Genomic DNA, 142,149 nt, shown 5'->3' on the forward strand with positions numbered 1-142,149 from the left:
CATAGAGGGTGGGAGCTGGGGGACCTGGGCACCTCCCCGGCCACACCAGGCCTGACACCGCCATGTTCAGCGGGGCTGGAGCTGAGCAGGAGCACGCAGGCCATTGGCTTGCCCCGTGCCACTGGGCCGGCTGTGGGTACTGGCATCCTTTCAAGGAAACCCTTGTTCACTTGAGAACACCTCATGGTTCCTAAGTAAAATGCATAAATGAAAATAGAAAGTGGTAATTAATGTCCGGCGCACATGTGCAGCATTGCTGATAATGTTGCCTGGTAACGGAGGAGGGGATGGCAGGGCCCTGCCAGGAGGCAGCGGCAGTCTGCGAGTCCTCTTCAGTGCCGAGGTTTTGCCCAGGGGAAGGAGAAAGCCCTACAGACAGCGCTCACCGCCTTAGCGACCCGCATGTACGGGCATGAATGCATACACGCATACATACATTCTGTTTTGGACTGCAAAATGCCATCCTGAATAAAGAAATGTATGCACGTTCTTTTTATCTCGTACCAGACACTTGTGTTTTGCTGCGAGGTGCCTACAAAGGGCTTTGAATAACAGTATGTTCCAGTGAGGAAATTTTTCACATCCTGCTCCTTTGATCACGGTGGCATGGGGAGAAGGAAGCAGGCTGTCTTCATTTCTGTAACTAGGTAGGGTGCCCAACTTGACAAGGAAAAACAGTTCTTACCCTACAGATTTGCTTTTTATGAACGAAAGAGCATTAGAACAATTTATGCATTTGTAAGTGCATTAGAAAGAGGCTTGAAAAGAAAATTGGCAAATTCCTTAGGAATCAGCATTTTTTTTCACTCCTTAGCATATTCCAATTTTCTGAAAATATAATCTGTTTTCCCTGGTTTTTAGTGTGTTTCTCACAGTTATAAAGCTAGTTTCATTTTGGGTTCCTCCTGCAGTACGTGAAACTATTAACCAAAATTTGTGTACAGTTACTAAGCAAAAATATTTCATTATTGTAACAACTACCAAGTTCACAGAAGCTTTCAACACGCAGTCCTAGCAAGCCCCAGGAAAGGTTTTTGGTTCAGCCACTGTCAATCTCACCCAGTGCTGAGACGACTGAGCCCAGGTTGCAGTCCCCCCATAAACTACATGCATTGCCAACAGAAATGTGTGCTCCGAAACAACATTTCCGTCTCGTAAGGACAGGACTAATTTTATTAGGCATTTGAATGCTGAGGCAAGTCAGTCAGATTATGAATGCTTCTAATCAGCTCTCCCAGAGGTCAGAATACTCTTTATCTGCAGCTGAGTGGTACCCCAAAAGGATGTGCATTTTCTTTTATTTCAAAACCATCTTGTGAATTCAAATAAATTACTTCCTGCCAGAGGTGTGGCTGAAAGTGCTGGTGGCCAGCATGAGCTTTTGGAAGCCCATACATACACACCTACCCTTGCAGCAAATCTGTATATATTGCAAGTTGAAGTTGGAGGCATCACTTTCATCACAGGCCAAAGACTAGGTAAATTAAACAAACTCATCATAAAAGGATTTCAGAATGCTTTTTCATGGTAATGAAAATTAAATGCCTGCAATCAAAAGTGGAAATATGAGTACACAAGGGAGATAATTTGCAAGGAATCATAAAAATTGTTAGGAGAAGTAAAAGTTACAAAATGTACAATGCAGTACTTTTCACCACAAACCTAAGGAGAAACAGGAGAAATACCAGCTTTGATTTTAAATTATAGCAACACTAATTGAAGACAATGAAGAACTAAAAAGTCATCTTTTAAAGGCATTTTCAATTTATCGGCTGCATTATTCTGAGACAGAGTGCTGAACTACTGAAAATCTTTTCATATTTAAAGTCCTTACCCATACTACTTTACCAGAATGATATGCAGCCCCAGTTCTAATTACTTGTTGTACACAAGATCGATGGATTTTCTCTTCACTTGGGATTATCAAGGGAGCAAAGAATGAGGCATTTTAAAGCAAGAGACCTACTGAAATATTACCTAGTGCTCTGAGTAGCCAGGAGGTTGGAGGGAAGGTTAGATGCCCTGAAAGGTGCTTTTCTGCACCTCTGAACCCATGAAATTGAATAGCAGCCAACCCCTTTAAAAGACTGTGCAGTAATGAACTGTAAAAAGGGGGCTAGTTCAGTGAGATAGTGTTTTATAAACAGTAGGAGAGAGATTTTGGCCAGCAGACAAACTCCTTCCAGCATGGTGATGAAGCATGCATCAGTCTTCCTGCTGGGGAGCTTCCCATTAGCATCAATCTTGGTCACAGTGCTTTGGGTCCTCCAAAGGAGTCTTTGACATTAACGACATGAACAAATATAAATTCAGATAGCACCTTTTAACCTTATATGGCTTCTTTGTGTGTTTTGGTATTACTAAAGACAACTGTAATCACAATAACAGCTAACATTATATCTGAAGGGGGCAGCAGTGTTAGGACGTGGAAATGCAACGTGCATCCACAAATTGGTATCAAGTTCACCATCCGATCTTAGTGGGAGCTTCAAGCTGTGGCAATTGGGTTGCTGTTAATAATACAAAAGACAGCTTCATGACTCCCGGCACTGAAGAAAACATAGCCAGCAAAGCCTGTTTACTGTTTATTTTCCCCTTCCCTGTTTGCTGTGGTCCTACTACTGTTTTTTTTTCCAAAGAGCTGTGATTGCCCCACAAAGCAAGAGGCAATGTCTACAGTAGTAAGGAAATGCTTGCGTGGATGTTGGTATTAGTGATGTCCTGTCCTTGTCCATGTAGACTACAACCCTTTTGGTTTGGTAAGGTTTGTCCCTGACCTTCTGCTCAGTTTGAACTTTTTCTGATAATGACCTAGCTGACAGAAATGCTGACCTTTGTTTAATGCCATAATATGAAGCAGACTGAGCCATGGCAGCAATGGGGTAGTGACAGAGAAAAAGAGGTAAGCACAGCAGGATGGACTTATGTGCCATCTGGCTTCAGACGTTTTTCATTACCTGGGTTTTCTCATTTTCTCCAAATCACTTCAGCTGTGTGGGGTTACCACCCTGGCAATAGGCTCACTTTTGTAAGGTGCTGGAATACACGTTAACATACTTAACTTTACATGTTCACATTTGATGATTTCTCTATGAAGGCTGGGGAAAAAATGTATGGAAAATTTCTTTTTTCTTTCATTGAAATCTAATACACTGATGCTTGTCTCTTATTAGAACTGCGCTCTTTGGACCAATTCTTCCATCACTGTACACCAAAACATTAGTCCCTAAGAGGTGAATGTGGTCCAGAAAAGGGTTGAGTCGGCAAATAGAAAAAGTAGGAAAAAAAATCCTGCATGGTCTTTAAGTCTGGGCATTGATAAGTGAATAACCTTTATAATGCCAGATTTGGAAGCACGTAGACTCTGTTTACCCCCATTTTACCCATGTCCGGTATATTTGGATTAGGATGGGGTCTTTCAGATAATCCACCAAAAGTCTGGCCAGTTTCATCAGCCTTCATGGGCCTACTGGGCCCACCTAGTTGGTTTGGAAAGTACCAAAGTCAGATCCTTAGATCTCCAGTATGTTTTTGTTTCTTCCAAGCTAACAACTCTATCTACTAAAACCTTTAAAGGTTTATCTACCGATGGCTAAGTAATGATTTTACCTCTGGGGAATATTTGAGCCAGTGTCTTGGCAATTCTGGTTCTTCCAATGCTGTGTCCCCAGTACCACTTAATCCGGAATATAAACGTGATGGTGACCCTCTGCTCAGCTGTGAATTTCATGTACGTTATACCTGCCCTCTCAAGTCCCCTTGATTTTATGGCATACAGGAGGTAAAATGGCTCATAAGGATCTTGACTACTGAAATGTTTGTGTTAACTTGTATGTCAAAGCTGTTGAAGCTGGAAAGGTTATAGTGTTTCATAAGTATACATGTTCCATAGACCCCCAGCACCTATAGCATAATAACAAGAACAAGATGCGGTCCTAGAAACTGAGAAAAATGCAAACCTCAAAGCTGCCAAATTAACTAAATTTGTCAGAGAAGCAGTGAAAGCATCTGCAGGCTGAATCTCATGAATTTCATAAGGAAGAGAATCCCACCAAACTGGGGCCAAGCACATTCCAGATGGCACAGATGGTTTAGCAAGTGACAGATTGGAAACAGAACCCAAATTATGAGCAAGTACATAAACAGAAATCAAAATTTCTCCAATAGGTAGGAGTCAAAGTCTGAAGGGTCTTCAGAAACAATAATAACATGTTAATTTTAAGTCTCAAAAGGTAGCCAAGTGCAATGCCTGAATAAAGATGGTATATGACAAGTATTGAGAGGAGCACACAACTTTTAAGTGACTGCCAAGTTTGGAGTAGATCCTAAACAAAACAAAGAGGCAGAAAATGACCACCCAAATGCAACTATAAGCCAACCTAGGAGCTGCAGATAAACAAGCCAAGATTTCGTTAACTCATTTCAAAACTGATCTGATGGAAAAAACGACTTTGTTATGTCTTTTTTAATCAAAATGTGATTTTGACTGACTTGTATGAGAGCCAATTTGTAGATGGATGGAAATATGCAAATCATAAAAACAGTAAGTACCCGTGACCATGTGAAGAAAATGTGTGAAACCAATAGGAGCAAGGAAAGAGGAATCAAAATTAAGAATATTTCAGTATCAATAAGGGAGGGAAGGAGATCACAGCAAAGCTAACCCTCAAAGCAACATATGGGGAAAAGTGAGAGGACTCTTAGCTCAGAATTAAACAGAGACTGATTATTTTATACTTCAGTAATGCAAACCACCATATGTGCTATCTTTAAATTCAACACAGAAGAAAAATTGAACTAATAGAATAATAATGCTAATCATAGAATCATAGAATATCCTGAGTTGGAAGGGGCCCATGAGGATCATCAAGTCCAACTCCTGGCACCGCACAGGTCGGCCCAAAACTTTAGACCATGTGACTAAGTGCACAGTCCAATCTCTTCTTAAATTCAGACTGGCTTGGTGCAGTGACTACTTCACTGGGGAGCCTGTTCCACTGTGCAACCACCCTTTCGGTGAAGAACGATAATAATATCATAAAGGCAGTTTAAGAACCTGTGAGTGTGAAAATGCTAATTATAGTTTTGTGTATCTGTGTGTGTATCTGTGTGCACATGAATATTTATATCCACATACACACACGCATAATATTTATGTGTACAATTTTATAGCTGCAAGTATCTCCAGCTCTCTTTAAGCCATTGGTGATACAGCTCCCAGACAGCCATCCTGTTGGTGACAACACCCATTACTGGTAAATCCCTGGATACTAAGCACAGGCTGAGGTTTTTATTCATGTCTGTGAATTTGTTTTGTGACCTACTGAAGGACTTAAGTAGAGCCAGAGTGATGGGGAACATGCTGTGGAGCTGGCATGCCCTCTCTCAATACCTTCTAGTCTTTCCTGGCATTAAGGACAAGGAGTATTCTGCTGGGAAGGGGTAATACTAATAAAAGAAGCAGTAATATGGTCTTTCAAGCTATATGGTACGATTAGATCTTCTGTATGTTCTTCTACAGAGGGGCTATAAACATATTGTCTCCTCCGGCTCTGTTTTATGGGCCTGAATATGTTCCACCTCCTAGAGCTACCAACAGCCAGGCACTGTGAAGAGGCTGGAGCGCTTCAGTAGCTCTGCTGCATCCCACCATGCACACATACGTTCCTCTTCAGTTTTCAGGGTTGCAGAGTGTCATTTCATCCCATAGGTTTTGTTTATGCTTTTCTCTGGCCCAGTGCACTCAGTGTGCATCCCTAGGAGCCAAGTCAAGCTCTGGATTTGTTCTGCAGATGTGGTTTGGAGGAACTGTCTTGCAGCAGGGATTACTTCACAGTACTTCAGTGCAAAGCTGTATCATAGCTCTCCTGTCACCCCACGTCAGAAAACATTTTTTTCAAAAACAGTGTATGAAGCCTGTGAGTAGGTCATAAAATGTCTATGTGAAAAAATGAAGCGGGAAAATACAGCCATGTCTTAGTTTAGTAGCTTTACCTGCTGGCTGAGCACATCACCTCTTCTCTTCACCTTTACTCCGGGCTATGTGCAGTACCACCTCTGTGCCTCCTCCCTTGCTTTTTTATTCCCTGCCAGACCCTGCCCTACTCCTTGCCCCACTGCCTTTCTGAGTTGCTTTGATATTCAGATCGACTCAAATATGCTCTCAGATCAAGCAGCGGAAAAGGCAATAATTTAAGTCACAATTATAAATTCTCGATGTGCGCTGGAGGTCTCTCTGTACCTGCCTGCCTTCCCCCTGACCCCACCAGCATGTTCTCAGGGTCCAACACCGCCTGCCTCCCCTATTTTCCTGAGCAGGGGACAAAGATCCCCTGTGGGGCAGGCAGAGCCCCCCGAGCCTCCCGTCTCCTCTGATGTGCAGCGTCTGCTGCTCGCGCAGGAAGGAGGGAAGGCAGCCCTGCTGCGGGGGAGACGCACGTCCTGGGGGGCAGGCAGCCAGCCCGCTGCTTAATGAATCGGCGCCTTTCATCTGACAAGGGGCTCATGCACCGTGCTTAATTAGATGTCTCCAGAGAACTGTAGGTACTAGATCATCCCCTAGAAGGGGGAAGGTGGTAACAGACGTGGAAACACAGTAGGTGTGGCGGGGCCCCAGCCCCTCAGCGATGCCACATCGCATGGGGCCGCTTCGGCAAATGTGTCCCAGGCACAGCAGGAGACCCTATTAAAAGATGAGAAAACTGCCAGCTTTCCTGTCAAAAAAGGAAATCGTGCGACTATTTGTCCAACCCCAGGCTTCAACGAAGGAATGGGAATGTCATCGAGAGAAATGTGTGTTCCCACTTCTCTCCCAGGTCTCTCCTGCTAAAGTCCTGCTGTCCACGTTCACACCTTGCCCACCTCCCACTGCCAACCCCAGTGCCCCAGTGGGGCAAGTACCAGCACCAGCTTTCTCGAAAAATGAGTCTTCATTCCAGGAGCAGATTATCTGACCTATCTTTTTTTTTTTTTTTTTTTTCCCATCATTCCCTTTGCTATGACTGTTATTTTTTTTAAGTAATTTTGTTCTTTCCCATCCCCAATTCCACTTCAGATGCTTGATCCTGCATAATACTTTCTCTCTGACCTCACAGTCTGTTGCCATGGAAATTCGGCTTTGTAACTTCGCTGATGGATTAGGGAGAAGACAAAAGATAGACTGTGTAGGAAATTAACCTACATTTGCTAAAGGGCAAGATTTTGGTCATGGCTCTACTGCTACCAGGCCTGAAGAAGCCATTTAAAGCAAAGTCGTGGCTCTGCTGTGGCCCAACTCATGTGTGACAGCACTGGAAAAAAGGGTATAACTCGCAGCCAGGTGCTGGAAGAGGGGGTTCACTCTGTGCCTTTGCCCACCCCAGGTGGGTCACATCTTGGTCACTTGCAGACAGACACCACAGCTTCAGCAGCAGCTTCAGCAGCAGGGTGCAAATTTGATCTTTCACTTACCCAAGGGAAAGCACACAAGGCTTGCTGAAATCCTTGCATTTCAGTAGAAGGTCTCAAAGAAATCCTGCAAGAAAAGGCTCTCTATTAGCAAGGCAAGGCCAGATGTCCATTGAATTTTGGCTTATTGCACCTGATGTTTGCTGTAGAAAATTGTTAATGGTGTCCTTTGGCTTGCTCGCCTCTGAGGGATTACACAGTGGTTTCAGAGGCTTTCCAAGCGGGTGGGCAGGCGGCACAGCTGCCTCCATGCAACGTGCTGTGCGTGTTGCTGAGGGAGCCCAGATCCAGCTGGGTGCAGAGCTCCTCCCGGGCACTGCTCAGCGCTCTCGGTGTTTTCTGCAGCAGCAGAGGGACGTGCAGCACTTTGCTGATCAGCCCATGAGGTCCCAACAGCATCCAGGGCTCTGCTTGACATTTCAGGAGAATATGACAACTTGCAGCGCATGCCCCAAGCACCGTATTGATGTCACTTTGCTGGATGCGGGCCAAGCATCCAAAGGGCGGTGAGTTGGTTAATATGATAATCATGTTGCATCCCAGCATCTCCGTATGACAGAGCTTTCCATTCCTGTTTGTGATGCTGCCACGTTTTTCTCTGAGGGCACACGTGACTTAAGCAAAGTGGCAGAAGGGAAAGAGACTAGTCAGCATTCATCGGGGAAAAATATCTGTAGAAAAAAAAAAAAAAAACACTAATAGTGGTGATGATAACCATCAGGAGTGATTACATTCGCTGTAGGGTCCAGTCAGTGGTACACCTCTGAAGACTGAGAACCCCAGTAAGCAATGGGAATGCTGGAAAATGAATAACCAGAGGGGATCAAGAAGCCTTGGGGTGGCTGGAACTTCCACGTCCAAGCCAGAAGACAGAAGGGGGAGCTGCCATATCACCAAGAGCTGGTGCCTCTTCTCGGAGGGAAGATGAGAGCCACAGCAGCTGGAAAAAGTGCAGATGGCTGCAGGCAGCACTTAACAGCTGGCTTAGCATCCAGCCCTGCTGAACCAGGCAGGGCAGCCCTCACGCCGTGAGGGATACTCGATTTCCCAGCATGATCTGTCTCCTTGCCAAGGATGAGGGCAGTCAGGGGCCACTGCTGTTTTGCAGGAGCAGAGCAGGACCCAGGTGCTTGTATAAAAGGAAAGGCAAGCTAAGGGTTTTATCTGCAGCCACTTTAGGTTGGTGGAGATCCTTCTCCTGATGTCGGTGGCCTTGGGATCAGGCGCCGAGTCTTTGCAGTTTGTCTTGAACAAATCTGAATAATTTGAACTCTGGGTCATGTGTGTCATCCTACAAACTTGCCAGTAGTCCCAGCCCTGAGATGGACTCCGCCTTCCCGCTGCCTGGTGGTTTCCTTCCCTGAGATAATCTTATTCCGGAGGTCCCACTGAAGTCTCTTTCCTCTGCAGTTCTTGCTGGCACCGAGGGACTGCTCTGCAGGAGCTGGCAGTCTCTGGTCGTGGAGCAGGCAGTCTTTGCCATTGAATCAGGGGCTGCATTTTAACGGAGGATGTAATAACATTGCTCATGCAGTACTTGCCCATCACCAGGCTGAAGCGGAAAATTGGTTGATAAGATCAGTATCTGACTGGCAAAGCTGTGACGTTACCAGCTGAACCAGAAGCACTTTCAGCTCAGTGGCAGAGTCCTTTCTTAGTGCAGCTATATGATACTTCAAAAATATTTGCAATGGGTTTACTTCCAGTTGGATCTACCTCCTGCAGCAAACCCTAGATTTATTACCTCTGTCATGTATAAAATACCTTCTTTATACCTCGTATCAGCTTCCTTTCAAACCAGACGATACTTACAGTTTATGGCATACTACATTATAGTCATTTACCATCATACATATTGTGTTCTTGCATGGCTTTAAATGCTAAAGGACACCTTGCTGCCCTGTTTGAAAGGAGGGGGAGAGCAGAAAAGCCATGTATTAGCAAAATTGCTGTCATTTATTTCATCACATCAAGGCAAGTATGGTTGAAATAACCAATCCATTATAAGAGAGGTGATATATCATTCATTATTTGCTGCTTGCTATGGCAAGCCACTGGCTCAGCACATCCAGACTTACAGATTTGGTATGTGGAAAGGTGTAACAAATGTGCAATGGTGATGAGCAAAATTAATGTTAATATTTACTGCTCTACAGTGACTGCTATGTATCAACTCCTTCTCCCTCCCTTCGTATTTGCCCCCCTGTGTACATGCAGACAAATGTTCTGTCTATTTAATTTACATCCCAGCTCTCACTCAGCAGCGAGCCAGTCAGCTGGGGCTCCTTCCCTTTAGCAGAACAGAAATAGCGCAGGCACCTGGGGGAGGTCACTTCGCCATGCTGCTGTGCCCTCGTGTCTTTGGCTGCCGCCGTGCCTGTGTGCGAGGGCAGCTGCAGAGCGATGCTGGCTGCGTGCTTCTCCACCAAATATTTCAGTCAGAATGCGTTGAATGGACTGGGGGATGTCTGGCTGTATAAAGCAACTGTGAAATTGCACACCAAATGTTTTAAACCATTGTGACAATGTAATATACTGGTATGGATATTATACTGTTTAGATAGATAGATATAAAACAGTATATGTTGCATAGAGATAGACAGATAGATAGATAGATAGATAACCTTCTTATTATATCCTTAATAAAAGTCCCTGGGGCTGCAGACAGCCCTTGTGCAGCTTCACCAGAAGGCTCCTTCGGTGGCTGCTGGGAAGGCAGGGGCAGGCAGGGCAGCACAGTTGATGTCAAGGCTTGGGGAGGTTTCATTTTAAAGTCCCTTTGTCCTGATGTCAAATCCTGCCCGTTCCTTTGCATGCAGCCTGTGTGGCCGAGGTCCCTTGTGAAGAAAGACAAAAGCATTCACATGAGGTCCCAGCCTAGATCTTCAGAGTCACTTGTCTTATGACACAACAGAGCGTGCTTGAGGTTTGGTGTTTATAGATTCTGGACTGCTTAACTACATGTTTGGGAAGTGAATCTATAAAACAAATTAACCCTGAGCAATGCATCAGTGCTCCCTACACTATGGACATCATTCCTTTACTCCTGTTCTGCGTTACAGACAGCAAGAGCAGGCTCTGGGGCTGCTGAGTCCCAGCCAGGACATAGAGCTACTCCACATGCAAATCCCAGGCAGTTGAGTCCATATTAAATCACCTGCTCATTGGAAAGTCAGGGAGAAACAGTGGGAACAGAAGGTCACCTGTGACCTAAATGTAATTCATGTCATATGAAGTACAACAAAATCCTGTGTATTCTCTACTAGGATATATCCCACAGCCTTGATGACTGCTCGCCACCTCAGCATCTCCCAAAAAATCCATCTGATCTTTTCCCACCATGAAAAACTTTTTTTTTTTCATTAAAAAATAAAATAAAATAAAATAAAATAAAATAAAATAAAATAAAATAAAATAAAAGATACCCTTCTCTAGTCCTCTAAGCCAAGTTTGATCTACTTTTTTATTGTTGCCACTATTGCAGCATATCATTATTTTCAGAATTTGTAATGTTTTTCTAATCAAATTAGCCTGTTTTTCTAAATGCTGTGTTGCAGATGCTTTACAAATACCATTATTCTATTATTTTTAAATAAGAATGCTATATGTTTGCTGAAAATCTGAGTGGTAAACCTCCTCTTAATTTGTCTCTCCACCTCTCAGCATTCCCACATTAAACACATTCGCTAAATGGGAGTTGCACGTGTGCACCTTGGGGAGCAAAGCCCCATAAATATGCATACCCTGTAGCCCATTTCCAAACAGGAACAGCTTTGCTATTACAGTTCATTTCTCAAACCAGACAGAAGATAATGGGTCGGAATCTGCTCTCGGCTCTGCTTCTGTAACCCGCATGACTTCAGTGCAACGTAGGTGCCTCGTGGAAAGGCAGAGCCCGCTCCCCTCGTGTCTCGTTATGTCCTGATCATCTTCAGAGCATCGGTGCACAAATGAACCTGACAGGGATTCCTGATAGCACGGGGGGACTATGCAGGACTTTTAATTCAGAAGCATAAAGCAGAAATGGCAGAGGAGATGCCTGGGTCCTTGAGGAATTGCTGTCTTCTGCCCAAGTGCTTGCCCTCGGTTGCCCAAAATCAATGTTTCTGCACCCTGGCATCCCTTCTTTTGGGTGATCTGGATATGGGCACTTCTGTCTCAGTATTTCCAAATCTGCCAGCAAAGCTTGAACAAGAGCAAAGCAAGTCATTCATGGCTCACTAGAGCAGTGAGTGGTTGCAGCTTTTGACAGCATGACAACTGAGTAATAACAGGTTTTCACATGGTGGCTCCACGTGATCTCTTCCGTGGCTACAAGTTGTACTAGAGATGCCCTGTCCTGGGGAGTGACATGTGAAACGGTGTGTACGTGGTGTTTCATAATCAGTCTTTGGCTAAGGATGTGCATGCCAATAGGCTGGTCAGAAGGTTTTTGAATGCAAATATTTTTTATCCCGAAAGGGACATCTCGAACTGAAACAGCTTTTCTTGCTAGTCCGTGTGTCATTTGTGCAAGAAAGCAAGTTGGTTTTTTAGGCACCAACTTAAATTCCTGCTTGAAGCAATGTACTCCATTATGAGCAGGTGAACCTGGGGTTTTTGTTCCCACTGGTTCAAATTTTATTAAATCTATTTTGCTCTTACCAACACTGCAGAAGATGAGCATGAGCTTGAGTGTTTTTTGGAGAACAGATGAACTAGCAAGTCAGCATGACCGCAAAGTCCCTGCAATGCCTAACGCAGTGAGGGCCCCTGATACTATTGATGTGTCTCGATGTGAAAGCCACAAATACATTGGGTGATGATAAAAGTACTGGACAGGTTTTGCTAGCAGCTCGTGTGGTTCTGGCTGCGAGGCTGAACTTGAAAGATGGGGCTGCCGAAGCTGGCAGAGAGTGAGGATCTGGATGAAGTCTTGCAGACGTTCCCAGTAGTCACTGTGGCAGGGTTCCTGTCTGCCAGACATAAGAAACAGATTAAAATTGCCCTAAACAACCTATGATTATCTGATGCTAAGAGCAAAAATGTCTCTTCTAGGAAAGAGGAAAGCCACAGGCCCACTCAGAAACATGTAGGCTCTTACAAAGCTAATTTATGACCAAGAATTGGGAAATGTTAATTAGTCCTGTGAAAGCAAAACACTATTACAGTTTCAGTTCAATTTCTGTTTCCAGGCTTACCTCCATTTTTCAGGCGCTCCTAATTTTCTCAAGCAAGTTCCTCGGAGGGGCCAGTGTACTTTTCAGGTTTGGCATCAGCCTAAAGGTGAATATTTTGAGAACTCTCAGCAAAATCAGCTCGGCTGTTTTTAATGACACGTGGGTGTGAAGAGAACCCGGCTATTCCTATTTGTTCCGGTTGCAGCTTCTCTGCCCTCATAACTCAAGAACAGCTGACGCTAGGAAATTTGAACTCAGCTTGTTTTATAGACCTCAGTGATGAAGGAGAAAACAGTTCGTGTCTGAAGAAAATCAATTCAATATTTCTGGAGTTGGGAGCAATTAGAGTCAAAGGCCAAATTCTGCTTTGAATTACAGCAGTGCGGCCCCCCTGAAATGCCAGTCTGAGGGCAGATTCATCTTGGCACATTTTGTACATATTCATAAAGAAATTTGTTTTTTTCCTAGAATGCTAAACAGAGGTCGAAAGAAAGAATGTCAGATTTATTCTGCATGAAAGGCCCAATTCCAGCTCTGATGCCAATCCATGGGTTGAGGTATAAATAATGTGCATGCAGCAAGGAGCAAATATCTCTGCCATGTCAATGTGAGGTTTGTGAAATGAACTGAAATAGAACCTTTGCAGATAAAATTATTTATTCTGGACATATTTCTTGTATCACTCAGTACAGTGTCACTCAGTAAGAAAATATGCAAGCTGCACCATTTTCCAGTTTTATTTTCCCCTGTTCCCCTTTTCCTTTTCTCTGTCTTTCTCCCTTCTCCCTGTCTTAGAGCCTCTCCTCTGTCCTTCCTTCTTCCTTTCCTTCCTCACAGCAATGCTCTAAGACTGTTATCTGCAGAGATCTCTCTAATGATCTTCCCCATGCCAATGAGCAGTAACTAAAGAGTTAACATTAACATTTAAGTGTCAGTTTTGGGCTTCAACTTTACATGTTAGTGACAGGAGAACATACTGAGGAAAATCTTTCATTTTTTTAGAAATGCAGAACACAGTAGATTATGTCTTATTAAAATGTTGTGGTATCAGTCACGTAAATCCATGGAGTGGGTTTTAACCAGCCTTCAGTTTGGGGTTTTCATTTAAGGCTTATTGTTGTTTCTGTCAAATTGAGGCCTTGCATGAAATTCTACAAAACGCCACCAAAGGGGCCCTTCGGTAATGTGCCCCTTCATCTTGAGATGAGCTGTTTGGTCCAAGAAAAATCACTATGAGCTGTAAATGGTTAAAGGGAATAGATGTGTTAAAACCTCTTATGTCCATGGCATATTTACAGAAAGTGGATTTTTCCAGTCCCTGCCCATTAGCGGATTGTCACGTGCTGTATCAGGCAAACTGCAGATGAACAGCAGTTAGGAAATGGAGTCCGTCTGCTCCTGTGCCATTACAAGAAGCGTCCCCAAATGGCCCAACCATTCCCTGACATCCCTTGAAGCAATTCTCTGCTTGGGCCCACAGCAGGGTTTTGCTAAGGTTGGTGCATCAGTTCAATCTCATCCATTTTCAAGATTATTTTACCCCTTGTGAGCTGGTCACAGCACTCTGTCCTTATGACTGAGCTGAGCCTCAGTCACCATGACATATATTTAGATTTAAGCAAATATGATTGTGGCTTCACTTTGTATGAGCAGTCATCCTTTCAAATATGCTTTATCTTCCTAAGCTGTATGCCATGCATACTTGGTATGAGATTTTGCCATATGTCAAGATGATAATGCGGCCTATGAGACAGTTTTGCCTAGGGTCTGTAACAGAGACTACCAAGGAATCTTGCAAGTCTGGATTTATATCTTCTGTCCCAATGGAGAATACCCTGTGCAGACATTTCAGACCACCTCAGTGTGCTCCACCTGATTCATGGGACTGTCTTTCTTGGGCAGGGGTTGTTGATATTTTTTTCTAACTTCAGACAAATTAAAGACCTTGATGTGCTTACTGGAAGAGAGGCCTACATCTAAACTATAAAAGATTGCATTTTTTCTAATCTGTTTATTGTTAAAAGATGAACAAAAGTCAAACATTAAATATATGTGTATGTTAATAAAAATAACGTGGATAAGCCCAGCCTTATTCCCCCACAACTGCTGTTATAGCCTGCCTGTCCCTGTGGGTACACAGAAGGGATGGATTGTCAATCCAGAGATTTCTTTGGACAAGAAGACTCCTCAGCATAATCATACACACATCACTGAAAGAAATGTAAATGTACACCGTCAGGCATTTGTTAAGAATGGGATTTGCATATTCGCCATCAGCAACTCTTATTCTGTGGAGGTTGAGTTTGATCATATTCATTCCTGTGAATGAAAGGGTGATTCGTTTTTTTTAAATGGAGATCACAATTGGTTATTTTGTCCTAACATCTAAAAATATTATTCAGTTTCTCCCTTCCCCTTCTCTCCTTCCTTTCCTCCTTCTCCTTGCAATCAGTGTGTTTGTTTAAGGCTGGTATCTCAATGGCTCTGTCTGAGGAGGGAAGTGTAGGGAGAAGCACGTTTTTACATGATCCTGTTAATGAGCTGTGCTGCAGTCACTGGGCTGGAGCTTTGGAGGGGTTGCTCTGCACTTCTGGCTTTGAGTGAGTTGTAAAAATGTCATCCAGCAATGAAATGCTCTTGGCCTTTCAGCTTTCCAGGTACAGAGCCAGCTCTGAGATGGCTCCATGTTGTCTGTGCTTTTTGGGTTTCACTAGGGCCAAACAACTCACGCGAGCTGAGGATCTGGTCTGCTGCTTTAAACTGTGTATAAGATGGTCAAGCGTGTGTGTTGCCTGTGCTAGAAATCCAAAATGATGGGCCAGAGGAGGCCTGCTCACCCCAAAGGTCCTGCTGCAGGAAAGGACAAATGAACCTCTTCCTTCCTTCCTTCCTTCCTTCCTTCCTTCCTTCCTTCCTTCCTTCATGTGTGGCTGCAGAGCATCAATCCACGGGCTCTTTACCTCTGTCTTTCATGGAAACGTTAATGCCTCGTGGAGTTAAAAGCCTCCATGGAGTTGCACAGGACAAGTTTTAGCACATCGTAGATCTTAATCACTGTTAAAATTTGAAGGATTTTAAAGAATAACTTCTACAGCAACCTAGTTTCATCCCTGTTAAGATCTCCACATGGTTCTTCTCCCAGGCTCCCGTACGGGCAGTATGGTAGCAAGCAGAAAGACCCTGTTGCTGTATGCACCGAGCATACCCCAACACTTGAGATACCCTTGCTTCCTCACCAGGACGTTGTTGTTCTGGAGCCATCAAAGGATCAAGAATTAAAATGTTTCCCTTTCAAGCAGAAATGAAGCAGAGCAGCTCTCTCCAAAGTGACTCAGTCTCTCCTCGGGCCATTCCAGGAACCCGGAGGCTTGGCTTTCCAGCTACACCCTTCCCCCTTTGTTCATGTCCCTGTCCCACGATTGTGTCAAAGTCTGGGATAGATGGTGAGATAGAGCGGTTAAGATAGCTCAGAGCTACGTGGTTGGTCCTCTTATATCAGAGCGGTCTTGATGAGGGAGGCTGCACTCTCCCTGTGCCTCCAGAGCCACTCTGTAGGTGACTGGGCAATAAGGAATCAGCGAAAAGCCCCTGCTCAGATTAAAGCTTGGTGTCACTTGTGGTTTCGAACAATTCCTCATGGTCTTTCATTTTAAAAAATATGGATATTTATTTTGTTTCCAGATGTCATTTTTTTAAAAATAACTCCTGAGAACTGTTGTCACCGTATTCACCTTTCAATCATGCTCTGCAAAAGTGGCTGTTCCAGCGCATAGTGTTTCTGCTCAGCTGCTCCTCAGACCCCAGTGAGGAAGCAGAGGATAACCGCTTTCTCTGCTTCAGTTTAGGGCTGCTTACACTGCTCCTTCCCCCTCTGCCTTCTAGAAATATCACATCTGGACTGACTCCAAACCTGGAAAGTTTTAGCCCAATTAAATAATTATTGCGACAGTTATGTGTCTGTTGAAAACCACAGGCTTATTATGGAACCATAATTCTGGTCATTGCCGTAAGTACATTCAATCCCTTTACCATCTTTTCAGCCCTTTCTAAGCTATTCCACATACATTTTTAACATGCGCCAAAGATTTTACATATAAAAAGAAAGTTTGGAAACAGCGCTGGATAAGTTAGGTAATATGATGCAAATTCAAGGAATAAGTCTGTATCCTTTTTTTCCCCTACATGGTGTGTGCCACGTAGCTTGGAAACTCAGCCGCTGCCTTTGACATGTGCATGGAAGCTAGATGATTTTTCAAGAGACATGATGGAAAAAACAAGTAGCCAAGCCCAAGCCTAGTGCAAAGAGTAATACAGCCTTTGACTGCAGTTACTTACTAAACCCAAAGATTAATCTGGCTAAAGAAATTAAAAATATGTCAGAAAAAGAAATGTAAAGGGCCCAAGGCACTGCTGATAAATATGAAACATTTGTGTCTTGGTAAATGTATTTTTTCATAATTACCAGTGTATGGATTTGTATTGTTCAAAGCCCTAACAGTGAACCTCCTGTGATAGATGTACAATAAAACAGAACTAATTGGAAGCATTAATTTAGACAGAGGCATAACTTGACGTGGAGCTCTTTGAAAGAGATGCTTTAATACTGCCATAGCAAGTACAAAATGTTTGCCTGTAATTTGTAAGCTCAAATCATGCTACCTTCACGAACAAATTCTTGCAAACTCTTGCTGTCTGTTTTTTTTAGTCTTTTTGTTTTATTTCCCTGCTGATAAATATCTCAGACCCAAGGTCATCTTAAGGAAAGAGTTGTAATGCAATAGAAACGTTGCTGTAGGTGCTGCCGTGTTTCTGGGAATGTAATTGACAGTGAATGAGCATGCAGGAACAGCTCCCAGCAGGGACACTCGTGAATAAATATACAGTAAATAAGCGCAGCAGAAGAGGAGAACAATGTATCTACATAAAGAGCAGCACGCTGTACGTTTCCACAAAAATCTCTGGTTTATGCCTGTAACAGCATAGCTGCACGTTTATTTGAGTGCTCCCTCTGCTTTATCTGCCTGCTCCCACCCTGGTCCCAGCTCAGTGAAGTATTAATCGTGTGTGACACCTCCAGCGAGTGAGCAATTCCACTGAAGTCAGAGGGAAGCAGCTCCTGCTCAGATACCTTGCTGAGGCTGTGTCCAAAATGAGAGGCCGGATTCTGACTGCACTAAGCTAAAACTTCAGGCTGAGATACACAGATTTCTTGTTATCGTATGCATTTCAGCAGCTGGCTTTGCTTCATGCCAGATAACTTGGTTTTAGCTGCTATATGTGACTTAGTGTTTGTGAATAATCCTGGGCCAAGCAGCTGTTTTCCAGATTTTTGGTATGAAAAGTACTTGAGACTTATTTAAATCCCCTATTTGACTGAAACACTAATTTCCAACAAACCAGGTAAAGGGGAAAATGAAACAGCCAAACCGTGGTTGTGCTGAGCTTTCAAGATTGCTCAGCACAACCTGTGGCCACCAGCACCCAAACTTGAAGAGAACAGAAGATGATCCTCTTGCTCCTTTGCCTGCTCGTTCCAGTTATTAATTGCTGTTTGTCTTCAGATAGTTCCTTTTTTCCCATTTGGCGACATTGGTCTTCAGCTGCCAACTGTGTTTTATTTCCGCTGGTTCCTTTAGTTTTTCCTATGTTCTCCTCTCAGAGTCATTTATATGCTGAATAATTTGACTAATTGCAGTGCAGTTGTCCTGGATTTACACCAGTGTAGCAGAAGCCACTGTTTTCCCGATGGACTTTTCCTGACACTGCTATCGATGGCCCTGTAATTGGTCCCTCAAGCAAGCCTGCCTTTATTTATATCCATCCAGTCCTTTCAACTCACATTGAATGGGGCTGAAACTCAGCACTTTACCTGAAAATTATGTCCTCTGTATAATTCTTCTTGATATTCCTTCTTCTCTGTGTCCTGACCTTTACTAAGGCTGCTGCTAATATATTCGCTCAGCCACAGTAGTTAATGTTAATGCAAAGACTAATGTTCTCCTGCAGCTGTAATGCAGATGCCACACGTAGTGCTCTGGCTCCAAACAGGATTGCTTCCCTATATTGCGCTTTACTGTGGGAATAATTTTACTGCTCCGGTACAATGACAGCTGAGGATGCTTTAAAAGAGAGGGAGAAAAGGGAAAATGTAATAAGTGCGAAGTGTGACAACAAGACACTTATGTCAGTATTATCATTACATTTCATGGGAATGTAACATCTGACTGCCGTTCAGCTCTTCCAGCACGTGTCTGTTGAGAACCCGGAGTGATGTTTAATTGTAGCTCATTCAAAACGCCTGAGCAGAAAGTTCGTAACTTGTCACTGGCTCTGCGGTTCCCCGGTTTCAAGGTTATGTTTTGTGTATTAATAAATTAAGTCCAAACCAAAGGAAAGCCTGCATCAGAGCAGTGTAACTGGCAGAAACATGTTATTAGCTATGTCAGGGATGAATTTGTCTTTCCGAACGCACCACTTGGTACATTTGCGCCTGCATCATTTTGGAAGAAACAACATACAGCTGTGTTTGAAGTTTGTTCCCGATGCATCAGGAAACCTCACGTCCTCCCTGGGAGCCAGGCAGCCATACGTACCATAAGGGCAGCATGGTGAAGCCAGGTGCTACCACTGAGGTAAGCACTGAAACCACCTCAGATTGAATCTTCCCATTACAAGGCTGGCATTTCTGCACTTCTACCAGAAAAAAAAAAAATCAATTTCTGCTCCTTCTACCAGGAGCACTGCAGTCAGATCACAGAGCTGGAGACACACTGTGCAGAAAAGCAGCAGAACAAGTGCCTCAGGACTTTGTTCCTGTGATGCTTTCTCAGCAGGACACCCAGGCAGCACAGCACACCCCCAGTTTCTGTGGGGCTCACTGTAAAGGCAGAGGTGTCTGGGCACCGGGTGCTGCCAGCAGCCATCCAGTGTAGCTGTGTGGGAGATGGGGCCAGGCAAAAGGAGGAGAGCAGCTGCTTTACCCTCTGACTCCAGCCCCCAGCATCACCAGCTGAGCAGTGTTGTGCTTTGGGGCCTGTGCAATAGCCTGGCTGAGGTAAAATGAGGCTTCTGGTGTAGCTACTGGAGAGGGAAGGGGAGAGGTAAGATGTCCATTTTGTATCACCGACAGCAAAACGGGTGTTAACGAAGCAGAAGTCAAGGCTGAACGAACAGCGAGGCTGAGCTAACTTTCGCATCGAGAGAAGACCCCTGTGGGCTGTGTGCTGACAGGGCAACATGGAAAAGCTGGTGCATTTAATCTCTTCACAAGGGCTGTTGTGTGAATAATCAGAAGTTGTTAGGGTTGTCAGCCCAATTTCCTTCCAGAATAAAGCTGAGTGTGGAGGTGATGACATTTCAGGAATGGGTGAAGTAGATTCTATCCTGTATATAAATAGGGGCAGGTTTAACCAGAAAGAAAAGAAAAACAAATAAAATAGATGGCTTATAAAGTGTTAGGGGGATAATGCTGTTTATGCCTGCTATTATTACTATTATCTAAACAACAGTTCCATGTTGTTGGAACAAAGAAGCACACGTGACCGTACCAGCCTGTCACATTGAGGCAGGGTGAAACTCCAATGACCTGAGTCCACTATGAACACTTAAACAAAAGCTCAAGGAAAAGTTTTCATGTTTAAAGCTTTGGACTTACTTATCATCTCTTAAATACACATTTCGTGTGAGTATCCCTGTAAAGACAGAAAATAACATCAAAATTAGTGATTTTAGTTGATTTGCTGATTTAGCTGATTTGTAAAGTCTTTGTCTGTACCCCTTATGATTGCAAACTGTCTTGTGGACATGCAGTGTGTTACAGAGAAAAGGCAAGGCCAGTACATGTTCAAAGTAACTTTCAGAAGCTGTACATGATAGCAGCAGTGGAATTTAAAAAAATTGCCAGTGTGCATGCAAAAAACGGCCATCCACACTAAAAAGTGAAACATTGCACTTTGTCGTGCAATATTATTCATGCTGAATAGGAAATACGAATTGCAGAAATGAATGTACTGCTAAATTGATAGAGCATATTTTTAAAAAGTGAGGTCCTCGTCCTAACTTCATGTATATTTCCAGCTGAATTACTGATCCCCTGATTAATCAAGTACACTATCACCATCTCGCTCTTGTGTTCCTTGTGCATGATATTGCCTATCTCCACCTATTGAATCTAATGCAGGAGCAATAACACTGAGTGAAATACAAGCAGCACAGTCCTGCTCTTGTTAGCAGAAATTATATCCAGCAGCTGCTCTGACCTTACTTAAAGGAACATAAGATTTACTACACCGACTTGGACCATCATTCCTTCCAGTCCAATACCTAGCTTCAAAGGTTGGGAAAAAAATCCATATCTCAATACCTGTGCCATCTTGCAGTTCACCTAATGGAGCAAAAAAAAAAACCCTTCCTTGATCTCTGCAGTGAGCAGCTGATATTTTCAAGAATGGAATTTGATCCTTTCCTTTTTATCTTGATGTATCCTAATGCTGATGCTCGTGCCCCTGGCACTCTTAAGGTTCAGGTATGCATCTCCAACAGCTTGGTGTGCAGGGCCTTTGCCAATGGACCCGGGCCATCAGCAGACCTCCTTGCAGAGCAGCCGTGCAGCTCCATGGAGATGGGCCATGACGAACACCCCAGTTATTCCAAAATCAGCCTCAGCTGAAGCCCAGTTTAACTCAAAGCAGCTAAAAGGAAATTCAAAGTTTAGTTCTGAAAGCCAAGAGAAAGTTGTCGCTGGTCTTTAGGAAGAATGAACAGAAATTAAAAATAACAGCTCACTTCTTTCCCTAGCAACCTCACATGCACTCCAGAGGCTTCACTAGCCCTGTATAATCCAGCAGATAATGAGACCATCACATTGCAACCTTTCTGGCTGGTTTATGTGTAACCTTACATCCTTGGGCTGTGCTCACAGGAGAAAATCTGGATATGGAAACCCTCACTGCCGCTTGTAGCCCAGGTCCACTCTGGGAATTAGTCACATTCAAATATCACCTCTTTTCCGCAAAAGCAGTAGCCAGTCTCCCATACTGAAAAATGCTAACTCCCTTGATCCTGACTTGGTTTTGTTCTCACTTGCCCAGATGACTAACTGAGGCAGTGAATTATTGTACAAGCCCCTTAACAAGTCATTTACTCACTCTGAGAGACACGGTGTGTTTTTTCCTTAAACCGGGCAATGGTCAAAAATCAGAGCAAAGCTTTCCTGCATAAATGTAATGGTTTTCCCTGTAAATGTAATAGTTTATGCACAAGTTGCTTTCTAATTGTGTTACATGCTCACATAACGAATCAGTGCAAGGTCCTCATTACAAGCTCTCATTTGAGATCAAACACAGGGATAACCAGGCACTTGGAGGCAATAATGAGTTTGAAGGGGCCTTAAGTAATAAATCATCCAAATTACTTTCGGTGAACAGACGAAATGACTGAAATACCATAAGGGGTTGTAGAAGTTAGTCAGCCTGTGCATAACTACAACATCCCTTCTGACTGCAGGATCAACATTTCTGTACCTGCAGCTGGAGAATTTGAGCACAGCTTTTGCAAGTAGGGAAATAAATGACTGCTTCGTTGAAGCAGGGGGATCCATGAGTAGGGCTCTCTGTTCTGCCTCCTCGACAGTTTTCATACAGTGTGTTACAATATTTTAAATCAGCCATGGATCGAAGTTACTGGGGAAGACGGACAGAAAGAGGGATAGACAACCTGGTCATATAAACCTCATTTCCTTAGCAAAGACAAGCTAAAAATGACTGTGCTGTAATGAAAGACTATCCTGAGTCTAGAATAAAGGTCCCTGATTGATAGGTTCATTGGTGTAAATTAGTAAGAGCTGGTGGCTCCATCCTAAAGAAATTAGGTTTGACAAAGACATATCATTTGGTGCTGGAATCAAAAACCTGTGACTCAGTTACCCCAAACTGCAAAGATTTTGAAAGGAGTCTGGCGGGTCTAAGAGCTACGATTTTTTTAGAAAAAGGAGTGTGCCTGAAGAAGTGGCTCCTGCCATGCCATGCTACCAACCGCTTTCCAGCTCAGCAGGCACCAGACGTCGTGCCTTGCAGGGGTCAGGCACGGCTGATCCGTACCGTGCTGGGTCTTTGAGAGGCAGCAGCTCCTAGCCTCAGCCAAATTAGTGCTTACCCGCTTACCCTCTTATATGGGAAAGAAAAGTGCTTCCTAATGCATTACCATGGAAAGGCTGCCAGGCCCTGCCCCAGTCCGCTCTTCGTGCCAATGAAATGTTGCTCTCTAAGGCTTGTTTTCTGTGTTGAGTAGGAACTGGTTCTGAATGTCCAAAGCAGGAGGATTTCCTCTCCTGGAAAGTATCGCAACACACAGACTGCATTTACCTCTTTCAGACACCACTTCTACTTCTCCCTTTATTGTCCTAAATGAGTCCTCTTTTTGCTTTATGATGATGCCATCTAAATAGATAGAGGGATATGGGGTGGGATTTGTTTCACCCAATTTTCATCAACTGAAAGCTGGACATTTGAGTTAAAGCTCATCATCTCCTCTGTGACCTCTTTTGCTAATGGTAAGAGGTGAGTCTCTCCAGGGTACTAGTCAATCCATGGCAGCTTAGAGACTTATTTTAGGATGGGGTGAGTGGCCTGCCAGAGCCGTGCTACCGTAGACATGTAAGTTCGACATACCTGAGGTTTGCACAGTTGTCAGAAACCTTCGTTAAGATGTCTTTGAATCCTCCTTTTTCCCTTTTTATTGCTGCTTGTGAAATGGATACCCTCGCTTGAGTCAGCATCTGTGACATCAACTACATCCTCTCTTTGGCAAGATCCTATTTTAAGCCTTCCATCAGAGGTCGTGGCTATTCGTGTCATTGTCAAAACTCTTCAAAAGGTCCGGTGACATTGATGCTAGGTCTCTTAGAAGCCAAAGGTTCTGCAGCAACATAAATAGGATCAGCAGCACTAAGTGCAGGTGGAAGAAAAGCCAGCTGCACATCCTTTCTGTCTCCCTTGGCAACAGCATCCTGCCAACAAAAACTGCTGCCAAGGAAAGGGTGGAAAGGAAGGGATGTGCATTTGCAAAGCTGGGGCTGGACAAGCTTTGTGTGAAGGGGGAGCTGTCAGACTGGGGAACGTTTGTGTGCTTTTAAAATTATTTTTGGTTCGTTCCATGTGTTTTTGGACAAGGGAAAGCACAGGGCCTCTGTCCTTGTGAACAGTTTTCATCTGAAATTCCAAACGATGGTCTCTGCAATTTTGAACCATATGTTTCCATCCATGACAGCACACAGGGAAGAAATCTGTGGTGAGTTACTACTTACAGATGTGGCAAATCCTCCAGCAAAGGTTAAAATACGTGGCATGGTTCTCTTGTTACGCCAGCTGCAGCTTCATGCTAAATCATTGTTTCAGCAGCGAGCTCTTAATAAGCCCTGAGTTCTAGAAACTGCTAAACAAGCTGCTATTTGTAAGGAGCAATTTTTCCTATAATGCTCTGAGTATCTTTATTTAGAGAAACCTTCAGACTGGAAGCAGGGAGGATGAAAAGTGAACTGCAAATGGCAGGGAGAAAAGGAACATCAGCACAAGAGCGCAAAAATGCAAAGCAGATCTAAGTTTGTTGTTTGTCTTTGCACATCCTCTGTGAAATGACTGTGGCTATGAAATCATGGTATGTGTAAATAGGGGTAAAATACCCTTGTGATATACATGCACCTATATATACATATCCTTCCTCAGAGGGACTTTACACTCCTAAAATCAGCAGTGGGGTGACTGTCTGAGGCCCCGTAGCTGCGAGCTCTGCCAAACCTCAAGCCTATTGTCACGGTGTTGCTTCTTTGTGATCTTCTCACCTGGTACAATGAGAGAGAAGGAACTGGCTTTTCCGTCTAGTAAAATGTTAGGAAAAAAATTCTATGAGCAGCCCATGTAACAAACTACTTGGGCTGTTGCAGCACCCCTGGATATGACAGGGGCTCTGAATCAAAGACTGAGGAGCAGGAATTTGTCCTATGACTCCTAGGGGATTCCTGTGCTGCTTTCAAGCAGCCCCCAACTTGTTGCACTCTTAACATTTCCCCCTGCCTTTTGAGGGATTTGTTGTTGGCTGAACAGGGCACATTTTTGTGTTCTTGGGCTGTGCGTTCTTCCAGACACCCAGCTGTGCCAGGGAGAAAGAGAGAAGCAGAAAAAGAAGAAACAGAAAAAGAAGAAACAGAAGAAGGGAGGCAGGATTATGGCTTCGCAGGATCTGTGGACTTATTTTATAGGTGCAAAGTAGCAACTGCCCATTCATCACAGAGAAATGAAAAAATAACATAGAGAACATGCATTTTCCTGCCAAAGAAGGAGAAGGAGAGAAGAGCATCCCTATTTCATTCCACATATTTTCCTCTGACAGGATTATTAATACCATTAGAGATAATTGAATGAAGTGGAAAGTCTGGTGGAGGTGCAGAAGCAGGAGGTGGATCTGTAAAATCCATCCCCACACAAAAAGCTAAATGCTGCGCTGGAGGGAGGGCACTCTGCCTTGAAATAGGGAATGAGCAGTCTCACAAGGACGTGCAGCTGGGGTGCTTGTTGCTGTTTTGTTCCCAGAAAACGAGAACTGCCAGCAATCCTCTGGCATCTGAATAGACCCGTGTCAGACAAACTGTATCTGGACTTGATGGGAAACCAAGCTGGAATACCAAGCAGCCCTTCGATCTGCTCGCAGAGAGGGGGACTGGCTCAGTAAGTAATCTTTCCCTGCAGTTGCAAAGGTACTCCATAAAGGAGCGAGCCCTCTCGCTGCACAGCCCTGCAAGACACGCCTGCCTTGGCTGTCTCTGTCCTCATTCCTCCAAACCAATTCCAACAATAACAGCAACTCCTGCCTGCCGCTGCCTCGCTGGGGAGAAGATGTGTTTTTCCTTTCTCTACTGAGTGATGAACCTTCCAAATCTGTGTGATGTGAGCAGGTGAGGATGTCTGCTGACAAGTCCAAATGATATTTTCAGGTAAGTGATTACCCTGAACAAGCAGCTAGAGTCATGCTCTTTCTTTTTGTTACCGTCCCCTCGGTAATTACTGTTGTCCTAGGTTGTCAGTGAGCCTTTTCAGAAGGATCAACAGCCCGGGTGTCTGTATATATTTAGATAAATAGGGGATCGAAAGCATTTCGAAAGCATCTATTCTCATAGTATCTGTGAGTATCTGGTGCAAGCAGAAAGGAGCTGGGAGATGCCTGCTCTGTTACTACATGGCAGCGTCCTGTTTGTATCACCCATTGTGGGAATCACGGCAGGACCAGAAATGAATTTTGATTTACAGACTCGCTCTCTCTTGAAATCTAAGTGCATCTTAGGAACAGTAATGGTGCTCTGCAATGTTTGTGTGTTGTTAAAGGGCCGGGACATGCTTGCCACATGAAAACTGTGGCTAACATCAACGTTGTTTCATGGGGAGTGTCAGTGAGTGCTGCTTAATTTGTGTTTATACATGTGGTTGCCAAAGCTTCTGCTGATGCTGTGTTGTGTTGCTGTGAATAGAGCTGTTACTCGTTCTCTCCGTTTTATCAAACACCTTGTATTTGGAAGTTGGGGTTGATCACCCTGTCTAATACTTACGAGAGAAAGCAGACGATAACTTGTAAGTTAATACGTGGGAGTTCTGGCTTGACAGCCACTGATAGGCAGAGAAGAGAAATTTTCTATGCAGAGTAACCTACTTTTTCCTTCAGTTCTGCCACCAGTCATGGAGATGAAATTTGCTTAACTCTTTGTTTGTACAAAGGCTTCCTCACAGTGTGTGAAAATCACATTGCTTTGACAGATTGCAAAGAAAATGGCCATAACAAAAATAATAATACGTACTTTCTCCACAGTTTCCATCTGTTAAAGATCCATTTTGCTCCCTGTAATGTTTTGGGTTTGCTGAGAGCCACATGATAAGTCAATAGCATCAGGAAGAAAGCTTGCTTTGCAACAATAACATTGCTGCTGCTCTGAGCAGGCTTTGCACAACCTTTTCTTGCTATCACTTAGGAAGTCACGACTGTTTAGGAGCACGGAGAGCCATCGGCATCCTGCACGCTGCCCACATGCCTCCCAGCCCTGGGTCTGTAGATAATGGGTCCTTTTGTAGAGCAGCTCCCTTTGCTTTCTTTGCCCACGGCAGTCTGAAATAATGACTCCAGCAGTAGGGCTCTGCACGAAAAGCTCTTCCTGACTTCTAGAGCAGAAACGTTTGCCAAGTACCGCTCGGGGTGGCTCTGTTTGTCTTGCCGCAAGGTCCAAGGTAGCAGAGGCCAGAAGGGGTCAAACGCCAGATTGAGCTCTTCGTGCAAATTAGTTTGCTATAGAAAATGTGAATGTGCAGCTCAAAAGTTTCCACTGTATCTTTGGCAATTAGGGCTTGGTCCAAAGCCCACTAAAGTCACTGGGAACCTTTCCACGGGCTTTGGATCACGAGTTACACAAGTTTGTGTTGTTTAGCGGAGGTGCTCCAGGGAGGCTGAATGCGTGAGCTGACTCCACAGCCGCACACAAGGTCTGCCATCATGTGGAAAAGCTGCACTCAGAGTGCCCATAAAGCGTCCAGTGCAGCACCAGGCGGTATTAACTCCTGCGTGAAGCCAGGACACCAGCTCCTAGCAGGGGCTCTTGATGTCCTGACCTAAAGCAGTCAAAGAATTTGAGCTGCTGGGGCCCGAACTGCTTTGTTTTTCTGATTTGGAGGGACCCAGTTCTGCCTCCTACCTCAAAACAAGAGTGAGAAAGTTCCAAATGATTCTCAAAGGTAGGACTTTGGGTAGAGACTCCCTTCTGTTTCATCATTTGGGAAAGAAAAATATTCCTAACCCCCACCTCTCTGGAGGCTTGCTGAGGACATCAGTCTTTACAAAAAAAGTCTGTAAAGGAGCTTCTTCATTTTTCTCATGTGCAAAACCATGGACTCCTCCTGTGAGCATACAAAGGGAAGAAGTGCTACAGCGAGGTCCTGTTGAGATTTGAACCACTGCATCACGTAGTCAGGAAGGGTTTTTATGGCTAAACGCACACCAGCCCCCTCTGTGTACACTCTGCTGTGCTTCATCCTTGAGTTAATTTGTGCTGTACTTAACATTCAATTCTTGGTGCAGTATGCAAGAACACGAGATGACACAGTTCACACCACTGAGACATCGGGTCAACCAACCTTCTCATTAGGGTTGAATGGTTTTAATGTAGTCATAAATTTAGACTCCAAAAGTGAGAATTTGACACGCAGCATTTAAAAGCCAAACCAGTATGACCCCTTCTGAGCGTGAGCTCCTATAACTTAGAAATGGCCCTTTATAAAAAAAAGCTAATGGCGTGAACTGACCTTTGAAAATATAATTAATAATTGTTATTTGCCATAGTGTACTTACATCAGTCTGTATTGCCATTATGGCAGCATATAGCACTGCCAGTTCTTACCCCATCGGGCTCACGTCCTAGGTAAGGTCAGTCCGAGGAGCCTCAGGCGGCCAAGACTGAAGGACTTTGGCAGAGAGCTGCAGAACTGGACTCAGAACTGGCCAAGAGCATCTGCTATGTACCTTATCATCTGGTATATCATCTCTTTGGCCACGACAACCTTATAGCTACCAAAAGGTTTCCTTTCAGTGTTAATCTGCCCGTGGCTAAGCTGAGGCACAGGGGACAATCAGCGCCGTACCCTCCATGGCCCTTTTCTCCGTGCAGGCACACTTGAAGCAGGGCGAGGCTGGGGAGGGAAGAACTCCGAAGGGGTTAGTTAAGTCTGTTTCTGTGCTAAATGCCTCCTGTGCCTTAGTAGAGAAATTCAGTCTGTTATTTCCCTAGGTTTAGGCCAAAGCTGCCAAACAGGGCAGTCTAATGTCAGGGGCCATAATAAGAGCCCCATTTGGTAAGAACCTGCACACCCCCAAGTGGTACAAAAGTGGGAGCTCTGGGCAACCAGGCCACCACAGATCCCGCCAGCACGTATTTATGTGGCCCTGCATGGATGATGCAGAGCATCTGAAAACACTGATTCCAACTTTATTTTTGCTTTCCAGTTGGCTGTTGATCAATTATAAAGCCAATTAATTCTACTTAAAAGGGCCAGCAAAGCCCACTGTGAAGTCATTATTACCAGCTGGTTTTCCCTAAATACACAGCACCGGCTATTTTTACAATGATCTGCTAAGCTGAATGTTTTTTAAGTAGTTACGGACACAGATTAGCACTGGTCGTCACTGAAAGAGTTACCGTGGCCCATTAAACCAGGAAAAAAATAGTCCTAAAGAGCTGTAGCTTATGGGGCTGTGATGGTCCTGCAGAGACTGCTAAAGGGAGGCTAGCAGAGAAGCAGAGCCTGACTGTCACAGCCTGAGAGAGCCAAATGTCACGGGTATTATTGTTTATTGTCAAATAAACGGCTTATGACATAGTATTTCCTTGGAATAATTATTAGTACTTTACAAGCTCTCTGAAGGTACCAGCTAAATGTATCTGGCTTCCCGTGCCTGACGTGTGGTGACCTGCTACCACAACAGGCTGCCCCAGAGACGTTATAAATCTTTGTAGCAGCAAGCTTCCCATTTATCAGCATTTCAAGTAGAACAGATGGGTATTAGGTTTTTAGCCAAAGATCAGGGCTGCTAACCTCAGGGCACAGTATGCAGAAAAGCTGACATCTTCCTTATTACTTAAGAATATCCTGGAGAAAATAACATTAATCCAATAGAGATGTTTTTCTCTGTGTGAGGCATGAGAGAAAGTAGCTACACAAAGACCACCCAAAAATTTTAGCAGGCAGTGTAACAGCGTAATCACTGTAATCTCCTATCTCCTAAGATCTGCCAGTGCACTTTATCGCGTGTGCTCAGAACAGCAGGCCTGAAGTTTTCTGAAACATTATCTACACACACAAAATCCAAAATAAATCTCCATCTTTTCCTCTTTGAATTTGTTCTGTAGCAGCAACTTGTCTTGGCATGAAATATTAGCCATATGGACACTAGAATATCTGCTTTGACCTTGACCTCGGAAAAAGCGCTGCCAAAAATGTGAAGATAACTCCTGCCTTTCATTTCCAAGAGTGACACTTCATGAATACAGCACGAGCTGCTCTCCTGGTTGCGTCTCAATGTACAGAATATGTTTTTCTCTTTGACTAGGTGTTCTGCTGGGAGCGTATTGTCTGTGGCAGGCTAGAAATTAGGAAGCAGTATTCCAGATGATCACATATTTGGCAGTTATTTCAGAAATAAAACTATGGGCTAATTTTAGCACCAGGCATTGGAAAGTGCATTGCTTTTAAGTGGCTCTTGCTACACTGTCAAGGCAGTGTTCAGATCTTCTGGGTGCTCTGCAAAGAGGCTGCTGGGGGCAGGATGAGGTGAGTTTTGTTGGTTGCAGAGCTCTGCACTGTTCTAGTTCAGAAATGATGGTTAGTGATCAAAGTATGGCACTTACCTGGTAAGACAAATAAGTGCCGCTCCTTTGGTGAGTTTCTGCTACGTATGTTGCGTTGGAAGAAACATGCTTCGGGGCACTTGCCTCTGGCCAACATGCAGCAGAGCCTTAGGACCTGCTGGGCACCTAATCAGAAAGATTGCCCCATCCCAGTCACCAGTTTTCTGCTGGTGCCCATCATAGTTGTTCCCAAGTAGGGCAGAAAGACGTGGCATAACACTCACAGAGAAGGCTGGCAAGCCTTGGGGGGAGCAGGATGGGGAAGGGGCAGGAAGGTACTCCACAGTCTCTGCTGGAAGGTGATCAGCAACCAGTTTGGAGTCCTGCAGTTCTGATGAACTTGTCTCCCTGATTTGTTAAGACTGCGATGACATCTTTCACCTTGAGACCGTGGGCTGAAATTGACACCAGCATCGTGCTGATGGTGCCATCTGATGACGCTCACTGGCCTGTGCAAAACGGACTCATCCCGTGTGCTTCCTAGCGGGCAGAGGTCCACACTGCACTCAGCAGCGTCAGCACATGGAGATGGTGACGTGTGATTGATGTGGTACCTGCAGGTTATGCGAACTCGGGGCACATCAGCCCCGCATCCTGGGGAGGCTTATGCTATTGCAGCTGCCCACGTCCATTAGCTGGACTACAAATAAATGTAAGAATTGATGTTCCCAGCAGTGTGAATCTGGCACCTCATGAAAAGATGTACACTACAGAGGGAGGAGGGAGGCAAACCTCATGGATTCAAATCCCACAGCACATATAAGCACAGAATGGGACCCGAACAATCTTTTGTATATGTGTGAAAGGGAAGTTGTGTTAGATGGAGTTAGATACTTAAAAAATCTTTTTAAAATGACTGTGATAGCTACATTTTCTTGTTCATTTTTAACATTTGTGGATTTTCCCCATCTCATACTCTGAATAAGAGGCTAAATACTCCAAAGTCACTAAGTAAAGGAGGCATCATGAGCTAGGAAGTCCCCTCATCAAACATCCCTTCTTGACCTAATTTTCCCTAGGGCTAAGAAGCTGCTCTCTCAAAAGCAGATTGCTTAATGGCATTCAAGACTGGAGGCAGCCAAATTTAGGATTTTGCAGCCAGAAGAACGACCAGACTAAGGTTCCCCATCACGATATGGCCATTCATCTGGTGGCCTCCTGGCCAAAACAAAAATGAAAACGTCTTTTGTTTCTACCACTAAAGAGCAGGACGCTTTGTAGCTCTGCAGGGCAATCACCTGCAGCTGTCTATGATGCTTTAAAATATCCTCACTGCAAGCTCCTTCACCGCAGAGATTCCCTGCAGCTCTCCCGTTCCCACGGCTGCAGGGCTGCTGCAGCCCCCCCAGATCCTCCTTTCTCTTCCTAATTTCCCAGAGGCACTGACTCCTCTGTTGTGGAGTATGGGAAGGGTGCGCCTTCCTGCCAGGCATGCAAGCCTCTTCAGCCTGGGAGAGCGGAGCAAACAAGCACAGTCCCCCGTTGGCTCATCCCTGCCGCTGCCTGACCCTCTCTCTGTGTTCCTTCCTCCAGGTGTTCTACTGATCTTGGCACTGACAGAAGAGCTGGTGTTTTCTGTTCAGGTACTGTCTCCCACTGTATCCTCCTCTCAGGGCCTCCCGATGGACACTACCACTGTCACAGCCATGGGAACGACGCCTGGCCGCAAGGACCGCCACGTGGCAGAGCCCACTCCCACCTCTGCGCGCGCCGTTCCCCATCCTGTCGGCCTGGCGGGGAGCAACGCGTCCGCTGGCCAGGAGCCAGCGAGCGACCCTCACGTCGGCGAAAAGGAAACGTATCACTTGTACAACCAGAGCGCTTTGTACTCGGGACAGACTCGCCCCAAGGGGAAAATATTCCAGATTTTCAAAGGCAACTTCACAGAGTCTTCAGAGCCTTACCTAAAGACCACCCTGCACTCTCCCTTCCCTACCTTGAGGAGCTCTTTCACAGACCATCCATTTCAGTCCCAGACTGCAACCTCCAGCGATCCCAATGGCACGGGGCTGGCCAGAACTACACCCTCAGACCCTTCTCCCCACCCCGATACCTCGGGAAGCTTTAGGAAAGCAGAGCGAGGGGAGGGGACCGAGCGAGTTGTGCAGAAAGCAGATTTTGCCACCACAACTGCTGGACCATCCACTGATCCTGAAGCAGTGTCGGTGCCTTTTAAACCCACCCGCTATGGTGTATGGGATATGCTGAGCAAAAACAATTCTTGGGTAACCTTGAATCTCAGTACAAATGTCCCCTTGTTTGCTGGCCCTGGAACTGCAGCAGCAGCAGTGGGTCACTCGGTTCAGACCAGCTTTGATGTCAACATCTCCTCCCCAGCAGTGGGAGACCCCACGGGCACCGCCCCAACACAGCAGGGCCTGGTGACGGACACCACCTTGCTGGGCAGTGCTCTCTCCACAGCGCCCGCCACGAGGTTGTCCAGCTCCATGTCCACTGCTGGCTCCACCGCCACTGGAAACTTCCTCAACAGACTGGTTCCTGCCGGGACCTGGAAACCTGGGGTTCAAGGAAATATCTCCCATGTCACTGAGGGGGACAAGCCCCAGCACAGAGCAACCATCTGTCTCAGCAAGATGGACATTGCCTGGATCATTCTGGCTATCAGCGTACCTATATCCTCTTGTTGTAAGTTAACTGCTGCTTTATTTTTCTGTCTTTCTCACACTCCTTAAAATTCAAGTTTCGGCCCATGATTCAAGGTCTAGGTGGAGAGCTGACAGTGCCAGGGCAGCTTGAGACAGATGAGAAGCAACCACTACACAGGTAACGCATGTGCTGAACAAAGTGCTTGGGAAGAGCAGCTCCAAATGTGGGGCTATAATGTTTACACTCAAAGCATACTTTCTCTGTTGCTATTAGAAATCACTTAGTCTTTTGGGGCTCTCCATTTGAGGGTATATGTCAAAGGCTGAGCAACTCTAAAAGGCAAAGCAGCTTTACTTTAAAATGTTTAAGCTGTGACCAAGAATTGTGCAAGTCTTTAATCTAGTGACTGCTATATTTTGCCCTGGAATTGGATTTTAAAAGCCCGCTGCTAACCCAAAAGATTAATGATAATTATAATGACTAAGACCTTAGGGAACAACAATTTTACCAGTGCAATAAAATACTTCATTGAAGGCGGTAACCATCAGATTTTAAAGTCACATCATTCTGATAACCAATTTGCTATTTTCCTCCATTTTAATTCTGAGTCTGACTTGGCAGCTGCCTAGGGAGCAGGAAGAGTTTGCAGTCTTGGCTTCCAGACCACAGGAGACAGCCGCCTGCAGGACCAGCACCAGCTGGGGTTCCAGAGCTGGCTTAGGGTCTCATCATTTGACTCAGTTGCATAAAAACATGATTGAATAATGTGGATGCTGGTGTGTCCCCTGCTTAGCTGGGCTGTATCAGCAAGGTAGGGCAATATATTCTCTGCCATTTCACTCTGTGGAGCCAAGGAGAAGCCACTCAGTGTGTTACAGGATGTGATTATGCTGATCTGTTGGGAGTGAAACAAAAACATAAACATTTCACAGCCTTTGCTGCCTGTGGAAAAGTGAAAGGGTAGCAGCCAGCAATACTGAGTATTAATCCTGTGATTTACAGCCACGAGCTGCGTTGAAAACCAGGTTAGATGTGTTGACTGAGCCAGTCTTACACAGAGCATACTGCTGCCCAAAGGGGCCGTACTGCTCTCCCCTGCCCTCTCTGAGGCTCACCTACGCGATCCTCCCTCTCTCTGCCTGGGCCTTGCCTGGTACCTCTCTGAGCCACTTTCAGATCACTGAAGTGGTCAAAAATACTCACTTTGCTCTCTGTGCACATAGTGAGCTGAATCAGCTCCCCACAGGGTCAGGTGGGCAGAAGATCTGGAGAGGATGAAGCTGCAGGGATACACACCTGGGAAGGGAGCAGGACCAATCCTCTTGGCAGCTGAAAATTATTGGATTGGCTCAGCATATCTGTTAGGGTTGTGCCTCTGGGACCATCAGTCCTGCCATTGCCAACGTGGTTAAAACCACTAGCGAAAACAAAGCTTGAATCTAAAAGACTGACAATCAAAACAAAGTGATTGTCCTTTCCCAAAGTACAAACGTGCACGTGTACTTCTGTGAAAGATGGAGAGGAAAATCTGGGATATAGTGAGCACAACATGATAAGAAGCAATATTTGCTGATCTGATGAACAGTGCCTTGTCTATCCATCACCAGAAATATGGGATCAAATAAATTCTTCCCAGCATTACATTTGAAGCCAGTATTGAGAAAGAAAGCTGATCTGGGTAGAATACAACCAAATACAAAATGCAAAATATAATACCATACACCACAGGCAGAATAACCACAACCAGTGTGTAAACTGGTGTATGTCCCTATTTGCATACCACATATGAGTTAATAACTAATGATAGGTATTAACAAGAATAATATAAAGAGTCTGTTGGCAGAACTTCTAACCCACTGTTTGTTCTATGGTGGGTATTTACACTTTTCTTATCCTGTGTGCCGTAGCAGTATGTGTTCCTGTGACTGTGCCTACCCTGTTTCTTGTGTTTGCAAGCCATATTTAAAAACAGGGAATTGTTGTCACCTGTACCAGCTCTAACAACACAGCTGAGTGTTTCCATGATCCAGACATTTAAGCCCTGCCTTCAGGCCCCTCATGAGCTGTGCACTGCAGCCGTGAGCCTCGTGTCCCAAAGGCCCGGGTGTGCACTGTGCAGCATGCGGTGGCGAAGGGGACTGCCGCCACCTCCAGGGCAAAGGCGCTTGTAGCTGAAGGCAGAAGGCTCCGCGCTGGCAAGTGCTCATCGCTTCTGCCCTGCGGGCAGCGATGCTAGGAGGTGGATGAAGAGCACAGCCCTTTGGATTTCATTTTGTCTTCAAGGGATGGAAATGTTTTCATCGGGTTCTCACAGCTGTGGTGAGCGTGGGCTGAGGAAACACTGCCCTCTCCTGCCTTGGGATGCTGCAGGGTGGAGGTAACCAGGGCACTGAGACTTGGCTTCATGCTGTTGAATACCTGAGCTGCATTAGGAGGGAAACAAGCCACAGAGAAAATCGCTGAGGACTTCCTATCAGGGAAGTTATTGCTGCCCTGAGGGGGCAGGACCCTCCTGGAGGCTGTCCTGGAGCTGCTGGCACACTGAAGGAAGCTGGCCAGACCCCTGGAGGGAGGGAAGCAAGCCCTGAGCCGCGTGCTGAGACACCTGTGAGAAAGGATGAGCCCCCTGCACTGGAGGACAGGCAGCCCTTAGGCAGGGGAGGTACTAGTGCACCCGAGAGAGAAGAGGAAGGAGGTGTGAGGAGGCAGCCGGAGCCTGCTCGTGGCTGCAGAGCCATAGGAATCTAATTAACTGAGCTCCCTCCTCCTGTTAATGAGTAGTGCCCCTGAGCCAGCCCACAGACATCCCGGCTGCTTCCAGAGCCGGTGCAGAGCTGCGCAGATGCCAGCACATCTCTCTTCTGCCAGGAGTCACAGAATCATAAAATCATCTATGGAAAGACGGAAAAGACCTTCAAGATCACCAAGTCCAACCGCCAACATGACCTACTGAGTCCCACCACTAAACCATGTCCCTCAGTGCCACATCCACACGTCTCTTAAATACCTGCAGGGATGGGGGCTCCACCACTTCCGTGGGCAGCCCGTTCCAATGCCTGACCGTGCTCTCCATGAAGAAATTCTTCCTGATGTACAATGTAAACCTCCCCTGCTGCAACTTGAGACCATTTCCTCACGTCTTTGTGCCTTTCCCCAAAAGGGGCCAAAGTGGCTATAATTCCTTCCCTGCAACAGGGTGGTGACAAAGCTTGAAAACCCTTCCTTGCCAGGGTGCTTCTGGGCACAGCTCAGCCCCTGCTGCCCAAAATCCTTGGAAAGGAACACACACCACCATGCATTTGAGCCACACTGAGGACTGGCAGCCCCTGCCAGCCGTGCTGGTGGCATGGCTCGGTGGCTGGAGCTTAGCCTGGGGACCTGCACCTCAGGAGCTCACCTACTGAAATGAGAGATGGGATTTAGCTTCCCAGTCCTCATAGTACTTATTTTTTAAGGATGCGTAGGTTTCTGAGTCCCACTGAAAAGCCTTCAAATTCTAGCCAGAAAAGTAGTGCTTTGAATAGGAACACATGAGCCACATCTGCTGTGTGAATCTGGGGAAATCATCTCACCTTTTGGTACCACAGTTTTGTGGTATGAATAATGGGGATAATGTTGCTTACTCCACTTGAGGGCTGCAAAAATGAAGGATTCTGTATTACTACATTCCCAGAAAAGCAAAGTAGTATATAACACTGATATCAGTATTTTCTGCATGTCACAGTTCCAGTTGTTTTTGCTGCGTCCTTTAGGCAGCCTTGAACATTTTACTGTGTGTGTGTGTGCGCACACGTGTCTTGCACACCTGGCTGCAATGCAGAACAAGACACAGTATGAACTCATTGTAAAACTCACAGGCCTGATCCTTGGGCTCCCAGCACTTACAGCTCTGTAGCTACAGACTGACATGATAAAACATTGAAGAACGGAAACTTGCAAATCAGAAACGCAGAAGTGAATTCGTTCAGGCAGTTCTGCTGACGTGAGAAAACGCGAGGGGAAGGCTGAGCCTCAGAGGGAAACGTCAGCAGAACTCAAAGAATAGATGAAGAACTGCCTTGGACCTAACCCCGCTCAGCTCACATTTCATGCATTGGGACACTTTCCAAAATTATCTCACCCACTTTCTCAGTCACAAAACCTGCAGATGTTTGCCTCCTGGGCTGCAGAGAGAGCGATCCCAGGCCCTGAGTCTCATCCCCAGGGGTGAGCTCAGACGGAGCTCGAGAAGAGCCTCCTGTCTCCAGGTGGAAGCAGCTGTGGTCAATAACAAACCCCGTCATGATACCTGCAACACAGCTAAGGCTGTACTGCCACAGGCAGCCCAAGTGACAGGCACACTCTTACAGCGGTGTTTAATGATGGGCAAATAAGATACACAGCCTCAGTAAATGAGGAAAAAGGAAAGAAAAATGGATAAACCATTATTTTAGCCTTTAAAGCAAGGGTTGTCTAGAAACTGTGTTCATTTTATGATCTGCAGGCACAGGGAGAAATAAATTAACATCCTGCAGTCTGAATATTTCCTGACTTTTAACTTCCAGCATTCAATTGTGTTTTATGTGGGAGCTGGAGAGTGAGTGGAGCTTATAGCTGTATAAGAATGGTAATATATTTAAGTGAGATGAAAGAATAGACAGAAGACTATCAGATAACTGCAGGGAGTTGGTATGATCTCATCACACTGCCTTTATGAGGCCGGTATTGAATATGGTGTATAATCCTGGTGGTTTATGTTTAAAAAAAAAAAAGATTAGGAAGGAGCCATGTGAATGATTCTAGAGCTGAGAAATTCAGCGTAACTCCACTTGTGTAAGTACGTGGTCCAAGAAAAGGTTGAATCCCACATTTAATTTCTGATGGTGTAGTGGAGGCTTTTAATAAAACAAAAAAAGGCAAAAGGAAATTGAGGAAGTGGGGCTGAAGCTGGAGGTTTTCAGCACACAAGCGAGATGTAAACATGTCCCCATGATGGGTATTAAATATTGAACAAACTTCCTGGGAATGCAACGGAAATCCAGTCACTCCGAGTCCTTAAACCAAGCTGGATGTTTTCCTGTGTCATCCGCTGACATAATGCTCATGGGCAGGGGACCAAAGTTACCAGGTGTAGCTCTGTGTGTGCAGGTGGTGGGCAGCTGAGAGTAGATGATTGATGTATTTCCACCAGCCTAGAGAACTATAAATGCGTGAAAATCCTGTGTCTCCTGTTTGTGGTACGTATTGTGTCCCATGGAGCGCACCAGCAGCTCTCAGTCCCTGAATGTGCACGTTGACATTTCTCTCCAGAACAGCAGCAGGTCAATGGATACGTATTCAAAATGCTTCTGTATAAAATTCCAGATGTTTCCTAACATCTCTAGCTTTAAGCTAACCCAGGGACATCACCGAAGTGCCCTTCTCATGGCACTTGGTATTATGAACTGCAAAATGGAGCAGCCGCAGCAAAAAGTCAGTTTAGCTTCCCTGACTCCCAGAAAGGATCTGTGTGAGTGTTAGAAACTGAGAGGAGAGTTAGCCTTTTTTCTGGCCTTGCTCTGTTCTGCTTTGTTGCTCTTGTTACTGACATTTCACCCTTCCAAACCATCTCTGCCCTCTGTGTGTCATCCACTTAAACATGTCCTAGCTGACTATCACATCCGTCTGTGTGGAAAGAGGTTTTCTGTAACAGGCATAATATTAACCATGGGAGTGAATAGATACCCAAGATTATAAGTAAAGCTGTACCCCGCTCCTAGTATTGTTCTGGGAGCAAGAGGTCCTATTGTTAGCTACATTAATTTCACTAAAATAAGCCCCAAGAAGGTTAGTTAATATGAAATGAAGAGGAATGCCCCCTTTCCAGCCCTGCTGTCCTCTCTATCCCTCTTAAATCAGGTCTCTGCTTTGAATCGAGGCAGCTTAGGCAGGCAGCCTTCTGCTAAAATATGTTACATTCGAAGAAGCTCAGGAACTCATTTTCCACAGTCTTTCATCCATTTGCTCATTTGTGTGCTAAGGTTGGAGGCCAAGAGCCTAATTAAGGGAGGGAACATTACTGTTATATGACCAACATATCTTCACGCAGCAAGGACATCTGGAAGAAGCAGAGATCTCCCTCAACTTAGTGTCAGGCTTTGCAGCTCCTAAAACCCAAATCCGATACTTCCCTGTCAGCAGCCACATTTTATAAGCTGTAAAACCTCAGGCTTTCAAAATATTTGCACTGAGGTAGAGTTGGCTTTCCTGGGGCCCTCGTCTCCTCAGGCAACTTCAGAAACGCCGTGCACCTCAGAGAGCACTTGTTGCTGGAGCACCGACAAGCTCAAAGGTTCGCTGGCTCTACCCACGCTCACCAGCAGTGGGAGGACTAAATGTAAGTCCTGCTTTACGTGCTAATCTTAACAAGCCTTCAGGCTTGACTGGGACATGGCACAGCCTCCTGGGCTCCAGCAAAGGAAGGGGTGAAGACGCAGCCCTCCGCAGGCAGAGCGGGCCTGCTGGCAGTGACGGGGCGGCCTGCATGAGGGCTCGGCAGCACCAGTTGTGCTGCTGGGCCACCAGCAAATTACAGCCCTGGCAGTCGGGTTATTGGTGATGGAAAGGCTGAAGCAAGGTGAGTCTAAGGCTGGATAATAGAAAGTTTGATAATGTCTGGCTTTTTTTTTTTTTTAATGTGCAGGAGGTTTTTCCATTAGTTTCATAAGACGATTTATAGCATAAGCTCACCTTTCCCTTTGAATGAGACATAAACTGCCTAACTCAAACCCATTACAATTTTTTTCTTAGGAGCTTTTTCTTTTGTTTTTAATAGAGCTCTAGCCTTGCACTTTCGTATTGCCATTTTATGTGAGTAGATGGGTTAAGAAATTAGATCCATGGCATCTGGGTAGCTGCAATGTTTGTCAAGACATACAAAGTGGCTTTGACCTCTCTGCAGTCTTTTCTTTCTTCTAGGCTGTAATTCTAACAAATAATTTTAGGTTAGCTGAGAAAATAATATATTTTCCTGCTTCATGAATATTTCCTCACTTCTTTTCTGTCATGAGAGGTTAAGAAATTATGGAGTGAATTTACAGCAGGGCATTCCCTATTTCACAGGTACAAATCAAAGTAAGTACGTACCCGGCTACCTGTCTGTCTGTATAAATTAGATAGATTACAAGCACAAATGTTCAATTAATTCCACAGATATAAAATAAGCACACGGATCTTACACATTACTCCTCTGAATAAAAGCTTGTATGCACCTCAAATTCTGCCTGAGCAAGGACAAGAGGGGAGCAGTATGTTTGTTACAACAGGTTTGCCTAGCTTTCAGAAAATCACCAAGATTACAAATCTGAGTTGCAACAGAGATGACTAAACTGAAAGCAATTCCAGAAAATAACATTCCAGCATCTTTGTGTTCAGCCCGCCTGCTGGGGAAGCGTTCTTCCGGCATCACTGCAGCTGGCGGGTACCCATGGCCTTAAGGCCAGACGGACAGTTATAGCAACAAGTTTCATTCTGGTCACTTAGTTTTGCTCGATTGCTCTACCTTAAGCTCAAATATTTTGACTTGAAGAAACTTAAATGTGATCCACAGAGAAAAGAAGCCAGGCTCAGACATCACCAATGCCCAGGCAAGTGTAGGGGACAGATTATGCTCCATTTTTCTTACCGATAGATGCCACATCGTGTTGTGGCTGATGTAGGCAGGCAGGAAAACCCCAGTTCTGGTTGAGTTGGGTCAGTACTGCCCTGGAAATGTAAGCTACACAAGACAGGTGCCGGAGTGGGTCCTCCACCCCTCCTCAGTCTCCGTCTCTTCCCACGCAGGATCCCTTCTGTTCCCGTAGCTGGTCTCTGACATTTTGGAGCATGGCCACAAAGTACCCAGAAGCCAAGTTATGAATGTGAGGTGCCATGGGCAGGGATTGGCAGCCTAGTGCTGGGATTTGAGCCTAGTGCCAGTGTCTCTCACTGCCCACTTGCTAATGTACTCATGACTGCAGTGTCTGAACAAGCCAGAAGCAGAAAAGATCTGCACAGAGGCACCCTCTGCAGTCCTTGTGGAGTGTCCCCTGTCCTAGAGGGTACTATAAATCCCTAGCAAGGTGTTAAAATGCCATCAGTTACAACACCAGAGCCTTTTCGTTAGCCAGATAGCCACATTATGTAGATTATAGACTCACATCAAAAAGAAGGAAAAAATTGCATATCCTGCCAGTCCTGAAGTCTCATCTGCTTGGGGCAGGTTCTGATTTATTTGTGTGGTTTCTGTTAGATGGGAGCTGGATCTAACTGAGGGTGAATTGTATGAATGAAGGTCACCAGCTCTATCCTTAAGTAACTTGAATACCAAATCCCCATTACTGAGAAGTCCTTATTGAAAGGAAATAACCAATTTTATGGCATGTTTCTATTGACAGCAGTTCTGCTGACAGTCTGCTGCATGAGGAGGAAGAAAAAGACATCTAACCCAGAAAACAATCTGAGCTATTGGAATAATGCTATTACCATGGACTACTTCAACAGGCATGCTGTAGAGTTACCGAGAGAGATCCAGTCTCTGGAGACATCAGAGGTACCTCACTTGCATAATTAGTGCCTGAAAACTGTCACTGAAGCCATGCTGGGAGAAGGGGAGAGGAAGTGATATTAATAAAGCCTTAAAATTCCTACACATATTCAGTGAAACAGTTTTTTGAAATGCCTCGTCTACAATCCAACAAGTGTATTATGAGATAAATGATAATAATAAATAATAATAAGTAAGCCTATAGTTTCTCATATAGCAGTTCAGGGGGTGAGTGCTCCCAGTACAGAAGCAATCAAAAACAACAGCATATGGGGGCGTGTAGTGCTGGTATGTGCCATCAGCCTTTACTGAAGAGATCTGACAGGTTCAGTGGTATATTATTCATATATGGGTAGGTTTTCCTACTGATAGAAATATAGCTGCCCTCAGAGATGGAGGGGAATAATTTAGCTTAGTTCAAAAGTTTTTAAAACCTAGAACCAGTGAAGAATTTGGGCTTATGTTAAAGTGATTTTCAAGAGATCAGCTGACTGACTAACTCATCTCATTAAATTAAAAAAAAAAAAATTGTTCAGAAAGGAATCTCTGAGATGTGCCTAGATGAGCACTCACGATTGCTTCATTAACTCCACTTTCCTGGCAATTGTGTTGCTCAAGCTAAAAGCAGGATCCTGACTTACCACGAAACTGCTTTCACATGACAGCACTGTTCACATTGTCTCTAAAAGCTGCCGTGTCAGTCTGTTAAAACTGATCTGACCGTTACTGAACTGGGACATGCTCAGGTAGCTTGGAACCATATATTTGGTTTTCTGACCTTAAAAAGAAGCTGCAAATGCATCTTCCATGAGTCGAGCCCAGCTGACAGAAAACTGTTGCAATATGTCATGAAAGTGAAAAAAAGAAATGTTAAAGCTCAAATTGTGCTAAGGGACCTAAGGTTTGATGTGTCTGATTTCTGGGTCCCCATACTGAGAAAAAAAAAATCATCCTGATTATCAGCGGAATTGAGGATTATCAGAGAAAAAGAGGATTATCAGAGCTATGAGCGATTATCTTCACTCACGGCTCCTGCTGCCTGAAGAGGGACCAAACCGGTTCGCTGAAGTTAGCTCCCAGCAGCTGGGGTCCCCCAGAAGTCAGGCATTTTCCGAGGGATGGGACCAAATGCCCCAGTGACAAAAGTAGTCCCTTTCTCATGTGCCTTCACACACAGCAGTGGACTGCCATGTGTGCTTGGGAGGGTGAGGGGATGTGAAGCACTCATGCTGCTGCTCTGCCTTTCTCCTAGGACCACCTCTCCGAGCCGCGCTCCCCCGCCAACGGCGACTACCGCGACAGTGGGATGGTCCTCGTGAACCCCTTCTGTCAGGAAACGCTATTTGTAGGACATGAGCAAGTCTCTGAAATATGACGCCGCAGCTGCCCTCGTGTTGCAGTTTCATCTCTACTGTCTCCAAATTATAAATAAATATATATATTATAAATATAACCTTTGTGTAACCCTGAATTACAAGAAATGTTTTCAGCTTTTCTTTTTTTTCCCTCAAATTGTCAACCCCTTTTTTATAAGTGTGGTAAAACTTTACAGAACAAACTGTGGCTTTATAAAATAAAGGTATTTCTAAGCAAAACACCTGTAAAATGGACTATTCTTTTCCTATCATTTACAATCTGCTGATAAATCTACTTGGTCTGGAAGACTATCAGGTAAGGCTGGTTTTGGTGAATGCCATGTCTTTGGTACAGCATCCTGCAATGGCTTTGGAGTGATCTGAAGTTAGGTGACATCTCTCATACTGGCCGTGAGCGTTCCTACTCGGTGACCATCCCTTACCTACACTTCTTTCGTTGTAAACTGCCATGGGCCACTCCTTCAGGCTGCCAATCTGGAGCATAAACCAGGCAGGAGCAGCTCGGTCACCTGCAGCAGTCGACGTGGCTCGTGTGCCTGTCGGTAGCCTTTGTGTGGTTCCAGCACCGCCTGCGCACCGACTGGAAGAGCCTCCCTCAGGAGGACCAGAATGACCTTTTTTTTGTGCATAAATGTCCTAAGCATTACACTTTGGACTCTCAGCTGCTCTTCTCTGGCCAGTGAGTCCTGAATTACTTCCTGCAGAGCAAACAGCCTCAAAAGAAGGCACATGCAGAGTCCCCTTCACAGCAACAGAAATCTCCTTTAAATTTATCAGAAGTCTTGACATCTGACGACTGGGAATTCCCACCCATTGAATGCGGTGGCTTTGACCACATGTCCATTTCCCTGCTGTTTTATTTATCTTCGATGCTGCCAGCACCATTGAATCACGATTCCTTACCCCCTCTCCTCTCTGAGGTTTTCCTTCCTCCCTCAGGAATGCAAACCCAGTGTTTCAGAGCAAAATAGCATTTCAGTCCTACCCAGTTAAGCTCTAGATTGCATGCTGTAATAGCAGTGCAGAAATAGGAGGGGTGAATGAAGTTTAAATGATGGCTTAAAAACAGGCTGTTACAAGCAGAAAGTAACACGGAACATGGAATGACTGCTAAATCGATGTTCTCTCTTCGAGTAACCCAGAACTGTTACCGCGGGACCAATTTTCAGCTTTCCTCCTCAGATTGCCTCTCTTGTATTGTTCAGCAAGTGAAATGGCCTCTGTCCTTTGAGGTCTCAGCCTTGTGCTTCCCACCTCTGGCCATCAGTCATTGTAGATTATTTTCTACCGTCACTCCTGACTTCATCACGGCTATGAGACAGCGGGGAGTGCTCCGCCTGACTGCTTTGCACCACCAACCACTCAGGTTAGCGGTGGCTTGCAAAAAAAGGACACTTGGGCAAGACGGGGTTAGCATAGCATCGAGGTGAGGCACGTCTGGCAACAGAGAAGGGAATTACAGTGGTGGCACATCTGGTCCAGCTGTTCCCACCTGCCAGCAGGGTCCCAGTGGCTGTGGTTACCCAGAGCAAGCTGACGACTTTGCTAAATGGTGCTGGAATCGCACCAAGACACAGCTCCCCTGGGATCGGGGAGCCACGTTAGTGTCTTCTCCCCTCCTTTCTCCCCGTCCCACACAAGCGCTTCTGTGCTGACGCGCAGATGTGAACATGGGCCATAGGCTTCCTCAAATGAGAAAATTGAAACATGATAGCGGCTCTTCTAGATATTGGATTTTCAGAGAGTAATTCACTGCTTCCCTCAGAGGTGGCTGGGGTAGGCAGTCAGACGGGGCTATATATGGACACAGATGGGCACTTTGGGAATATGCGAGATAGATGCTACACAGCCTGCTATCTGTGATCCTCATGATTGAATACTAAACAGCCTCCTGGAAACTGCTGGTGGACGACAGTAAAAGCTTCCTGAGCTTCTTGCCAAGAGTGAAAGCAATCAGATGAGGGCCTTCATCTTCAGCTCCTGCGTGTTTTGGCAGGGAGGTGTAAAGGAAGAACAGGGTGGCGGAGAACCAAACCCCATTCTTTGCAAAAACATTGGCATTTCTGCATTTGTTTTCTGCACACTATTGCTTTTGCGAGGCAGATTTGTTTTGCATTTCACACAGAGCAAATACGCTGAAATACACAAACGCGCTGGAGGATTCCTTGCATTTAGCCAGCACAGTTTGCTTGGAAATCTCAATCCAGAATATCCAGAAACTAACCAAAGCAACATGCAAAGCCGTCAGATGCGGCATTCCCAGGCTTTGTGTGAATGTGCAGTGCTAACCTTTGGCAGTCTCGCTGTGCTCAGCCTTAAAAAGGAGCAGAAACGTGAGGGTGCTTGTCCCTGGGCCAAGGGCCACTGGGCCAGCGCAGCATGCCCTGGGGGAAGCCGAAGCGCAGAGAAATCCAGAAGCTGCTGAGGGGACAAGGGAGGATTCGAGGCCCTGTGGCAGCAAAAGGCCAGCTCGGGTTGGCTCCTCAGAAGTTGGTTTTAGCTCATTTTGAGTGATGCCTTGCTGCGGGAGGCTCTGTGAGCATGGGTGTGAGCGGCTAGTGTGCAACGCACGGCTGGATGTATAAGGGCAGGAAATCATCTGGACGTCAGCGCAGACAACACCGCTGGCATTCCCACACGTCCGTTGTCATGAATTCCTGCCCCGCGGTGCCCGTAAACACCATTGTGCTGTTCATCTGCCGCATTTGCAGCAGCAGCAGCAGGGAGATTTCCCCTGAAATGGATTGCTGACCCAGCGGCCGGCCGGACAATGCAGCGAGCACGGCACAAAGCCCGCCTTCCAGAAGGCCGTCGCACAAAGCCGAAAGCCCCATCCGAGCCCCAACCTGCTGGGCTCGGCACATCCCTCCCGCCAGTGCGGGGCTGGCGGCGGGGCTGAGTGGGCCGCAGCAGCAGCATGCCCTTGCCGAGGCGCCGGTCGTCCTTCTTGGGGCAGCAGCCCCCTGCCTCCGCAACGGAGAGCGCGGCGGGGCCCGGGCGCCGCGTGAGCGTGGGGGGCCTGTCGAGACCCCCCGGCGTCTACGTGGGCTCCGTGCCCACCGGAGGAGTGAGCAGCTTGGGCACCCGCGTGTCCCGCCGAGCCCTGGGCATCAGCAGCGTCTTCCTCCAGGGCTTGCGCAGCTCCTGCTCTGCCGTGCCCCTGGCTGCGGGGCTGGAGAAGGGCAGGGCGCTCTCCTACGAGAGCCTGAACGGCAGCCTGGTGGAGTACATCGAGAAGGTGCGAGCCCTCGAGCAGGTCAACATGGAGCTGGAGGAGCACATCCGAGTCTACCTGGACAAGAAATCCTCCAGCGTGGGCAGCTGGGGAGCGCTGCGGGAGAGCTGGGAGGCCATCTACCACCAGGTGAGCGCGGGCGGTGGCGGGGGCACGGGGGGCCCTGAGCAGCGAGGGTGGGTGCTGATGAGAAGCCAGGCTGATCTCGGCACGCGGCGCCCCAGACGGAGGGTTTTAAATCTATCTTCATGATAATTAGCGTTATCATTTCACAGTGTGGCGTGGAAAATGCCTATTAAGTAGGAGAATTGCCTGAGGCATCCTGTGTGTGGGGGCGATTGAGATGCACCCCACGGCACCATAGTCTGCTCTGATTAAAATGGGTGATTTTTTAATTTTTTTTCCTTAGCTGAGGTTATTACGCCAAGCATCAAAATTATTAAAAGAAAACTGCTAGGACTGAATTAGTTTATCCATCAACATGATATCATTACAAGCATGGTGTGTTTTTTTTTAATTAGCAATTCAGATTTTTACATTATTCCCTCGTTTGCTTAATCACATTTTCAAAAGCTCTATTTATTTAAAAATACTAATTACGTGGCTACAAATGAGTGCCTCCTTCCCTTCCAGTTGTGGCCGCCCCACCGCCCCTTGCTCCCCGCTCTCCGTGCAGCGCAGGCTGCATGTTCCTGGGGGGGCTCTAAAGGAAAGCATTTACCATGGGGGTGCCAAGTGGTGTCCGCATCGCCGTCGTAGACGAGCAACAAGCCCAGAAGGACCACATCCCCCCGGTTCCTTTTGCTGGGAGGATGAAGGAGCTGAAAGCAGCAAGGCTTTGCGTGCTGCTGTCCTGCAAGAAATGCCATCGGAGTGTCCTCAGGAGGCCTGAAAGTCAGCTTTAAGTTCCCCGAGACAGTTCTGTGTTATGCCATGGGCTGACCACAGCGTTACCTCTGGCTTCAGAAAGAGGGCGTGTTTTTAGGGGGCTGCAAATTTAGGGCAGTGTGCACCTAGAGTGCCGCAAATTGGCTGAGCCCCACACACCATGGGATGAACTGCTGTGCAGAGCTCACGCCAGCAGAAATGCCCAGTTTAGCACCGACTTTTAAAGTTGCTCTCTTATTATGTTGATAAATGACATTGCTGCCTCTAATCCTATAAAGCTTGCTGCAGGGACTGGCTCCTGAAGGCAAAGGGCCCTCTGAATCTGGGGTGCTTGCAAAAAGCAACAGCCTCGAAGCTACCTGGCTGATGCTGGCGGGGGCTTCGGCCTGAGGGGGGGTTAAAGCTTCCCAGGCAGCAGCCCCCTGCTCCTCAGAGGAGTGTCCCCGTGAAACCTCTCCTGTGAAGCCTCCAGGGGCAATTGGCTAAGAACCTAGTTGTTCAATAATTTTTCATTCAAACTGTTTTCCCTTGAACCTTTCTCTGTATCATCATCCTGGCAACTTTCCACTACCTCCCTTGCTTACAAGCAGCTCATGCTGAGGTCTGATTGAATACTGGGAGCACCAAACTCAACCACCAAGTGTCACGACTTCACCTCTGTATCCAGCATTGCCTTTTGCAGGTATTTAGGAAGAGAAATCTTTACACTGGGACACTAAAAGATAGTACAGAAAGAAAGAAAAAGCAGCCCACAGGTTTAGCACAACAGCCCCTGGAAATAATAATAATAATAATAATAATAATAATAATAATAATCATGATGTTTCTATGCAAAGCCACAGACCAAGAAACCTCTCTAAATAAGTATTTGAGAGAGCCGGAGCTGCAGTGCATCTCCTGCTGCACGGACCCGTGCAGGGAAGCGGGAGCCCTCTGGGGGACAAATCCTGCAGCTACTGCAGCGACAGCAGAGCCTGGGTCTGGCCACAATACTTCAAGTGGCAGTGAGTGGATCCGAGAGCACGAGCGGAGGGTCCCTGGGGGAAAGCCCCCTGTCAGAGCTGTTATGGAGAGGGGTCGCTGGCAGAGAGCTGCGAGGGGAAGCCACCATCCAGGCTGCAGCACTGACTGTCAGTCCAGGCAGCTGGCATTTAGCAGAGCAGGTGTATGGACACTAACTGGGACAGGCACGAAGGAGGAGGATTTTTTTGCAGGAAGAAGGTGAAATGAGAAATCCTTGCTGAGAGCAATTCATGTGACAGAAATATAAATGAATCTCTTTCTGTCCCGGTCACACTCCTTTCCTCCAGTTTTCACACCAGTCTTCTTATGGGAAACGCAAAAGAGATTTACATGTCTAATCAAACGTGCCTCTTCCACAAAAAATGGAGGCTGTTTGCAATGATAATCCTTCCTGGGGAGCAGTGCAGCACCTGGGAAAACTGGGGAGAGGAGAGGAGAGCAGAACAAAGCAGAGCAGAGCAGAGGAGTTAGCTCAGCCTCCATGGCCATTCAGCTATGGATGTGTGGGAGACACAGAGACAGAGAGACTTATCACAGACAAAGTAGGAGAAGGAATAAATGTCTGGGACCAGTTTCATCACCACTCTGACTCCCATGCATAGCTGGGAAAACATCAAAGATCACTAGAGTTTTCCGCAGGGATGCTTTTATTTGCTCCTGGCCCTCCTGTTGGCGTTTACTCGATGTCAGTACTAGGTGTGGAGAATACACGGGGCTGACAGCCCGAGCAACCACTGCGTTTGGGCGTGCTCCCAGTAATGCCTTTGCTGTGGGACCAGCAGAGCCCCCATGCAGGAGGCTCTCCTGCCCTGACACCGTGCCAGCATCGTGTGCAATGTGCTGCAATGCAACACAGTGCACTTTTATTGTCCGTGATATTTCTTGGAGAGCCAGGCATCTTTCTGATGCAATCCCAACTGCTCATAAAATATTAGACATATAAATGAAATCCCAGTTTCCTGGAGGCAGCAGGAATCAGCAGAGGACACATCAATCTTCCCAGCCTCCATCCAGGTACTACTTCTCCCAAGGTGATGCAACAAATGCCACTCTTTCTATCCTCATGTTTTTGTCCTTTGGGCTCTGAGAATAGATCCACCAGGGAAAGGATGACCAAAAGCATTATGAGTTTACTGCTTGGCATCCAAGCAGGAGTATGGGGGGGGGTCACTTGCCTTTAGTCTGGTTTAGCTGTAAATGAAGATGTGTTGGAGAAAATGGTCTGATATAAACCATTTATTCCAGCATATGGAAGGAAAGACTAGACCAGGATCTTCTGTTCTTTTTCCATGAAGGCATCATTTGTGAAATTAAAAGCCCAAATGATTTTCCATTACATGAATAATTAAGCCATGAGACTCATTATCACAGGACACACCTGAGGCCATGAACTGAGAAGCAACCAGAAAGGGATCAGGCATTTGTACAAACAGCAAAACTATACAAAGCTATCAGTAAAGCACAGCTAACAATTTGAAAGGCACAGTAAATCGTGCATTTCCAAATTTGGTCAGATGTCTGCTAAAAATCAAAAGTTTTGATAAACCAGGGCTAAGTACATCCCATAAGTGTCTATATCACATCCCACTTGAGCAAGGATGGAGTCCGCAAACCCTATTGAAGCACCTGGTTTTCCTTGTTGCCAGACCTCACCCAGTAAATGGCCCAGTGCACTGATGCAACCTGAAGTTTCTTTGAAAATAAGATTTTTTTGCTAAAAGTTGAAGTTGTGTTTTCATGTCCATGAAGGTACAATGAAGTCAAAGAAAAGTCCTGAGGCTTTCTAGTTGTTTTGTATTACAAATATTCAGTGTTAATTTGAGTTGGAAAAAATAAATAAATAAAACGCACCATGTTCTGAAGGTGTGTGCATCACAGATCCGAGCGTAGAAAGGCAACATGTGGCTTAAAGGAGCTATTATTAGGAATAGGATTAGCACTTCTGTAATACTTGCCATCTTGGCAGTTCAAAACGCCCCGTGAGCATCAGTGCGTGAAGCCTCCCCGCAGCACCACGAGGCAGCACGGCGCTGCTCTCGGCGTTGCAGATGGAGCAGACAATGCCCGGTGAGGCTGCCCGCAGCTCTGCGAGCCCTCGCACATCCCCTGAGCACAAAGAAGGCTGTTTCCTTAACTGCTGTGTTGCGTGTTTTATTACGTGTGTCAGCAAAGTGGCTACGGATCGGCCTCACTAATACTGGTGTCTTTGGATCCAGCTGTTGATTATTAGGAGAATTAAATCAAACAAAAGAGCCGCTAGATGGGAGTCTTACATCTCTTCTTTTTAAGCCTGAAACAGGGCTTTCGCAGCTTGTGTAAATTAGAGAGAATTTCTCAGGAAACCTGATTTCTAGGTAGAAAGTATGGTGTAATATTCCTCCAGGTTCATTGCTGTATTTAAATTGTACACAGCTCATTTCTGCTAATTTCAGCTGTGCCTGCCATCTTCTGAAACCTTCTAGATATTAGTCTTTTTATACCTTTGTTACTTCTGTGGCACAATTCAGGTTTGTGTCCGGTCTTGGAAAGCCCCGGACTTGGCCACGGAACATCTGGCACCGGCTGCAGGTTCATCAGGAGGGCTGCTTGTTGCCTGCTGGAGAGGGTCGGAGGTAACCTGACCAGTTACCCCAAATGCTTCAATAAAACCACAAGCTTACTACTAAAAAGCACTTTTAAGAAACAGTTTGCCTTCACATAAAGGCAGAAACAGTCAGAGGAAAACAACTAGCTCATCCCTGCTCCCGCTTCCGTTGCAGAGCAAAAGCCGTTTTGCACTGAACTCAACTTCTCAACCTAGCGATAAACATCTCTCTGAATTGCACTGTATAGCTCACAGAATTTAATGCTATTTTTGCTCAGGTGATGTTCCCAATTTCCTCAAAGGCTTTCATTTTCCTCAGACGTTTGACCAGGTATTGCAGCCGCGTGGGCTCACTGCTGGAGGCAAATGGACCTGTTTTGGCAGGCCAGGGCAAATTGCGAGGCAGCATTTTCCCTGAGTTGAGCAAGGGAAAAAAAATAAAAGCTTTTGTGAAGATCCATACTTGTATGAGTGGCCGCAGGGAGACAAAATACAGTAATTTCTGTAGAAACTAAGGAAAAAAATAAATAAATCCCAGATTAAATTTTCTAAAATTGAAGGAAAAAAAAATCAGTGTATGGGTCAAAGAACTGCCTCTACCCCCACGATGCTGCCATGTGATAACTTGAAGTCATTTCTCCATCTTTCAGGAGAAAGTCAGATCCTGCAAGGGGATCCGAGGGGACACGGCAGCCCTGAAATGCCCCAGAAAGGAGCGCCTGGGGCCAGGGAGGTGGGTCAGTGCTAGTCAAGGGAGTCTGCAACAAAGCAGGGAGAAGGAGATAAGGTGTTGAGTGCTGCTCTGTGTGCAAGAGGGCACGGAAAGGCCTTGTGTGCCCATGTATGGGCCTGGCTGGTATGCCACAAGGCACCAACTCTTTGCCCACACCTGTGGCTTTCGTAACATCTCTGACTCCTGCATGTGCTCTGCACTCTGAAGGTTTCTCATTCCCAAACTGAGGCTTTTTTTGGCCATTGGTGGCATTCACAGGGTTCCTCTCCTCTATCTAGATGCTATTTTCATGACACATGTTGGAACTGGCAGTCTTTGAGATGGCCTGGCCCTCTGTCATATCAGTTGGAAGTGGCCAGTAAATCCCAGAGTTATGAAGGAAAAATTGGCAGCCCATGCAATAGGGTGAGCTGTTTCCTCTGGAAGCCAGGCTAAGTTGCAGCTGGTAGGAGTGGGCCTCCAACCATGGGCCACCAGCCATGGCCGCCTTTTCCTGCTGTTTCTAACAGTAGGTATAAAATAAGCAAATCATTTCTTTTCCTCTAGTTCCTCCTCAGATTTAAGCAATGTGGAGTGCTATTAAATTCACGATCCTTTATGAACTTCTGGATGCGGGGAATAGGTTTTTCTTCCAGCTCTCTCCCAGTCCATGAGTTTGTAAGACATTTAGGGCAGCGAGCCATTTTTTGTGAGGATCGATGTTAATTTCCACACACAAACACTCCAGCCTTGCATTTCCCCCTCCACCCCTGCACTGAGCAGCAGGCCAAAGAGCAGGTAGGCGGCCCACACTCAGGCAACGATCCCCGTTGTGGTACTTGGGATGACTTGTCTGGACGCAGCCTTGATGCCTCCATGCTGCACGGCCTGTTTCACCTTGGGAGAGCGCAGTGCTTCGGGGGATTTGCAATCCCATTTAGTAGCAGACTTAATTATCCAAAGAAAGATTTCTACATCGAGAACCCTCCTGGCCCACGTAGAAAGCTGCTCCTATTCATGTGGTGGTTTGGTTTCCACCACAGACCTCCACGGTTATCTCCTGGAAAAGGCAGACGAGGTGTTTGTTTACGCAGCCTGTCGTGGTCCCACAGGCTCCTCTAACACCGTGCAGCGTCCTGCACGCAGCCCACCCTTGGTCCTCCCACTACCGCCCTTGTCAGATGGACACCTCTCTTGTAGGTGAGGACTTGAGGTGCAGACATGGTGTCTGCACATCCTGGTGTGCCGAGTTTGTACGGGGAGCATTTCCAGCTGGGCCCCAGCTCCAGCTTGCAACCCAAGCGTATGCCCAGCCCTGAGAGCTCAGCCCCACGCACCACCTCGGCACTTCCACCTTCAGGTTGGGTTCAGCTCCTCCAGCGCAAAGCAGGGACCTCAGGGTGGCTGGGCCCAGGGAGCCCCCAGCCAGGTATTTGCTCTAACTCCAGTACCAAATTGGGCATTTCTTTGTTCACCTGCACAGCGCAGTGCACATCTGCCTCCAGGGCAGGCTGTGGTCTTTTTTTACCTTTTTAATCATTTTATATAATCCCAACAGGCTGCTGTGTCACAAGCCTTTCAGGTTTGATTCCCCCTCAAGTGCCTCCTGGGGATTAAAGATACACCAAAGAATTGTAGCAATGATATTACAGTCTTATTTGCACAATCTCTCCAAAGCATTTCCCATTCAGTGTAATAATCTTTGAAGAATGCCTGCTTCCCAGGTCTCATATCTATCGCAAGAGCTTACGCGATCCCACCAGAGAACAAAAACAGCGCTCTGGGAGCTGAGGACTGCTCACCCGAGGCACCAAATATCCCTTGGCTCATGGAGGAGGATGACCCTGAGGAGCACTGCTGATATGGGAAGTAGAATAGGAACTGCATAAGTGTTGCTTAAACCGTACCTAGAAACTATAAGTGGGACTTAAATGCTGAACGTACCTTATGTGCAGTAATGAATTTTACCCCTTGTGACCAGCTGACAGTCGGGATAAATGTGTTTCCACAAGAAGATGAATGCTCAGGAGCAATGAACAGTGTGATGAAAAATTGCAGCCTATTTGCAGACAATTTGTGAATTGATATGTACAAAATTCAGTGATTAAATTACCTGGTATGAGTCACATGAACGGCCTTAGGCTAAAAGATTATTTTCAGAATCAGAGCTATTTATCTGCTGAAGATAGATGGACCGTGCAGGCAGCGCCTGTGCCGAGTCCTAATTGCTTGAGCTCTGTTGTCTCTCCCTTGCAGGTGGGTGAAGCGGTCCTTGAAAACGCCCGTCTCATGCTGCACACCGAGAACATTCAAGCCTGTGCTGAAGACTTTAAAGACAGGTAGTCCTGTGGTGGCACCTGGCTGCCTGGTTTCTCTGAAACTTTGCCTTGGCAACTGCTTACTCGATAGGGGAGTGATGCTTAGTGAACACTGGGTTCATTGGGAATACTGAGTGAGGGTTGCTCTAACATCGCAAAGTAACTGCCATGCTACCATTGCTTTGGAACACATTTTTAAGAGTAATATTTAATAATTTATTAATACGTAATATTAGTCTGATAGATGGACATTGATCTCTTACTGGGAGGTCAGTATTCATTCAAATTTGGGTTGATATTTTATAAAGGCAAACATTCATGTGATTTTTAGTTTCAATTTTCAGTGCTGCAAAAGTGGTTTCAGAAGTGGTAGTCGTTCTTCTGCAGTACCTGAAAAGCAGACACTGCATCACTGCAAACCTCACTGTGGAAACATCCGATAAGAAAAGAGGAATGGGCTGCACTGATTTTCCTTGTCTTTACTGAGAGAAATGAACAGCGAAAGATCCTAAATTGATAAGCTACTTCTGAAGTCTTTCTGTTTGCAAAGCATAATATTTATGTACATGAGTACATGAAGTTCTTTAAGCTTTATTCGCAAGGTCTGACCCGTCTAGCTTGTACTTATAATGGTCTTGATCATTTACCAATAGTTTTATGTAAGATCTGATACAAAAAAAAATTTGAACAAATTGATTTTTATTTCCTATGATTTTTGTCATCCCTTAAACTTCTGTTCCCCTCTCTGGTATTATTTTACTTAATCACATCAAAACGTGTTAGTCATGTTCTTACGTTTGCCTTTTATTCCAGAAAGGTACAGCTCTGAGCTACTCATTTTGGTGCTTTCCATCCCATAAGCCGCACTCATATTTTAAGTGGTTCAAAAAAAAAAAAACACTCTAAAAATGTCCACCGACTTGTACAAGCAGTTTACACAACAACGTTAAATGAATCCACCACATAGTAAAAGCTCCTGGTGCTCCCTGGGACCAGCTTCCCCTTTCCCTTGCTGCTGAATTCCCAGCAACAAAGGTGGCTATCAAAGGGCAGAGCGCAGGAATTGTTTCACAAAGCTGGCTCCCGTCTAACCCAGGAGCCAGCCACAGTTTCAAGGGACAAACCACCTGCTCCCTGAGCAAGGTCTTGGCTCCACAAGCAGCTGCCACCTGATGCCAGTTTGTGTTTGCGCTGTGGAATAGTGATGAAATTAGAAATGTCCATACCATTATTATGCAGTATATCCTGATGGTTTGAAAGCACAGCAGGGAGGGAGCAGGAAGCAGCAGCAGCTGAAGAATTCACACTGAAGTCTGAGGAAGGGAAAAATCCACACGTATTCATCTGGTACATAAATACCAGACCTGGCAGGAGACCACGTGCCCCTCCGTGCTTATTCAGCAGCGCTATCAGTCTGATACTGCCACACCACAGGCTGACAGCCTGGCCAGTTTTATTAGGCTCCAAGTTAATGACAAGGTACTTGAGGCAGTGGAATTGAAGTACATCGAGACAAGGTGAGGGCAGAGTACATCGCATGTGTTTCTGTGCCTCTGTCTGGGACATGAGAGCTAATTAGCAAAATGCTGTCATTTAGAAAAAATGCAAGTTTTTCTTGCTGAGCCATGCTTATCTGCTTTTATCTCTCTGCAGGTATGAAAATGAGCAGCCATTCAGAAAGGCAGTGGAAGATGAAATTAATTCCCTTTATAAAGTGATTGATGATGCTAATTTAACTAAAATGGATCTGGAGAGTCAGATAGAAAGCATGAAAGAAGAGCTGACTTTGCTGTCAAAGAATCATGAAGAAGTAAGTCCAGGCCTGTGACACTGCAGAGCTGATGTGTGCCTGCTTCATGCGGTGGGTGTAGTGCGTCTGGCAGAGCAAGCATTGAAAAGCTGCACCTGCCATGTCTGGATGGGGAGAAACTTCTTCTTTCTCTCTTCTCTGTTAATTTAAAGTGCTAACCTTTGAGGCAAATTATGTACATGTAAGTTTTAACTCTTTCTTGTCTGATAAATATGACGTGGAAGAGATGTTGTCACTTCATATCTTGCTGGACACCACAACTTATTCATGGGGCTGGACAGTCTGTATGCGGAAATCCCAACAGTGAGAGGTCTGATTCTCAGCCACAGAGCTGCAGAGAGAAAACTCCTGTGTGGGGATCCACCTCCGGCCGCACTGACACTGAGCATTAACTGGGTTCAGCTGACCAAGCTGCTTGGTTCCCAAAACTGAGCCTCCCCTGAGCAATGCATCACTGAAGCAAGCCGCAGGGACAGGCAGCTGGAAGAGGACCACCTCATTAGCCAGTTTTGCAATACATTACTCATTACATTCACCTGCCCTATTTGCATGAAGGTGGTTTATTCTCTTCAGCCTGGGTTTCAGGATCTGACCCAGATCTTCACTGATGGGACCACAGTTACGCAGCTGCTATTTATCTACTGACACCTCTAAAGGAGAGATTGAACTGGGATGTTTCATGGAATTGAGGAGCTCTCTCTTACATTTCTTATAGATGATTTTTCCAAATGCAACATCTGAGCAACACTGGCAGGCATGTAGAGAGAGACTCGGCCTGCCAAGATAAAGCTTCATCTGCTCCCTACTTTGACGTAACTAGTGGCTTCAGGTCCACTGCAAGTCAGGAGGAAGATGGAAGTTGTTTTAGATACGAAGGAAAACATAGAAAATAGAGAGAAACATGCATGGTCCTCTTTAAACCTCCATGTATGCAATGTTTCCTGTGAAACTGGCAAAGTTGCCATTGATGCTGTCCTCTGCCTGTACATTTGGCATAAATAGAATAACAGCTTCCCCACCACTCCCCTCGCGCCACATTTAGCCAGTGCAGAGCCTGTGCAGGGTGGAAGGATGCTCCCCATCGGGATCATCTGGGTGCTCATGGGGCCAGCCCAGCACAGACCTGCTTTTCCCATGGCAGTGGCACCAGAGGAGGCTGATCAACAGAAGTACAACAGAATAGAGGCTGGAAGCAGCTATTGCAATTGCTCCATCTGATCTCTGGCACAATAAAGTCCCAAGGACTTTCCTGAGCTAATTCAAACCTTTCTTGCCTCCAGTGTCACCACTAGGAAATCCACATCAAGTCCTTCTGAATCTTTTGCATGCTCTGAGTGATGACTTTGAACAGCACATTTTGAGGTTTCCATTCCTCCAGGTTCCTGTTCACATACACTTGCCCAGTAGGTGCATGTCTACATTGCTGCAGCAGACAGGCAGGGACCAGGGTTTGACTTGCTGTGAGCTCTTACAGTTCCTTGACCAGAGGTCCATGCTGTACCTTTGCTAGCAATACAGCTGTGGCACATTTGGATCCAGGCGTGCAGTGTGCGTGTGCCAGGCTCTGACTGCTGGAGAAGCTGGCCGCTTGGAGTAGCTGCTGTAGGCAGCATCCTGCTGCAGGGCTCCAGCCTCCTTCCACCAAGGGGGAAACCATGTCCTGTGCCCAGTGCTACGGCACCCACTGCAAGACTCCCCGTGCACAGGCACAGCAAATCTGTATCCACACAAGAAACTCTCCAGTGCACTAAAAAGTCCCTCTGAAGCTACCATTCAGTTGTCCATTTCCCTTTTTCTTAACGCCCGTTATTTTTGTTCAAGGATGTGAAGGTATTGTACAAACAGCTTGCTGGATCTCAGCTGGAAGAACTCGATGTTCCCCTGGGAAGTGGCCTGGACAACATACTGGAAAAAATCAGAATCCACTGGGAGAGAGACATAGAAAAGAATCGTGCTGAGACGGGTGCCCTGCTCCGTACCAAGGTAAGCGCGGACACCAGCCTCCATAACTCACTCCAGCATTAGGGAATTTGAAGCAAGCACAAAATCTGCCTAATACTCTGTATTAACTTGGAGGGTTGTATTTTGTTTAACAAAAAAATATTGTCAAAATCTAAAGGATTTTGGTCCAAGTCCATTGAAAAATACTCTCATAAATATCAGTGATTTTCTTGGGATGCATAGAGTTAAGCAGCAGTGGAAATGGCCCCACTGATATCACAGGTATCTGTGGGAGACTTCTAAGGGCTCTGAAATGTTGTCTACAAAAAATGAACTTAATCAGTTGATACCTCCCATGCAGGATGAGCCACAGCTGTTACCCTACTTACCAGGGCCATTCCTCCTCTGGAGAATTTACAGGGACCCATAAATCAAAAGGGCAAAATACATTGTTCTACACTAATTATATAGCTATGTGTTCCTTGTGGGTTTCTCCTTGAAATTGTTTCCTTTGGCAGCAGTGGGAAAACTGGATATTAATCTGGAAATGAAAAGCGATGATAACAGACGTTCCCTTTGAAAGTTGCCTCCTTTCCTGATGCTGAGTCTAAAACAACCCTTTACTGCAGCTTTTCTTCTGTCACGAAGGATCACTCATTCTCCAGGCTGGTTGAAGTATTTTTGCAGAGCTGAAGCATTAAGTTCACGATCCTGTGTTTTAGTAGCCATCTCATTCTGAGTTGGCTATTATGGCAGAGCATGGCACACCACATCAGCTGTGCTACAGAAATATTTAGCAAAGACACAGCCCCATCTGCCCCATGGTACAGAGTTACTGTGGGAGGAATAGGGACTAGTAAAGCCAAGCAGCAAGAAGAAAAGCAAAAAATATGTTTGCAAATATATATGCAATCTCTGGGTAGCTGTTTTCTTTCAAAATACAGAAGAAAAATCCCGTGTCAACAGCGATAACAGTCAAAGTGGGGACGCTTTACTGTCCTAGTTATTCCTCCTCCTGTGCAAACACTCGCTTCACAACTTTGTTCTTCCTATTTCTTTCATACCTCCAATATCTGCTCTTTCAGCTGCTCACAGATATCATGTGAGCGAGGAGAGAAAACTGCCAGCTTATCCTGACCATTTGATCCCACTGTTGTGTTTTTGACTGTGGCCAACACCAGATGTGGCAGAGAAACTCCAGTAGGCAGACATAACCTAGCCAGTCCCTACTTGGCCACCTTGCAGCTCTTATTAGTTAGGGATTAGTTTGAGTTGCATTTGGTTTGGTTTCTTTTTTTAATGGGAAGAAGAACCAGGATATCACACATTTCTGGGAAGATCAGTTCTGGTTCTGAGCAGGTCCTGGTACAACATCCTAGGGTTGGTTGGTTTTGTTTGTTGTTTTTTTTTTGATCCCCAAATGAAACCTAGATGATGCAGTTTTGTAGCACTCATAGGTTTGTACCTCATACAGATCTATACAGATTGTTACTGTTTATACAGATCACAAGTGTTATGCTAATTATGTCCAGCCCGTTTTCCACCAAAGCGTGTGGCCTTCTGCCATCCCGTGTTGCTGAGTCGCACCATTTGGGCATCCACATGGTGACAAATTTGTCCTTGCTCCCTCATCACAGGAGGGAGAGCAGTTCTCTCCTCTCCTTTGCTCTTCATTACTACTTTCTTCAGTCTCTCTTTGTGAGTTTTCCGTGGTTCCTAATATTTTAATTTCCTTTCTCTGTACGCAGTCTTTGGCACTGCTGTGACCAGTTGAGACCAAGGTATTTCAAATTACGTCCTAGCACTGGCTTAGATGTCAGAGCAGAATTTTCATTATTTTCTGACCAATTCCTTGCCTCATTTTCTTTTCCTTCTGACTAGACTTGCAATCATGGGTAGATTTTTCATGGGCACCAAACATAGCAATTTATATTCATACCTAATGGGGTTTTACATGCGATTTCTTAGGTGAATAAGTAACCGTAAAACTCCAGTCCACTGTTTTCAGATCTGCAAGTATTTGTCTGTAATGCACATTTTTTTTCCTTGAATTGATGCAGTGATTTAAACCCTTGTAAGGCATGCAAGCTAATTTTTTTTCCTGAAACAGGCTTTACTTTGCATTAAACTACATAGATGTCCACTTAGTGGCACAGAGCTCTTCATTCATGTTGTTTGATTCCACACATCCACCTCTGCTCATTACTAATCTGTACTGTTTTCTGTCACCCATAAATCTTTCTAGTTCATGATTCATCCACAGGGCAGTAAACCTTAAGGCACCACACTGTTAAACTTCTGTCGTAATGAAGCTAGACCTTAACCCTCCTCTTCATGTCCAGTCTCTTGACCAGCTGTTGATCCAAAGAAATGCTCTGCCCTGAGCACACAAGTACACAGCTTCTTTTCTCACTCCTTACGTTAGATCTCACAAAAGGTTTTGAAAATCTTGTGGATTATGTCAGTTGTTTCTCCCTCCTCCACCGCTTTGCTAACACATTCCCAGAGCAGTTAAGAGATTAACAAAGCCCATTTCCCTATGCAGATATCAAGCTGATCAGATGTTGGCATTCTATCCCTAATCATCCTTTAATGGTCTTGATTTCATTAAAGAGAGATTAACAAGAGATTCTGTGCTCTTGTACAATGCCTGGCTCAGAACTGCACAGATATGCTTGAAATCCACATATTCTTAAGAAATTCAGGCACTAAAAAGCTAAAGATTTGGGGTGATTTCATCCTCTGCCTCTGTTAATCCAGCTGTTTGTGTGCACCACGATTCAGTAAAGCCTTTCCTCGTGGAGTGTCTCAGGAAGAGGAAGAGCAGGGCCCCCAGAGAGCACCAGCTGCCCCGTGAAGAGGGCACAAACATTATGTCTGCACTTCTCTGCAGAAGGAACCCCAAAAAAGGAGGCCAAATTTCATGCCCAGCAGCACCCTCCTCATGGACTCTTTGAGGTGACGCAATTGGTAATCCTGGAAGGAGGACGGGGAAACCTTGTGTGCACCAAAATCTTTACAGCTCATCCAGTGCACACTCACTTGCTGTGCCATCCTCGGTATTTAGGGTCTGATGGGCCACTTCCATCTACTCCATCTGCCTGTTGTGCCATTGACATCACCAACATTAGGAAGCTGTAAGAGTTTAGGACACCTCCTGAAGGAGCCCCAGCATCACACGTGGTGAGGGGAAGGCGGATTGATAGATAGCGTTTGGGTCACTATAAGGTAAACGTGAACAAGCAATGCAAGGCTTCATGTAATGTGTGTAGGCTGTAAATTTAGATGAAAAGTCATCCTTCCTGCCCTAAGTATTTACAGCCCTAGTACCATCATAATGTGCAGACTACAATCTCAACACAATTATTTGATCTTACCTTTAAAATAAAAGAATGCATGATCAGAAAAGCAGGACAGGACCAAGATTAATGTTCAGGGTGGAATAGAAGTATTATACATAGTTTAACTTCACTGTCAACCAGGAGAAAAAATATAGGATTTGACTGAAGAATCGTATTAGCTAGAGAGCCCAGAGCTCTGGCCTGAAAATGTTGATCTCAGCCCTCATTAAAAGTATAGAAATTTTATTTTTACTAAAGTATATTTTCCTTTGGCTATTTTCAAGGAGCCTGAACTGAACATATATAAAAAATAACAAGCAACAAGAGCATGAAGTTGCATAGGATTCTTAATTCAATTAACAGAAATCATTTTTTCTGCCCTATGTGATATGACTTCTCTCATTCATAGAACCCCATGTGAAAAAGCATGGTGTGAATACTTGAAATCAAATGGGCTAAATGAAAACAACTTTTAAAATATGTTATAGTATAGCTACAAAGAAAAGCAAAATTACAGCAATGTTTTCTTTTTGTAGGTCATTTTAAACATACTAGTAGAAATGCTGAATAGCTTTTGTCGACATAGATAAAATATGTGCATTTACATGTGTAAGCCATTTTACAGTAGGTGCATAGAAGAGCAGATAACTTTGACGCTAGTAAGTATCCAAACCATTCAACCGAAGAATTTAATATATAGCAATCAAACTCAAAATCAGAATTGCCACAAACTGTGAAAATATTAACCGTCATTTTGGTGTGTAAGGAAACTAAAGCATAATTTGAGTGCGCTGTGATGACAGCCATAAACTTGTACCAGCAACAGGCTGAAGCAACAGCTGCAGTGCGAAGCCAGGAGGAAGAACTGGTGGAGGGCCTCAGAACCGAGTTCCATGAAACTGCCTGCAAAATACAGAGCTTGCAGGCCGAAACTGAATCCTTGAGAACCTTGGTAAGTAACATCGGTTTTGAATGGGTATCTTCTGTGTGAATTCATCGTGCCTTCTGAAGAGAGCATGCCCATCTTGGGGTGCAGAGTTGAGAATAAATTGTTTTTTTTCCAGTGGATATTGTTCCCAGAGATGCCAGACATTTCTGAGCTCTCCTTGATCGATGTGGTAGACTAAATGTACCTCATTTGAAAACTGAGCCCCAAATTTCAATTATCTTCAATGTCTTCATACTCACTTGATTAATAAATTTCACTGAGATTGCTGTGTGGGTTGTATTCTACAGCATAGAATAGAGTAGTTGAGTTGGAAGGGACTTTCAAAGATCATCACGTCCAACTGCCTGACTTCTTCAGGGCTAACCAGAAGTTAAAGCCCGTCACTGGGGGCATTGTCTAAATGCCTCTTGGACACTGATAGGCGTGGGGCATCAACCACCCTGCTAGGAGCCTGGGACCAAACTGGTTCGACCTTTGTAATGATAATAAACATTTTCCAAAGTGTCTAGAGAAAGGAGATCTCATATTAAATCGTAGTCAATGAAGATATTGGCCAAACCTGGATAAATATTACTCTGAAGCATATGAAAACAATGTTTTAATGTCTACTGTCCTGGCCTTACAGAAGAGGGGTCTGGAGAACTCCTTATACGATGCCAAGCACTGGCATGACATCGAACTGCAGAACCTAGGCTCTGTCATTTCCAAGCTGGAGGCAGAGATTGCAGAAATCAAAGCAGAAACTGAGCAGCAGCAGCAGGATCGTGAAAATCTGCTGACCAACAAGCAACAGCTGGAGAAAGACATTGCTGCATATCACTGCCTTCTGGATGGAGAGCAAAGCAGGTACTTGTTATCGAAAACAAGCGTGCCGTGAGAAGGGAGAAGTGCTCTCTGAGAAGGAGTTGTGGCCGTGGGGGTGGTTCTTGTGTTTCTTAAGGCTGGGTGCTAGCTGCTTAGGTTTGGAGAAGCTGCCAAGGGGGAACACCCCAAATCTGTGCTGAGATTCCTGATGTATTGGAGAGGGCTGCTTTCCTGCACTGCCCCAAAAGGACAAGGTTTGGGAGTACAGCAGTGGGTCTATCTGCCTCACTTCCCTGAAGACTTGGGATCTGAGATTAAAAAACTACTGCAGCATCTGGGGGCTACACCAGGGGCTGCAAAGCACCCATGCCCTTGTTTCTTACCTTGGCTATGTTATGCCTTCCCTCCTCCTCCCGCTGTCCAGTCAAAATATTACAGCTGTCATCCTGGGGAAGCTCCCTTTCTCAGCACACAAGTTGCTCATGAAGCCTGAGAACAGAACGTGGTGCACTGACTGTGCCTTTTGTGAAGAAACATAACTCAGACTCAGTGTTTGTCCTCTGGGAATAACCTCTAAACTCAGTTGACGTGGTCGGGTTGCTTGATTGTTGTTTTTTCAAGATCCTCAATCACTGTTAGTTATGGAACTTTTGGAAATCTGATCCACAGATCTTGACTTGTTCTCTGCTTAGGTCAGGGTGAAAGTTTGTACTCACATAGAAATTTAAAAAAACAAAAAGACCAAGTATACCAGATTTGCTTTCTGCTGCACAGTCAGGTCCTGCTGAAGTTGATGAGGTCTCACCAGCAGAACTGAAGATAGTACTCGGTTCAGCACTTTTCCTATTTGTAGTAGTGATCAATTTTATTTTTAACTTTCAGCTGATTATGAAATTCCCAGCCCACAGAAGACCATTGCCATTCAAAGCAAAAGAAGATGTCACTGCTAAGTATGTTCATGGAAGCTAAAAACCCATCAAAGCAGCCTGCTTTACTCAGTTTGATTCAACAGTTGAAGTAGGTTGTAGCTTGAACAACTTTATTAGACCCTCTTCATGTAATTGCTTTGCTTAAAGATTTCAATTTACTCATGTTGTTAAAATTATAATAAAAATAAAGAATATCAGCTTTTTTGTTTGTCTTTTCTTTCTTTCAGTATTTTTCATGATAGCTGAGGGGAGCTACAGTAATAGCATAGGACCTTCACTTTCCAGCAAGTAAACATTCTTTTTTGGTATAAATTCATTAAGACTGAACTACTCCTCCACTGTGCAAACAGCACTAATGGCAAGTGCTCTGCTGTGTCACAAGACCAGCAGCTCATTAGCGCGAAACGTAATTCAAATAAGGATAAAGCAGTTAAACTTAAATGACATCAACTTGATGCAATTAATTTTGCAATAAGTAAGTCAGCAAAAGCAGTAATGCAAACACCCCAGCAGCACTCAGCAAACATATTTTAACTCTAGACTAAACTTTTGGAAAAGCTGAAGGTGAAGGAGAGCGACAGCAGTTCTGTCTGCTGCCTAGGTCACATCCTTTTAACACCCACTGTGTTTGTTGGATCAGGATTTGACAATAGGGACAGTTACAAAGCGGGATAAGATGTTTATTAACTGGACTCAAAGACTACCGAGAAATGGGATATGTTAGAGAACATTATGGCATATAGCACACGAGACAGGCTGAAGATATTGTGATCTTTAATGAAATATTAGCTAACAGAGCTGTTTAGTTTTAATGGCTGATAACATCAAATACACTCCAAATCCACTACACTTGATGCACCAGTGAGTAAGAGGAATCAGCAGGCAAGTGCCATGCCTTCCCTTGCACGTTTTCCCACACGTGGAAAGTCCTTCCTTATACAGTTATTTGACGATTTCTCAGTTTTTGGATAAAAGCCCTTTTTGGCATATACTAACTGGAAGATTTTTATTAAAAAAAAAAAAAAAAGATGAATAGATTAACCAACAACAACCCAAAAGAAAGATAATGGCAAAAGCCTTTTTTCTCTTACAGACCGTAGGCTCCTCAGAGCAACAGTAACACTTTCTTCCATATGTGTGCAGAACTTACCAAGTTGAGAATCCATCAAGAATAGCGATGGATGATAGAAAATACACACGAACAGTTGTACAAGAGCTGCGATGGCAGCGATCCTTGGGTTGCTGTTAACTGGATGTGCCTAGGAATAGTTATGTGTTGATGTCAGTGAAGCATGACGTTCCCTCATCCTTGTCATACAAGAGAGCAGTTTCTCCGAGATTTGGGCTATTTGGGCTAGCCCACACTTCATTTCAGACTTCGTACCAAGTAGGAACATACCGCACCAGCTAGGATTTGGTACTCTAGCCTATGATCCTCATGTTTACGTCTTAGCAAAAGCATTATTATGATTGATTCTATGTTTTAAAGATTATTTTAAGGTGACTTCAAGCTGGCACTGTGTAAAATTTAACACTTCCACACCACACGCTGTTGCCACCACGGAATGCTTTCAGATGGCAATTACTGGTGGTGAAATGGACATAACACAACTCCCTTCCAGCTGTAAAGGTCTTAAATTACAGCAAACTCTTAGCAGAACAAAGCTGACATGAAGGTTAAGCTCCTGAAGAGAACCAGGGCCCATGCTGTGGCAAGGACTCCACCAGATTCCTTCTCCAGGCTGCCCTGCACAGCAGCTGCACTTTTCTTAAGGGCAGCTTCTCCCATTTCCTTAGGCAGATGCCTGCCTAAAAGTTACCGGGTGTTCTGCTTGTGATCTGCAAATGTCAAAGCAGTTTGCAGGGCTATCACCTTCATTTCACAGGATGGAGATAATTCGGTACAAAGAAGGTGGGATAAGACAAAACACTGGATGACTGGAAGTGGAAGTCTGCTCCTAACTCTTGCCCAGGTTTCGCAGTCGTCACCCACAACCTGCTTTGCCTTCCCATTCTGCAGTTTCTCCACACGAGCAGTGACCACTGTGGGACCTCCCCTACATGCAGTAGTACTTTGTTCCTCAGGCTTTATAAAAGGCACCATGGTGCGCAGGGAGCAGCATCACAGCCACAGGATGGAGACAAGAGGAGTTCAGGCACCTCTGTACGCCATGACGCGCACGCTGCATTGCACACTGCGAACGTGGGGGAGGAGAGAGTCAAAGTCCTCTGGGTAAACCTGCACCTGAGCAGAGGCGCTCAAAGCACCGCGCCTCGCCAAGGGCTGGTCACTCCGGTCAGGGATACACCGTGCGGTACAAACCTGCCTGCTGAGCTCATGCTGCTGTCACTGCCACACGGCACGCTGCAGAGTCCTCGCATTGCAAACATTGCTTCTGCGAGCCGGTGCCTGCAAGCCGTTCTTCAGCCAAACGTCCTCTGCTCACATATAGAGGATCACTGAATTTGAGAGAGGAAAAGAAAAAGAAACAATAGCCGTAACAACCCTTTTTTATGGCTCTAACATATTATGCAGCAGCGATCTTGACCATAATGCAGTGCATTCACTGAGAGCTACAAATTCTGCCCATCAGCACATTTTCACAATTTTGCATAAAAATAAAGCTAGAGGTGGGAGGAAAATCCAGGCATAACTGCATAACTAATGCTTCCTTTACAGTGCCAACTGAGACACGTCTTTAAATCTGTATCTAAGCCTTCAGAGGCCTAAATCATTGCTGATATTTTCTATGGTTTCCGTTGAGTCTGTTCCAGATTTAACAGCTGAATTTTTTCTTGGTACTCTGCTCCTGACAGGTATTAAGTTTCTAATCCAGAGTCGGTCACTCAAGCCTTACAGTATTGTGTTTGCGAGGGACAAGTGACGCAGACGCTAAAAGCAGCAAAAAGGCATCAGGTTCACATTCGTCAGCCTGGTACTAGGGATTACCCACAATAACACAACGAAAATATTTTACCAGCTGCTGAAATTCAAAAAGCGTATCTCAGAATCAGACCCAGCACTGTATTTTGTGGCCATTATTAGCTTATCCGCTACAAAAGCTGAGGGGTACAAATTGTCTGCTTAGTTGCATTTTGTTATCGGGGCTGAGCCTGCTAGTCACGGCGTGGTGCAGCGCAGAGGTGTGTGTGAGCTTCCTGGGCAGTACCGTGGCACTAACACCAGGGAAGGCAGCGTCTCAGCACAAGGGGTGTCTGGCACTGAGCTGCCTGGTGTCACCCTTCCACATAACCGCGTCCTATTGACTGAAAAGGGTGAGAGTCCAGGAGCACGTAAGGGAGCAGGGAAAATGAGACAGTGACAGAATTTGTTCTCCCCTTACGTAATCATGCTTATCGTGAAATAGAAAGTGTCATTGATCATGCAACGTTCTGTGTTACTGGATGAACTGTCATGCTTGCAGCTTTTAGTTGTCGGGTCCTGCTCTGCATGGGATCAAATCCCCTAAGAGCACAGGATGTCAGTGGCAATCGAACAATATAGGGAGAGCACAGCACGACAGACATATGAAGAGGGTTGTAACAAATCTCTCAATCTGGAACACTTGACTACAGTGATTCAGTTCTGACTACAAAACACAGGGAAAGACACAGAGTGCCTGACCCCTTCCTGTGGCATGACGGTGACACCTACCTACCCTGTTTTTTCAAACAAGCTGAGGATTATGGATGGTAAATTCTAAGCAACAGTATTTTCAGAGACACAAATTAAAGAAACGGTCAAATACTCTTCAAAGTTTAGAAACACTTTTCATTTATATGTTAATATACACATACTACATTTTCAGGATAAATTTTCATTTATGTTAAGATACACATACATATATTTTTAGGAGAAAATATCACAAAGCATAAAATGACACCAGGTAAGTCCGGATATAAACATGCTTGTTTTTACGTCATTACAATACACACCTACGGTTATTTGACAGGTAATTCCCGTGTGGGCTCACACTTTAGCAGCAGGTACATCTCCTTTGGAAGGCTGACCAGCAAAGTGAGCCATCACAAACAGCGCTCCGTGTAATTATGACTCAGGACAGGCTGCTTTTCGAAGCGCCCCGACTCAGAGCTTTTGAGGAGGCACCTGGAAGCCGCGGCGAGCTCTCTGGCCACCCGCCTTCCTCTCAGACCCGCAGCCCCCAAGCCGGCGGCGACACCCTCACGGCCCCCCTCAGCGAAGCCCCTTCCCCCAGGGGTCGCGAGGAGGAGCCGGGCGGTCCCCGCGGGGCTGAGGGGCCGCCTGAGGGCAGCGAGCGCCCCCCCCCACCCCGCCCCGTCAGCACGGGGCCGTTGCCCCGAGGCGGGAAGCAGCCAACGGTCGCCGCGCGAGGCCCAACGGCCGCCGGGCCCCCCCACAGTGCGCACGCGCGTCCCCCCTTCCCTCTCCCACCCCTCCCCCAGCCCCTCCTCGCCCAATCCGCGGCCGCGCCCGCTCGCCACGCGTTCTCCACGTCGCCGCCGCCGGCCCGCCTCGGCCCGGGGGAGGCTCGCGAGTGGCCGGCGGCCGCTCCCCGCGCGGCCGCTGATTGGCCGAGGGGCGCGTCAGGCCGCCAGGCCCCGCCCCCTCCCCCCGTTCCCTTTCGGGCCGTGTCAAGCGGCGGCGGCGTGGGGCGCGGCGGCGGCCTCCTCGCGCCGGGCAGCCGTTAGCGGCCGTTGGCAGCCGTTAGGGGGCTCCGGGGCCCTCAGTCAGTCAGGGCCGCGCCGCCGCCGCCCGTTCGTCAGCCGTTAGGAGCGGCCCCGCCGCCGCCATGGCGGAGACGGAGGAGCGGAGCCTGGACGACTTCTTCGCCAAGCGGGACAAGAAGAAGCGGAAGGAGCGCAGCAGCCGGGCCGCCGCCGCCGCCGCCTCTTCCTCCAGCGCCGCTGCCTCGCACAACGCCGCCGGGGCGACCGCGGCGGCCCAAGGTCCCCGCCCGGCTGACGGTGGCGGCGGCAGCTCCAACGCCGCCTCCTCCGGCGCCGCCGGCGGCTCGGCCAAGAGCAAGGTACCGGGGGAAGGGTCGCGGCTCCCTCCGGCCGCGGCCCCGGGGCGCCGGCGCCTTCCTGCCGGCAGGGGGCAGCCCAGGGAGCGGCGCCGCCCCGGCCATGCGGGCGGCTCGGGGGGGGAGCCCGGCCGGCCCCGGCCCTGCGGAGCCCCCCGGGGGTACACGGAGGGGAGGCTCTCTGCCAACCCCCCTTATTTTATTTTATTATATTTATTTTGTTTGGGCCGTGTTGCAGTGAGGCCGCAAGATAACCGAGCTCTGGTAGGGAGCGCCTGGCAGCTGGCGTGCGGCTTCAAGCGAGTCGGAAGAAGCTTTGGGGCTCGCGGTGCGTGGCGCCAGCAGCGGGCCGAGGTCAGGGGAAAGCGCTCCGCTGCTCCTCGTTGGGTGAAATAACAGCGAGTTTCTGGCAGGGCCTCTTATTTCAGAAGTAAAGGTCGTTAAATGGGAGAGGTGCGTTAATTTGGAAACGGCAATGTTTCCATGGAGATGGAGGGGATCTAAACCGGCTTGGAGCTGTGGAGTCACGCTCTTAAAAAAGACTGAATCCTCAGCAGGCAGAGCAGTAACGAGAGAGCCCTTCCTACGTCAGCTGTTGCTATAAAGCAGGTCACGGTTCCTCTGCTAAAGGCTGATAACGTCGAAGGGCCTAGGCCGGTGTTCTAACAAGCTGTGCTCCCAGCTGCTCAGCAGGAAGGAGGCTAAGCCATTGGCAGACCTTGCTTGCAAGGTCTTCGTACTTCAAGTAATACAGCATAGGAAGCTCGTAACCTTCTAATTAGGCAGTGTGTTAAACCTGTGACGGGGAACATGGGAGGACTGCTTATCTGTTCTGGTCTGCTTCTGGCCTACCTTAATAGCACCACAATCTGCTGATCGAGCAGGACAAAATTGGCGCACTTAGGTGGGTCTCTTTCCCCAAACGCACTACCAAACTCCCGTTTTGAAACCTCAAGCAAGTTCTCTCCAAAGACTAGTGTTCTGCTGTCTTTGTATAGTAAAATTGCTGTAGTTCTGAAGCTCGCTTTTGTACTAATATTTTTTCAGAAAAACACTATTTAAAATAAAGAGGCTGTAAATGTGATTGTGAACATGAAAACGTGAACATACCAATATTAATCTTCGTCACAAATCTACTGCGGGCTATTCCAAGTATTCTTTATTGTTTGGCTCCTAAGAAATAGGTAATGGAAAGTTAAACCTAAAGCTTCATGTGCATTCAGGCTGTTATAAAAGCACGGTAAAAGGGAGAGGTCTTGCCCTTGCATTTTGCTGCTCTCAACTGCACGGTCCCATTCCCTACTTTGTGCTGTGCCTTGGCTTTCCTTTGGCTTTTTTACTGTGCTGATTTGGTTTTCATTCACTTGAATGCCTTTTTTTTGCTGAGGCGTTTTGTAGCTGTTCTAGTGAGTTAGAATCATCTCACAAGGGCATCGTAGATGGCATACAGTAAGTTAAGGGAGGAGGGAGTGGGATCTCTTTCCCTGTTGGCAGTGGTGCACATGGATTGATTGGCCATGGAGCTGCGCCTTCACCATTAGTTTTCTTTGTCTTATCTTGGTTATGTCCTTCTCTTCATCCTTTGGTATAAAGATGATAACTTTTATATTTTTCTCTTCTTACAGGAAGAGGATGACTGGAAGGAGTTTGAGCAAAAGGAAGAAATTGATTATAGTGGTCTTAGAGTTCAGTCCATGCAAATAAGGTACTTTTTTCTCCCCTTTTCTTCCCTCCAGGGTAGTCATTTCATATTTCTAAAAACTTTTCTTCTCTACGGAGTCCAATTAAGCAGAGATCTGATATATTTCTGCTAGTGTAGAACCGATTGCTGTGGGGTAGCTTAGGTTATCTATCACTTTGTTTTGGGTCTGTATTTTGGTTGGGGTTCACAATTTTTCTTAACAAATGCTTAAAATTCCCTTTTTTAAAGACTGCAAAATAGGAATTTCTCTGAGAGAAATGCAGGATAGTAATTCCCCTTGAATCACTTGACTGATGTAAGGATATCTGACTCCATCTGTGGTGAATTCCTGAACATTTGCATTTTTTTTCCAGAACGTAGTTGGTAAAACCAGTGTTCTGTGACAAGACCCCACAGGACTGCATTTGTGAGCGTCATCCAAGATTCTTTGCTTGCTTTTTCATTAGATTTTTTTCTGTAGTCTGGTCTAAAATAAGTCTACTTAAGTCTATACTGGTTAAAAAAAGGCGTCTTCAAGCTGGAAAAAAGTATTAATGACCTTAGTTTCAGCCCAAAAATGTCATGTAATCCTCATTGTCCAGGTATTGATAAACTGCAATTTTAAGATCATTTTTAAGATCATTTTACCCGTAACCAGTACAATAGATGTTATCCTCACTGTTTGAGCAGGCCTCAGGCACGCACTGATCTATGTAGTTCTTGAGGTTTTTTCCTCTTTGGAGACAGCTGTCGTCTTAGGCCACTTACACGTTTCTGGTCCACCAGCTCTTCATGCCATCGGAGTGTCATAGCAGCTAATGACGTGTCCAAAAGGACAAGTAACGAGTGGGGCTGCTTCCCTGGCTGCTGGCGCTGTTGGACTGAAAAGCGAGTACTGTGGCTTTCTGGACAAAGGCAGTGTTCTGAATGCTTTTGATGCTGTGGCATATTTTCAGGCACGTGGAACTTTGTCACAGGATTTTGTAACTGCTCAGTTTGTGGATTCAGGGGGAGGTTGGACAAGCAAATGGAGGAAAAACCCACCAGAGGTTCTTAGTTGTCCAGCTCAGGAGATCTTTAAGCTTAAAACAAGACACAGAGTACTCTGAGGGGGGAGAATGTTGTATATACTTACTCTGTTCTTGCTGGTTTGTAGGCATCTGCTTTTGACTGTAGTTTCAGATAAGACAGAGAAGCATTTATGGTTTTTACTGAATGTGGCCAAACACTGAAAGGCCATCTAACATTTCTGAAAATTAAGTATTTTTGACTGTTCTCTGATCACTGCTTTTACAGAAAGCTTCTCTCTTCTTGATTAGTAGGATTTGGTGTGTTATAAAGTTCTTCTATATTCATGCTTTGCTGCTCTGATCAGTGTCTTTTTTTTTTTTAAACAGCCTCACCCTTCATGTATGTCCCATTATACCATGAAGCTTTTTGTAGTAGTTTGGTCTAGCACGTTATTTTGAGTCTCTGGCTATTTCTATGCAAAACAAAATAGTCTGAATAGAATACATAGTCAGGTTTTTGCATGCGATTTATTAAAAAAAAATAGAATATTTTAGTCTCTGTTTTTTGGGTTGGCCACTTTAAAAAAAAAAAAAAAAAAAGATTTTATGTGTATTTGGGTAATATAGGAGTGTTTTCTAGGTGCTTGTGGTTATAAGAAAAAGGACCTCCGCATTGGTATTCTGCCACTGCTTTTCCACAGTTCCTTCCACCTGACCAGTATTTCACAGAAGCTGGACTTGTAGCCCTTCCCTGCTTTCTGTTGTCATCTCAGCGCACTTCTAAATGCATATCTGTCACACTAGGAAAAAGTCTTTAAGCTCAAAATAATAAATCACTGTATTTGATCACTTAGTATGTTTTGAACTTTTTTCTTTAAATTTTACTTTCTTTTTTCTTTACCTTATCAGTTGTCAAGTTGTGTAGCACTGTACTGAAAACTGTTCTGGCAGAAGTACTAGCACAGCCCTTACAGGACTAACATAGTCTGGTTAAATCTTTGATACAGTAGCCAGAAAGTCTTGTCTATGGTGATTGTGTAATCTGTGTTGAGTCTTAAACCTCTATATGTAAAAAAAAATAAATTCTCTCATAGTGAAAAAGAAGAGGATGAAAGTGAAAAAAGAGAAGAACCTGGTGACAACTGGGAGGAAACCAGTGGTGGTGTAGATAGATCATCTGGGCCTTGGAACAAGTCAGCTCCTGCACCGGCACCTGTTGTTGAAACAATTGGTAAATTTATCTCAGAGTTGTTGATTTTTCTGATCAAAATTAAGCTGCTCAGAAGGTTGAGTGCAAGGAGCAGTTCCTATTCCTGTGAAGGGTTCTGAGGAGCTTAATTGATAATGCTGTCATTTAGGCACGATAAACATGAATAGAGGTTGTTTTTTAATTTTGGGTTTCAAAGTGGGGAGTTGGCGGCGGTGGAAAGCATCCCATTTTTAAATTTAAACTTTGCAATTCGCAAAAAATCAGTTGGAAGCGTTTCTGTTGATCTAAAAATATTGCTTTGACAATAAGTGTGTGTTCAGCCAATATCTGACGTTTAATATGTCAGTCCCTGAGTAAGGCTCAGTGATCAGTAGCACACAGTTTTTTTTTTTAAATCAATTCTAGGGTATGCAGAACATGACATTGCAAAATGAATCCTCTTACTGGGAGAGGACTTGAGTTTTGATTAAATACAATTCTTAGTCTCTGTGGAGAGAAACTACTTAGCCATGATTCTGAGTTCAGACTATTCTCTTCCACCGGGAAATACATTTAAAAAGTGGTCTGCTGTGGTTTTTTGTTTGTCTGTACAGGTAAGGCAGTAAAGTTACTGTGTTAGTTCTTTGTAGATTGTTACTCTAAATATGAATTACTTGAATATTCTCTTCAGCATACGCAGAAGTGCTGTGAATGAGACTTGGCAAATACATAATTATATTTTTAGAACTCAAGTTTTAAATGCAAGCTACTAATAGATTGAAAAAAAAAAAAGATAAATGAAGCCCTCAGTGGTTTTGGTACCCTGAGCTTTGTGAGGCAATACACTAGAGCCACATTTTATTTAGGCTACTGAGGATGGGTTAAATTGGTGACACCTCGTTTCCTGCCTTGTCCAAAATATTAGAGCTTTAAGACATGCAAAAACATACTTGTAAGTTTTTCACTTTTTTTTGTCAATTGGTGGTTTTAGGGATGAATGCAAACTTAACTCGGTTGCCTAAATGTTGTTCTTACAACCAGTTACAGAACCCCCCGAACCAGTTCAAACTGGTGGTGTATACAGGCCGCCTGGCGCCAGGGAGGGCGGCAGGCCACGGAGAGCACAGCAAGGACCACCTGAAATCTATAGCGATACGCAATTCCCATCGCTGCAGTCCACTGCCAAGCTTGTAGACAGTCGAAAGTAAGTACATGCCATTAGTTCCCTAGGAGACTTATTGTAACTGCCGTCTCTAAGTTCTTATTTTGTTCCAGGAATTAAGCCCAAATCTTTCCACAGAGGAAAGATATAACCAAGAATTTAGTCTCTGTTTGGCAAAGAGATGGGAAAGGTCTTAACTGTAATTTCCAACTATAGGAAGGGCTTCCCATGAAATAACTTTTACAGGACGTAGCCAAACAAGACTGCCAGTTACCTAATCGGCTTGCTGAGGGATTTCTCTAAGTAGAGTTTCTGTTCTTGACAGCATCTGGTTCTGCTACATACTAGCTATGGTGAGGCTCTTTGTTATTACCTGCCAGTGAAAATGAGTAGGATGTCTTGAACACAGTTCCTTCTCATCAGAGATGTGAAGGCAACTTAAACAGAGGAATGGGGTTTAATACAAATGCAAATTTGTAAACATGCTGTCTGAGCTGTGGTTTAAAATGAGCCTCCCAACTTTGCTGAAGCATTTGTGGTGCTGAAGACTTGAGTCTCACCCTGCTTTTGAGTCCTGATCTTCCCATAAATTCCCTATAAATGAGAAAACTAGCTCAGTACCTATTTCACTTGATGTTTTTTGGTTTCTCAATGTGATACTGAATAATACAGCCTCACTGAAGCTTTGTTTCCATCTATTTTTGGTGTGGCTTTGTCTACTTGGCAAGTGAGACATGCTGTCATTGCGTTAGGGCTGTAAGGGTACAAATTGGGCTACGGTGAAAACTTGTGTGTACCAGAAAGTGAACAAACATCTGTTTTCTAAAACTTATCCTTCATAAATGCACTTTAAATTTACTTTTGAGAATGTCAGTATTGAGACTTAGAATGTAATCTGAATTGTACTGGAAGATGAGCTTGATTCTAGAGAACAGGCTTTACAAGATTTGCTTGGGAATGTTTGGTTATTCTGTTAAAACTCTAGGCCTTGGTGTTTTATGTTCATAGTGTAATGTTTTTTGTTGGGATGGGGTGGAAATCTAATAGAAATTCACAAATCACAAGCTAGAGATAAGATATTTACTGATTACATTTATTTTCCCATAGGGATAAAGAAATGGAGAAGAGCTTTGAAGTAGTAAAACACAAAACTAGAGGTAGGGATGAGGTCTCAAAAAACCAGGCACTTAAACTTCAGCTAGACAACCAGTATGCTGTGCTTGGGGATCAGTAGAGCTGCATACACATTGCAATTAAGGAATGCTTTTTTGGTAACCCTTCTACTAAGGTAACTAAACTACAGCTAACGGCTATGATGAACATGCCACCTTATTTCTGCTGGATCTGCTGCAGCAAGTGCAGACTACTTTGGCGTAACTGATTGGTTCTCCTGCACTATGGAAGCATAATATGTTACAACTTCCCCATTGGATATGGGGCAAATTAATGTAAATGATTGAACAAGAGTCATCAGTTCTTTAATGCTCAGAAAGATACCTACAGCCAGTGGTCATTTCAAAATCTTTTTATGTTCAGATACTGAGCCTTCGTAAAGGTTGACTACCTCAGACTTGCTGCACTCATTGTGGACACCATGTGGATCACAACTTCTGGAAGAGAAGGTTACAGCTGTTTTAGTGGCCATCTGAAACTTGAAACCAGCTCTACTGGATTCCTGTCAGAAATCCTGCAGAAGTCAGCCATTTGGTTCCAATTTGCTATAACAAAGATTTAAGTGACCTTAATGAAAAACCTATTCTGTTCCCCTTCTGAGGAATCCTGTCACGTGTAGCCATAGCCTACTAGAGACTTCTGGAGCATACCATACCACTCATACTATCCAAGTATAACGCAGAGCTGTAGTTTGTTTACCTTTTTAGATAGCTGTACTGAAGTAATTGCAAAACAAATTAAAACTCATTCAGATTTGAGGAATGATGGATTTGAACAGCCTGTTTGCATTAGACATTTTCACAGTTACCTGTTTAAGCATTTTTTCTATTTTCCACAAAAAAAAAATGCCTTCCTTGTTTCTGGTATCAAATTGCAGTATATTTAAATAACAATATCATAGTGAAATAGGGCTGTTTTTTGTCATGAAGTTTGTCTTTTTGACCCTAAGGCACTAGAACTTAGAGTTTTGATTTGACACCGAAGTATCCAGACTCCAAATACAGTCATCAGAATTTGTTGTGTTAAAAATATAAGATACATGGCAGTAGTAATACCAGATTAAAAAAAAAATCTCCATTGAGTATTTGTCTGTTGAAGGGCAATGGTTGCTTGATAACCAAAATAACTTTGTATACAGAGGGATAACTAAAGCTTGGTAAGCCTTATTTGTTTGGCTACTTTGGTGAAGCCTGCAGGCTTTTTGAGGCAGAAATCCTGCAAGTGAAACTCGTAAATGGTGTTTATTCAAGTCAGGAAGTTGCGTAATAATGGAAGGCAGTGACTTCTCTATGTTGTTGTCATTTCTGAGTTAATTTAATGGAAGTAGGCAAAATGGCACTGATACACTAAGAGTATAGGACATTGCCTGTAACTTCGGTTCAGTGAACAAAACCTGACAAGTGCTCAAAGTGTCCTGCTGTAACTGTTTTTCTTTTCTTATGCCAGAAGGAAAATGAAGTACAATTAGTGGCATGGTCCAGTGTTGAGATTACTGAGTAAATGCCAAAAAAAAAAAAAAGACCCAACATCTATGAGTTGCCAATGGCAAGAGAAACAAGGGAACAAAACAAAACTCGTTTATTTGTGTGAGAGTACTGTGCATTTGCAGATGAGGATAGTGCTGGAATTGCATAGTTGGTTCCTTTTGATTAACTGTTGACTTGCTTTAAATCTACTTCTCTGAGGCCAAGGGGAATTTTGCTGTTGACTTTGGTGGGGTGGGGTTTCACCTGGTTCTTCTGTGCACAAACTAAAACTGGCCTTGCCCTTGTGGAGTTAAGTCTTTAAAACTTTTGCTAGAAGCTGCTATTAAATAGAGGACTCAAAAGACTATTTCTAGTTGGAGACTTCATTTGGAACCAAAACCCCACTGAAAGGCTGGTACTGATACCTTGAGCTCTTAGCCATGTATCTTCCTTGAAAATAGATTGTTGCCAGCGAAACTGTTGATGTGTCGCTAAAGGTTTCTGTGGAATTCATGGTAAATGGACATGTCACTTGATGTGGTAGAAATGTGAAACCTTTTCCCAATGCTCTAAAGCAATCGAAATCACCAGTACATGTGAATCAAGTTCTAGTCTACTGTATGACGGGTAGATGAGACTGTCCATTTTACTGTCTTTGAGGTTTTGGGGCACGACTTCTGGCAGTTCAAGAAAATCCTGTAACAGCTTAAAATCAAATAAAATGGAAAAATATACATGGATCCTGGAGTCTAATGAATCTTTGCCTTTAGTACTAGCTTCTGAGCCTGCGACAGCTGAGCAAATGCAGTGTATCTGGATCCCTTAAGGGACAGGCCGTGGAGTGGGTAATAGTCAGTGTCACTATGGTCAGGCGGACTACGGCTAACAGCGTGCAGCAGTGCATGTTAATAGGTTTCTATACATAGAAGTCGAGTTTGCTACCTGTCAATGTCTTGCTGCCACCGTAGGACTGTTTTGAGACTGAATTGAACGTGAATGAAGTTCTGATTTGCTTTTCACTTACGGTAGCTCTGCTGCACTGAAGAATGGCAAAGTCTGGTTGCTGCTGTACAGCAGTCTCTGAGGAGTCCATCTGCTACTGATAACTAGAGGGGTTATTTTGGGGGTCTTTGCTTAAGCATATCATTCCAGTTTCCTTTCTGGAGGGCATGAAGGAAAAAAACCAAATGCAACAGATTTCCACAGTAAGGAATGTTAGGCTATTTCGAAGCATTTCTTGTGTTAAAAATCACTGCCAGCAGCTATCAAAATGCCCGTTGTCAGTGTCTTCCATGTAACAATTAATTGTTCTGCATGCCTGAAATGTTGGAAATTGGTATTCTTTGGAAGCTCAGTATGTTTTTGGGACTCAGAAGTCCAACTTTCTGGTTTGTTGCATTCATTTGAGGCATGCTAAGAATGCCAATTCCATTCTTCCAAAGTGCTTGTTGAAGGCTCATGCTATAAATGAAGGATTGTCAGTTGTAGATGTGAGTTTCTCAATACCAGTCAGTGGAACGTACCTGTGTGCTGCCTCAGGAACTCTGTAACACACTTTCATGGTGTGTTATTAATTTCCACCTCAAGGGTTCAGTAGTACTTTTTCTGGCTTAAAATAAAACCACAGACTTTGTAACTTACCAAGGCCATCAAATTAGCAACTTGCTAGAACATTAAGTGTCCAGTACTGGCTGGGAAAGGAACAGTTTGCATTTGTGGTTCTTGGTGATGTAGTGCTTTATGTTTAAAATGTCAAACTAAGCAATTTTGAAACAGTTGGACTTCCCAGCGACTGCTGTAGGAGTCTGGCATGTGTATTTATTTGAGCTAATGAGAAATGTAGGGGAGAAACTTTTGTTGTTGCCCCTATCCACCCCACTCACTGGTGTAATTGTGCTGTGCTTCATCTTAGCTGCAAATGAAGGAATTGACAAGCAGAAGCGACCCTCTCCTGCTTCTTCGGTTTTCTTTGTAGCTAGCTTTACCAGTCATGACCAAGGTAACTCTCTTCTACTTAGGAGTAGATGAGTTACTAAAGGTACAAATTGTGTTAGAAATCTGACATCATGGGAACTAGGGTGTTTTTTTTTGGTGTTTGACTGCATCTGTTGGCTTTTGAAACCTTTCACCGCAGCACTGCTGAGCTATGTATGCCGTTTAAGTCAAGGAAACCATACAAAATTTGATAAGGCTGCACATCTTGGAGTTTGCTTCTCTGGGCTTTTGCAATAATTATATGTATATATATTAAATTAACCCTGCTTGAGCAGTTTTAAGCCTGCATGTGGCTTTCAGATGCAGAAAGAAGTAAAAGAGGGCAGGATATCTGACATGTTTGACAAAAAAATTGTTCAGGAAAAACTAAAAATTCATCTGGATACAGACAAGCTAAGAACTTAAGAGCTGTAGCAGATGGGAAAAGAAAAGACAGACTCCTCGGTTTGTTTTCTGCTAAAGCTGTTTTGGATAAGTTATAACTGTCATGTATCTAGCTTGGCTGCTGAAGTACCAGGTGTAGTTTCACCGTGTTCTGTTGGAAGCAAAATAAAACAAATCTTTCCTTTAAAAAAAAAAAGTGGAAATCAATCAAATAAAACATGGGGGGTGGGGAGAAATGAGAAGGAATAGGAAGGGTTTTTGCTAAGCAGCAGTATTTAATGTATAGGGTGAGATAGTAAGAGGAAACATGCTGCAGAGGTCAGGACTACTTCCAGACATGACAGATCCATCCAACTTCAGATCAGCAAAAGCATTTGAAGTTAAGTAGTTGGGGAAAGTATCCTCTTTTTTCCCTTTTTTGAAGCGTGCCTGGAGAGGGGGGGGTGGTTGCCTTGACACAAAGCTGTCCAACCAGTTGTCTAGAAAGAGAACAAGAAAGCAAAACTTCCAAGATAATTCAACAGTCATATTAGGAAATAAGTTCTTTCATATTGAAGAAAACTTCTTTCTATTCTTGGATGGTAAAAACCTGAGACACTGATTTAAATTGCTACGAAGACGTTACCTTTTTTATGAAGCATCTTCTAATGGTATGTATATCATGGGTTTATCTACAGTTGCTTAGAATACATGTTCATATAGCAAGGTTAATGAAGCTTTAATATTAAAAAAGCACCACAGTGTTAATGGAACATCAGAAAAAGTGCATCTGAAAAACTAGAATGAAAAGTGTTATCACCGTATGACTGCAGTGAGAAGAAGCAAGCACATTCTGTAGCAATAGTGTAAGACCAGGAGTGGGATTTCACCGTTGCTTTTCCCCTGAGCTGCTGCTAACTGAGTAATTTAGTTTCCCTTTGCCTCAGTTTCCCGAGGTGTACCAAAAAAAATACCTCAGAGGTGTTGTGAGGCCAGAGTTGCTCTTTGAGCAAGTTCTGGGGCTGGTGGAAAGTGATACAGAAGGACTAAAATCTGTATAAAAATATCTTTACATTAGCTTTTGATATGGTACCCTAATGCTACTGTGGGAAGAACTTATTTCTACAGAATGTAATATATGCTCCAGTCAAGTATTAGTAATTAGATGTTTAATTTGTATGGGCAAGGGCAAAGTTCAGGCTTAGCCCTCTGTTTCCTCTCTTTGGCTAACTAAATAGTGTATTAGCATAATGTTTTTGTTCATACATGGAATACGTCTAAATTAATATTGTTGTATTTTGCAAACCCCATGATGAGTAAACGTCTGCTCACAGCCATCTCTTATAACGTGGCTGTTTTAAAGTTTGTTCAAGTGATGTGAACGAGATGTTCACTCATCAAAGCATATAGTTGTCAGGATACTGAGTGGTATTGTGTAGTAGTAAAGTAGTTCTCTTCCCCTGTCCACATGTAAACACACATTCTTTCTACTGTTTGTCTTGTTGAGTAGCATGCAAATACAAAATAAATGTGAGGGAGAGAATAAACTTCCCTTCAAAACTGCTAAAATCTGATAGTAAGGCAGGCTGTGGAAGAAGAAGGTGAAGGGAAGAAAAGACAAAAGGAAATAGTTACCTCTTGTAGAGGTTTCTGTGAAGCAGTAAGATGGAGAAGTGTTCAGAAGAGCTGGGGGGAAAGAAATGTTCAGAAGATAGAGCTGGGGGGGAGTAAGCATAGGGAGAGCTGGGAAGGGAGGAGAGGAAGGAACACAGATGCAGAAGAGATGCTTACTCTGCTTACTGTTTGCTGGTTTAGCAGTTAACTGCAGGAGGAGGAACACGAAGAAATAACTTTTATGAATATGCCCTTGCCGGCTGTTGCTGGTGATTTCAAGGTTCATTGCTCAGCACTTACAGTGGGCCTCCGCATGGAAGCAGAGAACACGAAGGCGGTGTGCGTGCAGATGAATCAGAGCTCTGGCGGGCACTGGCCAGCAGCTATTTCCTCTAACCAATATTTTTATCATCGCAGCATCTCTAGGACAGTTGTTAATGTGTATCAGACATGACAATTCTCTGTCAGAAATGATTACTGTTAAATTTCAATGAACTATTGCAGTTCCTTCAGAGGAAATGTTCAGCTAGCAGAATAACGAACGTTAAAGAAGAACACGGGGCTTTTGGGCATACGTATGGTGATGATGAGTGGTATTTTTCATGTAGCAATGAGATCAACAGACTGGTAGCAGGTTTAAAATGACTTCGAGAAATGTCCTGTTACATGGTGGGTAGGAGAATTATTTCTAAGATGTTTATCATCTGCTTTTTTTCCTCCCTTTACGAATAAACTACCTTGTTCTTACTATCTTTCTAGTAACAAAGGGCCGCTTCTACAAGCCTCTGATCACATTTCTCCCTGTATTTTTCTAATGTGTCACTCCTTTTAAGGTGCTGATGAAACAGCAAATATTCACTGAGACCCTCTAAGAGAAATATATGCTGTAATATTTTTCCATATTGTTCTGTCTTTAATACAGCCTAACATCTTATTCGCTTTCTTGACTGCAACTACACATTGAGCAGATGTCTTCATCAAGCTGTCCATGGTGATGCCTAGATCGTCCCCTTGAAAGATCACAACTAATTCAGAATCCACCAGAGCATGTATGAGTGGTTTAAAGCCTTTCCAGTATTCATTGCCTTGTTTTTTTTTTCCTGTTGACATCCATTTGCCACTATTTGCCGAGTTTACAGTTAGCTTACCCCGGCAATCACCATCTTTCCTAGTGCTGACAAGCCTACTAATTTTCTATGGGCATTGGATTTTGCCACCCTATATGCTGAAGTCTTCAGTTTCATGTATATAATTCACTCTTCTTACCAGTAACTAGCATGGCATACTAACTTTTACTCACTCTGACCTTTTCTGTTTTGTTTCTTGTCTATCTTCTGTATTGCATTTTTTTCTAGCTCAGTTGTTACAGCATTGAAGTCATCAAGTTATAACTGTCTGCTTTAGTTCAAATAATATGCCTACAGAAAAGTGTTAGTTAAAATGTTGTCATGTTTTTCTTTTAACTAAAACAAGTAACTTATTCTGTATCTCTTTCAGAATATGTACAACAATAACAAAATGATTCAAACCATAAAAACAGGCTGATAAAAAGAGAACATGCAATGACAAGCAGCTAAAGTGCATATAAGCTAGGCTCTGGGAGATCCGATTTAATTGGTTTCAGTGGAGTTACTCCTTATTTCTGTCACTGGAGATGAGTTTCATTAAGTGAGATCTCAAATGAAGTTCTAAAGTCTAGATACAGCAGCCAGAATCAAGCGCAAGAGAGAAAAAGCCCTACCGCAGACTTGTTTTAAATTTCTGGGTTACTCTTTGTTTCTGGCAGAGTTGAAGCAAATGTCTTACTTGCTCTGGCCAGCGATCAAAAGGGCTCAAGCACGCCTGATATAACATACCTGCTGTAATATCAAACTGGACATTGAAATTAGATATTTGAGATGAAGGCAGTGCAGCAACACTGGGGGGCAGGCTTAGTCTTTGTGGTTTGTTTCATCTCTTTACACTCTCATCATGTACTATAAAGATCATCCAGCTGTAAATAATGCTAAGTCTCTAAGTACTGACAGCGTTTACCAGTAATGCTACATTTGTGAACACAGCAGAGGTGGTATAACAGAGGACTCAAGCCTGTTAGGATGTACAGCCTACCTCTTACCAGCTGTATTGTCTCAGTATTGGACTACTATCATACAAAACAGCTGCTTTCTGCTACTAACAGTCTCTGAGAGGACTATACCTTGGATTTTGCTTTCAAATAAATTGTAGGTTAGGTATTCAATCTGTAGTGCTTACTAGGATTGCCAAAAATGATTGTGGCTGCTAGGGGTTATCAAGTTTACAAATTGGAGGTGAAGTTGTGGGTTTTTTTTCCAAGCCCTCTGAGAGCAGAGGTAGAACAGATGTAGCAATACCCTTTGTCAGAATGTAGTACTTCGTACCTCTTTCTACACATCTTAAAAGACTTAGCTGTGCTGCTACCACAGACCAGAGCCCTGTGTGTTATTTACTGACCAGTCAGCACCCCCCGACTGGCTGGTTCTCTGACTGCACTGTGTCCTTAACCTGGCAATTAGGTAGAAGGCAAACTGTCTCTTTAAGCTGGCATGACTGTTTCTATGTAATTGGCTCTGCTATTCTTTTTCCTGCAACTCAGAGGACAGCAAAAATCTCTCAAGTATTTGACCTTTTTTTCCACTGTAATATTCCCCTTTTTTTTTAATTCAGCTATGCTGCTATGCCAAGGAGCTCTAGCCAGGTGCTTTGAATTATTCACCATTTATTTAGAAAGCAGATCTGTAAGCAAGAACTCATGAGTCTTGATCAGGCTATATTCCTTCAGTCAGGGCTCCAGCACCACAACTGCAGCTCTACATCTGTTGTAAAATGCTTAGCAAGTAAGTGTGATATCCTTGAGTGCTGAGGAATTTAAACCTAGATCATCCAAGGCTCTGTGAGAGCCTCATTTGAATAGAATACAGCAAAATGAAAGGAGTAGCACAGCCCAACTGTTTTACCGTGATCAGCGAAAAGGAATAGGGTTGCAGGACTGGTAGCCTGTCAGCTCAAAGAGAACTGTCTGAGTTGGATAGCAATCAGCATGGTCTAGCCTCTAGGGTTTTTGTTTTTTAATAAAGAGATGATGAGTGAAGAATAGTGAAGAAGACGCACCAATAAATGAACGAATAGGGAACTGAATTTGTGTTCAACGATGTACCAGAATGCCTCACCACCAGAGTTAACCTGAAGTAACGAAGATAAAGCCCTTGGAATGATTACGGTAGAGTACAAAAGAAAGAACGATACTGTCTAGCTGGGAAAAGGGTTGGCCGGGAGCCCGTTCAGCACAGCAGGAACCGCATCAGCAAAGTGGAGTACAACAGGATCTATTTCTGAGAATCACTGTGTGGCCTCCCACAGTTAACACAGGAACCTAATGATGCCTGTATATTTATATAATTATATCTTTATAGTCATAATTTAAGTTCAAAACCTGAACTATATATATATATATTTTTTGTCAGTAGATTTTTTTACCCTGGTTTACCTATCATGGCTTCTGCATATGACAACTTCTAATTGTGCAGTGCACACACCTGTTGTCTTTTTGTCCCATGTTAGAGTAATGGTATCAAACTGTAAAGCACTTTTGTGATGTTTCCTGTGAAGAAAGCTGAAGAAAATAAATTTATCTTAGCAGCAGCAACTGAATTTATAACTCCACCTTTGTCTCAGTTTGTGTTCACTCATCACTTCAGCGAATCTAAGCACTTATAGAGGTTAACGTGCTGGGTACAGTAGGGCTGCTTTCTGCCTGCTTTCCCCCAAGACCCCTCACTTCCCTTTTTCCCTCACCGTATGTGCTGAACAAGTGCCTGGAGAACAGGCAGTGCTCAAAAGCACCCCGCGTGTGTATGTGCTTGGGGAGAACTTGGGGAGCTCCTGGACATCTCTAAAGCTTAGCTAAATGGGGTGGGAGGCCCATAACCTGTGGATAGCAGCACTACCCTTCTAGAGCAGCAGCTTCTGAGGGCAGGGATGAAAAAAAAATGAAAGCACCATAGGCCCCTTGGGTCTCACCTACTACCTACACCTATTTAAAATTCCTATAACACAAAGCTGCATTTTGGAAGTAAAACAGTAAATTGTCAGTGAAATGCAAAAATAATGCAAAAAAAATGGATTAAAGCAAGGCAGAGATGTAGTGTTTGACATCCAGATAGCGAAAAGTATCATGCTGTTAAGATCAAGCAAAGCAACTGTTACTGCTGTAGCCTCCAGTTCAATTCAGCCATCTCCTCTAAGCCACTGCTGCTAGGGCCTTGGATTTCACCTTTTAGAAGAACCAAACTCCTCACGGGCATTGGCACCTCCAGCCTTCCTGACAGGTCCATCAGGTCATCCTGCCAGCATGCGTCAGGGCTCACTGACAGAGTAGCTACCGTGGTGAAGCAGAAGCACAGTCCTGCACATGAAGGCACGCTGCGCTCCTGCTCTCTCACCGGAGGACTCCCTCGGCTCAGGCCCCTTGTCCCGTCCCTTCAGCAGCAGCAGGGCCGTTCTCCCCCAGGTTGCGCTGGGCCTTGGGCCCCAGTGGCTGCTCCTCCCTTGTACCCACAACTGCTAGCGGTGCAGAGGCTTTCTATAATACCAGGGGTATTCAGCAGCTAGAAAATGAAAGAATACAGCCCCCCAACAGCCCGCTCCTTCACAAGAATAAAAAGAGCTAAACAGACTTTGAGGCTGTTACGCACATTTCCCTGGGTACCTCTACTGGTGCCCTGGCATGGGGAACTTGTGCTCTGCTGTTCAAATAGGCTGCAGCAATTCCAGCTGCTTCAATAAAGCTCTTCTGATTTAAAAAGCACAGATAAGCACCTTTACCCAGCCCAGCACGGTGCAACTGGCATACAGTACGGTCTCAGCAAACAGCGACGCAGACCCCACAGCTACTAAAAGGTCAAATAACTTGTCAAACATTCTGCTTGTCTGACCAAGAACGTTTCCAGCAGCTGGAAACTAACACCTTTGTTCTACCTCTGGTTCCTGCTGCAGACTCAAACAGGGAGCTCAGCCAGCCTCGAGCTCCTGTGAAAAAGAGTTCTACGTTTGCTTAACACAATCATTAGCATTCAGAATGGCAGAAACGCAGAAAATGTTTTATAGAAATAATTTATTATACCCACCCTTAGTACCAAAATCTGTAAGCCCTTTTTTGGTCCGGTTTCTCCCCCCCCCTTTTTTTTTTTGCCCTGAAAGAAACCATCAGGTTTTATGTTTTTCCTCTTCTAAGTCCATTGCTGTGTGCAAATGTAACAGCATTCTCATGGACTGCTCTTTTTCCCATAACACACAGATAAAAGTATTCACAAAGTATTTCTTGAGTGGTGTCTCTAAACCAAATCCATAATAGTTATCATAACATTATGGAGACAAAATATTTTTTTGAAGAAGTTCTTGCAACAGTTTTGGATGGTACCAGTAACCAAAGCAATCTTTCCTATGAGCATTCCTGTAAACTTATTTTAATCTCAGGACAAATTAGAAGTGGTACTCCAAGCTTTTAATTTTCATGGTAAGAATGAAAAAATATAAATATGAATATAAAAGGTACAAGTTAAAAACACTGAATTTTCTCAGCGTATCCTGGATCGCTTGACTCTGCTCATTTCCCCCGGTGCTTTTCTTTTCTGGGATAATCCAGTCCCAAGTTCTTTGTTGTTCTGAACATAAGATTCAGCTTCTGGCAGGCAGTAAGACTCCATGGGGGGAGGTGGCTCCTTCAATAAAGGAAGGGAGAAAAAGAAGTGGCTTAGCTCAAGGAGAAGCTTCTGAGAAGAAAGAAACAGCTCATTTGTTTTCTAAGTTTTAGAGTAATAAAACAAACATTGCACACCTACATTTTGAATATTTTGCAAGCTCCCTACCCTGCAACAGATCCGACTGCCAGCACTGGAACAAGTCATGTTACAGCACGACTTGTTAAAATTTGCAGCCACGGATCGAAGCACTCAGCACAGGCATTTGTGGCCATAACTGCTGGCAAAGAGGCTCGTTGCCAACACAGCAGCAGCCACTTCTGGAGGCTCCCAGTGACCTGGCTTGTTAGAGGCGAGGGGCCTGACCCATCCCTCCTGAGAGCGCCCCGGGCATGCACACCTGGATGAGGTAGTCGGCGATGTACTCTGGCTTCAAGCAGTTCACTCCCTGGGCTGCTGCCTCAGCTACGTTCACCCGGGAGTCGTCTGGCTTCAGCTTACTGAAGTCAGCAAAGAGATGAGTCGCTTCTTTGAAGAAAGTTGCAGAGTGACCAGAAAACACCTACCAATTAAAACACAAAAGACAAAAACTTTTTTTTTTGGTGTTTCCTCCCCAAGACACATACAGGTCATGACCTGTAAATTCACGTTCACCAAGTTAAGTAGCAAACCAATACGAAACTAAATACCATTTACCGTGCATCCTGTACCATCGTGTGTGTACCTTTCAAGAAGGCTGATCCTCATTATCAGAGCCAGGGCCAGAAATTCTGTCCTCACTTCCCACCAGCACTGCTGACTCGTGTGACCTCAGACAAGCTATCCTGCCTGACTGCGTGCAACGTGAAGATGACAGCTTCCTTCCTCCCACCCTTCCACCATGTCTCAACTATCACGTCTCAGCAATCTGGGGTAAGTCCTCTTACTAACACGCGCAATGCCCAGCACAACATTTAAGAAATGTTACTAATATCTTAAAAACAAAAGAGAGAAAAACGTCCTTATTTTTTCCAAAAACAAAGCTGAAACAAACAAAAATACATACTTTTGCTCCTCCTGACTGAAGAAGGCGTCGGAATCCTGCTTCCTTGGTCTGATCAACATTCAGGATCACTTTCCAGCCACTGAAGGCTCCCTAGATAAGAAACTCAATTTACTACGAAAGTACACACTTAGGGGATCCATAATTTATCTCTTTCAGGAATATCCATCAGATGAAGCTTTTCTATCATCTGGTTTCGTCTTTCTTAAATATAAAAAGCAGGGAAAACAAAACCAACACAACTATTACTAATAGCTGTTGAGCCAGCCCCACACACTCCAGCAGCTTGCCACCAAGCCCTTTCACCCGCATAGCGAGAGGGGCAAACCAGCCTATTAAAAAAACACTTGGCAACGAGTATTTTTTCCAGAACAGACACTGATTTACAAAAACACATTTTAAGAAAAACAACAACTGAAAACAACATTTTTAACCTCTACTCTGTGCACTATATTATGTGCTCACTTATACTAAAAGCACCTGTGGCCAACGGGGTTTCCAAATAGGCAAGTAGCACAGAGGGTTTGTTACAAGCACTCATTTTAAAAAGGTTATTGTAAAACACATTCAAGTCAAGCGTTACACTGATGCAACTGACACAGCAGCAGCATTTCTACCTTCCACTGAACACTTCAATTTCTGGTTTGAGAGAGTAGTTTAAAAGGTTTGTGGAGCTCAAGTCCCACTTTCAAAAATCTCTCAAACACCACGGAACTTGCACTGTAAAAATCACAGCAGGTGCTTTTGGAAAAGAGAAAACTCGTGCCCTGTTTGCAGCGCAGTAGAACACTCATTGCTAGCGCCATGGAAATGCTGTCCAGAGAGCTGTGTTCACCTACGTGGCACAGCACAGCATTTCTAACTGTTACTGCCAGTACCAGCTGTGGTTTCCTTTTAAGGCCAAGTTGGGTCCCCAGTCAGAGCTCTGAAGCACAAACAATGGCACGTTGATGGCTGACGGATGTTTACATACATTAGTATGTATGTGTCTAGCTTTGCAAAAAAATGAACAATGGCTCAGGAACAGATAAGGACCTAATATTAATACATTAGCACAAAAAGCTTTTTTAAAAACAAAATTACTTAACTAGGAATATATCCAGCTAAGCCATTTTGTTCTTAATGAGATGACAGATGAACTTTCTCCGCCAATGAAGTTCTGGTGACAACCACTGGCCTGGCCACCCACACTGTACAGCTTACATTCAACAAATATCTAAATACCTCAGCAGTACCAGTTTCTTGCCTTCCTTTATGAATTTTTTTCCTCCATCTCATGGCCGCGAGTGCTAGCTTCTTCTGGTTTACATTGATTCCAGACAAAACATTAAGTATGGAATTATTTCCCCACTCATAATCTTCTTCCTAGAACAATCATAAGCTTGAATTACAAAGGAGTCCTCCCAACCTTAGTATTTTTTTCCCCGATGGTGAAGAAAAACAAATAAAAAACAACAATGTCCAAAAAAAAATCCCAACCCAAGGTAGCTTTGTAGATCAATTTTATCTGGGAAAGCAGCATTAGTTTAAATTTGATATGGCTCTTAATGGCACATAAGTATCTTTTCCATGCATAAAAACTGCCCCCTGTTTTAAATCAACTCATGTTTTCTGTGACATCAATTCACACCATACACAACCAGATTCCTCTTGTGGATATCAACAGTGGAACCCAATACAACTCACTATTCTGGACACCATTGGCTACATTCTTACAGTATCTTCCAAAACAATTCAAGTTGGTTTTGATATGTAAAGATATGATCCAGTCTCCAGGCACTGTTTAAGTTAGTCTGGACAATGTGAAAATACTGCCAGACACAGGAGAACTGTGAATTGTTAGGGAGGTGAGGAGTTGGAAGAGAGCGTCCAAGGGGTTTAAGTACATGGTTATAGGGTTGGAATCTTCAAAACTTACATTCATTTATTGAAATAAATCAAGATTTAATTCCTGGTACAATGAGATCCACATTACCTCAGCTGGTACCAGTGAAAGTTTACCAAAAGGTACTCAAGCTTCAATTTTCAGAAGTAATTATAAAGTATAAATATTTACTTTGTACAAGACCAGGACAAGTTTTTGTCTGGGACTAGTTTTCAGAGAAAAGCTTGCCATATGTTTCTCAGACTTTGGATCCTCTAAAAATTCCAAGGCTTGGGCACCCCAAATTGCTATTTGCCTTTCAGAGGTTAGGTCCTTTCCCAGTAAGGTAAAACAAAACAAAACACATGGAAAGAAGTGCAACATATTAATTTCTCAATAAGGTTACATGCCTGCACAAAGCGGCCAGCTCCTCGACATGCCTCCAGGTAGGAACGATGAAGCACCCACTTCCCAGCTGCCATCGAGGCCAGGAATTTTTCATTTCGAAGAGGATGGCCCACGATGATGTGTGTGCAACTTGGATCAAAGCACTGCTTCTCAAGTACTATTCCACCTTGGAATTGAGGAATGAATTTGATTCAAGTTATTTAAGGGTCAGGCTGTACCACGGAAAGGATCGCTCAAAGTGAGAATTGTATGAATTTAAATAAAAATACAGTTAACTCAAGTTTACACGGATAACCACAATCTAAGTGACGTAGGCAGAAGCTGCCAAGGAAGGAGCAGCAGGCAGAAAGAGTGGCTCTGATAAAAAGAAAGTGCCAATGTAACACAGACAGGAATGAGACACCAGACGAGGGCAGATCCTAAGCACCCCAACAAGAAGAATGAAGCTGTTGTGGAGACAGCTAAAAGAAACAGCAATGGTTTTGTCTCCTGCAGTTTTATGGCAAAGCTGATCACTCCCATAATAACAATATATTCAAGGAATTGCTCACAAGCACAGAAAACCATAAATTTGAGGCCTCAAATCTGATGAGTCATTAACAGAAGCCCTTTCTTTTTCCAGAGAGCCACAGCTGACCAGCTTACAGACACACACTATTCTGTGCATTTCCCAAGTATCTGGTACCTAATTCCTCAATCAGGTGGCAGTAATCAAATCTTTCTTGTGGATTAAGAGAAGACAGCTGAAATTTACGGTGTTTTTCTGGTTCTTCATCAGCCTTCTCATCTTCTGTGACGGCCTGAAAAAACAATAATAGATTTTGAAAATATGACAAAGACTATGCTGACAGCTGACTGTATCTCTGCCAACCGTTCTGGGTTATTTTTGTATTTCCTTTTAGCCAGGAAAAGAAGAACCAAACCCGTCAATCACTTGACAAAAGCTGGATCTCATCAAATCGACATTAGGCTCCTGCTTAACATCTTCTTGGCTCCCCCTTTCTTCAGGGCACAACTGAACCGATCTGTCCTAAAAACTAATCCTTCATTCAGGTTCGCTGGATGCCAAGTTGAACACAGCCATCGCCCACCTATCGCACTGCTTCCTCCATTCAGGCTTTCTGTAACTTCAAGGGCCTTCATGCGTTTCCACCACAGCTCATTTAACAGGGCACTTCGTGCCTCTGATGCTCAAAGTCTGGCTGTCGTGATACATGGCAAGCAAAGAACTAAAGTCATTTTCCTAGCGCCTTCCAAGTTCACTATAACACACGGAGTTTTTAAACCAGTTTTTTGGCAGGGGAGGGGGATGGACACAAGCCACATACTCATTTTGTACTTCAGCATGAATTCCAGATACTACCAAGGAAACAAAGGCCTAACCTTTTTTCCATCATCCTAACATGGCTGGAGGAGTTCCGGGTAACACACACAGCACACCTCAGCGTTCCACCAGGAGCTATTTTGCTAACACAGCAAAAAGTTTCATTTGTCTGGACAAGTGAGCTTTATTTATTCAAACAGCCATTATTTGTTCAAAATCTTGGAGAAAGGGGGACATAAAGAGAACTGCACAGAAGTAATCCTCTACAAGATTTTAAATGCAGATAGGTTCAAATTTTCTTAAAGTATAGTTATATCTCTGAAAGCACCTGTCCTTATAAGCATTTCTTCATAAGACAAACCTTTTCTTTGGGCTGGGGTGCCACAGCAGGGTTAGCCAGGGGGAAAGCAATGCTGGGAGCCTGTGGAGTGGGGATCAGGTTATCTTTAATGGGTGTTTCAGGATCTCTGTGTACAGGATTCTTTACACCTTCCATTAAATCTCCATCCTCAGCCTCAGGAACAGCTGTGAAAGTAAAATATTGTTACATGACTTGTCTTTGGCTGAATATAATTATGGACAAATTAAAAAAAATAGTTATCCTAAATGGCCCAAACCCACCTGCTGCTACAACATGCACAGTTATATGACAACACAGCCTTTCTTAAAAGATGCTCTTCTTTATGCCACAAACCACTGATCGCAATATTGCAGACTCGTGTCCCCAGATGCTTGTTTTGAAAAGAAAGCCTCAAAAGGCCTAATTTCGTTGGCTAAACTACATTGATTCAGTTAAAACAAAGATAAATTGACTGTATTTAGCTAATTTTCTTTAACCTCCTCCAGGAGGGTGTCAGTTTTCAGGCGGCCTGTTACTGTAAGAAGAATCTCCACAAAGTAGATTGGGACAAGGGGGGAGGCAGCAGGGAGAAAAATAAGTGATTGTACTCTTTCTCAAGGAGGCAGAAGTGGGAAGAAAGCAAACACACGTATGGTTTTTCACCTGTTTTGCTTCAGTCCTAGCAGTAGACTGAAGATTTCAAAACTTATAGGAAAGACATCTTGACTGAATCTTGACCTAATCATATTCACAAGTGGCTCTGAGACACCTCTTTGGGGGGGGCTCATGGGTACCATCATCCTGTATCTCCACTCTTCACCTATTATTTCCACGACAATTAAAAAGACTCTGCCACTAGCATTTCCATTTGCATTCCACTATATCTACCTGACTTGTTACCTGGAAACCAGATGGGGTTCCAAATAAAAATACGAGAGATATTTCCTAAAGTTGATCCAGGCTAATTTTTAGACAAGTGCTGCCCCGGTGTTTAACCACAAATGGCAAATGGATAGGAAAGCTCTTCTTTAAGAAACAGCAACACATAACAGAGCTCAAAGATGTAAAATTGTATCTTTGTCATCAAGAAACACCAACAATGCTCACTTTCCACTGTTCTTAAAGTAGAATCCAAACGCTGTCATATTTTAAAAGCCCCAGAGATCAGCCTGATGCGTGGTACAAAGAAAAAGAAAATTTTGTGATTTTACCTATACCAGCAATCTCTGAATCACCTATGGATCCTTTGAAGGCAGACTCATCCATGTTCTTATTGACGTTACTCTGAACTTGCTCTGGGTACTGGGAAGGACTGTTAGGCCACTGAAAGTTGCTGACAAGTCTCGCTCTCTCTTCCCTTGCAGTAGGATCATCCCAGATGATCTGCTCACTCTGGGAAGGCTCTGTGTTTATATCTGTAAGTGCTTGACGGGACTGCCTGAGGTAAAAAGCATAGATACTTCAAATATTTGTTTGTTTTACAAAAGACTACCATCCTAGAAGGTAACGTGTTAGGATTACATCAACTGCAGCATCCAAGTGGCTTTATTAGAAAGCATGGACAGAAAATGAGAAAGCTTCAATATAAAAACAACTCTGGCAGACTGGCTTTGTGTGTCTAAGTGTCAGTGCAGCTGAAAAAAGTCAGCCAAAACATAAGTAGGAGATTTTTTTATTACATGTCATGCTGCTAAATTATTCCATAATCAGTGTACTTTGCTCTTTACTGAATCTATTAATTTGCAAATAAATACCAAGCTAAACGGAATAATTTGTAAGGTTTCAATTAATCTCTCACTGTAGCTCAGCTCTGTTAGAGCTCAAATCCTATTCACTGTGATTTAGAGAGAAAAGAAAAAGAGGAGCAATATTCCTGCAAAGCGCTTCTGTGAGGAACTTCTATTTGTATATGACCTACATACTGAAATACTGTGACACTGTTTTCTTAAAAAAAAAATTCCTAAGAACATTAATCTGAAGATAAAGAAATCAGCAAAATTCAATTCAAAACTAAAAAGCAATCGTTCTACTATTGCTTGAAAAGTAAAACATACTCACGGGTAATCTTAAGATTAATATAACATTCTGTCTAGCAGGTCTTGTTAAAGACGCTGAATTACAGGAGAATCAACTGGAGTACATCAGTAGAGAAAGACAATACATCTGAAAACCCTGCAGACCTATGTTTCAGTGACTGTCTGAGCATGAGTACGGAGGACAAAATAAGGTGCTTCAAAATGCAAATCAATACCTTAGAGCTTCCAAAACCCTACTGCGGCCATTTCGCATAGACCGTGTGCTGTCAGGAGTAGTTGGAGAACCATCGAAACTGCTCCTCGAAAGGGATCCTCTTTGTCCTTGTGGTTTCACTATTGATGTGGCAGACATGATCTCCTGCAGCTGCCTCTGGAAGTTCTCCCTCATTTCTAGTGCTTGGGTCAAAACTTCAAGAGAATGAACAAAGCCCACAGGATCAGGAGTGTTATATTGCAACAGGTGAGAAGTACAGAAATTCAAGTAAATTTCCCTCCCCCACAACAAGATGCAGACAATATATTAAGGAGGGGAAAAAGTATCTAGGAAAATGATGCATGCACCAAGTCACCTATTTCTAGGCACAAGCAGGAATTCCCATTTGGATCCCTTCTGAAATCGCTCATGAGATCTAGCTTATATCCACAATTCTCTTGTAACACATTTCTGTATATCACACAAGTATTTTAGACTATACATTTTTATTTGTCACATTAAAATCAAACTTCAGTGTTTTAAAAACTAAGAAACAGCAACCAGTTTTTTTATTATGGATGATCACAATTTTCTTATGGCCCAACAGAATCTTTAAACCAGACAGCAAAGCATGTCTCTCATCTCCAGCAACAATGAGGGCTAGCTGTATTTGACTGGTATATAAATACGGTACCTAAAGCTTCCAGATCTTAACATTCAGCGCTATAAGAAGCTTATATTGTCAGTTTGACATTCTGCAACTATTTTGAAAGCAGGGATTTTTATTTACCTCCTTTGGATTCACTTGTTACAATTTGTTCTTCTCCTGTACAAACTGTTTCCTTTATTTGGTCAGTAGTGACATCATCCTCAGCATCATCTTCATCCACTGGAATAATCTAAAACCAATGAAGACAAGTAGAATTCTCAAACGCCAAAATTTTTGCTTTTTACCCTTGTTCAACACTTGCACAAATTCTGAAGATTAATAATCTTGCTTTAGAATAAGCTAAACTTTCTGCCACCACAATGACAGTAAGACAGTGAACAACAGCATCAATGGCAACACCTGCTCTGCAGTCTAAACATCTGCTAGGTTGAGTTTATGTCTTGGATCTCTTACTCATTTACAAGAGAAAGCAAAGAATAGACTACATTATTTCAAATTTGGAAAGCACATCTAACCCTGAAGTGTCTGGGTTTCCCTCCACCACCTTAGAAGAGGATTACAAATGCAGGAAAAACCTGAAAGATCCTCTGCAGTAGCTACTATTAATTACTACCTAAACCTGATTCAGAGCACCACTAAGCATCAACTTTATTTACTTCATTAAACATAACAATTAAGTGAACTGAATCCCCATGGTGTCATAGAACATGAATTTATATCACACACTATACCTCATTTTCTTCTGCTGGTTTTCCAGTTGATGGAAGCTTACCCGAGGAGGAAAGCCTGACATCCTGCACTGCACTGATGTCCAGACTCATTTTGGGATTGTAGGTGTGAGGAAAGAGAGATTCAGGAAGCCGTTTATATTCTTGGGCACTCTGTAACAACATAATTAACATATGAAAGATGAGAAACTGGTTGAAAAATAAGAGAAGTCCCACATCTAAGCATGGGAAAAGCATAATAAAAGCATCACTGAAAAAGTAGTTTTCACAAGAGAAAAATGTAGCTCTCATTCTGAGGAACATGTAGCAGAATTGGTGAATGGAAGAGAATTTCTTTTCCCCTCATGGAGAACAAGGTAAAAGTACACTGGTGAAAACTGTTTAATTTATAAATTCAAAGTGGAACATAAAGCATCAATTCCTATATATGTTCCCTGTAAATTTAAACAGAAAATCAATTGCCATCTAACTAGCTTTAAGCCTCCATTTCCCTTTACTTTTAGTAAGGGAACAAAGCAAGTTCCATACCTCTAAAAGCCAGTGTTCCGAAACAATATGTATTCCCCGTTCTTTAACAGATCTATACTCCTTGTTGTTATCATTTTGCCCTCCCTTGTAGATGAAGTGTGTTACTGATTCATCAAAACACCACCTAGAAAGGAAAATGAAATGCAACTTGAGGATATAATTTGCTACCAGAAAGGATCAGAAGCCAATCCCAGAAATTTTCCTGTCCTTCGCTCATGATAAAATACTATTTTGCTTATTTTGTTATGCCTAAATAAATAATGAGCTCACTTTCTTCACCAAAACAAGTCAGCAATGAGTTTCAGGATAGAACAGCTTCAGTTTCTTCTGAAAATATTCCTGAAGTAAACAAAAGTCTGTCTGAGAAAGGTATGAAAGAGCGTTTGTTTTCCTTGTTTTTCTTTTTATTTAAGTAAATGAACTTCCAAATCAGTTTCTAAAAGAACATATGACATAGTATTAGAGCTTTTCTCTTCACTGATGCACTGAGCTGCAATTGAAATGCTAATTCTTGAAGCTCAAAATAAATAATTTTATACTGATAAAAATTCCAAAGCTATTTCCATTAGAATATAAAAATATATATTAATTATATCTATAATATAAAATTATAATATATTGTATTATATTAATATATTATAATATAAAATGATATAAAATATACTAAATATTAATTTTAAGCTCCTACCAGATAAGGGCAATTTCATCATCCACATTGTGAATGAAAACTTTTGGAGAAGTCAGTAATAAAATACATAAACAGGGTTTAGCAAGACCAGAATTGTCTTAAATCACAGCAATTATTTTGTAGTTCCTCTTAGTGACAACCTATTTTAGTTAAGCATGGCAAACTTTCTGTTCTTAGAAAAGCCTACGATCTGTAAAATAATTAGTTTTGAACCAAAGATCAGATTCAAAATCCAAAATATATATTTTAAACTAGTCAAAAGCTGGAAAACTTTCAGAGTCTTCTGGAAAAAAAAAAAAAAAAAGAGAGAGAAAGAAAGAACATTTTCCTGTGCTTTTAGATCTCAGGACAAACAGTCTTTCCAAGACAGACTTATCAGGAACACAGAGACAGTAGAAAAAGATGGGCATATTTTGCAACAGAAATCATCTAAGATAGTGAAACCTAAAGTTCAGCTATAGCAAAAGGTAATGTAGATAAGAACATTATAATGCCAAGACTCATACTTATTAGAATTCCTAACAGTGCAGAAGCTTACAAGCTGTTTACATCAGCTGATACCTGTACTCTGCGCCAAGAGAAGCTGCTACCGCATTCAGTTCACTTTGCTTCTTACTAAGCTTTTTACTAACACAGATAACAACATCAGCTAGAGGCTTGGGCTCTTCTTCCTGGTCAAGGAGGAGAAAAAACAGAGTCATGTTTAGAAGGTTTCTGTATCAATAACAACAATATTTAAATATTTAGTGTAATATGTGATAACATATACGCTAAACAAGAAAGATAAACACATTTTTTCTGTATTTGCTACTCCCAATCCCCATGGTCAAGAGAGCACTATTATCATTCCAAACACTAGGAATCCAAAGACAAAAGATTTACTCTCGGCCAGCCTCCCCAAACCATATTGTTCTCCTTTCATCACAGACTGAGCACTTCCTGTACACTGAAATTAGGGAATTATCACACCTGATGCCACAACATATTTCACTGTATTGGAATGAAAAAGAGCAAAATAAAGAACTACAAAATAGTAAGTGACAGCCTTCCCTTGTTGAACACCATTAGCTTTCTTGCCCCTCCTTTTACTGTGTACTCCCATGGTAAATAGTACAAGCATTTTTCTCCTGCTTCTTTTTCTGCTTTCTCTCATTAGGGGAGATTAGAACAGAACTCTGAACTTTAGTCCAAAACAGAGCATTTGATCATCTGGAGCCTAGGAATTCAAGTGTGATAAAATCCTCCTACCCTAATATTACCAAAATTAAATTGGTACAGATTTATACACCATGCTGCTTAGCAACTACTTAGTATTTGGGTAGCGTACAAGCAGAGGAAAAAGATTTGAAATTCTTTGCCTTCTAGCATTTCCTACCGCTTCTGGCTGTGCAGCCTTCAACTGAGGGCTGGCAGTAAAAGCTTCTGTATTCCGCGTGCTGTTTGCCAGTGCCAATTTCAAGTTCCTGCCAATGACTTCAGAGAGAGGTGTGCTCAGCTTCCTGCTTTTTTGACCAAGACCTCCTGGAGTTTCCAAAGCCGCCAGAGCATCCTACCAAAAAAGGAAGTAACTGACTGACTTTCATAAACACATTACAACCAATAATTTCACTCAAGTGCAAATTTCATAAATATAGTAGTAAGATCTCATACTCATAAACCAGGACCATGTACCACAGTAGTAGTAAGCAAGCACAAATAGAGTACCATTGCACAAAAACAGTACAAAATATGCAGACTCTAAGATTAGGATTAAGTAAAACAGGAAGATTAATGATCTCCTTTTTCATTGCTATCAATGAAAACTCCCTTTAATGGAAAAACCAGCAGCCAAACCCAGGTATTCTTAATCCCAAGCCAGCGCTTTAATCTACTAACATTCACATGCAACTTCTTGGGTGAGGGAGAAATGTGATTCCCCCGAACTTTTAAAACACCAAGCTCTTTTTTTTTTTTTTTTATACGAAGAATTTTAACCTAAGGTATCTTGCTTTTGAAAGTTATCAGTGTAGTAAACTATTAGATTTCAAAAAGCAGAGTAGTAGTTCATGAAACAGAATTAACTCAGAAGAACATTGGATAATTCCAGTTTTGTAATGTTTTGTTCTGTTGGGGGAGGGGTGCGTGCATGCATAAAACCCCAATAATTTTGCAGGAATTCAGTGAATTCACCTTTTACTGAAGGCCTTGAAGACAAAAACAAACCTGAATACTTCCCAAGAGCACTCAGCTCACTCAAGAGTTATTCCAGCACAGATACTCCCAAGTGTCAGTCTTCTCTGTTTTGTTTTAAGGCTAGTAGTTTTTCATGGTTTTCAGAACAAGACAAGGAACCCAAAGCCCCAGTCCATTTTTCTACTTGCAGTAACAGCTTTATAGCCATTATATTGATACTTTTTAACATAATAATTTTAAAGTAACATTTCATCACAGAACAAGTAACCATTTTTCAGTATCTGGAGGAATACATGCTGAGAGATATAGAACACATAAGATGCAATAGGCACAAAGGAGCTTTGTTAAGGACATTAAAACATCTACTACACAATAGATTTTATCCACAGGTCATTAACTAGAAATGCATGTAAATAAATAAAGCCATTTTTCCTCACTTTATTCAAAATGGAAGGGCTGCATGCGAACAGCTTAAAGAGGCCCAAGATCAAGTTTCTGTTTTCTTTTTAAGTTTATGCATATTTTTTACCCTACTGGCTCTACTGACTTAAAAAACTTGCAGAGAACATTACCTTTACATCAAAAGAAGGCTTGAATAGCTTGTCTTTGGAAAGAAACTTTGATGGTGTGTCAAGGTGTAAAGATGGTTCTTTTTGTGGCAGTCCCCCTTGTGCATGAGGGCTTGTGGTCTTCCCAATGTGATGAGAGATCACAGCTTGGAAAGCTTTACTCTGGAACCTGTTGATATCAAGAGGGGTCACAGGTGCTTTTTTTCCAGCTTCAAGCAGATAAGTAGGTCGTTCTGGAGAATCAGGAGATTTAATAGTTGCTGGTGTCTTGTCATTAAGTTGAGTAATGGAACTCTCCTTATCTTTAAAAGAAACAAAGCAAACACAAACATGCAATCCGATTTTTCTTTTAAACACAGACCTCATATACATTTCTTTAAATAGCAACTTCATTCACCTAACCTTTCTTCCCATACTCCCTTAGCTTGCTAATAACCAACCTTCAGCATCTGCATTTTCAACCAAGAACTTGCTCTCATCTGCTCTCTTTCCTGTCCTTGCAGACTGCAAAAGCCAAGCTACGGTGACTGCAGGCAAATTCCATTTCTTTGCAGCCTCGTACTTGGAACCATTTGGCTCTTTCACCACGAGATGTGTGCTGGCAAACATCCCCTTTTTTGCATTGGCTTTTCGCACAAAGAATTCCTGGACTCTAAAATCAGATTAATAAAACATTTCTTTAGTCATAACAAGGTTAACCTAGGGAAAGTTTATAGTACTATAAAACACATTCAAGCAAGTGAAGGGGAACCAGTAGAATTACCTAAGGCCATCCACTTACCATGTACACTTCATGTAATGGGCCTAAGATTTTTCTGCAAGATTAACAGGATAGGCTGGATTCCCTTCTGGAGCCAAAAAACATCGTTTCCAAATGAACAACAGTTTTCATATTACAATTTTTCCTCTATCATGAAGGACCCAATTTTGCAAGACAGAAGGACTGAGAACTCACCAGCAAACACTTCAGTTCAAACAGACTACGAATCAGATCAAATGATGTTCTGTTACAAGAATATACATTTTTGCCACTCCCAGACTGAAAATGGTTTTGTTAATGCTTCTCAAAGCTCCTGACGGACTGTAAGCAAGTAATTCACCGTTCTAAGAAACGATGCACTGTCACTGGTTATGAGGCTGGACCAGATATTACTGAAGAGGAACAACAGGCCGCTCCTGGACTCTAAAGAGCGATTCAGAAGGCCCAATACCTGAAAAACTGTCCTTTTTGTCAGCAAATATGAGAAATATGAGACTCAGGGGATTCTGATAGAAATTAGTCTCCGTGAAAATAGACTAAACTTCTCTAAAGGAGAGGGAAATAAAGAACTGCATATTAATGTCTCATAGCTTCAGCAATGTAAATTAACAGAGTCCGAAAGAGCTTTACACCGTAATTTTTTAGCCCTATAAAAGAAGAAATGAAATGTATGAAGGATTTCATCACATTGGCTGCCTAAGAACAAGAAGTAGCAGTAACAGGAGACATACCTTGCTCCTAGCAGTCCTGCCAGATAAGCTAGAGAATCTCTCTCTGCACCAGTGAACTGGCTAAAAGAAAGAACACAGTCCACCAAGGGAGTAACTCCTTCCATTACTGGGACTGGTGTGAAAAGTGGATTGGAAAGAGGATCTAAAAGGACCTGCTCTTCCACACATGTTACCTTAAAAAAAAAAAAAAGATGATTGAGATAAAAATGCAAATCAAGCCAAATAGACAGCAAACAGCAATATCGCAGGAAGTGTACAATAGCATTTATGGACTCAGTAACAAGCAAACCTGCTTCCATTCTTATGCTTGAGACAAATTATTTCACAAGCTATCATTCTCTTCTAGATAATTTTAGTTTTGCCAGGTTTGACTGACTTAGACATTTTTCAGAACTTTTCAGTTACTACTCTTCCAACTCTGGAGACTCCCTTGAAGTAATTCAACATGATCTGAGGGTCTGCATAGATTCACTTCAGTTATCTAGTAGTAAAAACTACTAACAGCAGCTAGTCTAGAACATATGCCCCCTCTTGGTAAATGGAATTAATGTTTTTTTGACCTTGAGTTATAAAGATGACTTGCTCTCTGCCACATCAGAAAGCTGTGGAAAGCATGTAGCAAGAAACAGTAAGCACAAAGATATCAAATGAAATCATTATTAGTCAACATTTCATCTACAAATTCATTATTTAGAGAAAATACTGGTAGAATCTCATATGAAAAGCCTTTGAGTTGTGACAACAAACTCTTAATTAGCAAAACTGTAGAAAACAAAATCAAACAAGTGAAAGATACCTTAAATACGCAAAGGCTTTAAAGCCTTTTATTTAGCACATTTCCAATAACGTAAGGCCAATTTCTCAGTTCCTTATTTGCATATAAGCCACCAGTAACCCTGCTTTCTGACAAGACTTATTTCTAATACATTCTGCTCAATCACTGAACTGAAAAGTTAACTCCCTTACCAGCCACGTATTGGTGACAACATCACCAACGGTTGACTTCACAGAACATCCCAATAAAGGCACCACAGCATAGTCCGCAATGGTTCTGCTTTGCGGTGGCACAATTTTCCCAGCATTCTCCTTTATAATATCTGCAACGCAGGACTCATCTTCTTCACCAAAACCCAGAAGAAGAAATCTCTTTCTGGCAAATAAGCCTCCTTCAACCAGTGCAGAAGGCTCTCCCAAAGAACCATTACAGACAGAAGAATTATTCTCTTCTTGAACAGTCACGTGAGTAACATCATTAAAGCTACCAGATGTAAGTTTCTCAGCTTCAGCTGGAAGAGAAAAAAGAAAAAGTTGTTTGACAGGAACATCAAAGGTGATTCAATGGCTTCACAGAGAAGTAGTAGCGTTCTGCTCTCTTCCATCAGGTTTAAATTATAAAATGCTCTAAATGGTCCTGTTGAAATTTCATTTTTAAAATACAATACAGAAGTTAACGCACTAGATGTGACTAGACTTTTAAAAAGTAAATGCTGCAAAACTCAAATTCGACTCACAAGCTGTCTATGGCGTGCTGGGCTTAGAACCTACCTAACGCAGAATCATTATTTAGATATTGAGACAAGAAGTCATCTTCTGCAGCTCGCTGGTGCTTTATAACATTCACAGTTTCTTTCTTCAAAAGATTGTTGTTTTTGGGAAAAATTGACTTCACACCAGGTTGCTCCAAAATCGGATTCTCTAACGGCTGGTAGTTGAGAGGGATATATTGCTCCACTGGACACAGATAACCTTTAGTAAATGACTCCAGCAACCATTTTGCTGTCACTACATGAGGCCTATAAAATAAAGTGTGATACAAATAAGTTACAGCAGGTTTCAAAACCGTGATTTTTCTTTCCCACTCTGCAAACCACTGGTGTGTATACACATGCATACATATATGCATCTAAAGTCTGCAACTCCAATACTAAGCAAGTATTGTGCACCTTACAGACCTTAAGGGTTCTTAATTCTTCCAGTCTGCAAACAGAGAGCTTCGTCCTTACTCTCCTACAATGTAAATTTTATTTGCCCACTGCTGGGTTGCCAAATCCTTCTTCCTCAATATATCAATACGTCAATGCCTCTTTTTCGCCAATAAGAATGCTTGTTTTCTATTTACTGAGGTTACCCATGGCTATCCAAAACATAGCATATTCAAGAGCACATTCAGATGTAGTTGTGAATACCAGTTGTGATTCTTCCTAAACAGTTGTCTTAAACAAGGCTTTCAAAGCGATACGTATTTTCTTGTTTACAAGGCGGTGGGATAAAGAAAACAAGGAAGAAATAGACAATAGGCAATATAATTATAAGAACCTGTGAAGTGTCTTGTCCAAGAAGTGTTTCAGTTCATTATTATTTTCCCCCAGAATGACATGGGTAACATCTTCATTAAGCTGATCAAATCGAACACCACCACCGCAGTTAATAAGTCTTCTCATCTTGTCCAACTTCCTGCCGCTGAAGCCACATAGATAGATCTACAACAAGAACACAGAAACAAAAAAGGCCTTTGACAAAAGACCAAAAAAAAAGGAAAAAAAATTGTGGTAGGATTTTTTTTGTATAATTTGTTACAACTGCTGTAGAACATAAGTGGTACAGTTTCTGAGAAGCAGCAAAAAAGAAATTAAGCAGTAACTGGAGCAGTAATCTTTACATGCTATTTTAGCAAAGGTTGGTTATTTACTAATGGAATGAACCCCCAGCCTAAAGTTAAATATGGAAGTTGTATAACAAAAAAAATTTAAATCAAGAAACACTGTACACCAGTTCTAGAACCCGATCACTACAGTATTTAAATACATATGTCTATAAATATGTATATATTTAATATAATTAATTTATTTCATATACACGTGACATGCAAGATACAGTGTACGGACACAAAATAAACATGGCATTTGTGGCTGATAAAGAGAAAACATTTACTCTAGCAGAACTGTCAGCACCTCAGTGTAGTTTGCTTCCACAGAGTAACACCGAACATTTCAAAACACAGATTGTTAAACATACTCGACAGCCATCTAATAAATCTTCAGGGGCTTGAAAAGAACTTATGTCCAAGTTTTCCAGCTCATCAGGAGGAAGATCCAGTCTGCTGCTCATAGCAGAACTACAAGCAGTTTCATTAACACCGCTGAAATTGATATTGGAAATGTGGCTGACGTCCGAAAAGTTATGAGCTTTAGTAGAAATAAAAGAAGATGCATTAGTTTTCGATCCTCTCTTTCCACTATTTAACTGAACAAAATATGAAACTAACATGTATGACTTTGTTGTGCTAAAAGGAAATGAAGTCTAAAAAAGTCTAAAAAAAGGGAAAAAAGGAAAAATAAAGGAAATATAAAATAAAAAAAATATATAAAAATAAAGGAAAAAAAAGAAATATAAGGTCTAAAAGGAAATATGAAGTCTAAAAGTAACAGGCTAAGTAAAAAAAAAAATACTTGAAAATCAGCATTTGTTCTCCCTCTAAGGCTGTTCTAAGGTTTAATTCATAACTGACACTTGATCTAAATTACAAGTGTTGGAACAGTCCTGTTGATTTATTTTTTTTAGGACAGAGTTACACACCGTTGATTCTTAAGCAGACAGGTACACCTAATTCAAATTGACTGTTTAAACAATTATTCAAGTTTAACTCTACAGATGTTGGAATATACAATGTACATAAAAGTAATCTGTTGCGTTTTAAGCATAAGCAAAGCAGAAACCAAACCTTCCAAACATTATCATTGCAAAAGTAGGCAGCATCCTACTAATTCAAAACCGTTCTTCCTTCTGACTACTATAAATATTTCCTACTTCAATGCATCTTAAAAAGTCTTACTTACTGTCAGGTTTGCTGGCATGACTTGTAGGCGTTGAGGTACTGGGTGTGTTACTTAATTTTGATCTGCCTTCTATTTTATACATTGTCTCATCCTGACAGAAACCTTTCTCAATACTGTCAGAAAACCACTGCACGGACACACAATGCACATTCCATTTTTTGGCACATTCATACTTCTGACCTTTCAAATTTAAATAAAAGAAAAAGACACAAGTTATTGACAAACTAATGCTTCCAGGAGTGATTGCTGAAAGATGGACTGACATTAGAATTTTAAAACTCAAATAAGTGATTTCAAGGTGCAAGCTGTGTTATCTTGAACTCATCTCATGAGCTATTTACTCTCCTTTATTTAAAGTTGGAGAAAAACAAAACAAAACAAAAACCTCTCATTGATGGCTAGTTCATGGGTACAGCACCACAGGGCACCATCCTACAACTTTAAGCAGCCAAGCCTGAAGAAGCCCTCTGCAGCCCTTTAGTCCCAGGTTCCACCACTCACAACGCTGCTAACAGTATGTCATCTTGCGAGACACTTGACAAAACCCACCTACAAGATGTTTTCAGTAACATTGCTGTATCAACTGGAAAAAAAGAAGCTGTAAAGTGCAGACAACACCTGCACATACAAATACGAAGAAATCAGACGTAACTGTCTTGTCTCCGAATTCTCATTCTACTAGGCTATGAAGTAAGAAGCTTCTCATTCTTCTCACAACAAAACGACAAACAAGAGGGAAGGAAGGATCTTCACACAGTGTCCAGAAGGCACAAACAATAGTTAAAAATAATGAATCCACAATCTAATTTCAAACAGTGTATAAATTAAGTCCCATCCTACTCTCCCCAAAAACTTAAGTTTTTTTTATTCTTCCCTTCCCTCTAGGATTCTCCCCTTCCCTTCCACTCAGTTCTATCAGGGTCTCTGTTTTCTTCTTTTGTTCTCCTCTTGTATGCCTTCAGAGCGAAGCCAGTGTTCCTGTGTTACTTTTCTCATCAACACTACTCTCCTGTACAGAAGCAGTAAGACTACCACTGAAGCAGACACAGAATGTTTAAACTCTTATGCATATTTACACTACTTCAGTTCAAAAAGGGAAAATAATATTTTCTCTAAGTTCTACCTTTTGGCTCTTGAACTATGAGGTGAGTACATTCATTCATCTTGAGCTGTCCCGTGTATTGCCCGCCATGTTCAGCTGTGAGGCGCTGGACTTCCTTGCGGTCCGAGCTACTTAAGCCAGTTACACAAATTGTACAGCCAAGAAATATAGGACAAGTGTAGTCTTCCATGTTAACATCGGTATATCTCATCATGCTAAAGGAGTGAAAAGGAGAAAAAAAACATTTTTTCATCCAAGTAAAATTAACTGGTAAAAGAAAGAAGTGTGTTTCACCTTAAGAATTACCAGTCCTCAACACAAAGTAAGCTTTTGTTTGTTTTACCTTTGCTGAGATTTATCCCACAGTGTCTTAACCCAAGAGGGAAGCAGAATAGGTTTTTTCAGAGATGCAGCTACTAAGTATTTCTTGCTGCCAACTTCTCCAGCTATAAGATGAGTTACTGACACGTTGAGGTCTCTGTACACACGTCCACCCATCATCTGCACATATTTATGAACTTCTTCCTGAGTGAGGAAAAAAAGAAATAAAGAAAATCACCAAGAAATAAAAAAAAGGAACTTACATCACACTCAGGTTTGCCTTAAAAACAAATTTCAGTTCTGTGTGGTTTCTCCTAACAAAAAACCCACAATGTATACACATAAAGAAGTGATCAAAAATATCAAATATAAATTCAGTTTTACTTACATTTATGGTAAGCTGAATATATAATACATATCCTTAATAAAGATGTTACAATCATACCGTATCAGGAAAAAAAAATTGTACTGATGGTTGTTCTTTTAGGTAGCATAAATTAGAAAGAGATGTTAGAATAATTAAAACAAAACATTTAAGATAAACTATGTACACCACAGCTGGCTGGATGCTTAATGTCTACCACGTAGTTTGAGAAACCAAAAATACAGCATGTTGTCTGTAGCATGCTAGCTTGCTAGTTTGTCTCCAGCTAAGTGACCTACCTCTTCAGCTAATAAAAATCCCCAAACATACGTTTACTGCCATGTTAGTGATGTCTTACACTTTTATATATGTTTATATAATACCATCCATGTACATGCATAGATACACCACTGCATACATATTTGTACACTACATACTTACGGGAAGACATCCTCTTTCTCCATACAATTATACAATTCTTTACATAAACTATAGTCTACAAACTATAGAAAGACTAGACACGTATACACATAGGCACAGTTACACTTAGTATATATACTGTGACTGATGCCTTAGTAATAAGCCATCTGAAGCAAATGTCACAGAAAAGTCAGCTAAACGATCCATCATGTACAACGCATTACCCTAACATCTTTTTCAAGGCTGGTACAGGATATTGTTACGTCGGCCATGGTCATGTTGTACACAGGATACTCCGCTCTTGGGACACACTGCTGGGACTGCATACAGTACAGGACCACCTGTGGTCCAACAATTCTACAGCCAAGCTGCAATGAAATAACAAGAACAGAAAATGAGGAAAATGAGCAGAAGGTACACTGGTGCAGGGAAAGTTTTCTTTGTCCCTGAACCCTGGGGGACAAAACAAGGCCCTTGCCTGTCCTCCTCTACCATCACCAGATAGGTGACAGTTCTGCTTTACTTTCTGCTGGGGATTTTCAGTACAATCCTCTTAGGTTTTCTGGCCTTGATAAAAGCAACGAATGCTACATCTAGCATGTCACAGAATTCCAGATAGTCTGTCTTCGTCTGCTGGACAATTCCTTGCAGGTCACACAAACTCATGTTACTTAGGAAGACAGAAAGAGAGCCAGCTCACTGACTCCAGCAGAACCAGAACGAATCATACTATTTATTTTTCCACTTGCTTCAAGATAATCCTTATTTGCTAATCTTCTTCGTCCCTAAATACAGCATGCAGTGAAGTTTTAAAGTTTTTACTGTGAATACTGAATACTACTATATTTAGTGCGAGAAGAAAGAACATGCAGAGTATAAGCATGGCCATGAGTGCTCCTAGAAAAGACATAAGCTGATATAAGCAAGTTGATGGGTAGCATACCTTTTTGAGATGATTGAAAACATCGCCTCTAAAAGGATCACAAATATAAAGGGATTTATCGTTTCCTTTTATGTTGAGTGCTGTTTCTTCTTCAAGGATCTGGAGGTGTTCTTCTGACTGAAATTCTTTTATAGACTGCAGGAAAACAGTTCATATAACTACATGTATTTAATTGACAAATCACAGCTAGTTAATCCTGTGGAAGCTATAAAAGCACATCTACCTGAAACAGCCCACAAAGAAGCTACCCTGGCAAGAGTATACTGGCAGAACAGGGAGCTAAAATATCAAATGGGTCCTCAACACCCCCCAGCTTTCCACAATCGTCAGACTTAAACATTCAACATACAAACTTTCAGGACATGAGCTTGTCATTCAGCACCTTCAGCTCCCTCTAACCTCCCAAGGTGGAAAAAACAAAGAACAAAAGCACACTATTCTCACTAAGACTTTAGGAGCCTGGATGAGTGACCAGCATCCAGACCTTCCTGGTCTACATGTCACTTCACTAAATGCCTACAGGCTTTGAATCACAGAATGGCTCAGGTTGTAAGGGACCTTAATTAAAGGCCACCTAACTCCAACCCCCCTGTCATAGGCAGGGATGCCACCTGCTGCATGGGGTTGGCCAAGGCCCTATCCAGCCTGGCCTTGAGCACCTCCAGGGATGGAGCATCCACAACTTCTCTGGGCAGCCTGTCCCAGTGCCTCACCACCCTTACAGTAAAGAATTTCCTCCTAATGTCTAGTCTAAATCTATCCTCTTTTAGTTTAAGACCATTCCCCCTTGTCCTATCATTATGTCCTGTCATCACCCCCAAACGTGAATGCTCAATTTCTCATTGAAATGAGATTTAGTTCTTGTTCAAGGAGCGATCTGCCCCACAAAATTAAAGCAGCCCTGTTACAGACACAGTTTTACCTCCAGACCCACACCGCACACCTCAGCCCGCCCCGGAGCCACCTAACCGGCCCTGAGGGGGCCGCCCAGGCCACTTACCTCGAGAGCTTTCCAAAAGCACCCCGAGCTGCCGGGAGACCTGACGAACCTCACGCAAAACGGCTCCTTGCCTCCTGTCATCCTCCACCTGAGCACCAAGACCCGGTGAGACCCCCGGCTGTCCCCTCACCCCACCCCCGGCACCCCTCGGACCCTTCCCCTCCCCTCACGCCACAGCCCCTGGCCCCTCACGCACCCGCCGCCGGCGGGAAAGCGGCGGCCTCGCACTGCGCAGGCGCGGGGGAGGAGCCGGGAGGGGCGGGGGTCGCCCCGCTGCCGTCATGGCAGGGCGGGCACGGCGCGCGCAGCCGTGTGGGGAGTAACGGCCGCGGTAACGCCGCCCTGGGGCGGGGTGTCCCTCCTCTCCCGTCACACAGTCACAGGATGGCCGGGGCGGGGAAGGAGCTTTGGAGATCGTCCAGTCCAACCCCCCTGCCGAGCAGGGTCACCTAGAGCACGCTGTGCAGGATGGCGTCCAGGCGGGTTTTGTTTATCTCCAGAGGAGACTCCGCAGCCTCTCTGGGCAACCTGTGCCAGTGCTCTGTCACCCTCACAGTAGAGAAGTGCCCTCTCATACCCAGCCGGCACCTCCTGTGCTTCAGTTTGTGCCTGTTGCCTCTTATCCTGTCGCTGGGCACAACTGAAAAGAGACCGGCTCCATCCTCTCAACACTCTTCCCCAATGAGGTCTCCCCTCAGTCTTCTCTTTTCCAGGCTAAACAGGCCCAGTTCCCTCAGCCTGTCCTCATATGACAGGTGCTCCAGTCCTCTCATCATCTTCGTAGCCCTCCTCTGGACTCGCTCCAGGAGCTCCACGCCCCTCTTGTACTGAGGAGCCCAGAATTGGACACAATACTCCAGGTGTGGCAGCTGCTGCTGACACAGGAGGGGACAAGGAAGGCTGGGTCCCGAGCCCTGGTGCTCCCCACCTCCAGAACATACTCTTCCCCCCCAAACCCTTAAGTTTATTAAGGGGGTTCACTTGGAATAGGTTTGGGGTAGTGGTGTTGCCAACTTCTGATGGGATGCATGGGGTATATCACAGCTGGCAGGGTCTGGGGGAGGCTTGGAAGTGTGATCATCCCGATTCCAGCTAAATTTCAACCCTTCTGGAGACAGTAGAGGAGAGCCGTTTTATTTTTGTGACTTCCAGGCTATGCATAGGAAAGCAAAAGGCAGTCCTTCCACAGCAGCTGGCTGGAATCCGGATACGAGCACATGCAAAACTTGTGCAGGAACTAAAACGAGCCTTGCCTCTCCCATACCATGCTATTGCACCTGCCTGACTCATTAAAAGCAGACAACACCCAATGAATCAATGGACCTCCGTTCTTCCTTGCCATTCCTGTTTCTCCAAGGCTTGCTGCTGTTCGCACGGTGCCCGTAGCGGAGGTAGTCACTTTGATAGAAGATCCTCTCAGAGTAATTGATATTTTGTAAGGAAAGCAGCAAAACTTTTGCTAGTGAATTTTTAAATGGCAGCATTGAACGTTACAGTTGGCCCCAAGATGGCGCTGTAGCCCTAAGAACCGAAGAGACTTGGTGTGGGCACAAGTCTCCTGTATTTACTCGAGGTTATCTCTGTGGTCGCTAGGGGTAGACATGAAACATACTAAAAACTCTTCTGTATTCTTGTTTATCTTAAAAACAGCGTTAATCTTCTAGGATCAGAGTAAGTTAATAGACAATCTGTGAAGTAGTGCTCCTCCCATGTCTAATAATAAAACCAAATGTAATGTCAAACAGAATAGCATGTTTATTAATAGATTACTAGTGACAAACAGTTAAGGACACTGAAGTTGTTCTGATGGCCCTGCATTACTTAATGATGCTGGTTCTTTGCCCACTTGTAAAACCCTGAATTTGACCCACCTGCTCTTTCAGCATTACAGCAACCTGTTTTGAAGAGGAATTTCTCTTCCTTTTTCATTCTTATGGGCTATTCTATAAAAAGGGAGGTGGGAGGGAGAAAGGATCAAGAAGCCTAACACACAAAAGTTAACCAACTTTAATGGATTGCGTAATTAAATATTGTTGCAGCCTGTTGGCAGAGTCCTTAACTGAATGCACCACCAGTGCTACCAAGTACTGTGTTTTCTATTATCACCTTCAATATCGATCACAGTTTACTACAGTAGCTGAAACCTGGCTTGTTTCATTTGCTGAATCATGGTCCGTTCTCAGTGAAGTCATGGAAACTCTTGATAAGCTGCTGATCTGCTATGCCACAAATCTCCCAGTTCTATCCTTTGGAAGCTACTTGTCCCTTGGAAAGATCTGTGCTGTGGGAGAGAACTGCAAAGGATTAGGGCTTCTTTTTGACGTATCTCTCAGAAAAGCTTCTCAGTGTGCTCTTGCACATTTGATAGCTGTGCTTTGCTCCTGCAAGGCTGGTCAAGACACATACCTTGCTCGGCACTCAAGCCTTCTAGAGCAAGTAACTCCTTAAAGAAAAAGTGTCTTAGGATCCAAATAAAAGTTCTTGTCAAGAGCTGAATAAAATATGAAAACATTTTTATAAGTATTACAGAAGGGGAGGGGGGGGGGAGGGAGGGGAAGGCCACCCTAGCTAAAAGTTACTGCACGTAGCTTCCTGTCTCTTTAAAAAAGAAATGCAAATATTTGTCATTTGATGTTGAAGCTATCTGATTTCTATTTACACCAATTATAAAAACAGATGCAGTATCTTAAAAAAGAGTATGCAGTTGAAAAAACGTCTGAATTAGAAGACATAGTATGGTTCTGTTTTATTTCCCTTGTGGATGTAGTCCAAAAGTGGTGCTTAATATGGCAAAACAGAATATCTTAAATTAAGTGGTCTGATAAGCAAAGATTTCCGTATTTCACTTCCTGCTTTCACATGCACTTGGCAATGTAAAATTTCTTTGGGACTCTTCGAAACATTTATTTGCAAATATTTAAAAGGCTATCTAGAGGAGCTGGAAAACAGAGACTACCCTACTGGATAAGAACAGCAATAAAAATATTTGCTCTGATTTTCCTGCCTCCAGAGTTGTCCAAAACCAAAACTATTAGGGGAAATGTAAGAAATGCTAGAAAGACCAAGTTGGCCTTTTATTAATTAAATTATTTATTAATTAAATCAACAGCACATTTTCTATGTGTTCAAGTGCTTTGCCAGAGCTGAACTTTAAGGGGAAACCCAATCATATTTGGCCATCAGTATTACCAATTTTGTTTGCATTATGGAAGCTGTTGCTCTCTGTAAAACTCCCAAAAAAACAGAAAAAATCGTCATTGCCCCTAAATGATACCTGCTTCTAAAACTAGAGAGATGCTATATGCCCTTGGCTCTTTAGATCGGTGAATCCTTTTATTTGTGTGTGTGTGTGTTTTGACACCTTAAACGTCTATAGCATATGCTTATCTTTAAAAACATCTGGGTCAACCTTGTTCAAAAAACATTTTCACACCTCTAATGCTGTTGTGTTTTTGCAGCCTTTACACCTGCATTAATGCCACATTTTAAAGTTTTTTTTCTTAATGTAGGCCAGAAAAATGGCGAACAAAATAAGTGCACTAAGAAGCTAAAAAGCCCTATTAACTAATTGTCTGCACTTGATCTAACCTAGTTAAAGCTCCACGTGTAATACTTTATTTTTGAAATATTGTAAACATATTGATTTGCTGATCAATGACAGGCTATTGTACTTATTTTAATGCAAGTAGCATATAAAACAGCAGTTGATTGATAAAGCATTCTGTAATATTAAAGTCTTAATTAACTTAGTGACACTTATTTGTGACACTTAATAGTAAAGACTATTATTGGAATAATATGAGGAAAACCCAAAGGGTTAGTACTCAACCATACACAAAGGAAATACACACTATAATACTGGAGTCTTTTTTATAGGTATAATATTTTCCCATATCGCTTGTAAAGATTCTTCATCACAGACCTCAGTAATTTAGCATTATTTAGAGAGATACACAACCAGATGGGATTAAGACTGAGTTTAAATGAGTGAGATGACTTGTGTAAAGTACAGCGAAGAGATGTTTCCAAAGAACCAATATCAATTTCTAACCACGAGTTCATTTCAAATATCGGTTTATGAGACTGCTAGCTTAAACCCTCAGCTTTATATGTTTTTGGTGTCTGTAGTAAAAAACTATACTACATTCACAAAAAAAAAAAAAAAAAACACTTTTTTTTTTTGCTACAGAATCCTACATTACCGTATCTAGATAGCTAATTTGATACATCCTTTTCATTTATGTACAAATATCCATTAGTATGAGCAAATACAAGCTTTGATACATATGTGTGTCGTGATCTTTTGCAGCTGCTTTGGAGCTAATATTCAGAACAGATTCTCCAGGCTTTTATCACAAGAATTGATTTCACAAAAGTCAATTTCACTTTTTTGCTAGGCACAAATTACAATGCAGCAGAAACTTCTTGTTCTCCAGTAGATTGCGTGTAGGTGGAGCTAGCCCGTTCAGATGGGTCAACATAGAAAACCGGACAGTATTTAGAAAAGTGGGATGCAATTTGCTTTCGGAAAAAGCTACGAAGATATTTTCTGAATTTTTCTCCAGCAAAGGCATAAATCACAGGGTTGATACAACAGTGGATCATTGAAATTGTTTCTGTCACTTGGGTTGCTTTGTGCAGTTGCCCACTGCCTTCACAACTAGTGATGGAAAATGAACCTTGAAAATCACGCAAGAGAATACAAATGTTATATGGTGCCCAGAAGAAAAAGTAGACAATCATGATGATAAAAATAAGCCTGACTGCTTTATGTTTCTTCTCATTCCTACATTGCAGTAATGTCTTAATAATTTGTGTGTAGCTGCAGATCATAATTAACATTGGAATAACAAGTCCCAGGATGTTCATTTTTAAGGTCAGGAATTGCTTCCATACATTTCTCTGATCTGATGGGTAATGAGCACTGCACGTATACCGTGAATTTTCCTTCTGAGTTTTGTGAAATACTATCCCAGGAACAGAGGCAAACATAGCAACAGCCCAAGTGACAATGCTGGTGAGGATGCCATAGGTAACTGTCCTCGCTTTCAAAGCAAACACTGCGTGCACTATGGCCAGATACCTGTCTATGGTCAACAGGATTATGAAAAAGATGCCGCTGTAGAAGCCAAGGAGGTAGACACCTGAGAGAATTCTGCACAACGCTTCCCCAAAAATCCAGTCATGAACAGCATAATAGGCCCAAAAAGGAAGAGAAAATATAAACAGCAAATCAGAAATTGCCAGATTGAGCAGGTAGATGTCAGTCATGCTCTTCAATCTCTTGTATTTTATCAGGATGAGGACAACGAGCATGTTGCCTGTGAGGCCAAATATTACCACTAAAGAATAAAGCGGTGGCAGAAGATTGGCTGCAAAGTGCTTTTCTTCAGTCCCCGTGCATGGTGCTGAATCGCCGTAGTCAAATTCTGTTGTTGTAGCCATGTCAAGGAAGCCCATGGTATCGTTTTCCATGGTGTGTTGGTCTGGAAAGGAAGAGAAGGGTGGTTAACTGCAGGAAACTGCAAGCTTGGCAGTCAGGGGAATGAATGCAGCGGTTTTACCCAGCTGGGCAGCTGAGCTCCACCACAACCGCTCTCTCACTCCCCGTCCTCAAAGCGAAAGGGGGAGAAAATACAACGGAAAGGGCTCGAGGGTTAAGGACAGGGAGGTCACCAGCAATTATTGCCACAGGTAAAACAGCCTCAGTGTAGGGAGGTTAATATAATTTATTACCTATCACTAGTGGACTAGCAAAGTGAGAAACTAAAAGCAAGCCAAAACCACTTTCCCCCCATCCACCCTCTTCCACCTCCTCCCCCGAGCGGTGCAGGAGAACAGGGACTGGGGGCTGCAGTCAATCCCTGACGCTTTGTCTCCGCTGCTCCTTCTCAGTCACTCTCTGCCCTGCTCCACGTGGGGTCCCTCCCACGGGATGCCGTCCTTCCCGAACTGAGCCTGCGGGGGCTGCCCACAGGCAGCAGCTCTCCAAGACCTGCTCCCACATGGCTCCGTACCACGGGGTCCATCCCCCAGGAGCAAACTGCCCCAGCACGGGTCCCCCACGGGCGGCAGCTCCCCCCAGACCCCCTGCTCCTGCGTGGGCTCCTCTCCACGGGCTGCAGCTCCGGCCCGGGGCCTGCTCCTGCAGGGGCTCTCCATGGGCCGCAGCCTCCTCCAGGCCACATCCACCTGCTCCACCGGGGGCTCCTCCACCCACGGGCTGCAGCGTGGAGATCTGCTCCGTGTGGGACCCATGGGCTGCAGGGGGACAGCCTGCTCCACCAGGGGCCTCTCCACAGGCCGCAGGGGAACTGCTGCTCAGTGCCTGGAACACCTCCTGCCCTGCTGCTGCACTGACCCTGGGGGCTGCATGGCTGCTTCTCACTCCTCGCTCTCCGAGCTGCTGTTGTGCAGCAGGTTTGTTCTTTTTTTTTTTTCTTTTCCATTTCTTAAATCTGCTCTCCCTGAAGGCCACCCAGCATCGCTCACTGGCTTAGCTCTGGCCAGCAGCAGGTCCCTTTTGGAGCTGGCTGGAGCTGGCTCTGATCTGACATGGGGCAACTGTTGGGCTCTGCTCACAGAAGCCATCCTGCTACCAAGCCGTTGCCACGTAAACCCAATACAGTGAAACACAGTGACAGGACCTGGCCACTTCCTCATTTTGCCAGCCCCTTCTGCAGCCTCACCCAAGGAAGAGGAGGCAGCAGGGAGGTGTAGGCATAGGCCCACCCTCTAGCACCGGTAAAACCTATGTGACAACTGCTTGTTCAGGTTAGTCATGGTTTCAAGCCTTGAGGCCTCTGGGAATGGGGTCAGTGGAGGTGTAGAAACGCCCCTTGGCAAGGGGAGCTAAACGTACCCACCTGAGGAATCAGCAAGTCGGTGGTGTTGGTCTGCAGGGTGTTGGTCAGGGCCGGGGCCATGAAACTGGCCTGGTCTTCAGTAACTCTGGAATAAAAATGTTGTGGAGCCCTGTCTTGTGCGGGCTATGCTGGGCACGCTCAGCTGATGACCTGCAGGGAAAATCACAATAGAAAGAACTGGTAGGCAACACCTTCTCAAATGGTATAAATGGTTTCAGTTGCTGTCAGCATGGCATATAACACCTGCATCTCCTGCAACATTCCTCCTGACAACTTAAAAACCTCCATGGTGCTCAGGGAATAAAGAAGTTTTGATTCCTTGTTTCAGCCGATCTTTAACAGTCATGATTCAGTAGCTCCAAAGTTTAGGTTGGCTACGTGTCTTTGAGAGAGCACAAAGACAAACAGCAGATATGGCTGTTACTGTGAGGGTGCACTAACAGTTCTTGATGTGTATCTGTTGTTTGATATTATCCTTCCTCCTTTGTTAGTGACTATTGCCAGTGAGGCGACAGAAATTGAGGAAGTGCAAGGGCTGATTTTGGCTGGGGAAAACAAAAGAATTTCTGCATGTCCTGTGAGGAGCTGGAATAGGATTTTGTGAAGACAGGTGTAAGAGGGACCTGATGTGCTTCCCAGTCACTAAGTGGGGAAATTGATGCATTTGGTAGCCACTCAACTAGAGTTACTTGCCATTTGGGAAAATAGCTACACTTTTTTGTGGGGGAGAGGGGTATAATGATGACTGCTTTCATCAGGCATTGCATTTTCATGGCAGAACGATGCCTGTTCTCTTGACAAGGCAGCAAACTGCTTCTGAAACAGAAATCTTCAGGTCCTGCGCCTGCCCCTACTTGCTGTGTCATCTCTGACCACTCACGTAAGGCAGCAATGATTGCTCCTTTCCTGTTTGCAGCCTCGCTGTGCACTTTTTTTTCCAGTGGAGAGGTCTGCCCTGTGTGACTGCAGATGTCTTTTGTAGACACCACATTGTCAAAAACATCACTTCATAGAACTCCCTGCACTCGAGTTCTGCAAGACTAAATGTAGCTGAAGAGCTCAGCCCGTGGTTGGAGTGACACTGAGGCAGGCTGCTGGTCTGCTTTTTTGTAGAAGTTCTCAGTCATCCATTCTGATTTACACTATGTGAAATCACTGAAACATCTTGGAGTCTAGAGAGAACTGTTTGGGTGAAAGGAGTATTTTCTGCTGTAAGAACAGTTCATTCAAAATGCTAATGTCCTCACCTTATTTTTCATCTAAATGCATAATTTAGCTAAACCTAGGTCTTGGAGAAGGGGCTGGTTGGTAGGTCTTTGTCCACATTCCTGTGACCTTAGAAATGAGGATCTGAGTCTCTCCTGAGCTGCCAGCTTGTTATGGCAGTTCCGTTACAGAATAGTGCAGACATGAATCCCTCCAAAAAGGGGGAAGCCTTATTGGAGCAAAGTCTGCACCTTCCAAACAAAAGGACGTATTGCACTTGCAGACCTTCCCCCATCCCTTCCTCCTTTTCTTCCTGAGTCTGGCTGTTAACTGCTGCCAGTGTATCAAGATTGAGAATGCGCATGTTGAGGTATTGCTTTGACATGTAGAGTTTGGAAAAAAGTTTGCTTGTGGAGAACAAGGAATAAAAGAAAATTGGCAAGTTTTAACAAGTTGGATGCCAGCTTTACCAAGATAAAACTTCTTGGGGAGACAATAAGTGTTGTCAAAATCCTCATAAACTGTTTTTCAGGCAGTTGTGATGACCTCTGTGAAACAGGTTTTTTCCACAGCCATACTAACTACATTTTCATTACGATACTGAGATCATGGTTTTGTTGGTAAAGGAAGTGGCTGTGGCTCAGGTGTATTGACAGTAAATAAGTAGATTTGAAAGTCTCTAAGGGTTTAAATTTTTTAAGTACTTTCAGAAACTTTTCTTTTTTTAAAAAGAAAAAAAAAGCACCTTCATAAAGGAATTCTTGGTCCAAAATATTACCTTCTTTATTTCGAAAACATGCCAAGACTTGAGCACTGCACAAATACTTAAGACTCCTTTCATCTTGATCTGTGTTGCATGCCCTAACTATATAAGTCCCTGGTACTGCTTATAGCTAAGTATCCCCATTTCCAGTTTGTCCTTCCACTGTGCACAGGGACTGTGGGATGAGGGACTGGCTGCACAACAGTGCCATCCCCAGCACATCCTGGGACCAAGGCCAGTCTGACCCTCCTTGCCAGTCTGGCTAGCAACTGGTAAGAGCATCAGCAGTTGCTGAAAATGAGGAGATTGTCCTGCTGGGCAGAAGCCAAGCGTTGTACAAGTGTGTGTTCTCCTCTCCCATGGTGGAAGGGTTTGAAACCACAGCCCAGAAGAACAGTTGCAACCACAAAGCAGGCAGGAGGCTGCTAACCGCATCAGGGGGCTGGGAGCATGTTCTGCATTCAGCAGCGCTTAGGGGGGGTTATTTCTCAGCCTGTTAACTCTGGATCTTGATCATTTTTACACCTGCATGATGCTCATACATAAACGTGGCTATGAAAAGCAACTGAGTCATAAACCCAGAGTGGGATTTTATAAGTATGTGATTGATTGGTAGGGCTCATGCAAATATTATTGCAAAATGCTATCTCTATATTACTGCAGCAGTTCCTTTCATGGCAGGCCCTTCTTCCTGCTAACTGCCTTCTCAGTGCATTCCCTCCTCTTTCATTCTTCTGCCATCTTGGAATGAGAACCATATCTTTCCTGTTTCTTATATCTTCTTCCTTTCAACCCCTTTTGCATGCTTAAATTGTGGTCTCCTGTCTGAGTGGTTCTTTCCGCTAACTGAGCCTAGCCTTTGCTTAAGAAGCCTCTCTCTGCAAAAGTATTTATTATGCTGAATTGTGTGTAGTATTCAGTTTATGCTGACAATGGAAGCTACAGATGCTAATATGGAAAATGGAAAAAGGAACTGCCAAGTGGTTTTGTGCTTAATCCTATAGTCTCATTGTTTTAGGTAATGGTGTTGGCTGCTGTCGGAATGCTTCACTGCATTAATTGACCGGGCTTGCTTACCTAATTAGAAATATCTGACCGGGCCTGTGTTTCCTAACAGTGGGAGAAAAACAAAGATCATCCTGGAAGATCTCTGAAGAAAGAATATTTCAAAAAAAGGTCTGTATTATTTTGAATAGAGCTTAGATACATGCAATACTTCTAGAAATTGCAGTCTCCTGTAAAAATTCTGTTGTTTTGGTTAAAACTACTAGTCATGCAGTTTTCAAGATAAATGCTCTCCATAGGCAAGCTGAGCAAAACTGTATGTCACTGTTTCATACTGAGTTTCAGGTCAGAGCTCTCTGTTTTTAAAGAGACAAAAATTTTATTAAAACTAGTTTCAGTTCATTTGCACCGTGCTTTAAAATGATAACAGTGGAAAAGGTGCAGTGAATGGAGGTAAAATGCTAAGCTATGCTGCACGTAAACAGGTTCCATGAGGCAGAGCATTTAAAATATATCAGATTTTCTGTAAGGGAAATAAGTACTCCTGCACATCCTGTAAGGGAAATAAGTACTCTTCACTCAGATAAGATGTTTTATCTTTGCATTCACAGTTTTAAAATCCAAATTTCCATCATGATATATCATCTTCAAAATAAAAGAAATGTTCATGTGTAAGCTGTTTATCAAAGAGCCATATTCCATTACATTTCATACCCCAATCAACCTGTAGAGATTTGTTTCTTCTAGCAGTTCTGTCCTTTAAAAATAGGGTATTCCATTTAACATATCCTATTAGTTTCCCCAGGGCATTTTTTAATGTTGAGTACACTATCAAGATTCAAAAAGTTTTTTTTTTTTCACCTCAGTCATTAAAGTACCTAAACAACTACTAAATGCAGCGGTGGGAGGAAAAAAAAAAAAGGAAAGATGACTTACCATATATCTCATCGTGCAAGTGATGGCTTGGATCAGTACATCGAGAGTAACGCTTATCCGATTTACTACCCACTAGAAGAAGGTTGAAAACACCTCTTCCTGCATGAAGAAGGATGTATCAGATTGAAAACTTCTAGCAAGCAAATCTGTTTTCATTTAAAAAAAAAATCAAGGAGCAGTTCTCTTTTTTCTAAAAATGGGTCATCAGATGTTACTTTTCTAACTCTGTGAGATGTACAAAGAGATGTTGAAATTTGTGGAGGATCCTCTTAGGAGCTGAACTCAAGGTTTCACAATCTACAGCTGTAGTTGTAGAAAAAGGTTTTTATATTGTTTTCTTTCTCATTTAACTGACCTCTGAGTCAAAAACAGTTTACATGAGATTCATCCCTTTACATTTCTCGATCATTTATTTCTTTTATGGCATTTGTCCCTTAACAAAAGTGGAGAAATTAGAATACACCTTTATTCATTTATATCCACAGAGTTCCCTGTGCTTTGTGTTGGTTTGCTCTGAGCTGCAGTTCTTATATTTTAGCAGATTTGATATATTCAGTTTTTCTCAAAACTAGTCTTTTGAACTTTGACTTAGTCTGTATAGTGTGTCTGACCTATTAAAACAGCACTATTACTCAATAGAATTAAGCTTCATAAAAGCCTGATAAAATGTGATTTCTTTGTCCTTGTCCACGTATGTCAATGTGGTTGATTCCTGTGACTTTTAGACAGAGTTAAACTAAGTCTGCACTGTGAGTAGCTGGGTAGCTTTTTAGATCCTTCTTAGACATCAAAGAAACCACACAGGAGGGAGGAACAGGACAGAGAAAGCAAGTGAGAGATGGTGCCTTATCAGATGTCTGAGAACCCCCGAGAGAGAAGACCTGAGTAAATACCTAATAAAGTACAAACCCCTGCCTCCCCTTGACATCCTTAACCCTTTCTTTTAAGGTTTCTGGAGTATCTTATCCAATCAACCTCATGAAGACCCTAAACAGATCTCTTTCCCACACTCAGTCCACAGTATCCTCAAAAGATTTTAAAATGCTAAATGGAAATATCTTGCTTTGGATGTGTTGTGGTTCAACCCAGACAGCTAAGCACCACACAAACATTCACTTACTCCCCTGCCTCCCACGGTGGGGGAGAATTGAAAAAAAAAAGAGTGAAAAACTCATGGGTTGAGATAAAAAAAAATGAATAGGATAGAAAATGAAGGGAAGAAAATAATAATAAAGATAAAAATACACAGAGCAAGTGATGCACAATGCCATTGCTCACTACCCACTGACCAATGCCCAGCCAGACACAGAGCAGTGTCAGCCCCCAGACAACTCCCCCCAAGCTGTTATTGCTGAGCACGACCCCATACGGTATGGGACATGGCTCTGGCCAGTTTGGGCCAGCTGTCCTGGCTGCGTCCCCTCCCAGCTCCTGGTGCACCCGCAGCCTCCTGGCTGGCAGGGCGGTATGGGCAGCTGGAACGTCCTTGACTCTGTGTAAGCAGTGCTCTGCAACAACGGAAAGATCGGTGTGTTATCGGCATCACCGTCATCCGAAATCCAGAACCCAGCTCCATACCAGCTACTGGGAAGACAATTAAGTCTATCCCAGCTGAAATCACAGGGCAGGGTGCTGCCTTTCCTTCATGGAAGTCAAGGGAATCACAACTTCTGAGTTACATCTCAGACTGGGGGGGGAGAGTAAAAAGAGAAGAGCTCAACATGTGTTCCTTTTCAACCCTTCTTTGCTTGAAGGACTGATCGAGGTCTTTATTCCATAAAATTAATATTTTTTTCTCTTCCTTCATCACTTTTCCAATGAGCTCTTGAAGGGCTGGTATCTTAGCATCAAAATGAATGGCTGCTGCAGTATATTCTAAGATTATATTCGCAGTACCTTACTTGATATTAGACCCCCCTATACAGTCAGTGCAAGGAGCTGCTCTTTAAAATTTTTCCACTACACCTATATCACGGTCCTAAATTGCTGTCAGACTTGGCTGACTCAAATCATGCTTGAAGATTCCTACATCTCTTCACCGATGAAAAAGAGGGAAAATGGAAGAAAATATATCAGTTCCCTTACTGAAATATGAGAGCGCGTCAGACCGAGCTCAACTTTCAGACTGTAGTCCATAATCCTGTCCCTGACAGTGGTGACAAAAAGATGCAGGAAACACTGCCTGAGGCAGCAAAGAAATATCTTAACCACATGCAAAATTTCATCCAAGCCTCAGTCACTAGAGGTGGATTTATATTTCTTAGCTTGAACATCTGTTCATTCCAATCCTTTTCTGTTTGATTTCTTACTGTCTAATTAAAAGTAGTAGTAATGGAATGGGGAAGTGGTCAGTTCAGTGTTTTGTCATAACCAGATGGGGGCATGATTTACATGTCCTAAATATGGTGTCACTTTACAGCTCAAGGGAGATCTCAGATCAAAATTGTATGAGCAGACAGCAGCCACCTATATAGCGTGAGTGCATGCTCACCACCAGACTGTGGCACAGATTTACAGCCACAGCATCACCTCACACCAGGAGGACAAGGTAAGACCGCACCAAAGCCTCCTTAGTTCTCCACCAGTGAACCTGTACCTGCACAGCTGCTGCACTTGATCATGTGAGGTGGCGAGCATGGAATGATGAGAGTCCTAGAAGAAAACATGAAAGGCCATGCCCTGAAAGGAATTTCACTTCACAGTCTTTATCTTCTAATGAGTTGTCTCTCATTATATAAACAATCTCACTTGTCCAATGATACTATTTTTTTTTACAAGCTCTGGCTATACTGACTATATTTTTGTCACAACATATTAGCACTAGTTTATGCTTTGCTCCCTACATAATCTTTGCCAACATATCTTTAGTACTTTATTGAAATTTGAGAAAAACAGACACTTTAATCATGATTTCTTATAATTCTCAAAAAAGGTATTGTAAAAAATTAAGTTTTCAATGCATAATTTGTAAGCAGTCTACCTATTAAAATTAACAGTCATTTTTAGAACTTATTTTTGAAGTCTGACTCGTTGTTTGCCCTGCTTTGTTGTCCCCACTGAGCACTGTCTATTACATGTTACTTAGCCTGCTAGAGGCATTAAAACCTTTCACGATCTCACACTATATGAAGAAGGGCAACAGTCTCAAACCTGTTCTTGGGCTTGTCTGTTTTTCATCAAACTTTTGATTCTGAAATGCACTCTCACAAAAATCATAGGATCATAGAAACAGAATCACTTAGGTTGGAAAAGATCTCTTGGATCATCAAGTCCAAATGCTAGCCTAGCACTGCCAAGTCTACCATTAAACCATGTCCCTCAGCACCACATCTGCACATCTTTTAAATACCCACAGGGATTGAGGACTCAATTACTACCCTGAGCAGCCTGTTCCGATGCCTCACAACCCTCACCAGCTGGGCCTTAAAGGTGGACAAGAGGTCCTCCACAGAGAGGTTGAATAGCTATGACACTTGGCGGCCCAAAACCACAGACACACCCTGGCAGTGGGTGCCTGGGCTGAGACTTTATTATCAGTGCCTACAGGCGATGTTCAGTTAGCTCTACACCTACTCCAGATAAGCAGGGCTTCTGGGAACTCAGATTTGATCAGATCTTCCGTGTGGCTGTAGGCGAGTCCAGGCCCCTTGTGCTGTTCGCCTGCTTCTGGGGCCATATCTTGGTGTTGTGCTGTTCCTTGATGCTGTTAGGACAATACCTTTTTTTGTCTCCCTCTCCTCTGCCCTGCTTTCCTCAGTGGCTGTCAATGTGCCCCTGCAGGACCTGACTTCCCATCCAGTCCAAAGCTCCATCACACCAGCCTGGGACCGGCCATCTTCCTGCTGCATGGCCTCCTCCTCCCTGCTGCCTTCAAACTGCCTCCAGCTAGTGTGCATCAGCACTGAGGTATGGCCAATTCAAGTAGCACATCCATTGCTACAAGTCAGATTTTCTCAGTTTTCCAGTTTTATTCTCAATTCCTTGCCCAGCAACTGTTTGAAAAAGTGCACTGCAGATTGCCGTGAGCTACAGATTTTAAAAATCTTCACCTCAGGCGATGAGGTGAACCTCATCGAACCTCAGCGTTTTACCACAAAATTGAAGCTACTGTTCAAAAATAAAAGGAATGGTAAGTGGTTTGGTATGGCTTGGGATGTTACCTATGATGGTTTTACTTGCAGAGACAGCTAGGAGTTATGTTTAGTGGCATGACACTCATTTACTTCATAAAGACATTCCTGGAATAGTAGTGGGTTTCATTCCTCACCTGCAGGGCTCAAGCTGATGTACTCTGCAGGTGTGCAGCCATGTACCCCGTCAATTCAAATTGCATTCATCAGTCTCTTCTGTCCAGTGACTTACTGTATCATTCATCCTGACGGTCATCAGGCTATCACACTAGTAACATCCAGTAACTCAGTAGTATGGCATTTCCACAAGGAGATGCTGCCATTTATGAGAAGCCTGCAACTATCCTGTGTCTGCTAGGACACATAATAGATGCACACATACCAGTGTGACATACGAATGTCATCAGACAGAATTATGGGTACAGAAATTTGAAAATGCAGCTAATAGATTGCAGAAAAAAAAGACGGCAGAATGGCAGATACCTTTCTTAGAGATACATGATACTATAGTGCATAACACTCTTATCAAAGGCTACAGCTCCAGCAAATGCAGATCATCCTTTCCATCTGGAGAAGAGGTCTAATGAAGATGTGTACACAAACCTGATGCATTTCCTTTTCCATATGTTCCCCCCATCACATCTCATTGTGTTTCTTGTATCAATAAAATCTGCTTCCAAATTAAATTAGGGTAGCATGAACGTATATGCCCAGTAATCAGTAAAAGATCAGTAAATTAAATGTCTTTTTTTTTTTTTTTTTTTTTTTGGAGAGGCTGAATACAGACATCCAAGTAGCAGAAACTACTTAGTTGTTGGGTTGTTTGTTTGGTTTTTTTTTCTTACCAGCTTTTTCTTTCAGGCTTACAAGTTCTTTTGACTTTCATTTTGCGGTCACTGTTCAATTACACCATCTAAGAAATGAGATAAAGTATATCTAATCTTACCCAAAATTATCAGTGAGGATCCCCCAAATAAAAACTTAACAATGTAAAACTGAAAAGCAGGAAGAAGGAAGTCGGCAAAATTCTTAAGAGAAAAGGCCCTTACACTTGTTAGATGTAAACTTTTGAGGAAAACGGGGACAAACATTATGTACCAAACTCTGCCATGGACTTCTGCTATGGAGACTAGTAAACAGAAGAACCACAATATTTTACCCATTTCACAAATTAGAGGAAGCTGGATTAAAAAAAAATAAATAAATAAAATAAAAATAAAAAACCTCTAGGAGACACAAGCATTTTTAATCTGGATTACTGCTTCTTCACAATGTTGTTTATTGGCAGTGAAATCAAGGTAGGTTTTGTTGTTGTTGTTGTTGTTGTTTTTTTCCTAATACTAATCTGTTTTCTGTTTGTTTCTCTATTATAAATCTTGAAATTATTAATTGCAGCACATACTAATTTCATTGCTATGGTATTATTTTTGTTTGGGCTTTCCCTGAGTTGCTATTGCTGATCTAGCTATGCTTCCTGATATAGCGAGGAAGAGAACATTGCTTCTTTCTACTGTTTTTATCCATATTTCTGATGTGTTCCACCCTAGTTTACATTAAAAATAAATAAATTAATTAATTAAATTAAATTAAAAAGTAGTGCAGTAGATTTTACTTTTTGGTCATAGCTATACATCCCAAAAATTTTCAGCAGAGAACCCCATTTTTACACAGCCTTTTAATTCTCACATTTTGCTGCTTCCAGTTGCATTTACAGTACATAAATTCTCTGTCTAGAGGTGCTGTTTATGGCTAGCTAAACTGCGAGCCAGGAGTACTCCTCAGTACGCATGTATGTCCTGGACCTTTGGTCAGCCAGGCTGGGAAGATCACACACCAAATTTCTTCTCAGTGAAAACCAGGTCACAGAAAGAATGGAGAGAATCGGTACAATTACAAGGTATACACCAGGAATCAGAAAACACTTCAGAATGCCAAAGATTAGCATATAATTATATAATTATATATAGTCTATAATCATGCATACCTCATGGTAGTGTCCCAGGAAGTAATGTCCAGGTGGCTTCTTCACTCCCATCCACTTGGTTTCCACTCCATTCAAAAAATCTGGTATTGGGATGGGTTGTGTTGCTATTGTCGTATGCTGATTTTCCTGCTGGCACAACCTCGTAGACAATTCTGCAAAGGTGACTGCCACTTGAAAGTTGGTGCAGTTTTGCATATCAGCCTGTGTATCTGCTAATGCCACCCTCCTCCAGTTCAGTGGTGGGCCCCACCTTCCAGGATCAGTCATTGCAGACTTAAAACACTCAAACTGAGATTACTGTCACTGTCATGGTAATTAAAAAACTGCTCAGCTATTATACAAACTTCTCCCAACCATGCCATTTTCAGAATGATATACAGCTCCTAATAGGCAAGTGTCACCAGAATGTGGGTACAAACCAATGCCTTTGACTCTTATTTCTAGACAAACATCCTTACTTGTTTTGGCCTAGCTAATTGCTGTTTGTATTCTAAATGCACCAGAATTTACTGGTTTGTTTTTATTTCCCCTGCTGTCTTAATTTTTTTTCTATACTGTACAAAGATGCTGTCCTTCTCAGGTCACAGTAACCACAGTAGCCACTGGAAGGTCAGTAGGTACCAGCAGTTGAAAACAGCTGTAAAACTAAACTTCAAAATGCAGCAGCATCCGTCTGCTGTGCTGTTTAACCTGGTCAGCATCATGTCATTCACCTGTCACTTCATTTCTTTGTTTTTTGTTAACTTGAACAAGATACTGTATGAATTTATCATTATGTTCTTTGCATTTAGCCCTGTTATAATTTTCACTGGAAGAAGTGATATTTATTTTGGAGCTTCTTAACTGAAAGTCCCTGTTATTTGCCTAAATCTTTTAACATTCTGAATACGTTGAAGTATTTGTACTCTGATCTTCCTGTTACTCTGGCTATTACTTTATTAGGCTCCGTTAAGACTAATAAAGTCATCTTCACAATTTTTGCCACTACTTTTCCATATTTGTCCATTTTCATCTACTTCTCTTCCTTTACACTCCATTTACCTTTATTTTATGTAAGATATGTACACATAAGGTCACAGTTGGGTTAGCAAATAAGAAAGTCATAAAACAGGAACACCCCCATGCACTGGTTACCAGAAGTTTCACTGCTTCTGTTTGCCACAGACCGACCAATGCCAGTGGTAATAAATCCGGTGGTTGGTTCTGAGTACTGCTTAGCACTCACTGATACCATATATGCACTTTTTCTACATTTCCTTTTGCCCTTTAGGAAGTCTGCCAGTGGCCTGACAGTCAGCACAATTACCTTTTGCTGTGTGGGGAATTCCTCCCCACGTGCTTCTGAATGTGTGGCAGCAGCATGTCCCAGCAGAAAAGCTGGGATCTGTCCTGTCCCGTACCTAACTAATCTGTTTGATTGGGTTGGGGGCTGTGCACAGATATTTGTCAAAGACACATGGAGATTCCTTTCATAAGCATGCCATGTGGAATATAACACCCAGTCGACATGCTATCTCGTAAGAAGTTCGGTGCCAAATATTTTGAACTTCTAACAATTTCCATATAGCAGTTCCACATTTGTTTTAAATAAACATTTTACTTGTAGCCTTCACAGGGTCTTGAATCTTTCGTTTTCTGGTGCTAGTTGCACATTCTCTCAAATGCTTGCTTTTTTCCCCCTCAGTATGTCCCCAGAGAGGGTCGGATGCCTCCCAAGCACTTGCAGTGGTTTTTCCTTGAGTTAGTTTCTTTGCTGTAATTACAGTCCTGGGGTGCCCTGCCATTTTCTTAACTTACTTCTAGTTCATCACACAGTTCCTGAATCTCTGCCTGCTTCTCTAGCTCTTACGTACATATTGCATCATCATCTCAATGCTTTTCCCTGCAGATCTTGAGTTATGGAATATTTGTGTCAAAATGTCTATGTATTTTGTACACAAAAATTCTCCCCACCTCTCTGCCAAGGTGATTTGCCCTCTTTCACAGAGCCTGGGATCTCGTTAAAACTTCCCCACGGGTAGCTCCGTCCTGCTGTGGCCAGACTGCTTGAAGTCTTGCTACCTCATGTTGGAGCTACCTGGGCTGCAGCTACACCATTCCGCAGCCCCATCTGACTTGTTAAGATGCACAATCTGCAATAAAGCTACCTACAGCATATTAATGCCTTGCTTGTCTCATTGCAAAGCTGCAATGAAGACCTATTCTGACTGACCCAGAATCATCCTGCCAGGGCACATAACGTAACAATAAGTTGATCCTGTTGGGTTGGGTTTCGTTTGTTTTCCTATCAAGAAAAAAGTGCCATCTTCTAGTTCTCTCCTTTATTCCTCCCCTTTTCCTATTTATAACTGACACAGCGCTGTTTCTCCCACCTGGCAGATCTCACCCATCTAAAATATGTGCCCCCAAACTTTTCCCAAAGCCCATTGTAATGTGCTCTTCTCAAGCTTCCTGGTGGATAAAAGCCATGCCAGTACAGTAGCTTCTGGACTGTGCAGACCATTCTCTGCTTGGTTGGTGCGGTTTGCTTCACTTCAAAGTGTAGTATTGCGAGGGTTAAAGTCCATCATTGCATCTTTTTTCTACCTCCATTCTGAGAGCAGAGATGATGTCCTTTTGCCTACAAGAAGAACATGGGCTACAAGGTATACCTCACTTTTCAGACACAGATTTTATTAGTTTCACTTCATTAACACAAAAATAGGAAGGAACATAATTCCAACAAGACAAGAATTTAAAGTTCTATGATTCTATGAAAATAAAGCACAGCATTAGAAATACCATGGCTACAGCAGGATTTGTATCACACTGATCTAATTTATACTTTAACATTAAAAAGGTGCTTTCACTTTTGTGCAGTAAAATGTACAAAAGAAAGGAAAAATAATATTTCCAATTAAGAAAGTTTACTGTGAGCATAGTTTTTGGTCTTTCCTTTGTATATCTGTGGTTATTAACCTCACAGGGGAGCAGTCAGAATGTGATGGCTGGTAGGACCATAGCTAACTAATAGAAGCAGTACCGTGATGTAACAGGGCTAAAAAGGGAAGAGTATTCACACCACACAGCTAAGCCATCTGATTTCTAAATTAAGAAGCTGGTATTTTCAGGTTCCTTTTCAGTCAGACAGGTTGTCTCCCCCAGAGGCCATTTAAATCATGTCTGCTTCTGACACAAGTATCTCTTTTTCCCTACTCTCCACTGAAGGATCTTGAAGAGATTTGCTGTCAATGTAGGCATCTGTCACATCCCTAATGTTAAGTGGTGTGGAGTCCCTTCTTCCATCCTTGTGTTGCCTGGAGGTTAGTCGAACCTGTCCTTGCAGATTTCTGTGAGCAAGGCCTTGCTTGCATGCATGAATAGTGTCCCTCGAAGCAAATGGGAACAAAGCAGAACTGTTCACTTGCATAAGGAGTGTTCACCTGCACTTCCTTACAGTTTAAAGCAACACCTTAAAGTTAGTATCATGTCCTAGAATACCACTTTCTTTTACAGGAAAATTCCCAATAATGGCATAAATGTATGGCCATAGGACACCGGTGAGTAATGGTCTCAAGTCTTCAGTAAGGGTGCAGTCCTGACTGCAGCACCAGAGGCAATGAATGCTATTCTCCTGGGAAGGCAAGGAGTTGTATCTCCTCTACAGCTGGTTGCTTTTGTAGTTCCAAGATTGCTGTCTTCCTAGAAGTGTTTCCCAAATAGCAGACTTACTGTGTATGTCCAGAATGTGTTTGTAGCATGCAGGAGCCTATCCTGACGTGCTTTCTGCATCTGTCACACAAAATCTGCCTCTACACATGTGATTTATATGTCCAGAACTAGGGAGGCCTCCACTCAGTACTGAGTTCATTGTCTCCAAAATCCTCCAGAGGGTCCTGATATTTTCATACAGAATCTTGCACAGCAAATACCAAGGTGATTTTAATTCTGTCCTTGCAGATCTTTGCTGATGTACCTTTATTGGATAAGTGCTGATTTCCTCGGAGGAATATATGTTAGAAACAAATTCATGTTTTTTGGGTGGGGCGCAACACTGACTTCTTTGCACTCAGTAAAATTGGTGTGTGCAGTCACTTGTAAAACTGCACCCACAAAAATCACGTTACCCATTAAACTCACTTTGGAAAATGTTTTCAACTGAACACTGATATGGTTGGCATAAAATTAAAGACCTAAAATAAAAACACTAAACCTTAGCCTACAGTAAAAAGGATTACGTTTAAAAACAACTACACTATTAACTAACAGATAAATCCATGGGTTAAATGGCTGCAGCAAGATAAAAGTCAGTCAACTCCCATCAGAGGAGAGATGTTTTCTTGTTATATCTCATATTCATCCTTTTCGTGGAAGTATCTCTTATTCATGTAGGGAACATAAGGGAGTGAGGAGTAAAACGAAGAAGACTGAAAGCTTCCCACTACCAAATGGCCGGCTATGTTGCAGAAAGAATACTGTCACTTCCAAAAGCGATCAGGATTTTAGGTGTTTGCTTAATGCTATATACTGAACAGGCACATCAATCCTCAAAGCTTCCTCCTGATCTTATATTGTTCACATAGCTGCAAATGCTTCTTGCAAGATGATTTATTACTCCTTAGTTTCTTCAACATTATATTCCCCCCGGTAAACCTCATGAGCATTTGTTCATTGGACAGAACTTGGTTCAACCACCAGAATAAAACTATTCTGGGCCCCATTCAAATCTTGATGTGATCCACCTATGGTATTAACAATTATTGGAAAAATGGTAGATTCTGTTAGTTTAAGAACAAAAAAAAAATGTAATCCATGGGATTAAGCACAAAAATTGAGGCTCATGCAGTTTTTAGTAGTGCTTGACATAAAGTTCTTCAATAATGTCATGCAGTTCTTAACGCAGATATTTACTAGCTAGTCTTTTGATGTATTTTTACAGTCCAGTAGAGATGTCATGTTCTGCAGTGGATGGTGTGAATGTGGAATTAACTCTTTCTAATTTTTCACGATAAAGAGATGGACATTTTTTGCAGAGGTGAGCTGCAACATGCTTTCGGAAGAAGTTATAAAGATATTTTCTAAATTTTTCTCCAACAAATGCATAGATCACAGGATTGATACAGCAGTGGATCATTGAAATTGTTTCTGTCACTTGGATTGCTTTCTCCAGTTTACTTTGGATTTCACAATCTGTGTCAAAAAATGAAGTTTGAAATGTATGCAGAAAAGAAGCAATATGGAATGGTGTCCAGAAGATGAAGTAAAAAATCATGATCACAAAAATAAGTCTGACAGCCTTCTGTTTTTTCTCATTCCTACATCCCAATAATGTTTTTAGAATTTGAGAGTAACTGAAAATCATAATGAACATTGGAATGATAAGTCCCAGAATGTTCATCTTTAAAATGTAGGAGTACTTCCAATTAATTGAGCCATCACTTGGATAATGAGCACTGCACGTATACCGTGAATTTTCCTTCTGAGTTTTGTGAAATACTATCCCAGGAACAGAGGCAAACATAGCAACAGCCCAAGTGACAATGCTGGTGAGGATGCCATAGGTAACTGTCCTCGCTTTCAAAGCAAACACTGCGTGCACTATGGCCAGATACCTGTCTATGGTCAACAGGATTATGAAAAAGATGCCGCTGTAGAAGCCAAGGAGGTAGACACCTGAGAGAATTCTGCACAACGCTTCCCCAAAAATCCAGTCATGAACAGCATAATAGGCCCAAAAAGGAAGAGAAAATATAAACAGCAAATCAGAAATTGCCAGATTGAGCAGGTAGATGTCAGTCATACTCTTCAATCTCTTGTATTTTATCAGGATGAGGACAACGAGCATGTTGCCTGTGAGGCCAAATATTACCACTAAAGAATAAAGCGGTGGCAGAAGATTGGCTGCAAAGTGCTTTTCTTCAGTCCCCGTGCATGGTGCTGAATCGCCGTAGTCAAATTCTGTTGTTGTAGCCATGTCAAGGAAGCCCATGGTATCGTTTTCCATGGTGTGTTGGTCTGGAAAGGAAGAGAAGGGTGGTTAACTGCAGGAAACTGCAAGCTTGGCAGTCAGGGGAATGAAACACAGTGACAGGACCTGGTCACCTCCTCATTTTGCCAGCCCCTTCTGCAGCCTCACCCAAGGAAGAGGAGGCAGCACGGACATGTAGGCGTAGGCCCACAAGGGCTCTCTGGCACTGGTAAAACCTAAGTGACCACTGCTTGTTCCGGTTAGTCATGGCTTCAAGCCTTGAGGCCTCTGGGAGTGGGGTCAGTGGTGGTGTAGAAACACCCCTTGGCAAGGGGAGCTAAATGTACCCAGCTGGGGAATCAGCAAGTCGGTGGTGTTGGTCTGCAGGGTGTTGATCAGGCCAGGGTCATGAAAATGGCCTGGTATTAGGTATCTCTGGAATAAAAATGTTGTGGAGTCCTGTCTTCTGTGGGCTATGCTGGGCACGCTCAGCTGATGACCTGCAGGGAAAATCACAATAGAAAGAACTGGTAGGCAACACCTTCTCAAATGGTATAAATGGTTTCAGTTACTGTCAGCGTGGCATATAGGCCAACTGCCACAAGAAAGTAAAAAATTACAGTGCTGTGAATTTTTAATTGCCTCAGGATTTGATTTAAACCTCTGTTCAGGCTTTTACTGACATAATGCCCTTGGTCAAATGATTTCCTTGATTCCGTACTTTATTTTATTGAAGTCACAGTTCTGACGATCAATATGTGATGTGGCAACTTCACAACAGGTGCAGCACAGTAATTGAGGAAGTGCAAGGGCTGCCCAAAATCTCTGTCCCTCTGATTTGGGCTGTGGGGCTGTGGGAGGGAGGGAGCTCCCCTGAGACAGAGGAGTCCCAGTCTAGGAGGTAAGTGGTACAACAGAGCTATGGAAGTCCTTGGCCACTTCTGTTGCAGTGCAAGCAGGTAAAGGCGTGAGACTTGGATGCCACCAAACCCTTCCCTTCCTGCCACCACACCTTCCCCTTTTCCCAAATCCCTGGTAGGCCTGGGAGCCAGATGCTGAAGCATAGGTTTGTGTAATTTGGTCTCTGAAAAGCTGAGGAGAAATGTCTTCTCACAGGCTCCTGGAGAAAACAAAAGAATTTCTGCATGTCCTGTGAGGAGCTGGGAATAGGATTTTGTGAAGACAGGTGTAAGAGGGACGTAACGTGCTTCCCAGTCACTAAGCGGGGAAATTGATACATTTGGTAGCCACTCAACTAGAGTTACTTGCCATTTGGGAAAATAGCTACACTTTTTATGGGGGGGGTGGGGAGGGGGTATCACGATGACTGCTTTCATCAGGCGTTGCATTTTCATGGCAGAACGATGCCTGTTCTCTTGACAAGGCAGCAGACTGCTTCTGAAACAGAAATCTTCAGGTCCTGCGCCTGCCCCTACTTGCTGTGTCATCTCTGACCACTCACGTAAGGCAGCAATGATTGCTCCTTTCCTGTTTGCAGCCTCGCTGTGCACTTTTTTTCCAGCGGAGAGGTAGGCCTGTGTGACTGCAGATGTCTTTTGCAGAGACCACATTGTGAAAACCATCACTTCAGTCTCTCTGCACTCGAGTTCTGCAAGACTAAATGTAGCTGAAGAGCTCAGCCCGTGGTTGGAGTGACACTGAGGCAGGCTGCTGGTCTGCTTTTTGGTTGAAGCTCAGTTTAATTACTGTAGTCGTCCATTTTGAGCTGGGGCTTTTGTTATCTAGTTTGGAACTTAGTTTGAGATGTAAAAACATCAGAATATAATTGTGGGAGTAATAGAACTGAAGGTAACTGGTTCTCTTGTGATTTGTCTTCTTTGTTGTCCAAGTCTTACCTTCTCTGATGGGTTGACCCTGGCCAACATGCAGCTAAACCCCCTATCCAGTCACTCACTCACACACCCCACAGTGGGACAGGGGAGAGAATCAGAAGGCCAAAAGTGAGAAAAACTTGTGAATCAAGATAAAGACAGTTTAATATGTGAAGGAAACAAAATGTAAAAAGAGGTGATGCATTTGCCACCTCCCACTAAACAGACTGATGTGCAACAAGCCTTGCAGCAATACCTGCTTTGAAAAAACTCCAACACAGTTTTATTGCTGAGCACAGCGTTATATGACAAGGAACATATTTTGGTTCACCCATCCCAGCTGTAGTCATAAATCCAAAACACAGCGCTGTATGAACTGCCGTGAAGAAAAGTAACTCCATCCCAGCCAGACCCAGTACAGCTACCCACTGCCAAAATGCAGCTCCTTCCCTGTACAATTTATATTCATTCTGCCCAGAAATACAGCATGTGCTGTGGTTATTTTGCTTTCTGCCTATGACCCGACGGGAAATCTCTGAGCTTTTGCACAGGATAGAAGTCAGATCCACCTCTTCTCAACAAGCATAAAACATGAAAACGTTTTCTGAAATACTTTCTAAAATATGCCTTATCCTTTGCACACAAGCAAAGTTAATCACCAAGAGCTCCTGAAAACTGATCTTGCTAACAAATTATATTGGAACAAGTTGTTTGCATTTCATTCCTGTTTCATTTATCTTTAACCATTTTTCCAGTTTTCATTTTCATGCAGAAAGGAATGTCTTCTCTAGAAGCTGTAGCCCTTGACAAGAAGTCTGGCTTTGGCTCTGAAATGATTAGGTCACGAGCATTCAGAAATGGGTATGTTAGCAAAGGCGTCTCGAGTTTTGTCTCTGTTCTTGTGCTGTGAGTATAAACAGTCTTTTTCTGATTCTGATTTGGGGACTTGTGATTGTTTGGCTTATTTCTTCTGAAATTACAAATATTCAGGAAGTCTTAAGGATAAGGATTTTCATTTGCAGGGCATTCTTGCTAGCTCGATGGACTGCATGAGGCCATCACTGTCCCACTGTCCTGCTCACACCACAGTGAACTGACTCACAGTTTCAGAGTAGTTTTGTTTGTTAACAGAAATTCTAGACAATTTCTGCCAAAGTGGGCAAACAAGTCAAACATAAGCTTGAAATCTAAGAGAAGGGGTATTTTCTTTTCAGTTCCCTCTAAAGCATCTAAATACACTAGTAGTCCAATAAGAGGCCACTCTTGCTTCCTGTTAGAGGACTGGTTATGTTCTGAGTCTCCAAGAAGTTTGATACACTAAAGTGTGACCAAGCCTTGGTCCAAGTACCTGCTCCCTGGGAAACTAAGTGAGGCAGCCACAACAATTTGCTCAAAGTCTGCCAGACTGCCTGTGGCTATAACAGCACGTTCTGGGACCTTATTTTATTAGGCCCACTCTCCCACTGGCTATACACCCAATAATATACCCTTGTGATGGCAATCCCAATACCTACTGCCAGTCTTCATAGCTCTTGTCAGAGATTCTTGTAATGAGGATGTATCCTTTAAATCATGTCTTTCAGATTGTTGTACTTGGGCATTTGGGCTGCTTCGAGAGAAGCCTTGCTAGCTCTTGAGTATTAGCTGTTATCTCTACACTATCACCTTCTGCTACAGGAGTGTCTAGGTGCTGGTATGATTATCAGGCATTTGCATTCAAGCTCAGAGGGCCGCTGCCCTGCCACACTGATTCATTTGGGGATGGCAGTCATCACAGCTCGCTGAGCCTGCTGTGCCCTGAGTGGGATTTGGACAGGGTTTCCTCACTGAAGTCATAACTAATAGAGGAACATCAGCACATGAATGGAGCCACTCATCTCAAAGCTGAATGGCCCTCAAATTCCCTTTCCCTTTCTAGGGCCCAAGACAAGGTTTCTCTTTTCAAAGTGCTACTCCTTGCTCCCCTCCTTTTCACAAATGGCAGTTTGTCACACAGAAAAAGAAATAACTTAATGACTTGTGATCAGCTTAAAAGTATGTCAGCAGTACCGAGGGCACTTTGTGAAGAGAGAGAATTGTGTTGTAGCACAGATTAAAACTGGAACCCAAATGAAGAAAAGTAATACTCTATATCCAGATAGCAGAGTGGGCATTGTAAGAGAGATGACCATTGTTTCCTGCTAGCAGCTCTATCCCTTTAACATTGCCTTGGTCTTTCCAGAAGGAGTCTCTGGACGGGCAAAACTGCAGAGTAGTCCATGTGTGGACCAGAGATACCTTGGGAAGCAAGCATTTGTTCACACTTTTCTTGAGTTACCAAGAAAGCTGAAGGAAAAGGTAGAAGTACAAACTAAATGCTATTTGTAAGACTCTGAGCTGATACTTTCCCTCAAACACATCTTGGTATGTGATAGAAACCACAGGATTTATTTCCAGGATATCACTGGGGAAAGACAGTCCCTTCCAAAATTAAACCTCACTTTGGAAACCTCTTCCTCTTAACAGCTGAGCATTAGACACTTCTTCCCTTTGGAGCTGCTTGCCTGCTACCTGATTAATTTTTCCATTCCTGCAGAACTTTCAAGCTAAAAATATGTTTTGGGCTGGAAAAAAACAGACTCAATTCTCTGTGAATGCTCAGGATCCAATTGTTTCCATTCCCCATAAAAAACAGAGAGGCAGACTTGTGAAAATTCTGAGCTCTTCTGCAGTTAGTTCGGCAGTTGCAAGACAAAAGAAGTAGGTGTTTTTATCTAAATAAATGTACAGTGAAGGAGTAGCGTGAGCACTCAAAATAAGCAATCTGAGAAAGAGAAACTGAGACAGATATTACATGTTTTCCACTAAGTCATCTGTGTAAGAGGGCTTTTTTGTAGTGCAGGCTAAATTCTATGCTAGTATTTCTGTTCAGATTTTTTTCCAGTATCTCTGCTTAAACTGATTCAAGTAAGATGTTGAATTCAGAGAAATTCAAACAGCCATTGAAGTCACAACCATTCTGAGGACGAACAGGAGTATAAAAAAGAAGAATAGTCTGGAGTGGAGATTTCCAACGTATGTCATAGGATCATGGTCATCCTGCCCTCCCATGTTACTGCTGTAAAGGACACCACAAAGAGAGGCTCAAGCCCTCTGCACAGGTGGTATCAGCTGTTCCTGTCAAATGACAGTGGAATTCTCCCACAAAAGCAATTGCTGCTACAGCTCTATATTAATATACCGAAGGAAATAAATATATATATATATTTATTCTTACACTATTGTAGCTTTTTTGCTGATGCCCAAGTAGCAAGTCTCATTTATCAAGGCAGAGGCGTGAGTGGTAAAATTTCAGCAAAGTACTGATGAATTTTACTCATGTAAAACTTCATTGAAAGGTAACTGCAAGCTACTGGCTGGCCATAACACTGGTATCTGTAGTTGAGAGATAGAGTACAGACTTTCTGCTTGCTCAGAGACATCACATTAAAAGAGGAAACAATCCCAAAGAACCCTTCATAAAATGATAATGATAGAACACCTTTAGTGTGTTAAATTCTCAGATAATACAAAGAAACTGTGAATACCGTGATAGGATACTGATGAAGGACATCTGCCATCTGCACCTGATAGAACATGATGTGGCTTAGATTTCAAAAGACTAGATTAAGTGTGAAGGATTTGATGTCTGATCAGTTTATATCCCTAGAGGAATACATTTTCAAGCTACTGACCTCCCAGAACAGTTTCAAAACCAAGATCCAGGACATTTCTAGAAAATAATTTTCTTCACCATTTGTCCAGTTCAATTCTCTTACACTTCAAAACTCTTACACTTAGCCTTATCCTGAGCTGTAAGCTGGTTACAAGACCCAATTGCTACTAAAGACAGTATCTCTGGCAGTTCTGCCCCCATTGTCATTAGACACATAGGCTTCCCCACACAACAAATTTGAATCTGTATTTACACATTCACATATAAGAGAAAAAAAATGAGCTACTCACTGATTTATCAAGCTTGCTTTATCAGACCGTGTCGCCTTCGTCTTTGTGAACAAACATATAGTTAAACCCTATATCTGAAAATAGGAAACAGCACTTCCTGTGTGATCTATTGCAAAATATTACAAGTATCAAGGGCACAGTTCTTCTTTCTGAAAACTATCAGTTTCCAACCCGAGTTCTGAACAGAGGGATGAAGTGGGTGTGTACTTGTTCTGCCCCTGCTGAAATTCAGTGGCTAAACTATTCATTTCTCTACAGGGTTAAGACTAGGTGGTTAAATTCAATAAAATCATGTTCTCAGGACAGCAAGTATTTGCAGCTGCTCTAGACACTTCTGCAGCTCAACAGAGAGTGGTATGAAATATCTGGCACACAGAATGTGTGATTTTAAAATTATATTCAAGTCTCCAAAATGACTGTTGAAACAACCCCAACAAGTTATACTTCATTCATGTAGTCTCTTACTGTCTTCTGCATAATTTCTACATGGTTCTCAGTTCTCCCTTTTGTCATCTCTGGTGAGAAAGAACCTGTAAGCAAAATTAAGATACATTTATACCATACATGTCATGTTAGACAGCATCACACTTGCCTCTTGTGAGTCTTCTGAAGAGAAACAAGTCAGGGCCTTGTGCTAGCACACATTTCCTCGAGCTACATAGGTCAGGCAGAGCACGGTGGTGATGGAACTACCTTCCCTCCAGTTGTGAGACCAGCTCATGCAGTCCGCACCACACTGTCCTGTGGGATGCATACCCGTCCCTGAACACACATTGTGGTTTTTGGAAAGTCATTTGTAATGATTTGTGGTTCTCGGAGGCTGTCGTGTGAGGAGGGCTGGAACCTGCAGCTCGTTCCCTTTTTGATGTGGTGGCATTGCAGCAATTGAAAAGCAGTAGGAAGATTGAAAGCAATAGGAAGAAAGAGATAAGAATCGGTAATGCTTCAAAGGCAGGACAGGAAGTATAGCTGACTGCACAGGCTGTCATCATGGATTTTCTTTTGAAACATTTGTTTTACCAGTGCCATTGGCACACCTACATCAGCAGTCTCCAGCTGCTGGAGTGACGGATGATGCCTGTGTAGGGAACCATTAAAAACCAGGACTGATGAATATTATGTCCACTCATCTGCCCCCTGAGGGGTCCTTTTAAGCTGTCATTGCAATTTATAGCAAAACTACATTTTTGCATTTTGCAGCTATTTAGCAGCAGCAGTTGACCATTCTCTCTGCTGGGTGGCTTCCTGCAGTATTCCTCAAAGAGTGTAAGGCTGGATTTTGCCAAAATTATAGCCGGATTTTGTCATTTCCTAGAAAATCTATGTGGAGTTTCACTAAAACCAGTGATACATAACCTGAGCAGTAACACTGCAGGGAGTATAAAAGAGGTTCACAGAGCTGCGAGCTGTTGCAGAAGGTGTGCCTAAGTGAGACGTTAGGAAGAGGGGTCTCTGTGGTGGCTGAAAGAGCATCAACTTTTCGTGTTGATCTAGAGGGGAGTGTGCAGATTTTGCTGTAAATGCAGACTGCAAAGCACTGAAAAGCTTAAAGCCTGGTCAGAAGGGGCCTTCCCTACAGGAACACAGTGCATAACAGGGAGACTCAACCCACATTTTCTCTCCATCCCACCTCCCTCTGAGCTGCTGTCTGAATCTGAAATCACGTTTTTTTACCATTTCAGACATCTCTTCCTACTCAACATGCAGGCTGATAGCTCAGCAGTTTTGTTTGTAAATTTAAACTTCTGTGGGCTACTGTCTTGGGGAAAGAAATGCTTAGCTTGCGGGATCAAAAATCCTTCTCTAAGGCACTTCATTTTTACTGCCCTATGAGAAAGAGTGGTGGTCACCAAGAGAAAGGGTTTGTCTCAGCTCCTGAGAGTGAAGTCCATTGCCCAGGGGCTGTGGGCGGGTGTAATTGTCTAGGGGTACCAGAAGGAATGCTTGCTCTCCTCCTGCCCTCTTGTCTTGTGACACTGACACTTCCCTTTTTGTTTTTCAGAGACTTTCTGGAGCCTGCTTTTTGTTTGCTCTATCGGTTTGCCCAAATAAAAAAAACAGCTACAGCTGAAAATAGCAGAACCAACATGTAAGTGATGGCAGAAGCTTGGGAAACTTAGCAAATGCAGCACTTTGGAATTGAATACCTCCCATGCAGGAGAAGAAAAAGACCTAGTTGTATGGACAGCACCCTATGCAGACAGTGCTTTCTAAACATATGTGGACAAAGGAATTGTATACAAAACTGCAAGAATTCATATATTGACAGAATTGCTAAAATCTGAAGTCTCTCAGGGAAGGATAAATTCCTGTTTCCATTTTCTCTCTTACTGAGACCAGTCTAGGAAAGATTCCAGAAGAAGTCATTGTTGGACATACATGCTAGCTTCACAGTCTGTGAGGTAAGAAGGGGCCTTGAGCGTGGCATAATGGGTTCAATGGGATGGAGAATGGCAAACTCATGACTTAGCATTTGAGCAAGAAAGCATAGTTTTGTACACGCTGCTTTGAAAATGTTCTAATTCTTCATGGCTCCAGTCTGAGTGCTCAGGTGGAAAACAAGGAGACAGTGTTTTCAAGCTGCCTGAACTCCCATTGCTCTGACCTTTGAAAATCAGGCACAGTTTGTTTCCAAAACGCTAGTGCAAATAATTTGAAATGCTTCAGAAAGACTGATGGAGATGAAAATAAAGGAAAGAAGAAAGATTCAAAAGAGAAGAAGCATGTCATATTAAACACTTAATTTTAAGCACCTGGAAACACTTTTTAAATTGTATTTAGCTAAATATTTTTTTTATTTTATTGTAGAAGATAGGGCTTGTTAGAAAGGATAGGACCACCTGAAAATCCCTTTTCCAGGTATTCTGAAGAGATCCAGGAAAAGGAATGAAGTATTCATCGGTCTAGAAAGCATGCCCTGTGAGAAATTATTGGGAAAGGACTAGATAATCTTTGGAGAGCTCTCAGACTTCTTTTCTATGATTTTATTCTTAGCATATTTCCTGTAAGGGACTAGTGAATTTTGTGAACCTTAACCAATTCAAAGAACTTTCTAGGAAGTGGAAGCAAAGAAAGCAGTTAGATAAAAACCTCCCAAAGTGGGAGACATTGCTAGCTGCAGAGTGCTTGCCTTGTAAAAGTAGAGAGATGCTTAGGTTCTCCATTTGTTAAATTCGGCAGTTTAAGAAGGGAAGAAAAGAGTACATGAACTTCACTATGCTGATCAATTGAAATTCTATAAAAAGGGAAGCACTGCTTGGTTGTGCTGAAGAGAAGAATCAAAAAAGAAAAAAGGAAAATTACTGCAGCAAAACTGTCTGCGCCTTACTCAGCTGGGGCTTTCTGGAAGCTGCCACAACACCACCACTGACAAACCTGAAGCAAGGGAAGCAAACCACTAAGTGATTCTGCTGCTTCTTCAGCTGCTGAATGTACAGGAGAACTAGGTTTGACAATAATACCTTTGCCTTAAATTTAGAACGTTATGTGGATCCTGAAGTCAAGATGCACAGAGGCACTCAGGGCACTGATATCATTTTCCTAATTTCCTGAAGAAGTCTCTCAGATTTTCCTGTGGAGGGGATGGGATTGCTGGAGACAGTTCACTGTTGGTAAGACTACAGGTAAAATTAAAAGCAAGCCTAAGAAGAAATGGCAGGACCTCAGCTGTATTCCTCTAAGACCATAGCGAAGATTAAGGAATGGCCTTGCAATTTGTCTCATATTCTAGGCCATGTGGAAGGAGAGATGTTGACTTCAGTCCCTGTGTCATAGTGTGTTTAAGAATTTCAGGCAAAGCAGGATAGCACGAGAGGGGAACCTGGGTACTGATGGATTTACTTTCCTGTTCCCATGGTGTGCTTCAGCCTGCCTTTTTATGGTGAAACTGAGTGAAGTAGATGTTTTGTTGTGAAAAAAGAATTCAGTAAATGTATTAGAGTCCTTGTGCAGTATAGTCCTCAAGTGTCCTCACCTGCAGCAGCCCTTAGCAGGCATTTTGCTGACTTTCCTCATGCTTTCAGGGATGGGCATGTGGCAGCTTTGGCTGAGCACAAGGAGGGGCACACAGGAAGAATTTGCAAGGCTTATTATAGGTAATTGTTTCAGTTTTTCTGTGTAATATTTGTTAGTATTAGGTAGATAATGAAAACCCTATACTGCTCTTGCTGCGTACAGTGCTGTTCTCTAAACGTTTGTTGCATTATTTGCAGATGCACATGTACAATTTTACTGTGGCATTTTCTCTTGAAATGTCCAACAGGTAAAATCATTAAAGCAGCCACAGCTTATAACCATACTTGGAGAGCCCTAATGTTGGTCCTAGCCTTGACTCAAGTGAAAAGCTTCTTTTTTATGTAATTCTTTCTGCTTTCAGGTAAGTGCTATAAATGCTGAGCTACTTCCTGGAAGGGAAAACAGAGATAGCCACCTTCCCTGGTTCTCTGCCTGGTTCTGCTTTCATTTCTTTCATTCCAGAAATTCCTTCAAAGTAAGTGTTGTAGGCTGTAGGAGTTGGCTCTCCCACCCATAGCTGGTAGCCAGCTGGCTAGTCTATGGGCTCCCTCTATAGTCTATAGATAGAGGTAGGTATTTGCAGAGGGTAACTGCCTTTGTTTTAAGCTATGCCACCTTAGGCTAGAATGGACCACCATATGGAGGGATCTCTCTTTAACGACAGAAAGAGCCTAGGCAATGAGTTCAGACTAGACAGCCAGCTTTTACATTGATAAAACTGGACTAGACAGTCCAAACAAATGTTTCAGATAACTTGAATGAAATCTAGGGGTCTTTTGGTGACAAAAAATTATTTTTTATTTTGGAAAAAAGTATCGAAGCAAATCTTTTAGATTTTTGTTCTTTGGGGCTGAGCTTGTTTTTTTAGCAGGTAAGCCTGATGATGCTATCTCCATCCTCTGCTGAAGAAGAAGAGACCTGTGCTACAGAGGTAAAGATCAGTTCTGCTGATGAACCACAACAGATGCAGGAACAGATTTACTGAGTCACTACAAAAACTGCACCCTGCTTACGCCTAAGAAACACGGTATATGTTCCACATCGTGTTACAGAAGTGAGGCTGCAAAGGCCATCCTCCTCTTCCACTATGTCCTCATAGCCATGCAGGCATTCTGAAGAGACATCATGTTTTAGAAGAGGTGGGAAGATGCATAAAAGCAAAACACGGTTGCTATTGATGGCGTATAGAAGTGGCATTGTCAGCCACCCAGGAGTCTCAGTACTGCCACACAGCTTTAGGGCGTTTCATAAAGCCCGGGGGAAGACTTGACAACTGAGATATAAGTTAACCATGAGATCAACATATTTTTAAGATATTCTGAGTTGCAGACAACAGGAAGAACTTTACTAGGAAATACCTATGCGGTTTGCCCTTCATGTGAACCTCTTGAGTACACACATCGCAAAGCCTTGGTCAGTCTGCAGAAGCCATCATCCCAGCAGAGGGACTCTTGCTATAGTATTTCACTGGTGTGCAGGACCGGGATTTATTTAATGTATGTTATCCAGATACTTCTCAGATTGCAAAATTATTCTTTTTCCTCTCATAATCATGTCTCTAGTTCCATTAGGGTAATATTTGATTTCTTCATAGATACTACAGTCTTTTTCTCACCACATTTATGAGATGAATCAATATAGTTATAGCCATTTTGCAACAAGGATGCTGAAGTGCCAAGATTATGAATAACACCATCAAGCATCCATTCCTTCTAGGAACCTGATTTATGAACTGTTTTCCACCAAAGCAATGCATTATGGTGGGAAACAATTCCCATGTGTTGTAGCTGCACCCTTGTACTTCTGGTTCTTGGTCCTTGGGTCCTGGAACATGACGAACGAAACCTCAGAGGCCACCTATGAAAAGCTAAGTTTACATGAAAAGTGAAGGTACTTAATTTACTTGGTAGCAGTAAACATTAAGGGTAGATTGGATAAATTCAGGTCTTTGTGCCTAAATCCCTTGGTGGAT

At 43.3% G+C, this 142,149-nt stretch overlaps 6 protein-coding genes and 1 long non-coding RNA gene across 16 annotated transcripts; 3 read left to right on the forward strand and 4 right to left on the reverse strand.

The window, feature by feature from the left end:
• Nucleotides 1-31,439: 31,439 nt before the first annotated feature.
• TMEM108 (transmembrane protein 108) lies at nucleotides 31,440-42,672 on the forward strand. Its single transcript, XM_035549656.1, has 3 exons — nucleotides 31,440-32,682; nucleotides 41,037-41,191; nucleotides 42,438-42,672. The coding sequence occupies exons 1-3, from the start codon at nucleotides 31,440-31,442 to the stop codon at nucleotides 42,558-42,560; spliced, it is 1,521 nt and encodes a 506-aa protein (XP_035405549.1). The 3' UTR covers nucleotides 42,561-42,672.
• Nucleotides 42,673-45,475: 2,803 nt separating this feature from the next.
• BFSP2 (beaded filament structural protein 2) lies at nucleotides 45,476-62,667 on the forward strand. The gene is made up of 6 exons (XM_035549884.1): nucleotides 45,476-45,925; nucleotides 53,260-53,342; nucleotides 54,975-55,131; nucleotides 56,953-57,114; nucleotides 61,234-61,365; nucleotides 61,988-62,667. Exons 1-6 carry the CDS (start codon nucleotides 45,479-45,481, stop codon nucleotides 62,237-62,239), a joined length of 1,233 nt encoding a protein of 410 aa, XP_035405777.1. The 5' UTR covers nucleotides 45,476-45,478; the 3' UTR covers nucleotides 62,240-62,667.
• A 1,185-nt stretch (nucleotides 62,668-63,852) lies between these two features.
• Nucleotides 63,853-67,474, reverse strand: LOC118249695 (uncharacterized). Its single transcript, XR_004779186.2, has 2 exons — nucleotides 67,032-67,474; nucleotides 63,853-65,555 (listed from the first exon to the last, which is right to left on the reverse strand). It is a non-coding gene; the product is annotated as an uncharacterized LOC118249695 (long non-coding RNA).
• A 108-nt stretch (nucleotides 67,475-67,582) lies between these two features.
• Nucleotides 67,583-83,435, forward strand: CDV3 (CDV3 homolog). Of its 8 annotated transcripts, XR_004779192.2 has the most exons (7): nucleotides 67,693-68,104; nucleotides 69,727-69,806; nucleotides 71,887-72,023; nucleotides 73,023-73,185; nucleotides 74,251-74,300; nucleotides 80,677-80,803; nucleotides 81,252-83,435. XR_004779192.2 is itself a non-coding variant. In XM_035549959.2 (6 exons), the coding sequence occupies exons 1-6, from the start codon at nucleotides 67,868-67,870 to the stop codon at nucleotides 80,679-80,681; spliced, it is 672 nt and encodes a 223-aa protein (XP_035405852.1). In that variant the 5' UTR covers nucleotides 67,693-67,867; the 3' UTR covers nucleotides 80,682-83,435. The 8 variants fall into 8 exon arrangements, 6 of the variants coding, with proteins under 6 accessions (XP_035405850.1, XP_035405853.1, XP_035405854.1 ...); XR_004779193.2 differs by lacking the exon at nucleotides 74,251-74,300; XM_035549959.2 differs by having other exon boundaries at nucleotides 80,677-83,435.
• A 1,818-nt stretch (nucleotides 83,436-85,253) lies between these two features.
• On the reverse strand, nucleotides 85,254-107,748 carry TOPBP1 (DNA topoisomerase II binding protein 1). 3 transcript variants are annotated; one of them, XM_035549955.1, is made up of 28 exons: nucleotides 107,707-107,748; nucleotides 107,511-107,598; nucleotides 106,511-106,645; nucleotides 105,792-105,935; nucleotides 104,806-104,987; nucleotides 104,484-104,677; nucleotides 103,361-103,540; nucleotides 102,540-102,709; nucleotides 101,841-102,004; nucleotides 101,070-101,317; nucleotides 100,491-100,810; nucleotides 99,525-99,697; nucleotides 98,474-98,685; nucleotides 98,037-98,335; nucleotides 96,668-96,841; nucleotides 95,854-95,963; nucleotides 94,605-94,728; nucleotides 94,080-94,229; nucleotides 93,469-93,577; nucleotides 92,701-92,893; nucleotides 91,661-91,887; nucleotides 90,471-90,634; nucleotides 89,471-89,585; nucleotides 88,788-88,951; nucleotides 87,738-87,878; nucleotides 86,517-86,606; nucleotides 85,872-86,033; nucleotides 85,254-85,492 (listed from the first exon to the last, which is right to left on the reverse strand). In XM_035549955.1, exons 2-28 carry the CDS (start codon nucleotides 107,589-107,591, stop codon nucleotides 85,349-85,351), a joined length of 4,569 nt encoding a protein of 1,522 aa, XP_035405848.1. In that variant the 5' UTR covers nucleotides 107,592-107,598; nucleotides 107,707-107,748; the 3' UTR covers nucleotides 85,254-85,348. The 3 variants fall into 3 exon arrangements, with proteins under 3 accessions (XP_035405848.1, XP_050565313.1, XP_050565314.1); XM_050709356.1 differs by having other exon boundaries at nucleotides 91,685-91,887; nucleotides 107,707-107,735; XM_050709357.1 differs by lacking the exons at nucleotides 85,254-85,492; nucleotides 85,872-86,033; nucleotides 86,517-86,606 and having other exon boundaries at nucleotides 87,738-87,874; nucleotides 88,784-88,951; nucleotides 107,707-107,735.
• A 4,166-nt stretch (nucleotides 107,749-111,914) lies between these two features.
• LOC118249567 (C-C chemokine receptor type 5-like) lies at nucleotides 111,915-112,988 on the reverse strand. The gene has a single exon (XM_035549650.1). The coding sequence runs from the start codon at nucleotides 112,983-112,985 to the stop codon at nucleotides 111,915-111,917; it is 1,071 nt and encodes a 356-aa protein (XP_035405543.1). The 5' UTR covers nucleotides 112,986-112,988.
• A 16,324-nt stretch (nucleotides 112,989-129,312) lies between these two features.
• LOC118249566 (C-C chemokine receptor type 5-like) lies at nucleotides 129,313-130,386 on the reverse strand. Its single transcript, XM_035549649.1, has one exon. The coding sequence runs from the start codon at nucleotides 130,381-130,383 to the stop codon at nucleotides 129,313-129,315; it is 1,071 nt and encodes a 356-aa protein (XP_035405542.1). The 5' UTR covers nucleotides 130,384-130,386.
• Nucleotides 130,387-142,149: the final 11,763 nt, after the last annotated feature.

This window comes from Cygnus atratus, chromosome 2 (assembly GCF_013377495.2).
Source record: "Cygnus atratus isolate AKBS03 ecotype Queensland, Australia chromosome 2, CAtr_DNAZoo_HiC_assembly, whole genome shotgun sequence".
NCBI classification, from domain to species: Eukaryota; Metazoa; Chordata; class Aves; order Anseriformes; family Anatidae; genus Cygnus; species Cygnus atratus.

Excerpts from the sequence above, each read along its gene's own strand:
- BFSP2 (XM_035549884.1), top strand. The coding sequence starts at position 45,479 with ATGCCCTTGCCGAGGCGCCGGTCGTCCTTCTTGGGGCAGCAGCCCCCT. Across the intron at positions 45,926-53,259 it reads GGGAGGCCATCTACCACCAG|GTGGGTGAAGCGGTCCTTGA; the intron begins GTGAGCGCGGGC and ends TCTCCCTTGCAG. Across the intron at positions 57,115-61,233 it reads GTGCCCTGCTCCGTACCAAG|CAACAGGCTGAAGCAACAGC; the intron begins GTAAGCGCGGAC and ends AACTTGTACCAG.
- LOC118249567 (XM_035549650.1), bottom strand. The coding sequence starts at position 112,985 with ATGGAAAACGATACCATGGGCTTCCTTGACATGGCTACAACAACAGAA.
- CDV3 (XM_035549957.2), top strand. The coding sequence starts at position 67,868 with ATGGCGGAGACGGAGGAGCGGAGCCTGGACGACTTCTTCGCCAAGCGG. Across the intron at positions 68,105-69,726 it reads GCGGCTCGGCCAAGAGCAAG|GAAGAGGATGACTGGAAGGA; the intron begins GTACCGGGGGAA and ends CTCTTCTTACAG. Across the intron at positions 73,186-74,250 it reads AAGCTTGTAGACAGTCGAAA|GGATAAAGAAATGGAGAAGA; the intron begins GTAAGTACATGC and ends ATTTTCCCATAG.
- TMEM108 (XM_035549656.1), top strand. The coding sequence starts at position 31,440 with ATGGGAAGGGTGCGCCTTCCTGCCAGGCATGCAAGCCTCTTCAGCCTG. Across the intron at positions 32,683-41,036 it reads CGTACCTATATCCTCTTGTT|CAGTTCTGCTGACAGTCTGC; the intron begins GTAAGTTAACTG and ends TTCTATTGACAG. Across the intron at positions 41,192-42,437 it reads AGTCTCTGGAGACATCAGAG|GACCACCTCTCCGAGCCGCG; the intron begins GTACCTCACTTG and ends CCTTTCTCCTAG.
- LOC118249566 (XM_035549649.1), bottom strand. The coding sequence starts at position 130,383 with ATGGAAAACGATACCATGGGCTTCCTTGACATGGCTACAACAACAGAA.
- TOPBP1 (XM_035549955.1), bottom strand. The coding sequence starts at position 107,591 with ATGACAGGAGGCAAGGAGCCGTTTTGCGTGAGGTTCGTCAGGTCTCCC. Across the intron at positions 103,541-104,483 it reads CATAGTTCAAGAGCCAAAAG|GTCAGAAGTATGAATGTGCC; the intron begins GTAGAACTTAGA and ends TAAATTTGAAAG. Across the intron at positions 100,811-101,069 it reads AAATAATGATTCTGCGTTAG|CTGAAGCTGAGAAACTTACA; the intron begins GTAGGTTCTAAG and ends TTTCTCTTCCAG.